Raw genomic sequence first — 121,896 nt, 5'->3', positions numbered from 1 at the left:
AATGAAACTGCCTTATGACCCAGAGATTCCACTTCTTGGTATATATATAAAGAAACCTAAAACAGTAATTCAAAAGAATATATGCACCCCTATGTTCAGTGTTATTGCAGTGTTATTTACTATAGCCAAGATATGGAAGCAACTCAAGTGTCTATCATTAGACAAATAAAAAAGTAGTGGTACATATATACAATGGAATATTAGCCACAAAAAAGAAAGCTTACCATTTGCAACAGCATGGATGGATCTAGAGGGTATTATGCTAAGTGAAATAAGTTAGTCATAGACAAATACCATATTGCACTTATATGTGGAATCTAAAGAACAGTACAAACAAAACAGAAACAGATTTATTGATACAGAGAACAGACTGATGGTTTCCAGAGGGGAGGGGGCTTGGGAGACTGGGTGAAAAAAGTGAAGGGATTAAGAAGTACAAATTGGTAGTTACAAAATAGTCATGGGGATGTAAAATACAGCTTAAGAAATATAGTCACTAATCTATATATATAAAAGCCTAATATGCGAAGTGTCCCCTCAGGAGTTCGATCGCTCACTATGACGTGCACTGACCACCAGGGGGCGGCGTGGACTGGAAGAACGCCCCAGCTGGCAGCTGCTAGGGACCCTACCTGTGCATGAGTTTTGTGCACTGGGCCTCTAGTATTGTAATAACTGTGTATGGTGCCAGATTGGTACTGGAAATATCATGAGGAACACCTTTCTAAAGTATGTAATTATCTAACTACTATGCTGTATACCTGAAACTAATACAAAACAATATTGAATATAAACTGTAACTGAAATAAAAAAGTATTTTCACATTAAAAAAATTATTTTGTAGGGAGATTGGGATGCACCTGGAGGATACATACTGCCAAAGAATTATTACTATAAGACTATAAATAATACATTTAAAAAACACACACACAAAGACAACCAATGGGTCTGGGCTGCCTGTCACTACTTAAGCAGGGACAGGGTTGAATAATATATGAGCATTTATTCCAATAATGCCGGCAGTATGGGAGAGCAGCAGGTCATCCACAAAAATCTGCTCTGCCCCTCCCCATAAACCAGCTGCTTATATTAGGTAGAAGGACAAAGATTATGGGGGAAAGTAAGAAAGAATTACAGGCATGGGAAAGTAGGAAGGTAATAATCTTTACAGGTTACAGGCAATGAGGGCTGGTGCCTCCAGGCACCTCTGGGATCAGATTACTGACAATAGGGACTGGGGGTTTGCAAAGGGTGGGTGCCTCTGGGACTATCTGAGGTTGTACATCTTTCCCTGATAGGCAGCACTCAGAAAAGGAGGATGGACTGCATTCCGATGTTAGCTCCCAAGTCAGCCAGGTTAGAATGTGCTTTCTCTAATCAGAATAGAACAATCACAGTTAACAGAGCATGTTTAATACTTCCTATAATTACAGCCCGTCCCCACTATTCTATTTCTGCCCCTACCAAAATCAATGCAAGATTTTAGGGAGGGAACGCCACAGGAGGTTTCATAAAAATCAGTTTGTGTAGCCCAAATCACCAGCTGCTACATCAGTCACCAAGCCATGTCTATCCTACCTCCACAAGGACGTTATGGCTGACCCGGTCTCTACCACTGTCCCCTGGAGAACTCTAAAAGCAAATGGATCTTGTCCTTTCTCAAAACTCTCCCAGGGCTCCCATTTACGTCAGGGCAAAATGCTCGCCTCGCAAGGCTCTTTTCCAATAGGACGGAGCAGTGCGAGGCTTTCTGCTGACCTAACAGCCCGGAGGCTCCCGTCCCTCCGGCTGTGGATCCCAGGCTATGGCTCACATCCGATGGCAGTCTCGTGTTACCAAAACGGTAGTACAGTAGTCCAAGATAAGAAAACGTGTTTTGGATGGTTGGCTTTTAGTTGTTATTTCAAAACACTTGAACTGTCTTGACCTCAGCGGGGACGCAGTGGCGAGAGCGGAGGGCCCGGTCTGGCGGGCTCTGAGTGCTAGGTCCCGTCCCAGGCTCGGCGAAGGCTTTGCCCACACCCAACATGGCGGCGAGAGCTCCGGGTCGACTCCACACGCAATGCAGCTGCAGGAGGGGTGCGGTCTGCTGGACCCTGCCCATACTTAATATGCGGCGGGAGAGCCGCACTCCCGCCGGGCGTGCCCACAGCCACGGCTGCCGTGAAAGGGGCGCGGTTTCGTGGGCCCCGCCCACCTTCAACCTTGTGGCTAACGGGCGAGGCTGACTTTCTGTAAAGCTGGTCCCGCCCACCGCCGGGCGCTGGCAGCGTAGAAACGTCAGACGAGCGACGTCGCATCGCTTTTGCGTCACGGGTGGCGGGAAGGAGATTCGGATTGCCGCGCCTTGGTGGAGGGCAGCGCTCTGCGGAGGAAAGTGCTCTGCGGACCCTCTCAACTCCCGGCACTTGTGCAGCCCCCTGGAGGTCGACCCTTCGCACTCCGCCACCTTCTAGCTCCCCCGGCGCCTCAGCGCTGCAGACCCGAATCGGATCCATAGCGCCTCGGCCACCAGCTGCGATGCATGTGATCAAGCGAGGTGAGGGGCCGGAGAGGGGACGGTGGGAGAGTGGGGAGCGGGTCAGGGGACGCGGCTGCTGCCGCCCGAGCAGTTGGCCGCGCCCGCCCGTCTCCGCCGCTTCCCGCCCTGCCCGCGCGGCTTCCCGCCTCGTCAGCCAGCCGGGCCTGCCGGCTGACCTCTGCCCCCTCCCCCACTCGGATCTTCTGTGGGCGCCCCCTGCGCTGGGTCATCCAGCCGCGTTTCAAAAGAGTAACCCCTTCACCTTGACCGAGTAGTTCCTGTGTGCGCCTAACGTTTTCCAGGCAGCATTTTCCTCACCGCGAGCCCCTGAGGTAGGATTATCAGCTCCATTTTATAGATGAAGAAACTGCAGCGCAGAGAGAGAGAGGGGGGTCCGGTGACTGATGCCAAGCCGCCCATGTAGTTGATGGTGAGGCCAGGGCTGGAACCCGACTTTTATTTGAAAGCAGTGGGTTGGTCCTAGGCCGTAGGGGTGGGGTTACTAGGGGGGGGGGGGGGGGACTTTGTACCCTTCGAGGGCACCTATTAGCTCCCTGACCTATAGAAAAGGTGTGGAAGGGTGAGGAGACCGTGAATAGGACCAGATCTCAGACAGACATATCCCTGGAATGGGATGTGGTGCCATTTGTTCCAGGTTTAGTCCCAGAGGAGTTTGGGATGGTGACCACCTGTCCTTCCCCCTGATGAGAAACTGAATCAGATTGGGGTGGCCAAGACGTCTTCTGACAAGATGGGAGTCCGGAAGAGGAGTCCGGAAGAGGCTGTGGTATTCTTCCTCAGCAGCTACTTCCCGTTAGCCTTGCTGAGCTCCTCCTGGGTTCCCGCCTTTTGCTTGGCTGTGCGACGTAATGAGAGACAGTCCCTGCTTTGGGAAAGGGTTTGTTCATATTCAGGTTGGGGGAAACAAGAGCAAAATGTACTTTTAACAGAGAACCATACCAGACAGATAGGAACAAGTTTTGAGTCGAATCGACTGATGCTAAATAAAAGTCATTTTACAATGGTAGGCACTCCGTAGATACTAGTTGGCTGACTGGATGTTTGTTTTATCCACTAGGTTCTGAGTTTCAAAGATGGGACTTTATGCCCACACTAGCACTGGACCTGCCATGAAGAAATGCTCAAAGATCGAATGAGAATAAATTTTATTTTATTGATTTTATTTTTTTAGAGAGAAAAGAAGGGGGAGAGGGAGAGAGAGAGAAACATCAATTGGATGCTCTTGCACACCCCTTACTGGAATCGGCCGGTAACCCCGCCATGTACCCTGATTGGGAATCCAACTGGTGCCTCTCGGTGCATGGTGCTCAACCAACCAAGCCACACGGGCCAGTGGGAAGAATAATTATTTTAAAATATAGGATGCCTGCCCCCCTGGCTTGGCTCAGTGGTTGAGCGTGGACCTGTGAACCAAGTGATCAAGGGTTCTATTCCCGGCCAGGGCGCATGCCCTGGTTGAGGCTCGGCCCCCTACTAGAGGTCGTGCAGGAGGCAGCCAGTCGATGATTCTTTCTCATTGATGTTTCTATCTCCCTCTCCCTTTCTCTCTGAAATAAATAAAAATGTATTTTTAAAAAATACATAAATGTGTATGAAGCCCTGGTGATGGGGTGGCTCAGTTGGAGCATTGTCCAATACATCAGAAGGTTGCAGGTTCAATTCCTGCTCAGGCACTTACGGTAGGCAACTGATGGATGCTTCTCCCTTTCCTTCTCCAACCTCTCCCTCTCCCTCCCCCCCGCCTCTCTCATTCTTCCCTTCCCCTTCCCCCCTTCCCCCCCCCCCTTTTCTCTCTAATATCAATAAAAATATATCCTTGGATGAAGATTTTAAAAAAGGAAAATATAGGATTTAATGAATGCAGTTGGTAGGCAGGTAATTGTTTTGGTTGTGGCCAGATGGTTTAACTATATTTAAGAGATTGAGAGGTGGACAGTGGTGGACCTTCATACTGTCTTTAGTAACTTTAGAACGTTCTCTGAATTTTTCCTAGTCTCCCATTTTAGCTGATGAGACCAAAAGACCTCAGACATGTACATCAAGTTTTTAATTTATTTTATTTTATTTTTTTTATATTTTATTGATTTTTTACAGAGAGGAAGAGAGAGGGATAGAGAGTTAGAAACATCGATGAGAGAGAAACATCGATCAGCTGCCTCTTGCACACCCCCTACTGGGGATGGGCCCGCAACCAAGGTACATGCCCTTGACCGGAATCGAACCCAGGACCTTTGAGTCTGCAGGCCGACGCTCTATCCACTGAGCCAAACCGGTTTCGGCTACATCAAGTTTTTTAGACCTATAGAAAAAGGTATGGAAGGATGAGTATGCTCTTATGATAAATCTGTAACAGATGAATGGAAAACTTGTGGATGTAGATTACTGCATGGGTAACACCTTTGTATTGCATTTTTAATTTTTTGGGTTCACTTTGAAATACTGGAGTTTACAAAGTACTCCCCTACACAAGCTCTAAAAGACAGGGCTTATTTTGTTTCTCATTCCTTCAGAGAACATAATTTGATCCAGATGGTTTGATAGACTCAGTGTAGCATTCAGCAAGGCTTATTAATATACAAAATTGTACTTAGATTTATTTATTTTATTTACGTTCACGTTTTAATGTGCTTTTTATTTTTTATTTTTGGTATGTCAGTGTAATAGTGGACTAACTCCTGTAGTTTTGTCAATTTCAATGTAATTATTCAGGAGGGCAACTGGTTGTCAACCTGTAAGTACTTGTTGAATGTGCTAATAAATCGCTAAGCACTTTGAGGGAAATATTAGAGGGGGAGGAAGTTCCATATTCAGAGATATTAGGATTGTCAGGAACATAGGAATAATCCATATGAAAATCCTATATAATAAAAGCATAGTATGCAAATTGTCCCTTTGACTGGAGTTCTTCCCGGAGTTTGACAAGAGGGTAGGATGGCCAGGGGAAGGGAGGGAGGCCCTGGTGCTGGCAGGTGGCCAGGGGGAAGGGAGGGAGTCCCTGGCCAGCTGGTAGCCGCTAGGGACCCTATCAGTGCATTAATTTCGTGCACTGGGCCTCTGGTTGTTGGATATCCAAATGGAATAGTAGATGAGTTTTTTTCATCTGCTTTCAAGCTATTTTTCTTGTGGGAGTATATATTGCCTAGGGAGGTCAGGTTGAGAATTGGAATAAATGCCATGAAGCTGATTTAGTTGTAAAGTGTGCTTTGGAATTTAGTAGTATAGTGTTTTCAAAACTTTGGATTGTAACTCATGGTAAAAATTACATTCTACATAATGACTTAGTAAACACATGCATGTGTATGTACATATACATAAAACTGAAACAAAAGTTTGCAAAATAACACCTTCTAAAGCACCCATTTGCACTCTGATAATTTCTCTTCTATTCCAGGTTCTTTATCCCCCTTCTCTCCCTCCTCTCCTTTACAATCCACTGTATTATTTTATAAATCTGTGTGGATATTGTTCTGGGCACTGAGGTTACAGTGGTAAGTAGGCAGACGTAGTTTCTGCTTTCAAAGATACTGAGTTCATGATTCCCATTTAAAGAAAGTTGTTTTATACCTAACTGTACTTCTCTACCAAAATTACTAGAATGTGAAGCAGACTACATCTGTTGTGTACAACTAACCCAAGATACTTAACCAGTCCTATATGGTCTACATGTTCATTTTTTTTTCTTCAGTTCCTTTACTTCTGTTCCTTCCTGCCTCACAAATTTTCCCTTTTTTCCTTCAGTTCCTTTCCTTCAGTTTCTTCTGTCTCACAAGTAATATCAGAGGCCAAATACTCACTATAATAATTCCTTTTTGCCTTAATTTCTGTCTAGGAAGATTATTCAATATTGGGCATCATCTTTAAACCTTCACAGGTCAAAATGTACAACTGGTTACACACATAGTCAAAGATGTTTAATACCTGGCTATGTCTACCTCAGTAAAGATACCAGATTTGGAAAAATACTTTTTCCTTTATTTACAGTAAATAAATACATATTTAGACAGTTAACAACTTGAAGGGAAATTGCTGGGGCTATTGCCAAAACAGAAAAAATCTTTAAATTCCCTTGTACAGTTATTTTAGACAATAGAATTACTCTTGATCATATCCTAGCTAATCAAGAACATAATTTTATTCAGATGGTTTGGTAGAATCTTTCAGTGTAGCATTCAGCAAGGCTTGTTAACATAAAAATTGTACTTAGATTTGTTTATTTTATTTACGTTCAAGTTTTAATGTGCTTTTTGTTTTTGGTATGTCAGTGTAGTAGTTAGACTAACTCCTGTAGTTTTGTTAATTTCAATGTAATTATTCAGGAGGGCAACTGGTGGGGTTTGCACTGTTAATATCTTTTATTGTACTTAATAAAACACCTCTGGTGAAATAAAGATGGAATTAGATAAAGTCTGGACACAAGCCAAATGATTAAATACAGAGCTCACTGACACTTCATGATTCTTTAATATCTTAATGTGACTGTCCTCGGGTATTGCCTCCTGTTTCAGGTCTAGTCTGCAAATTTGACTTAGCATTTTGTTTGTTATTACAGGAATTTTTGCTGTTACAACACTTTGTTCTGCATAGCTTGATGTTATAAAGACAGTAAGCACTCTGATAATGGTTGCTCAACGTTCTGAGATCATTAAGGCAAATGAAACTTCATAGGAGAAACCTCAAGAACTGTAGAAGATGTTTGTCCTTAAACATGATAGTAAAGTCTTCCTTTCTCTGGCTTTTGAGGCTGGTTTGGAGCATGGGTTTGATTTCCAGTCAGGGCACATATTCAGGTAGTGGGTTTGCGGTGCATAGGGTAAGCAACTGATCTGTAGTTCTCTCTTTCCCCTCTCCCTCTCTAAAATAAATTGTTACACTGTAAATAGTTAAAAAGAAGAAGAAAAAGACCTCTGTTTTAGTGCTCTTGTTGCTCAAATGTGGCCTAAGGCTCCAAAGAAAGAAGAAAACCTCTTTCCCTGTTAGGGTTGCTGAAGGAGGAACATACGAGGCCAAAAGTGGTAAAGAATTTATAAATTTATTGTTACATCTGTGAGTAGAAGGGCTGAGACCAAAATGCATCAGCAGAGCAGAGTAGGGGGAGTGGGATATTTATGTTTCTTGTAAAGGTCAGTCAGATCAACCTGTAGGGCCAGGTGTAGGCAGTCCACTGGAAACTGGGTTGAGGCAGTTTACTGGAAACTGAAGGCCATTAATCATGAAACCTATAATGAAAAGAACAGAAAAATCTCATGGAGCACAAGGATGTGTCTAACATTCCAGGGAGGGACAAGAACCCCAAGTGGGGCGTAATGAAGCGTAAGAATGTGCCTAATATTTCTTCCTACATGGGACATGACATACTGGATATGAATCTTCCTGTCAACAAGGGACCAGTGCTGCTTTCCATTTTCCATGTCGTTTTTGGTTTTTGAGATCATTTTCCATTTTGGACATCATTTCGTTTTTGATGCTTTCTAAGGAAGGATCTTGATCAAAAGGGGAAAATGTGAAAAATAATATAAATGGAGCCTTTATATTTTTAAAATATATTTTTATTGATTTAAGAGAAAGAGGGAGGGAGATAGAAGAAACATCAATGATAGGAGAAAATCATTGATTGGCTGCCTCCTGCATGCCCCCTACTGGGGATTGAGCATGTAACCCGGGCATGTGCCCTTGATCAGATTTGAACCTGGGATCCTTCAGTCTGCAGTCCAACACTATCCACTGAGCCAAACTGGCTAGGGCATAAATGGAGTCTTTTTAAAATGGAGTTGGAGCTGCCATCCAGAGTAACTGCCTTGTGCATCTTATTCTTCAAACCTTTGGAATGTGAAAATTGGGCAAAATAACCTTTGGACTGAGCCTAAAACAACATTGTATCCCAAACAACTGTTACCAAAGATAACAAAACATATGACTACTGGATAGAAAATAAAAAAGATTTATTTTTTTGTTTTTATTTCTTTTGTCACTATCCTCTCCATGCCCTCTTCTACCTCTACCCATCCTCCTCCACCCTAAAAACATTCTTTAAAATTAGCATCAATATTTTAGCTTAGCTGCACCTATAGAAATTCCTTCCATTTGTGGAATTGTTCCCTTTGTCATAAATAGCTTTTGCCTTTGCCTCCTAATGGGAACACTGGGTTTCTGCCTGAACCAGTGCTTCTTGAATAGCTATTCTTTTGGATCTCAAATAAATGCTTATTGTCTCTCACTTTGGCCTTTTATTTTTAGTTAACAGACTGTTATGTGGGTTGCCTAAAGTTAAAGCTATTTAGTAGTTGGATATATCAACTATCCCTGGTAAGGTAAATACAGGTTGGATGAGTTACTATTTGAAGTTGAACTAAGAATAACGGGACTTTTTGTTAGGAAGAACAAAGAGGAAAATTATCTAAATTCAAAACCATAAAAAGGGCTAACTGGTAAGGTGTACATGTATTTGCTTCCATATCACCAAAATAGTAAAACTTAAGAGGTTGCCTCTGGAAGATGATCTTGATATGTAATAATTTCAAAATTGATAATTACCCTAGGAGAGTAAACCAATTTTATCATGTTGGTGTTAGAGTGAAGACAAGTTTATAAGTCACTTAGCGATCAGTAAATACTTGACTACTATGTGCTAGGCCTTCGTCCTTGGTCTGGGCACTGGGGAATACATGCAAGTAAAATAAAACATGCAAAAAATGTTTTTCTTCTGAAAGTTATATTCTAGTGGATTGATGGTGAGAGTCACAATAAACAAATACAGTAGTCCCCCTCTTATTTGTGGTTTCACTTGCCTGCAGTCAACCATGGTCCAAAAATATTAAATGGAAAACTCCAGAAATAAGCAGTTCATATGTTTTAAATTGTGCGCTGTTCTGAGTGGTGGATGAAAGCTTTCACCATCAGGCTTCATCTCACCCGAGACTTGAATCATCTCTTTATCCAGTTTATACACTATATACACTACTTAGCTGTTTCAATGTGACTTTTATTTTACTTAATATTGAGAAAGCATAAGATTTATGCTGGTGAGTCAGATATATCAAAGGGAACGTGTTCTCAACTTAAAGGAAAGAAAAACGTATACCGAGATTGCTCAGAGCTACAGTAAGAATGAATCTTCTATCCACGAAACTGGAAACGTTTTGTTGTCGAACCTCAGATTGCAAAAGTTATAACAGTCCGTGATAAGTGCTTAGCTAAGATGGAAAAGGCATTACATTTGTGGATGGAAGACGAACAAAAAATGCGTTCTGATTGATGTTGGCATGTTGCTCCAGAAATCATCAAGCTTATATGAACATATCAGCAAGGGATCTGTAAAACAAGTGGCACCACACCGTTTATTGAAATTAATGGATGGTTACGCAAATTTAAGGATATGTTTGGACTGAAAAATATAAAAATTATCTGAAAGGCTGCATTTGCTGATAAGCTGCTACTGCCACATTTCCTGCAGTGTTAAAGAAGTTGGTTGAGGAGAAAGGTAAGTATGTAGAGGAAAAAAACATACAGGGAGTACCCCCAAAATGTAAACATACTTTAATTACAAAGGCAGTTTTATTAAAATACATTTCATTTTCAAAATGTAATAAAAACCAGCTGTTAAAGTGTGTATACATTTATGGGGGATACCCTATATATAGTAGGGTTTGGTACTATCTGGTTTTAGGCATTCACTGGGGGTCTTGGAATAGATAAGGGGGGACTACTGTAAAATTAGAGTATGTCATAAGTGCTATGGAGAAAAATAAAGCATAGAAGGAGGAGGAGGATAAGGCTGTATTTGAGGTATTAAAATTTAAAATAGGGTTATCAGGGAAAGCCTCATTGAGAAGCTTACATTTTGAGCAAAGACCTGAAATCAGTAGAAATAGCAAGGAGGCCAGTGTGAGGAAGGTGGGAGAGTAGGAGGTGAAATTGAAAGGAAAAGATATATAGGGCAGGTTTAGGAATCTGCAGTATTGTAATAATTTTTACTTTGATTCTGAAGGAGATGATCAACCACTATTGGGAATTTGGAGGGGGTAATAACATGACTTTGATGTAAAGTTTTTTCTCTTTTTGATGTAAGTTTTAAAGAATAATTCTGTCTGCCATATTGGACAAGGGGAGAAACTGATCAGTCATTTGGGAAGTTATTGTAAGAATCCATCTGATTTATAATGAAAGGGAAGATAATATTTTCAGAATAGAATTCCTACTCTTTGAAGATACAAAAATAATATCTTGATGAATCTCCTAGGGGGCTGAATCTTTTAATAGCATTCTATGTTGGTCAATTTTAAAAGTTCATGTATTGATTACATTTGATTCTTTTATTTGATTCTTTTACATTGTTATCTTAATAAGTGCTAACATGAATTGTATGGTCTGATTCCTCAGATGGCCGCCAAGAACGGGTCATGTTCGACAAAATTACATCTCGAATCCAGAAACTTTGTTATGGACTCAATATGGACTTTGTTGATCCTGTAAGTAAATATGGTTTATATCTTGGGTTCCTTGCTTCATGTGATTCTTTTTACTTGTTTCTTGTCTCTGGCATTTCTTTCACTTCATATATATTTTGGTTTGGTATTCTGCTTATGGTCTTGGGTTTAAATGTGAACACATTGTTCAATTTTTTTGGGTCTAAATTTTGGTTCTGGGCTCTGAATTCTTTTCAGAAAACTAAAAAGTGAACAGCGGAAAACTTGACATTGACATTTTGTTAGAGACATCCTTGAGTCAATTGTTTATTTATTTAAAAAAAAAGCCTGTAATAAAGCTTGTTTTGGAATTGTGATCATTTGGGTAGAAACTGGTTTGAAATTTGCTTTTTTGTTATCTGTGTAGAAAGAATGCATTTAAGTAATATAAAGTAGATTTCGTGGATAACATTTAAATTAAGGAAAACAAACTATTCATAAGCAAGTCATTCTTCTTTTCTTACCTTCTATAACTCCTCTACTCTAGACCCTCTTCATCCCTTACCTAGACTTCTGTCTCTAGTGGTCTCTCAAGTATCCTCCTGTCTTCCTCTAAACTTGCCCCTTCAAATGCATCTTCCCCATGGCTTCCAAAATCATCTTCCTAAAATGGAGTCTTGAAAACACTTTTTTCCAAACCCACTCATGTTGCCTCAGCCTTATTTAGGTATATTATCTCTACTTCTGTAGCACTTGTGCTGGCCCGATAGCATTGACCACATAATATGGAAATTAATTACATGTCTCTCTCCTCCCCTAGAATTGAGCGTGGGCTGTATCTTATTCTTGTGATATCCACAGTGCGTGGCACATATATAATTAGACACTTGATAGTGAACTGACCAAAATGGTCAAAAGAAAATAATTTTATCCGACTTTAAAATGTTTTTATTACAAATTGTATTTTACTTTTAGGAATTCTAGACGATAATTAGAATAGTAGAATGTTAAAGTTGTAATGAACCTGAGAGATCATCCTATTTCATCTTCTTTAACCAAAGAGAAAGGGAAGTGAAGACTTCACTATTTTTAAAAAAAATTGTTGACACTATTACAGGTGTCTCCCATTTTCACCCCCTTTACCCAGCTCCACCCAGCCTTTGGCCATCACCACGCTGTCTGTGTCCATTGGCTATGCATATATGTTCTTTGGCTAATCTTTTTACCTTCTTTCATCCAGCCCCTTCCCCCAACCACCACCCACTCCCCCTGCCCTTTGACCTCTGTCAGTCTGTTCCATATATCCATGCCTCTGGTTCTATTTTGTTTGTCAATTTACTTTGTTCATTAGATTCCACATATAAGTGAGATCATATGGTATTTGTCTGTTGGTTTATTTTGCTTAGCATAATAATCTCCAGGTCCATCCATGGTGAAATGGGAGACACCTCTTGCAAAAGGTAAGAGTTCCTTTTTTATAGCCAAATAGTATTCCCCAGTTTTTTTATCCACTTACTACTGATGGGCACTTGGGCTACTTCCAAATATTGGGTATTGTAAATAACACTGTTATTTATATAGGGGTGCATGTATTCTTTTTGACTGATGTTTCAGGATTCTTAGGATATATTCTCAGAAGTGGGACCACTGGGTCAAAAGGCAGTTCATATTTAATTTTTTGAGGAAGCTCCATACTGTTTTCATTAGTGGTTGCACCAGTTTGCATTTTCACCAGCAGTATACAAGGGTTCCCTTTTTTCTACATCCTCGCCAACACATGTTGTTTGCTGATTTATTGATGGTACTCATTCTGGCAGATGTGAAATGATATCTCTTTGTGGTTTTAATTTGCATCTCTGATGATTAGTGAAGTTGAACATTGGGTTGTTTATCTTCCTGGTGAGTTGTATAATTTTTAATATATTTTGGAAATGAACCCCTTATCAGATGTATCATTGACAAATATGTTCTCCCATATAGTGGGTTCCCTTTTCATTTTGTTGATGGTTTCCTTTGCTGTACAGAAGCTTTTTAGTTTGATGTAGTCCCATTTGTTTATTTTTTCTTTTGTTTCCTTTGTCCTAGGAGATATATCAGCAAAAATATTGCTACAAGACATATCTGAGGTTTTACTGCTGATGTTTTCTTCTCGGATTTTTATGGTTTTGCGACTTACACTTAAGTCTTTTGTCCATTTTGAGTTTGTTCTTGTTTATTGTTTAAATTTGTGATCTAGTTTCATTTTTTTGCATGTGTCTGATTTCACTACTCTTTTACTGAACATAATTTAACTGTGGGATCTGAGAAGAAAGTAATCAGGAGCAACTTGATCCTAGGTGAAATGTAATTAGAATAGGTTGTAAGCTAATAATGACACACACTTTTTTTGAGGCGGTCATGTTTTAGTCAACTGGGCAATGCATTTATTTTCTGTTGGATTAAGCTTTTTTACAGAAACATTTAGTGAACACATATACAGAATTTAGTGTTTGTTTTTCTTAAAAATGTATGGTAATAACTTGGGCATTTTTTATATATGTATGTGTACATATATATGTGTGTGTGTCTATATATATATTGTATGTGTGTCTACATATATATATAATATCATTGATGTTTCTATCAATATCATTGATGTTTCTATCTCTCTCTCCCTTTCCCTTCCTCTCTGAAATCAATAATCAATATATATATTATTGATTTCGGAGAGGAAGGGAAAGGGAGAGAGAGATAGAAACATCAATGATAAGAGAGAATCATCGATCAGCTGCCTTCTGCACGCCCCGCACTGGAGATTGAGCCCACAACCTGGGCATGTGCCCTGACCGGGAACCTAACTGTGACCTCCTGGTTCATAAGTTGATGCTCAACCACTGAGCCACTGCTGGTTGGGCTACATTGTGTATTTTTGAAAGGGGAGCCTCTTACAATATGGTCTTGAAAACTGAAATGGGATGAGAAAGATTTAGATGGTAACCTTGGGCAAGTCCAAGTAACCTGAGCCTCAGGTTTCACATGTAAAATGGTAATAGTAATAGTATCCATTTCACAAGGTGATTTTTTAAAAATATATATTTTATTGATTTTTTACAGAGAGGAAGGGAGAAGGATAGAGAGTTAGAAATGTCAATGAGAGAGAAACATCGATCAGCTGCCTCCTACACAACCCCCACTGGGGATGCGCCCGCAACCAAGGTACATGCCCTTGACCGGAATCGAACCTGTGACCTTTCGGTCCGCAGGCTGACGCTTTATCCACTGAGCCAAACCAGTTTCGGCTCACAAGGTGATTATGAAATGTCAGAGATTATGAAAGTTGAGACACTTTGTAATTTGTGAAGTGCTAAAGAAAGAGTAACCATTAAATTATTGATGACTCAGCCCCAATCCTGATTTATACCTTCATCTCTAATTGGAATGATTAAAGTTTGATTCATTTACTTTCCAGTACTTGTCTGTAGGTAGATTTTGGGGGAAATGGGTAAGAATGTAGCTGGAACCCTGATTACGTAGAGAGAATTTGAATTAAAAATGGGGAAATACTTAATCACTGGGCTGGTGTGGCTCAGTTGGTTGGGCAGCATCCCATGCACCATGTCTGGTTGAGGGCTTGATCCCCAGTAGTGGGTGTGCTGGAGGCAGCTGATCAATATTCTCTTTCACCATTGATGTTTCTATCTCTCTCCCTCTCCCTTCCACTCTGAAATCAATAAAAATACATTTAAAGAGAAGAAAAAATAAAAAAGAATCACTGCTCTGTTTTTAGCTGTTTCCCTGTGAGGCTGTTCATCTTTGTCAACCATGAAATACCTATACTTAGGTATTTTAAAATTTATTATTATTATTTTTTTAATGACACCTATTCATTGTGTATGTAGTATGCATTTTCTGGCAGTTCTGTTGGTTTATGAATTCTCATTATGAAGTTTTCCACTGCTAACCATTCTAAAATATTTATTTTTTTAAAAAGGAAGTTGACTTTTATTTTGATAAACATTTGATTGTTTTCTTCATTGCCATCCTAAGGAAGCTATTGTTTTTTGGGAAAGCTCAAGTAATTCTTGGTTTTGTTTTTATAGGCTCAGATCACCATGAAAGTAATCCAGGGTTTATACAGTGGGGTCACTACTGTGGAACTAGATACTTTGGCTGCTGAAACAGCTGCAACCTTGACTACTAAGCACCCTGACTATGCCATTCTGGCAGCAAGGATTGCTGTCTCTAACTTGCACAAAGAAACAAAGAAAGTATTCAGTGGTGAGTCTAGAGGGAAAGTTAGAAATAATTTAATATTCCTAGAAAATTTATAAGGGTACTAGAATGACAAAAGAATAACATCTTGTTTTTAAAAAGCAAGTTAGTGGCAGAGGGGGCACTAGAACTTCCCATTTCCCCATGCTGCTGACTTGCTGAATGGAAAGGTCAGTGGATCTTTTTGTTTCCTTGTATCACGCTTTTTTTTCCCTTCTTTCTTTTTTGAAGCCCATTGTGAAGTAGTTGATGGTAATGTGCTTGGAAAAATGAGAAACACATATTGACAAGTTCTGGGTTAAACAAAATGGTGCAGTTAATCTTGTGTCCCATTAGCAAATCCTTTATTCCATTGCTGCCATTTTATAGCTCAGGGAATGTGGGCAAGGGAAGGTTAAATAATTCGTTTGGAATATAAAATTGGTATATAAGAAGTCAGATGGTAAGATGATGACAGAAATCTTTGGCTCTTGATTTGAGATCTATTATCCTGGGCCTCAAACAGTGTATTCTACCTCTTTAGTAGATTTATTTTAAACACTAGAGGCCCAGTGCATGATTGAATCATGCACGTGTAGGGTCCCCTCCACGCTTTCGCTTTCGATCACGGGGAGCTGAGTGCCTGTCCCTGGTGCACCAGGCGTTGGAGGCTTCTGAAAGGCCTGGTGCCTGAGTGGACAGGCACCCAGCTCCCACACTTTTGCTTTCGATTGCGGGGGAGCTGAGTGCCTGTCCGCTCAGGCACTCAGCTCCTCCGCTTTTGATGGTCCGCTGGGCGGGACGTCAGCTCGCTGCCCCAGAGGCCCCTTCTGTGCCGCAGCACAGCCATGGCGCAGACGCTGAGCTCGTGCCGCTGCTGACGATGCAGCTCAGAGTCCCACCGGCCCAATCAGCTACCCCGGCCACCCCGAGTCCCGCCCCCCCCCCGCGCCTCCTGGCCAATCATGGGCATAGCGAAGGTATGGTCAATTTGCATATTTGTCTATTATTAGGTAGGATATCAGTTCTCCCAGAATTGTATTGATAAATACAAGTCCATTCCAATAAAAATGCCAACATTGTGAGTATGAGTGTGTGTGTGTGTGTATTACACATAAATACAGAGAGCCAATTAATGCTATGATGTATTAAAGAAGAGCAAATGAGAGAGCTTACTAAATGTGCATTTATAGATGTGAACTGCTTAGTATGATAGAGTCTGAATTTTAAGTTGGAATTTTATTAGTATAAAAATATTTGAGAAGATATTATAATTTCTGCTTTTTAAAAATGTTTTCAACCAATAATTCTCAATGGGATTGTGTATTAATCACCTGGGAATCTTTTTCAAAGAGCCTATGTTGTGGCTCAATGGTTGGAGCATTGGCCTGTGCACCAGAGGGTCCAGGGATCGCTTCCTGGTCAAGGGCATGTGTGGGAGGCAACCAATGGTTGTGTCTCACATCCATGTTTCTCTCTCTTCTTTTCTCCCCCCCCCCCTTTTCTCTCCCCCCTCCCTTCCACTCTAAAAAAAAAAATCAATGGAAAAATATCCTCACTCCTGTTTTTATTTAACAAAAAATAAAATAAAAAAGCCTATGGAAGCGTGTTTTTTTAACCGAGGCATTATACATTGAGTGGCCAGATTATTATGATCTCTGAACGCATAATAATCTGGCCACTCTGTGTGTGTGTGTGTGTGTGTGTGTGTGTGTGTGTGTGTGTGTGTGTATGTGTAATTAGAGGCCCAGTGCATGAATTTGTGCATGGGTGAGGTCCGGCCAGCCTGGCCAGGGGAGGGGACATGGGCGGTTGGCCTGCCTGCTGGTCGAACTCCTGGTCGAGGGGACAATTTGCATATTAGCCTTTTATTATATAGGATATACACTGAGTGGCCAGATTATTATGTGTTCAGAGATCATAATAATTTGGCCACTCAGTGTATAGTCAGCATGAATATGTTTATTGAGCACTTTCTGTGCTAAGCATTGAGGTGGACTGGGATGAAAAAAATGGTTTGAGAACTATTCTTTTAAACTATTACTGAAAGAGTGGATTAGCTCTCCATTAAGTGGTTTTGACATTTTTATTTTCTGTTGTTGTTTTTTTTTTTAGATGTGATGGAAGACCTCTACAACTACATAAATCCACATAATGGCAAACACTCTCCCATGGTGGCCCAGTCAACACTGGATATTGTTTTAGCAAATAAAGATGTATGTGTAATGCTTTCCTGGTGAAAAAAAAAATCTTTTTTTAATATATTTTTATTGATTTCAGAAAGGAAGGGAGAAGGAGAGAGAGATAGAAACATCGATGATGAGAATCATTGATTGGTTGCCTTCTGCATGTTCCCCACTAGGGATCGAGCCCACAACACAGGCATGTTCCCTTGACAAGAATCAAACCCAGGAACCTTTGGTCCACAGGCTGACGCTCTATCCACAGCAAAACTGGCTAGGGCATAGGTTCTTTTTTTTTTTTTTTTTTTTAAAGCAACAGCACGTTTTAAAAATGTAAACACTATAAAACATAGATTAAAAAAGTAACACTAGCTTTCCTCTTTAGAAATAACATTTTATAACTTTAAAATGTATTTTTTCCAGGGCTATTCTGTAATACACGTGTGCATACACATAAATTTTTCCTTTTAGTGGCAGTCTGTGCACACTGTTCTTACTGATACTTTATCTTACAGATAGTCTGTATTAGTATTTATGACTAATCTTATTCTTTTGAACAGCTGCATAGCATTCTATTTTATAGAAATGTTGTGTTATATATATATATTGCTCTAGTGGTGAATATTTGTTTTCCATTTTTGCTGAAGTGGATATCCTTGTATGATAGTGTTTTACTTATAGAGTATATTGGTAAGATAAATCCTTTAAGTGGAATCGCTGAGACAAAGAGTGTGTGCATTCAAAATATTAGGGGACATTGCCAAACTAATTCCTAATAAGGTTGCTCAGGTAAAAATTTGAAAGATCTTGCTCAACAACTTAAAAAGGATCTACTTGAGTATATGTTTTTAAGCCTAATTAGGATACTCAATTTATATAAATTTTAAAAATTAACATTAGATGTATATTTTTGTGGTACCTCTTTTTTATCCTATGTCATTTTTAATTCTGGAGTCAGGGCTGAACTGTTGATTTTGTGAAAATAAGTTTAATTATTTTAATTATGGAATCTTTTTTTTACCTTCATCAGCGCCTGAATTCTGCCATTATCTATGACCGAGATTTCTCTTACAATTACTTTGGCTTTAAGGTAAATAATGGGTTTCAAATACGTGGGAATTCCTCCTTACTTCAGGAAATACAGGTTTTTGTTTATGTTTAGTGATACAATTATAAAGGCAATAAGTTGATGGGAGTTGGGATGGACCTAGGAAATTAGTAGAATAGATGGATAGTGGTTGTTTGAATTAAGGAAATATAGCTTATCCATTTGCAATTTTCAGAGTTTCCAAATATTACTTCTGGATTACCTGAGGAGTTATGCAGATAATTTGCCATAATGATTCCATATTGTTTTACTGTTTATGCAACAACTATTGAATCCCTACTGTGTGCCAAGTGCTTTTCTAGGTACTTTTGGGTTGATAAACTGTGATTGAGAACCTGAATGTTGGTGTTAGACCTTCTGGGTTCGAATCTTGGCTCTACTTTTTTTTTCTCTTTCCTGTTTTAAAATTTAATTTATTATTGCTTAACACAATTATACAGGTTTCATGTGCACAATTCCACAACATATCATCTATACATTGTATTGTGTGTTTACCACCTCAAGTCTCTCTCCATCACCATTTATCCCCCCTATACCCTTCTCCACCTCCCCTCCTCACCCCTCCCCCTGGCAGTCACCACACTGTTGTCCATGTCTATGCGTTTTTCCTCTTTCTTTTTTTTTTTTTTTGTCTCAATTCCTCCACTGCCATCTCCTACCCCCCACCCCAGCCTCTGCTCTACTTCTTATTAGCAAGTTACTTAATCTCTCTATGCTTAGTTTCCTCATCTTTAGAATGGGGATAGTATAATTTTTTTCAGAATATTTTATTAAGCTTAACTAGAGGCCCAGTGCATGAAAATCATGCACAGGAGGCGGGGGTCCCTCAGCCTGGTCTGCACCCTCTCCAATCTAGGACATCCCTCTTGCAATCTGGGATTGCTGGCTCCTAACTGCTTGCCTGCTTGCCTGCCTGCCTGATCATCCCTAACTGCCTCTGCTTGCCAGCCTAGTCACCCCCTAACTGTTCCCCTGCTGGCCTGGCCGCCCCCTAACTGCCCCCCTGCCGGCCTGGCTGTCCCCTGACTGCTCCCCTGCTGGCCTTGCTGCCCCCTAACTGCTCCCCTGCTGGGCTGATTGCCCCTAAATGCCTTGGCCTCGGCCCCCGCCACCGTGGCTATGACCGGAAAATGTCTGGTCTAATTAGCATATTACCCTTTTATTAGTATAGATGGTCTACATACCCAAATCATCTCCAGCCATTCTCCATCTCGCTTTGAACTTTCCAGACACAGTGACTCTCTTTTGAAAAAATTATGATTTTCAGTCATTCAACCTTTATAATTCTGGCATTGCACTGTGGTTTCCATCTGTATAATATAATATTAACAACAAATTCTGTTGAGGATAAGTGAGTGTGTTGCTTAGATCAATGCCTAGCCTATTACAAGTACTTTATACCTGTTAACCATTGTGATGATGGTGAATACTGTAACTTGTGCTATTAGTATTACGCATATTAATATAGAGCTAACTTTCTCCAGAAATTTTCATGTAGTCTGTTCCAAAACAAATAGACAGTTGATAATGTTCCAACTGAAGTTAGTAAGAGTAAATATATTATTTTCATTTAAAATTACATAAAAACTGAGAAGATTTAAATAGAATGGCTCATTGTGAATGCTGTATCTACTGTGTCTTTAAGAGCTGTTCTGGAAGTTTTTTGGTTGCTTTGCTTTTTCTAGACACTAGAGCGGTCCTACTTGCTGAAGATCAATGGAAAAGGTGAGAATGAAGATGTTTGTGTGTGTGTTTTATTTTCTGTGCATTATACTGAATATAGAGCTTTGAGCTATTAGCCTTAATATTTCTGTCTAAATTCTGACTAACATTTTTAACTTTAGGTCTAGTTTCTGAATAATTGTCCTGCTTTTTTTTTTTTTTAATTGTCCTGCTTTTTAAAATCGTTTTCTTTTTGACTCAGGTACATGTCTAACCTAGTTTGTCTAACATGTTCCATCATGTGAAAACTCCTCTTTTGATTTTAGTGGCTGAAAGACCACAACATATGTTGATGAGGGTATCTGTGGGGATTCACAAAGAAGATATCGATGCTGCTATTGAAACATACAACCTTCTTTCTGAGAGGTGGTTTACCCATGCCTCTCCCACTCTCTTCAATGCTGGTACCAACCGCCCACAACTTTCTAGGTATGCATCATCTATAGTCAGTTTAAAAATTCTGAAATGGTCTTGACTAGGGAAATAAATGTTGGCCTGAAAAACTAGGCAGTTGATCACAGGAAAATTAATTTAATGAACACTTAAATCACTTCTGCTCTGATTAAATGAGACTTGCATTCTGGAAACTTCTCTTTAGTGTGGTAAATGAATTTGAGGGGGAAAAGCTGATAATGAATTTTAAGCTTAATTCCAGTGATGGTTGCTCATTCTGTGAATATACCAAAAGCCATTAGTTGTACACATTAAATGGGGAATATTATGGTATGTGAATTTATATCTCAAGTCAGGTTTTGAAAAAAGTAAATACTGCCTGGCCAGTGTTGCTCAGTGGTTGAGTGTCGACCTGTGAACCAGGAGGTCATGGTTTGATTTCAGGTTAGAACACATGCCCGGGTTGCGGGTTCGATCCCTAGTGTAGGATGTGCAGAGGCAGCTGATCAATGATTCTCTCTCATCATTGATTTTTCTATCTATTTCCCTTTCCCTTCCTCTCTGAAATCAATAAAATACACACACACACACACACACACACACACACACACAATTAAAGCATAATATGCTAATTAGACCCAATATCCTTCCAGATGACCTTCCAGACAAAGCTGGGGTTCTGAGGTAAACCCGGGTCCCAGGTGCCGGAGGGAAGCTGGTGCCAGCAGCCAGGGGAAGGAAGGCCTACTCTTGCACGAATTTTGTGCATCGGTCTCTAGTCTATAATAATAAAAGAGTAATATGCTAATTAGACCGAATGTCTTCTGGATGTCCTTCCCGACAAAGCCGGGGCTGGAGGGAAGCCAATCCGGGTTCCAGGTGCCTGCAGGTGGCCCAAGGGAAGCCAGCTCCGGGTCTCAGGTGCCAGAGGGAAGCCGGGGGAAGGAAGGCCTACTCTTGCACGAATTTTCATGCATTGGGCCTCTAGTATATATAAATACTGCCAGCTAATTAAGGGATGTTTATAGTAGTCTGTACTAGAGATTATGGTAGTTTGGATTAGGAGGTGAAAGTAGAGATTGAAAGAAATAGATTCAAAAGATATTTTGGAGGTAAAATTGACAGAATTTGATGATGTTTTGGATATGATGAGCCAAGGATGGTTCCTGAATTTATGTATAGGTAGAGTAAGAAGATGAATGATGATGCTATTTTTTTAAAATATATTTTATTGATTTTTTTACAGAGAGGAAGGGAGAGGGATAGAGAGTTAGAAACATCGATGAGAGAGAAACATCGATCAGCTGCCTCTTGCACACCCCCTACTGGGGATGTGCCCGCAACCAAGGTACATGCCCTTGACCGGAATCGAACCTGGGACCCTTGAGTCCGCAGGCTGACGGTCTATCCACTGAGCCAAACCGGTTTCGGCGATGATGCTATTTTTTGAAAAGGGAACACTGGAACAGAGTCCAATAATATGTAAAAGACAAAGCATACAAATAAACAAAATACCCTTAGCAAGCTGATTTATTCCAGGAATTCAAGGATGTGCTATCAAAAAGTATATTAATATTCTCCATTGCACTAATATTTTATACCATTTAATACTCTTTCATAATAAAAATTAGCAAAATCAATACAGAAAATAACTTCCTTAATTTGGTTAAAAATATCCACTAAAAACAGGTCTGTTAGAAATTTCAGCAAAAGATTTGGCTATATTAGTTCAATACAAATTAATCAATTAAATTATCTATACTTTAGATGTTAGAAGATTTAAGTTTTAAAATAGATTATTTATAATACTGAAAGTTTACTCAGGAACAAAGCTAATAAAAGAGAAGGTTCTTAAGGAGAAAATTTTCAAACATAGTTGGACATTAAAAAATAAGGTGATTTTATATTTAAAAAATGAATTTAATATTGCAAAGATGTCCATTTTTCCCAATTTAATCTGTAGATTCAGTATAATTCCACTCAAAATTTCAATATGACAATTCTAAAATTTATATGGAGGAGCAAAAGACTAAGAAGAATCTAGTAGACTGCTCAAAGGTTGCAGGCCCTAATCTCTGGAACCTGTAAATATCCTACCTAATAAAATGGTAATATGTAAATTACCATCACTCTGCTACGCCCACGATTGGGCCAGCGGGAGGCGCAGGGGCCGGGACTTGGGGTGGCTGGGGTAGCCGATTGGGCCAGCCTCTGCACCATGGCTGTGCTGCGGCACAGAAGGGGCCTCTGGGGCAGCGAGCTCACGTCCCACCGCGGACCATCAAAAGCGGGGGAGCTGGGTGCCTGTCTGCTCCGGCACCAGCCCTTTCGGAAGCCTCCACTGAGCCGGAGGCTTCTGAAAGGCCTGGTGCACCAGCAGACAGGCACCCAGCTCCCCCGCGATCGAAAGCGAAAGCATGTAGGGGACACGTGCATGATTCAATCATGCACTGGGCCTCTAGTTACCTTATAAGGAAAAATGGTATTTGCAGATATAATTAAGAAAGATCTTGACATGGGAAGGTTATTCTAAATTATTCAGGCAGGTCCTAGGTGGTTTGGCCCGGTGGTATTTACTCTGGGGTAGACAAACCACTGGAGCATAACAAAGAGCACAGAAATAGATTCAGGATTATGTAGGAACGTGAATAACTGAGTTGTCTTTGCATTTCATTAGCAAAACAGTGCTAGGGAAATTGGTTATCCTATGGGGGAAAGTATAATTAGAGTTCCCTTTTACATGCTATATACAGAAATAAATTCAAGAAAAACTAATCTAAATGTGAAAGTAAAATCTTTTAGAAGAGCATATAGAGAAAATAGATATCTATTTTCCTCTTCAACTTTTTACTATGAATTTCAAACATTCAGGTAAGTTTAAAGAAACGGACAATGAATATCATCCATACATCTACCTCTGCTTAGATCTAAAGATTACTGATATTTTTTCATATATATATATGTATTTTTTCTTTTAATCTTAAAATGTTTTTTGGCTGAGTCATTTGAAAGTGAATTGTAGACATCATGACTCTTAATGCTTCAACCTATATTTTGTTAGGAGAATATATATGACCTCACAGTAATGAAGGATTTCTTAAAATATAATAAGCAAAACAACATAAAGGAAAATTGACTACATTAAAATTAAAACTTCTGTGACCCCAAAACAGTGAAAAAACAAGTTTCAGACTGTTTGCAATGTATATTAACTATCAAAGGATTATAAGAAAAAGAGAACCAGATAGAAACATGGGCAAAGGATGTAAAAAATAATTCATAGAAGAAACTTGATTGGCCAATAAACATGTGAAATGATAAATATTGCTAATTAGAAAAATGAAAGTTAATATAATGAGGTATATCATACCCATCAGCTTGATAAAAATGCAAAGGCTGATAATGGCAAGTGTTGGTAAGATTGTAGAACACAGGGAACTCATTCATATGTTGGTAAATAGAAAATACTTACTCACTTTGGAGAATCTTATTTTTTATTGATTTCAGCTAGGAAGGGAAAGAGAGAGAAACATCAGTGATGAGAGAGAATCATTGATTGACTGCTTCCTACACACCTCCCACTGGGGATCGAGCCCGCAACCCAGGCATTTGCCCTTGACTGAAATCAAACCCAGGACCCTTCAGTCCACAGGCTGACGCTCTACCTACTAAGCCAAAACAGCTTGGGCTCTAATACAATATTGCGATAAAAGCAACTTGCAAAGGATAAATAGCATCCACAAATTTTAAAAATGTAGAACATATGTAAATGCTAAAAGGTCAAAATGCACAAGAAGGTATCCTAATATATAAAGAGCCAGGTGCCGTCACAACCAAAACAGTTGACCGCTCACCATAAAGTGCATGGAGCACCTCTCTGGGTTCCACCTCCCCTCCTCGCGGCCCCCAAGCCGCTCGCCATGAGGGGGCGGTGGAGGCGGGCAGAACTGTTAAGCGGTGGCAGCAGCGGCCTGCTTCATGGGGCAGCGCAGCGGTGACCTCAGCGGAGCAGTCACCAGGCGGCAGTGAGTTTCGCAGAGCAGTCGCGTGGTGGGGGGAGTTTCGAGGGGTGATGGGATCCTTATGGCGGGGCAGGTGAGTTTCGCAGAGCGTCCAGTGGCAAGCTTCGCGGGGCAGCAGCAAGCTTCGAGGAGCAGTCAAGGGCGGGGGGAGCCTCATGGAGCAGTTGCAGGGCAGGTGGAATTTCGCAAAGAATTCGCAGGGCGGAGGCAGTTTCACGGAGTAGTCAAGGGGCAGGAGGATCCTCGCAGAGCAGTGGTGGGGCCAGGGGAGCCTCACAGAGGAGTCACGGGGCGGGGGGAGTTTCACAGAGCAGTTGAGGAGCCACAAGCATCGTGGAGTGCCCCAGGGCAGGGAGCTTCACCCTCGCAGGGTGACGGAGGCCAGGCTAGGCCTAGGGACCCTAACCGTGCACGATTTCATGCACACTGGGCCTCTAGTGGGATTATAATTAGACTTTATAATTAATTGGTGGTAATAAGTAATTAATTAGGTGGTAATAAGTACAAAGTATATTATTCTCTACCTGAATGTCTAAATATTCAATAGAAGAAGTCAGTGGATAGAATACATTTGATTGGTTGAATATTCAACGTAGTGAAAAGATCGTTGGTAGAGTATGGCTTCTGAGGTAGGGAATAGGTTGAAGATTGAAAGCACAGGTAGAGAGGTTGTCTTAAAAAAGTAAGGGAGCTGAATTTTGGTGACATATCACAGAATTGGTTGACCATTGCATAGATGTTTCTTTTTTTCATAAATGTTTAATTTTTCTTGGCTTAGTATAGGTTGAAAAGACTGTTATGAATGTTTAGGATTTGCATGAGAAAATGTGATAATGGTACATTTGCAATCTGGTGAATATGTAAACTAATATTTTATTTTTATTTATTTGTTTTTTTATACAACAATGGAGATTTATTGAAGAACAAGTACAGACTCCCGTGTGGGGAAGGGGCAAGAGTCCCTAAGTTAATATTTTAGACTTATCTCTAAGACTTCCTTCTAGGCTTAGCATCTAGGGTTGGCAGCAAGGTGATTTTAAAACAATATGATATGTTGATATTTTTTACTATGTCATAGCTAGTAACAGTATATATTTTTTCTTCTAAAAACACAGCAATTTTATAAACTTCAAATCTTTTATTTGCCTAACTTATTGTCTTTGGATTGTATAGTTATTTCTGTGACTGCTTTGCTTCATTTCCTTGATAAGTTGTGACTTCTTTCCCCCATAGCTGTTTCCTTCTGAGTATGAAAGATGATAGTATTGAAGGCATTTATGACACACTAAAGCAGTGTGCCTTGATTTCCAAGTCTGCTGGGGGAATTGGTGTTGCTGTGAGTTGTATTCGAGCTACTGGCAGCTACATTGCTGGGGTAAGCTTCTGTTGTATGATTAAAAATGTGTAGACTAGAGGAATTCAAGTCCATAAGCAACCAAGCTTATGGTTGAGAGGGCATATACTGGACCTTGGGAAACCTAAGTCTGTTAGTTACTGGCTGGTTATGTGACCTGGAGGGAGTCATTTCACTGCTTGTGACTTCATTTTCATCTGTCTTATTAAAGATTTAGATTAAATGATCACTAGGATCCTTTTTATCTCAGATTTTGATTTATTTTATATTTTAGAATTCTGGTTTATCTATATACTAGAGGCCCGGTGCACGAAATTCATGCACAGAGGGGTCCCCTCAGTCCAGCATGCACCCTCTCCAATTGGGACCTCTCGGCCTGGTCTCCCCTTACTGCGCTCCCCTGCTGGCCTGGTTGCCCCCAACTGCCCCCCTCTGCTAGCCTGGTCGCCCCTACTGCCCCCGTGCCGGCCTGGTCGCCCCCAACTGCCTCCCCCACCCCCTGTCGATCTGGTCACCCTCAACTGTCCCCCCTGTTGGCATGGTTGCCCCATGCAGCCTGCTGTTAAATTGTTTGGTCGTCCCTCACTAACCTCCCTTCCAGCCTTGTCGCCCCACACAGCCTGCTGTTCGGTCATCTGTCTGGTTGTTTTGGTCATAACGGTCCCTGGATTTTTATATATCTTTTAGAGACTCAGTGCACAAATTCATGCACAGGAGGGGTGGTCCCCTCAGCCCAGACTGTACCCTCTCCAATCCGGGACCCCTCAGGGAATGTCCGACTGCCAGTTTAAGGCCTGATCCCGGGGGTTGTCCGTCCAATTGTTTCAGTCATGACAGCCCCTTTTTATATATCAGGAGAGTAATAAAAGTGTAATATGCTAATTAGACCGGACAGCCGAACAGCAGAACAACTGTCCGGACGAAGCCATGAAGCCAGGGCTGCAAGGGCCAAACCCCTTGCACAAATTTAATGCATCGGGCCTCTAGTTAGGGTATAATAGCCTAAACAACTGTTATGACCAAATGACCAGAACGGTGGTCAACCAGTCGCTATGACACACACTGACCATCAGGGGACAGATGCTCAATGCAGGAGTTGCCTCCTGGTGGTCAGTGTGCTCTCACAGCCAACCTCCCACAGGGGTCCCCCTGATGCCCGGCCAGCCAACCTCCCGTGGTCCCTCCCCCCAACCAGCCAGCCACCCAATAGGCCTCGATTGCTGGCCAGGCTGAGGGACCCCACCCGTGCACAAATTCATGCACCGGGCCTCTAGTTTGATAATAATAGCAGCTTTCATTTATTGCTTGCTTACTGTGTACTAAATCTGTTATAAAAGTTTTACATGAACTACTCATTTAATTCTTACTACAGCTACAACCTATGACATAGATAACATTGCAGACACATGGTAGGAACTTGATGCCTTACACTAACTTTGTGAGTGTAGGCCCTACAGTCACTATTCACTTTACAAGTGAAGAAGCTGAGGCTTAGAAAGTTAAATTACTTCAAGAGATTAGTCACTTAATATGTGATAGAGCCAGGATTAAGTTTTAAACATTGACATTCTGTGATGTAAATTCAAGCACTGCTACTTTACTTTTTATTGGGAATCAAGATAATGATTTTAAGTAAGACTCGGATTTAAATCCTATTTCCACTACTTACTAGTAGTGCCTAACGCAAGTTTATTTTACATCTTTGTGTTTGTTTCTTCATTTGTAATGTGAAAAAATATCTATCTAATTCTATAGAATAAAGGTACAGAGTCCAGAAGGAAACCACTCCATTATGTGGTGTTTTGGAGGTGCTGTGATACATACAGTACTTTTACCTAATAGTAGGGTGAGCCATTGCTCGTTTATCTTTCTAGACTGTTCAAAGGCTTGCCATGGGTTAGAAGGATTATTTTTGAAATTTGATGAGGTTTATTCTAGTCTTAGGAGTTTATATTTTCTTATCTTCATTCCAGAATCTACTTACTGCTGAGAATCTCTATTTACCTGTTTATTGTCTTGATTTGCCATTGCATATACTTCTTATTTTAAGTTGCCTTGAATTCTTTTGGGAATAAATCTTTAGAAGGTGTGGAATTTATCCTGATATTGGATTCTTTTGACTTGTATTTATTATGTCTCATTGTAAATTAGAGATGCTATGAAATAACTTTGTATATAATTATAATTTATTCAACAACAATTTGTTGATTTTATTGGACATTGTATTTTCAAAGCAGAGGTAAAATCTCAGAGAGCAGGTAAAACTTTATAGACGGGAAAGAGTATTTTGTTCATTCTTTAGCCATTTTGTTATTTTTCTTGCTGAGCCCCCCTTCCTCCTCCAGATGCCTTTATTCTCAGTCTCTCTTTCAGACTAACGGTAATTCCAATGGCCTTGTACCAATGCTGAGAGTATATAACAATACAGCTCGATATGTGGATCAAGGTGGGAACAAGGTATGCTCTGTTACTTGAAAGTACTGGAAATCAGAACTAAAAACTATTAGCTATGTATGCTTATAAGATGATTCATTGTGTGTTTCTAACAACTGCCTTTTTTTTAAGTTTTAATATCAGTTTAATGAGTATGATTTACTTTAAAGTGCACACACTTGAAATCTACATTTTGGTAAAATCTACATTTTGGTGCCTACATATAGGCATTACCCCCAAATTTTTCCTCCTGCGCCTTTATATTAATCACCCCCATCCTTCCTGCCCATACTTACTGGCTGCAGATAGCCAATGATCTAGTCAGCAGCTTTTTTACATGACTGTTTATTTGCAGACAGTTGCTAAAGTTGTGACTTATATTAATACTTAATCTTGAAAAGGGGTTGTCATAAGTCTTCTAAGTTTGTCTTTAAAGAAATAAAACTCTGGCCCAGCTGGCATGGCTCAGTGGTTAGGTGTGTTGACCTATGAACCATGAGGTCACCATTCAATTTCTGATCAGGGCACACGCCCTGGTTATGGGCTCCATCCCCAATGTGGGACATGCAGGAGGCAGCCAATCAATGATTCTTTCTCATCATGGATGTTTCTTATCTCTCTCCTTTCATCTCTGAAATCAATGAAAATACCTTTAAAAAATAAACAAAATTCTGCCTATTTTATAGAGGGAAAAGTAAAGTTGAGAAGATTGGGTTGTTTATTTAATATTATCAGCAGTATAGTTTGCAACTTGAGCCTGCATCTCATGGATACATAGGCATACTAATCATCTCTTAGCTTATGAACTTGTCTCTAGTGTACTTAAAAAAAAAAAAATCTAGACTGGCCTGTATAGCTCAGCGCTTGAACATTGACCCAGGAACCAAGAGGCTGCCAGTTGGATTTCTGGTCAGGGCACATGCCCAGGTTGCGGGCTCGATCCACTGTGGGGTGCATGCAGGAGGCAGCCCATCAATGATGTTTCTTCTCATCGATGTTTCTCTCTATCCCTCTCCGTTCCTCTCTCTCTAAAAAAAAAAATCAATAAAAACATTTTTAAAAATTAAAAATTAAATCTATAGGGAGCTTGATAAGACAGCACCTTTTCGACTTTTAGTAAGAGCACAACCTATTTTTGTCAAAGTTAAAGTGATTTTCTTTGGGCTTTATACATGTTATGTAGTGTAAAGTGAGCTGGAGGACAACTGAAGAGGAAGCTCAATCTCTAGTTCACTGTATCACTTTGGACAAGTTAATTAATCTTTCTTTTCCACATTTTCTTTATGTCAAATGCTTTTTTTTACTCCTGGTATTGTAAGAAAAATGTTAGTAATTTATATTCTTATAAGACTTTTATTTGTATTATCTCATTTAATTCATTAATTGTAGTGAAGATCCAAGGAGATATAAAAGTGCTTTGGAAAATATGAAGTTTCTTTGTTTCATTCTGATTCTGAAAAGATTGATGATTATTTACCTTAGCGACCTGGAGCATTTGCTATTTACCTGGAGCCTTGGCATTTAGACATCTTTGAGTTTCTTGATTTAAAGAAGAACACAGGAAAGGAAGAACAGCGTGCCAGGGACCTTTTCTTTGCCCTTTGGATTCCGGATCTCTTCATGAAACGAGTGGAGACTAATCAGGTGAGAGATAGATACCTTTAATAATAATTACTTGATTCATGTAAGCTTTTTCTTCAATCATCTTAAATCATACTTAGGAATACTCTACCTATGAGTTTTGCTACAGAAGGTATTTTGAACAAGTTAAAAGGTGCCATTCCTGCTTTCCTGGGTTTTTGTTTTCCAAAGTAGATGCTGTCTGTCGTATATGCTTAAAATTGTATACAAACAGGCAGAACTAGATATTTGGACCTGAGCCCAAAGTGATTATTTCTATAGCCGATTTCCAAGACAGTCTATGGAAGACACCCTATGCATTATAGTGTTCCTAATGGATTATGTATGGTTGCTTATTTGAAGTTTCTCATGTGTGATACTGTTCTTCCCTTTGTAGGACTGGTCTTTAATGTGTCCAAATGAGTGTCCTGGTCTGGATGAGGTTTGGGGAGAGGAATTTGAGAAGCTATATGAAAGGTATGGGGAAAATATGAAAGTAACAATGTTTTACATGTTTTTCTCTTATTTGGGGATCCATATTTCAAAACAATATCTTTCATTAGCCAGTTTCTAGGAATATTTGGAAGCATCTAGGAGAGAATATGACTAGTAATTTTATTTTGGTCAGCTTTACTTCCTGAATCTTTATCAAAATTTTGGTTTCTGTTTTCTTTTTTTAAAACTTTGGGACATTTAATATTTGCTTCAGTTTTTTAATTGATGCTTTTAAAAATGAAGGCAATGAATTAGCAGGGTTATTATTTTGCTTTGTCATATAGTACATTTGATAAGTTTATATTGCATATAGGAATCAAAATCAACCAGGACAGTACATGTCATTAACTAATAGCACAAGGGTACTACTTTAGCACAATAGCACAATTTGACTATTTTAGGTTTTGTTCCTTTTATTCTGGAAGGTGGTGTTGATTTAGTGGGTTTGCATTGTCTTTGAAGAGATTTAAAACTGCCTGGTTTTCTTCACTGGCTTTAGTGAGAGTAAAATAAATGTTATATTCCTTATTTTTTTTCCTTAGCTAAGTTTAGTAGAAAATTTGAGTTTTTACAATATTATATTTCAGTGTCTTTGCATTATCTGTAATAAAGGTTTTCTTAGGGAATATTAAAATAATACTAGATTTGTCTTTCAGTTATGAGAAACAGGGTCGTGTTCGCAAAGTTGTAAAAGCTCAACAGCTTTGGTATGCGATTATTGAGTCTCAGACAGAGACAGGTACCCCATACATGCTCTACAAAGATTCCTGTAATCGGAAGAGCAATCAACAGAACCTGGGAACAATCAAATGCAGCAACCTGTGCACAGAAATAGTAGAATATACCAGCAAAGATGAGGTAGGTAGAAAAAATTCTGCCTAAATCTACGACTGAGAGATGAATCTTAGGAAGTGAAGTTAATTATTTGTGAATCCCTCACTTGATTTCACTTGAGATGGGTAAAGGGAAATTTTGTAGCTTATTGGTAAGCAAAGGGGCACTAAAATAGACAGCAATTATACAGGAAAGAAGAGGTGTGATCTGTGCCCTTGAATATCTTTTAGCCTAAGCCATGTGGAAGTCAGTCAACTGTTTCTTACATATTGTTGTAATAATCTTTACTTGATGGAAATAGTAATGTACAATCATGGTAGCTTAGGACAAACACAAAAATGTGTTAGGATGCTCTTTCATTTTAAAGTATGTAAACTTGTAGAGAATCCTTTCAGTGATGGTGAGACAAAATTCTAATCTCAAATCTTTAAGGTGATTCACTGAAGAGACACGGCTAGAAAGGGAATATAGATTTAGTTTAAAAAAAAAAAGTTTATGGTAAAGCTTCCATTTGGGAAGAACGGTCTGTATGACAGATCAGAGCTGTGGTTTGGTTTTATGCAATGAGTGTCCAATTTGTTTTGATGTAGCAAATACAATAAAGTTTGATATCGGTAGAGATGGTTTTGGCCAGGGGAAAGGAGTTAGTAGGTGAAAGCTGGAATGTATCATAGGCTTGTGTAGGTTTCTGAAAGGAAAATAGCATTAAAATGGTAGGATGAGAAGGATAGATTTTGTTTCTGTTATAGAAAAGAGGTTTGTGGTTAGGTTAAAGACATTGTTGTAGTAGCTGAATGACAGCTTGGATATTGGATATAAACTATGAAAATGAAGAGGAAGGAGCAGATCACAAATTGTAGGATCTAAAAAAAAATACATGACAAAAGAAAAATCAGGGAGAAAATGGTGAGTTAAACATACTGATATGGTTGCAGTTTAATTCAAAATTTATTGAGCACCCAGCTATGTGAAAGCACTCTATTAAGTGTGTTGGGAATATAAATGAATATGGCTCAGCCTCTGCCCCCTGGAAACTTATAATTTAGTTGGAGGAAATTGACATATACTAAAATAATTACACAAGATAGATTATATTATAGACTAGCAAGGTCTCCCCTTTTTTTTTAATCCTCACCCAGGGATATTTTTTCCATTGATTTTCAGACAATGGAAGGAAAGGAGGAGGGGTGAGACAGAGGGAGAGGGAGAGAGAGGCAGACATTGATGTGAGAGAGACACATCGATTGGTTGCCTCCTTCACGTGCCCCAACCAGGGCCAGGGATCAAACCTGCAACCGAGATATGTGCCCTTGACTGGGAATCGAACCCACAGCCCTTCAGTCGGCAGGCTGACATTCACCACTGAGCCAAACCAGCCAGGGATACCTCAGGATTTTTGCTGTTAATACTCTTTCTCCCCACATAGGCACATGGCTTGCTTTCTAACTTCTTCCATATGTCATGTTCTCAGTGAGTTCTTTCTGGACAACTCTATTTTAAAATAGCATTCCTTCCATTCTTACCCCTGGACTCTTATCTTATTTTCTTTCTCTAGCATTTAATAGACTTCGAGCTATGTTTTAAAAATGGATGCTTTGGCAACAAATATAGAATTGAGTAGGTATGAAGGGCATGAGGGAGTCTAGGTGAGAGGCATTGAGGGTTTGGATTAGGATAGTCATAATAAAAATGGAAAAGAAAGTATATTCATTCAACATTATTAAGCTTAATGTATGCCTCATGTGTTGCCAATACTAAAAATATAGGAATAAGATATGATCCCTACCTATAAAATGTCATTACCTAGTATAGTGAGTGTAGAGGGAGAATCACCTGAAGAGCTTTTTCAAAATTCATCAACTTGGATCCTCTGTTGTTAAGGATTTGTCAGAATCTCAGTGAGGGTGAGGTGGGCATGTGTAATTTAGAAGAGTTTTCTTGCAGTGATGGAAATGTTCTGTATCTGGTGGCTTTGGGACATTTAAAATGTTACTAGTGCAGCTGAGAAACTGAATTTTAAATTTCATTTACTTTTGATTACATAGCAACATGTGGTTAGTGACTGTTGTATTGGACAGGGCACATCTACTCAGATACACATAAAAAATTATAACACAATGTGATATAAGTGGTAATAGAGCAATGTACTAAGGAACACAGGATTTTCTCTTCATTTTACCTATTCACTGGTGCATGTTATAACTCATATGTGAATAAGTACTGGGATTTAGAAATGAACTGATGAATGATGAAGAGGGAGAAGTCAAAGATAAAAATGAAAAATTTTAATGGTAAAGTGTTAGAGGCTTATATGGTAGTGTTATCACCACAGAGAGGAAATAAAAATTTTGTGATTCTTGACTCTTTTTCTTTGCATTCCAGGTTGCAGTTTGTAACTTGGCTTCCCTGGCCCTGAATATGTATGTCACATCAGAACACACATACGACTTTAAGAAGCTGGCTGAAGTCACCAAAGTCATTGTCCGAAATTTGAATAAAATTATTGATATTAACTTCTACCCTGTCCCAGAGGTATGAATAGATATCTCTGCTTATATTGGTAATTATTGAAATTCAAAGTGAAGGGAATTTATCACAGTCTGCTTGCCAGGTATCATTTAAATAGTTATTATTGGAATGGTGTGAAAAAACATAAAAAGAGAGTGTATGTCATTTGGTACAGAATGTTGCTTTTTTCTGTTCAGTAATGTCTCTTTCTTCTCTAAACCTATTGGCACAAAGGCATACTTATCAAATAAACGTCATCGCCCTATTGGAATCGGGGTACAAGGTCTGGCAGATGCTTTTATTCTGATGAGGTATCCTTTTGAGAGTCCAGAGGCCCAGTTATTGAATAAGCAAATCTTTGAAACCATTTATTATGGAGCCTTGGAAGCCAGCTGTGATCTGGCCAAGGAGCATGGCCCATATGAAACCTACGAGGGCTCTCCAGTCAGCAAAGGAGTAAGTATATGGATAAAATTTTCTTCTTTTTTTTTCATTCGGCAGGCCACCCTCCCTGTGCACTGCTGGCCACGGTCTGTGTGTTTGCCCCACCCTCTATCAGGTGTCCCCTCCATCTGCTATACTCTGCACCCACAGTCCCGTCTGCGTGAGTCTTACCCTCTGAGGTATCTCTGACCATGAGGAAGCAGGCCAGCAAATTGCGAGCCTCTGGAACATCATGGGTGCTACTGTAGCCCACATGGCTTGCAAGTGTGGTGCATGTGTGCATGGCCAGAAAATGCCCGTCAGGTTGGGTAAAATTTTTGCCTCTAGTTCCTATAGTAGGCTAAATGGTAGCCCTCAAAAAGATAAGCTTATAGCATAAGTAGAGGCCCGGTGCACAAAATTTGTGCATGGGTAGGGTCCCTAGGCCTGGCTGGGGATCAGAGCTGCTTGGGGCCTTCTGGCTGCTGGCTGGGGCCTTCCTTCCCTGGCTGCCAGGTAGGGCCTTCGTTCTGCGCTGCCCCCTGGTGGTCAGCACACGTCATAGTGAGCGATCAAACTCCCGGTCTTCCCGTCGAACTTTGCATATTAGCCTTTTATATATATAGATTCCTAGAACATGTGAATGTTCTGTTATTTAGTTTAAAGGGGTCTTGGCAGATATAATTAAGGATTTTGAAATGAGATTATCCTGGATTTTCCAGATAGGCCCTAAGTCCACTGACAGTTGTCTTTATAAGAGACACAGAGAAGAAGAGGAGGCAATATGACCATGGATGCAGAAATTGGTGTGATGCAGTCACAACCCAGGAATGCTGATAGTCACTAGAAACTGGCAAAGGCAAAGAACAAAAATCTCTAGAGCCTCTGGAAGGAGCTCAGTCCTCCCAAAAACCCATGTTGATTTGGGTTTCTGGCCTCCAGAACTATGAGAAAATAAATATTTCTCATTTTATGCCACCAAATTGTGGTAATTTATAAAACCAGTCATCAGTATGGTACTTTTGTCCTTTGGAGTAAAACAGATATTCTGTTTTAGAACTAGTCATTGCTTAAATGACTTAAGAAGAATGCTATCTATATTCATTTTCTAATGCTAACCTTATTGAATTAAAACAATATACATTTAAGATGTGCCCAGATCAAAATGACAGAGTATGTAAGCTCTGTGCTCACCTCCTGCCATGATCACACCAAAATTACAACAACCGTCACTGAGAAAACCCAAAGACTAGCTGAACAGAATTCCTATAGCTAAGGATATAAAGAAGACATGTCGAGACTGATGGGATGGGCTTAGATGTGGACCAGGCAGGTCTTACAACCATCAGCATGCCTTGTAGCTTTTGCTAAACGGCCCTAGCTCAGCACAAGTGACATCCAGTCTCAACTTCCATTGTCACTTCTGTCAGGTGCTACATAGTGGCAGCCAGTTGTGGCCTGTAACATAACTTCAACTAATTGGTCACAAGCCCAGCGCAATTGACAGATGGCCTCAGTTCACATTGTACCCACCAAAGGGTTCCAAGAATGACACAAGTAGCGTTCAGTATCGGTTTGCAGTGTAGCCTCTTCCAAGTGCCTCCTAACCCAGTGAAAGCGACAACCAATTGCAGATCACTTGCAGCTTTTACCAAGAGGTCCCAAGCCCGGCAAAAACTGATCTTGGCCTGCACCAGAGCCCCTCCCAAGAGGCTCCAGGACTAACAAACATGATGGCTGACTTCAGACCACACTAGAGCACCACCCAACCAGCTCCACAAATGAGACACCCAAAGGACAGATTCAGCTGGCACCAGAGACCTGCTAAAGCAGCTTCTACTCTGTGGAGTCAGCCCCAAACAACAGCTTGTCTACTGTAGTCCCAGCCAGCCCTCATAGCCAGTTAGCATGAGGATCAGCCCCACCCACTGACATGCCAACCGCAGTTGAAGCTCAACTATAAGAGGAGGCCACACATGACACCTGGCTCAGGTGACCAGGAAGACTGTATCACTGGGCTCCACAGAACACTTTCAATACCAGGAGACATAGCAGCTCTACCTAATACATAGAAACGAAGGGAGTCAGCCAAAATGATACAAGGACCATGCTCCAAAGTATGGGACAAAACTCCAAAAAAAAAAAGAACTAAAAAAGGAAACAAGGAATCTACCAGATACAGAGTTTAAAACACTAGTTATAAGGGTGCCCAATGAACTTAAGGAAGAATAGATGAACTCAGTGAAAAGAAAATAAAAAGAACCAGTCAGAAATGAAAAATGCAATGGTTGAAATGATGAATTTATTAAAGGGAATCAGATTATATGAAACATGATTGAATCATCAGTCTGGAAGGCTAGGTAGTGGGAAAAAATCCAAACAGAACAGCAAAAAAAAAATAATTTAAAAATAAGGACAATTTAAGGTACCTCTGGGAGAACATCAAATGTTCCGAGATTCATATCATAGGGGTACCAGGAGAAGAGAGAATAAAGGAATTGGAAACCTATTTGAAGAAATAATGACTGAAAACTTCCCTAACCTAAGGAAAGAAATAGACACAAGTCCAGAAAGCTCAGAGAGTCCCAAAGAAGATGAAACCAGAGATCCACACCAAGGCACAGCATAATTAAAATGGCAAAGGTTAAATACAAAGAAAGAATCTTAAAAGTGATGAGAGAGCCCTAGCCGGCTTGGCTTAGTGGATAGAGCGTCGGCCTGCAGACTCAGGGGTCCCAGGTTCGATTCCGGCCAATGGCACATGCCTGGGTTGCGGGCTCAATCCCCAGTGGGGGTCGTGCAGGAGGCAGCCGATCAATGATTCTCTCTCATCATTGATGTTTCTATCTCTCTCTCCTTCTCCCTTCTTCTCTGAAATCAATAAAGAAATATATTAAAAAAAAAAAGTGATAAGAAAAGCAGTTAGTTGCCTACAAGGGAGCTCCCATAAGACTGTCAGTTGATTTCTCAACAGAAACATTGCAAGCCAGAGGAAATATTCAAAGTGATGAAGAGCAAGGACCTATAACCAAGATTACCCAGCAAAGCTATCGTTTAGAATTAAAGAAAAGATAAACTGTTTCCTAAGCAAGAAAAAGCTAAAGAAGCTCATCACTACCAAATTAGAATTACAAGGAATGCTGAAGGGTCTGCTTTAAGAAAAAACAAAAACAGTAGTACACAGGTTCCTCAAAATAAAAACAGAACTATCATATGACCCAGTAATTCCACTTCTAGATATTTACCTGAAGAAATCCAAAACACTAATTCAAAGAGGTATGTGTACCCCTATATTCATTGCAGTATTATTTACAATAGTCAAAATATGGAAACAATCTCAATGCCCACCTATAGATGAGTGGATAAAGAAGATGTGGCATATATACAATGGAATATTACTCAGCCATGAATAAGAATAAAATCTTATATTTGTGACAACATGGATGGACCTAGAGGATATTATGCTAAGTCAAAAAAGTGAGAAAGATACATATAATTTTGCTTATATGTAGAATCCAAAAAACAAAATAAATGAACAAATGAAACACAAGCAAACATATGCAAAGACCATATTAATGGTTGCCAGAAGGGAGGGGAGTTGGAATGGTTGAAAAAGGTATCAAGAAATACAAATTGCCAGTAATAAAAATAATCATGAGTATGTAAAATACAGCTCAGGGAATATAGTCAATAATATGTAATAACTATGTATGATGTCTGAAGGGTACTAGACTTACTCGGGTGATCACTTTATAAGGTATATAAATATCTAAACACTTTTTGTACATCTGGAACTAATGTAATATTGTATGTTAACTATAATTGAAAAGTAAATTTTTTTTAAAAAGAGGGGATTTTTCTGGCCCATGCCACAATATGGGTGAACCTTGAAGACATTATGCGCAGGGAAAGAAGCCAAATAGTATATAATTTCACTTGCATGAGGTACCTAACATAGTCAAATTTGTGAAAAACAGTAAGTAAAATGGTGGTTCCCAGGAGCTGGTGGGTGGGAATGGGAGTTATTTAATGGATATAGAATTTCTGTTTTGTAGGATGAAAAGATTTCTGGAGATGGGTGGTGGTGATAGTGCACAACAATGTGTATGTATTTAATACTGCTGAACTGTGTGCTAAAAAAATGGTTAAGATGTTAAATTTTATGTTATGTGTATTGTACAACAATAAAATTTTTGTTGTTGGTTTGGTTGTTAATCCTCACCCGAGGACATTTATCCATTGATTTTTAGAGAGAGTAGAAGGGAGGGAGGGAAAAAGACACATTGATAGGAGAGAGATACATCGATTAGTTGCTTCTCACACACAGTGCCCTGACTAGGGATCGAACCTGCAGCCCTTTGGTGCATGGGCTGATGCTCTAACCACTTAGCAACACTGGCCAGGGCAACAATAAAAAATTTTTTATGGAGTTAATTTTTAAAAACTGTTCCAAAAAATTAAAGAAGAAGGGAGCCTCCCAAGTTGATTCCTTGAGGGCAGCGTTACCCTAAAACCCAAACTAGATAAAGACACTACAAAAAAAGATAATTATAGGCAAATATTCTTGATGAACATTGACACAAAATATCTTCAACAAAATATTAGCAAACTCTAGCAAACTGTATTCAGCAATACATTTTAAAAGTCATATACCATGATCAAGTGGGTTTTATTCCCAGGATGCAGGGTTGGTTCAATATCTGTAAATCAATTTATGTGATTTCCTACATAAACAAAATGAAGGATAAAAATCATGATTATATCACTATATGCAAAAAAGCATTTGGATGCAGCATCCATTTATGACAGAAAAAACTCAACAAAGTGAGGATAATGGGGACATACCTCAAATTAATAAAGGGCATTTATGACAAATCCTTAAGTAATATACTTAACTCTAGAAAGCTGGAAGCTTTTTGCTTAAGATCAGGAACAAAACAAGAATGTATACTTTCACCACTTTTATTTAACATAGTATTGAAAGTCTTAACTACAATAATGAGACAAGAAAAAGAAATATAAGGGCCCTGATTGGTGTGGCTCAGTTGGTTAACCCTCACCCGAGGACATTTTTTCCATCGTCCCATGCACCAAAAGGTCTTGGGTTTGATTCCTGATCAGGGCACATGCCTGGGTTGTAGGCTTAATCCCCAGTATGGGTTAGGCAGGGAGCAGCCGATCGATGTTTTTCTCCCTCTCCCTTTCTCTAAAATCCATAGAAACTTTTTCTTTTTTTAAGAAAAAGAACTAAAAGGCATACAAATTGAAGTAAAACTTGTTTGCAGATGACATACTACCTACAGAAAACCCTAAGGATTCCACCACAAATCTCCAGGATAAACAGACTGTGACAAGGGCTGTGAAGAGATGACACTGGGCGGTGGATTGCAGCGGCCTGGGTCTGTGCCAAGGCCTCGCTGATCAGCAGAAGCCCGTCGTTCAGTCCCAGGTGGTGGGGATGGAGGGACAGAGCACTTGAGGTGCCTGAGACGATTGTCCAGTGGTGCTGATGGACCTGCTACTGAGTGAGGCCAGAAGGACGTGGATGGCATTTAGGAAGAGGGCACAGGTCCACGGCATGTGACAGGAGGCGGAGGAGCAGCTGGAAAGCATTTCCACCAGGGACGCTCAGGTGCTGTAATGGAAATCAGAGGTTTATGTTCTCATTAAACTCAAGCAACCAGATCATATCTGCATCCAACTTCGTGTCAGCCAGCAATCAAGCTCTAGGCCTGAATGAAACCAAACAATAAAAAGTGCATTTTTTAAAAAGTCCTTTTATTGTTTGTTTTCCCTACAGCAACTTTCCTCTGATTTAAAATCATGTGATTTCAGTGAAATATGATCCTTACGTTTCTGATTCATTTACTGATCAATGAATGATTGTAAAAATTGCTTTGAAATGACATTTACCACAATGTTAAAAAAAAATGATTCCACCAAAATACCATGAGAACTAATAAATTTATAAAGTAGCAGGATATGCAATTAATAATCAGTGATCAGTAGCATTTTTATATACCACTTATGAAATACCAGAAAGAGAAATTGAGAAAACAATCCCATTTACAGTTGCATCAAAAAGAATCAAATGCCTAGAATTAAATTTTACCAAGGAGGTAAAAGACCTGTATTTGGAAAACTAAGGCATTGAAGAAGATTAAAAAAATTTTTTTGGAAGGCTACACTATGCTCACAGATAGGAAGAATAAACACCTTAAAATGTCCATACTATCCAAAGCAATCTACAGATTCAATGCAATCCCTATGAAAATGCCAATGACATTTTTTCATAGAAGTAGAACAAATAATCCCAAAGTTTATGTGGAGCCACAAGATTCTGAATAACCAAAGCCATCTTGAGAAAGAACAAATTTGGAGGTATCATGCTCCTGATAGCAAACTATACTACAAGGCTATCGTAATCAAAACAGCATGGTACTCACAAAAACAGACATAGATCAATGGATCCAAATAGAAAGCCCAGCAATAAACCCATGCCTGTGTGGTCAATGTATCTATGACAAAGGAGGATAGAATATACAAATGTAAAGACAGCCTCTTCAATAAGTGATGTTGGGAAAACTGGAGAGATACATTTAAAAAAGTGCAACTAGACTACCTTTTTTTTTTTACCATATACAAAATGGATTAAATACTTAAATGTAAGACAAACCATAAAACTGGAAGAAAGCAGACAGTAAAGTCTTTGACATCGCTTTTAGCAATATTTTTTTTTGGATATATCTCTCCAGGCAAGAAAAACAAAAAATAAACACATGGGACTACATCAAACTAAAAGATTTTTGCACAACAAAGGAAGCCATCAGTGTAATGAAAAGACAACCTACTGAATGGAAGATATTTGCCAATGATACATCTGATAGGGGGTTAATAACCAAAATACATAGGGGACTCAAAATGTAATACCAAAAAAGCAAACTAACTGAAAAAGGCACAGGACCTGAACAGACATTTCTCCAAGAAGGATATATGAAATACACCTATGAAAAGATGCTCAACATCACCAATCAGGGATATTCAAAATAAAACTTCAGTGAGATTACCTCACACCTGTCAGAGTAGCTATCATCAATGAATCAATAACCAGCAAGTTTGTTGAGAATGTGAAGAAAAGGGAATCCTTGTGCACTATTGCTGAGATTGTAAATTGGTGCAGCCACTGTGGAAAACAGTATGCAGGTTCCTCAAAAAATTAAAAATAGAATTGCCATATGACCCAGTTATTCCACTTAAGGATATTTATATGAAGAACTTGGAAACACTAATTTTGAAGAGATATGCACTCCTATGTTCATTACAGCATTATTTACAACTAGAGGCCTGGTGCATGAAATTCATGCATGGGAGGGGGTCCCCTCAGCCCAGCCTGCACCCTCTCCAATCTGAGACCCCTCGGGGGATGTCCGACTGCCAGTTTAGGCCCAATCCCTGGCAGCCAGACATCCCTCTCACAATCCGGGACCACTGGCCCCTAACTGCTCACCTGCCTGCCAGCCTGATCACCCCTAACCGCCTCTGCCTGCTGGCCTGATCACCCCTAACTGCCCCCCTGCCAACTGGGTCGCCCCCAACTGCCCTCCCCTGCTAACTGGGTCGCTCCCAACTGCCCCCCCCCCCCCCCCCCCCGCCGACCTGGTTGCCCCTACCTGCCTCCACCACAGGCCTGGTCACCCCTTACTGCCCGCCCCACTGGCCTGTCTCCCCCAACTGACCCCCCTGCTGGCCTGGTTGCCCCACACAGCCTGCTGTTCAATCGTTTGGTCGTCCCTCACTAACCCCCCTGCCAGTTTGACTGCCCCACGCAGCCTGCTGTTCAGTCGTTTGGTTGCCCCTCACTAACCCCCATGCTGGCCTGGTCACCCCATGCAGCCTGCTGCTCAGTCATTTGGTCGTCCCTCACTAACCCCCTTGCCGGCCTGGTCACCCCACGCAGCCTGCTCTTCGGTCATCTGTCTGGTTATTTCAGTCATGACGGCCCCTGGCTTTTTATATATTAGGATAGTCAAGATATGGATAGAGGAATGGGTAAAGATGATGTACATATATAAGTGGAATATTACTCAGCTATGAATAAGAATAAAATCTTACCATTTGTGAAACCATGGGATGGACCTAGAGTTATAATCTATATAATAAAAGCTTAAGCGACCGTTGTGGCAGGATGACTAGAACAACCATATTTCAAATTATAGAGTGATTTATCATCAGTCGACTTGTTTATTCCTTAGATCCTTCAGTATGATATGTGGAATGTTACTCCCACAGACCTGTGGGACTGGAAACTTCTCAAGGACAAGATTGCAAAGTAAGTAAAACATGTAAAGTAGCTTTGAAATAAGAGTTCAGGTTTTCATCCTGGCTCTTCAGAAATTAGCTGTTATGTTAACTTCTGAAACTCATTTTTTCTTCTTTATATGGAGCTAAAATGACCCATCTGCAGAACTATCTTTTAAATACTTTATAATATAATACATGTATAGTAACCTGTAGATTGCTTGGCACATGAAAGCATATCAGTACATGGTAGATACTATCAGTAGATCTTGTTTTAGAGGCCTAACTACCTAGATTAGGTTATTCTTTTTCTCATTAAACTTTTGTATTTCTAAGAGTGCTTGCTTTTTAAATATATTTCATTTTTATTTATTGCTTAACTACATTGGGCTCAGAAATGACTTCTGTTGAATTGATTGTCAAAGGAATAAGGGATCTTGGAAGAGCTTTTGTAGGTCTTTCAAACTAATAAACATTAAATAGATTTGAGGGCAGACAGAATGTTTTGCTGAATGAATAATGAAACAAGTTTTCATTTCCTGTCGTGATGAGGGTCATCTCTGGGTCAGTACATTTGCAGAGTTTTAATTTGAAGAAAGAAGCAGTAGCTTTAAAATGCTCTTTAAAAAAATAGCCATTTGCAACAAAAGGGGACATCTGTAATACTTTCAACAATAAACATAATTTTTTTTAAAAGAATAAAAAAATATCCATTTGCTTTAAAAAAATTTTGTTACTCAAATAATACATGTTTACAAATTTAGAAAAACCTACATTTGGAAAGAGAATAAAATGAATATTATCCCAATACTACCTACCTTCTCCAAAAAACCTGTTTGCATTTTTTTGTCTGTCACCCTTCAGATTTGACTTACTTCTGAGCATGTGTACATGTGTACTAGGTGTATTGGTTAATAATGCGGATTTTGTAATCAAAGAAAACACGATAATTTCAAGAGAAACATCAAAAGTGCTTTATTTAAAGTAATGTCCATCGCTAGCTACACATTTCCCCATCTTTCAGGTAATTTGTAGATACCATCCCAATAGAACTTTTCTTGTTTTGAGGCAAAACCATTCAGAGACCCAGTTTTCCACTTCTTCATATGTTTTGAAGTGCTGCTCAGAAAGTGCGTGTGCTATCCATCGGAACCAGTGGTAACCTGAAGGAGCAAGGTCTGGTTACAGACCTTGGGATGGTTAATACTTCCCAGGCAAGATCTTTTAACATGTCTTTAACTGGTTTTGAAGTGTGTGATGGTGCGTCATCATGAAGCAAAATTACTTTGCCATGTCTTCTGGAACATTCTGGTCATTTCACGATCAAAGCGTGGTTCAATTGATTATTTGTCTTTGGTAGCGATCAGTATTAACGGTTTCACCTGGTTTTAGAAGCTCATAATACACCACACCTTCCTGATCCCACCAAACACAGAGCATTTCTTTCTGAAATGATTTGGCATTGCAGTCGATGGTGATGGTTGATCTGGATCAACCCATGATTTTGTGCGTTTGGGATTCTCAAAATAAATCCACTTTTCATTGCCAATCACAATTAGATGCAAAAAAGACTTTCTTTCGTGCAGTTGAAGCAACATTTTACTGATGACTTTTCGGTTTTCCATTTATCTTTCATTCAGTTGATGTGGCACCTATTTTCCTTCCTTTAAAATCTTTCCCATTGCTTGTAAATTATTGGAAATTGTTTGCTGAGCAACATTTAATCTTTCTGCAAGTTGTTGAGTTTGACACGCATCTTCATCCAATAGCATCTTCAATCCAATTTTTGGTCTTCAAACATTTTCGGTTGACCTGGACGTTCTTTGTCTTTCACATCGAAATCATCACTTTTTAAAGTGTTTAAACCAGCGTTTACAAGTATCTTGAGATGGAGAATGTTCACCATAAGCTTCCCGAAGTATTCAGCAGCACTTTTCTTCAAAATAAAGTAACGAATTAGAACTTCCCGCAAATGCTCTTTTTTTGGCACAAAGTTCAACATTTTAAAGTATAAAAATTTCTATGATGTTAACACCCTCAGCAAATTTGAGATATGAAGTTTTGAAGGTTGTTGTCAATACAACAAAATAGCATACATACATATCCAATCGCATGTATATCAACATATGTGTAACTCCATCTCTTGAAAAAAAATCTGCCTTATTAACCGGTACACCTAGTATATTTATATGCAAAATGTAACTTTTACAGAAATGGACATGTATGCTAGATAGCAAGATAACAAGTGCTATGATTCCTGAGTTTCACAGTGCAGTGGCATAAGTCATAGCATAATAAAGATTTCCAGCAATTGAAATTGTGCTAATTCTGTTTAGGAGTCAGGCATTTAGGAGAGGGGTGAGCTGTTCCACCCATACTGTGGAGTTGCATTCCTGTATGGGTTAAAATAAAAAATCCATATGTGAGTCTAATGCATGTATTATGTTACAGTAGGTACATTTATTACAATGACTTAAAGTAGCCATCTTCCTGCAGATTGTAGCTTTAGGACTAGCACCTAATAATCTCCTTTTCTTTAGGTATGGTATAAGAAACAGTTTACTTATTGCCCCAATGCCTACTGCTTCCACTGCTCAGATTCTGGGAAATAATGAGTCCATTGAACCTTATACCAGCAACATCTACACTCGTAGAGTCTTGTCAGGAGAATTTCAGGTGAGATCACAACAAGAAAATCTTTCAAAAGCCTGATGTTGGGAGTAAATGCTAATTCATATTTAGTATGCCTATTTTTCTTAGTATGGGGGCAAAGTTTTGATAAAGTGGATCATCTTCGACCCTAATATTGTTCTAAGTTATTTCAGCCCATAATAGACATTTAATAAATATCTGCCAAAAGAATGAGTGATTGAGGGTTGAAAGCATGAAAGTAACTTGTTGATCTTAGAGTTCACGTGATATTTAGACATTCTGTAATCATAGTGATTTATACTAAAAGATCAGTTTAAATTGGTGATACTTAAAATATACGTAAAAGAGTTAAGAGTGGTTTTCAGCCTTGGTTATAAATGAGAATTTTTGGTGGGTGGGACCAATGTTTTTTATTTTTAAGGTTCTCAGGTAGTTCTGGTGTTCGGCTAGGGTTGAGAACCACTAATTTAAAAGATTTTTATTTGAATTTGCTGATATGGCATAAATTTCTGTAAGGTTTGGGGTGAATACATAGGATTTCTATTTTTTTTCTTAAATACTTATTGTTTCCTTATATAGGAAAAAAAGACTCAATCCACATAAATTTACCCAGCTTAGGCAACATTAATTCTTTTCACTGTTGCAAATACCATATATTATGTTTCATGAATAAAAAGGAAATCAAGATTTTAAAGGAATATAACTGTCAGGTAATGGAATGGGCCCTTTAGTTTTATGAAAAATAGAAGTTACCAAGTTAATGTTAATTAACTCTTTAATGATTTTATTTACTTTAAGCTTTAGACCATGATCCTGTTTAGGCCCTGTCATTGTTATTTATTCCTTTACATCTTTTGTTCTTTTCCATTCAGATTGTAAATCCTCATTTACTGAAAGATCTTACTGAGCGGGGCTTATGGAACGAAGAGATGAAAAATCAGATTATTGCATGCAATGGCTCTATCCAGGTACAGAATGGGGAAAAAAGTGAATTAAGTTGGGCATTGGAACCTTTTCACTTATCCCAGGCAGTGGAGAGAAAAAATGTCTACCAGTTTGGTCTTAGGCTTGTGGTTATATAGACTTAACGTAGCTCTGTTCACCTCTGTATTATTGCGCTAGGATTATATACATCTTCATACAGCTAGTCCTGGCCTTACCGTTTTATTTGTGCAATAATATAAAGCAGTGGTTCCCAACTTCTCTGCACATTAGAATCAATTGGGGAGCTTTTAAAATTCTGAAGCTTAGGTTGCACCCCATACCAATTAAATGAGAATGTCTTGGAATAGGATCCAGGCATCAGTATTTTTTAAGGACAGTGTGCATCAACGTTTGGGGACCACTGACATAAAGTCTGAAATTAGAGTCAAACTTAATTTAAAAGTATGGTGGAGGTAGAAGACTAATAGTTCAAAAGACAACTACAAATACTGTTTAACAATAAAATATTTGCAGCTGAGACTCGAGACATTTATTTGTAGATAGAGGTTTCTGACTAAACATTAGTTTAATTGACTGTAACATTTCACATTTTTTGATATAAAAGTAGCATTAGCCAGTCTGCATGTTTTAATGCAAGTTAACCTTGGACCTAAGAAAACCTTAAATCTGTTCGCTCCAAATGGAGTTTGTGGCGTCCTAATTTATTTTAAGGGCTTTGTTTCTTTGCTTCTCTGATCTTGTCCCTGAGTGGTATGGCTCTGAGTATTTGTGTTTTCTTCAAAGCTCAAGGGTCATTTATTGCTCTTTAGCTGTGACTTTTCTCCCTTTATTAAGTGTCTCTTGCACAATGACTATTTAGACCATAAACCAATTACATACAGTGAATGTTTAGGCTATAAACTAATTGAAAGATGGATCTTAAATCACTACCACTAGACTGATATTTTGCTGGTTAGATGGGATTTTGTTGGACTTTCTAAACCAGAGGCTAGCCGTCTTAGGAAGCTTGATAAGGATCATATTATATTACTAGAGGCCCGGTACACGAAATTCGTGCACGGAGGGGGGTTGTCCCTCAGCCCAGCCTGTACCCTCTCCAATCTGGGACCCCTCAAGGGATGTCCGACTGCCCGTTTAGGCCCGATCCTTGGGATCGGGCCTAAACGGGCAGTCGGACATCCCTCTCACAATCCAGGACTGCTGGCTCCCAACTGCTTGCCTGCCTGCCTTCCTGATTGCCCCTAACCGCTTCTGCCTGCCAGCCTGATCACCCCCTAACCACTCTGCTGCCAGCCTGTTTGCCCCCAACTTCCCTCCTCTGCCAGCCTGGTTACCCCTAACTGCCCTCTCCTGCAGGGTTGATCACCTCCAACTGCCCTCCCTTGCAGGCCGGGTGCCTCCCAACTGCCCTCTCCTGCTGGCCATCTTGTGGTGGCCATCTTGTGTCCACATGGGGGCAGCTATATTGTGTGTTGCAGTGATGATCAATCTGCATAGTACTCTTTTATTAGATAGGATAGAGGCCTGGTACAGGGGTGGGGGCCAGCTGGTTTGCCCTGAAGGGTGTCCCTGATCAGGGTGGGGTTCCCTTGGGGGGTGGGGTTCCCTTGGGGCGTGGGGCGGCCTGAGCGAGGGGCCTGTGGTGGTTTGCAGGCGGGCCACACTCCCTGGCAATGCAAGCGGAGGCCCTGGTATCTGGAATTTATTTTCCTTCTACAATTGAAACTTTGTAGCCTGGAGCAGAGCCAAGCCTGGGGCTCCCTCCGAGGCCCGCAGCCATTTGTATTGGGATTATAATTGAAACTTTGTTGCCTTAAGCGGGTGGGCCCGGCCAGGGTGTGCAGAAAGCTTTGCTTCCCCTGTTGCCGGCGGCAACCCTGGTCTGCTCTCTCAAGCTCCATTCTGCCGCCATTTGTTTGAATTTGTTTACCTTCTATAATTGAAACTTTGTAGCTTGAGTGGAGGCTTAGGCCTGCAATGGCTGGCAGAAAGCTTGGCTTCCTCTGTTACCTAGGAAACCTTGCTCTCTGTGGCTGTAGCCATCTTGGTTTGGGTTAATTTGCATACTCGCTCTGATTGGATGGTGGGCGTGGCTTGTGGGTGTGTCGGGGGTGTGGTCAATTTGCATATTTGTCTATTATTAGATAGGATACTGAATGGTAGGGTCAGATCTGGCAGGAAGTAGAAGACCAGATCCTTGGGTCATTATTCTATTAATCATACTGCTTTCATCAACTGGAGTATAATAAACATTTGATTTCCCTTTAGAGCATACCAGAAATTCCTGATGACCTGAAGCAACTTTATAAAACGGTATGGGAAATCTCTCAGAAAACCGTTCTCAAGATGGCAGCCGAGAGAGGTGCTTTCATTGATCAAAGCCAGTCTCTGAACATCCATATTGCTGAGCCTAACTATGGCAAACTCACTAGTATGCACTTCTACGGCTGGAAGCAGGTTGGTGGAGCACATTGAGGAGGACTTACTGCCAACGTGGGATATTTTGGAATTGAAAGCGTTTTATATTCCAGCTACCTATTAAATATTGCCACCTAGAAAACCTTGAATCTGTTGGCTTCAAATGGAGTCAGTATTTTTGAGAGGGCTTCCTAGAGGAGGTAGAATTTCAAGTTTAGAAAACAATTTGACCTGGTTAATGGAAATGTGTTTTAGACATTGGTCTTGAATGTCTAGTGTTCTCACAGTTTCTCCTAATAGTTGTATTTACTTCCCTTGTAGGGTTTGAAGACTGGGATGTATTATTTAAGGACAAGACCAGCAGCTAACCCGATCCAGTTCACTCTAAACAAAGAGAAACTGAAAGATAAGGAAAAGGCATCAAAAGAGGAAGAAGAGAAGGAGAGGAACACAGCAGCCATGGTGTGCTCTTTGGAGAACAGAGATGAGTGTATGATGTGTGGGTCCTAAGGAAAGACCTAGAAGAGACCAGCACTTCAATAGCCAAACTACTTCTTGAGCATAGATAGGTGTAATAGATTTGCTTGAAGTGGTAAGGCTTTGCTGAACCTTATTGCAGCCAAAGGATCAATTGATTTAAAGTATTGTTTCTCTCTATATAGAGGAATTACTTTTTAAAAATTGATATATTTGGAATCAAAGTAGTTTTAGAATAAGGAGTAATTAAGTAGAGTTTCATTGCCCATTTGGCACTTCTTTTTCTGTTGACTTCAATTTTGGTAAGCAAACAGGTTTGCTGCAAAATTGTGTCATAGCCCAAGACCTTTATCTGGATAAAGGTCATTCTGAAAATAAACATTTTCAACTGATTGTGTGAGACTAATTATGTCATTTATTTTCATACAAAGGTCAAATGTGAAAGAACATGCCTTTTTCTCTTCTTTTTTTATTGTGATAAGATAAACAAGTGTTGCCATTTTACAGCATATAGTTTAGTGGCCTTAAGTACATACACAATTATAACTGTCACCACTATCTATTTCCAGAACGTTTTCATCAATCCCAAACAGAAACTATATAAAAAACAATAACTCCCATTCCCTTCCCCCTCAGTCCTTGGTAATCTGTTTTGCTTTCTGTCTCGAATTATTCTATTCTAGGTACCCCATATAAATAGAATCGTATAATATGTGTCCTTTTCTATCTGATTTATTTCACTTAGTAGCTTTTCAAAGTTTATACATGTTGTAGCATGTATAAGAATTTCTTTTCTGTTAAGGCTGAATAACATTCGATTATATGTTTATACCACGTTTTGCTCATCCATTTATCTGTTAATGGACATTTGGGTTATTTCCTTCTTTTGGCTATTCTTTGAATTCTTGCTTTTAATTTGTTGGGTATATACCTAGAAGCAGAACTGCTGGAATATATGGTAATCTCTGTTTAACTTTTGAGGAACTGCCAAGCTGTTTTCTACAGCAGTTGCACCATTTTACATTTCTGCCAGCAGTGTAAGCATTCCAGTTATTTCATATCTTTGCCAACACTTGTTAGTTTATTGTGTTTTTTATAATAACCATCTTAATGGCTTTTGACAATTTGATTATAATGTGTCTGGGTGTGGGTCTCTGCGTTTATCCTCCTTGTGGTTTGTTGAGCTGCTTGGATTGGTGGAGTCACATCTTTCATTAAAATTTGGGAACTTTTCAGCCATTATTTCTTCAGATAATCTTTTTGCTCCATTCTGTTTTCCTTCCAGGGCTCCCACAATACATCTGTTGGTCCACTTTTTTGTGTCTCACAAGTCCCTTAGTCTCTGTTTACTTTTCTTCATTCTTTTTCTGCTCTTCAGACCATAATTTCAGTTGTCCTATCTTCAAGTTACCTGATTCTTTCTTCCTACTCAAATCGGCTGTTGAACCTTTTTGTGATTTTTTTCCCCATTTCAATTATTGTTTCTTCATGCTCTAGAATTTGGTTCCTTTTAATAATTTTTATCTCTATGCTGATGTTCTGATTTTGTTAATATGTTGTTTTCCTGATTTCCTTTACTTGTGTTCATCTATTCCTTAAGTTCTTCAAGCATATTTAAGACAGTTTTAATGGCTTTGTCTATTAAGTTTAATGACTGAGCTTCCTCAGGGATGGGTTTTGTTTATTTATTGTTAATTTTGATGTTGTAAAATCAAACTACTACTTTATTAAATGCATTATTATTTTACACAATATGAAAGCAGCTGCAGGTTTGTTATCTAAGGTCTGAGATGGTAGAAGAGTCAAAGGCGTCATGAATTCACATGTTAACAACTTTATGGCTGGGCATCAGCCAATTCTGGAGAAAGTTGTTAGGATGCTTGCTCTCAAAGTGCTGCTTAAAGGTCTTAGGGTTTAACGTTTGTGTTCTATAGACAGTTCAGGTATATATTAACCCTTTGCACTCGCTTGCTTTTTTCTCGATTCCTTTATTCTAATGCTAACCGTGTCGAGTCACACTCGACATCCGAGTGCAAAAGGTTAAGGCAGCTTTGGCATCAGCCTTTTGGTCATGTCCTTGTTTCTTCTTTTATCCAGCTTGCTTTTTGTCAGAAATTTTTCATTTAGTATTTCCTTTACAAAAAGATCAGTGCTTCTTGTGTTCTCTTTAAAGAAACTCAGTATTCCATTGTCATGGAGATAGAGACCTTTATGATCTTGTAAAAGCTTTATGGTTTGGACTTTTAACATCGAGATGTGCCTTTCTTTAATACTTACATAGTTACCAAATGTAATGCTTACCATATATCCTATCACGCACGTAGCCTCTCCTGAGGTGTGATAATACAGAGCCCTTACCACCATTTCAGCCAGCTTCTCTGGTTGAGTATATCACATCCCCTTTATCTTTGCCCTTATGCTTGCTGCTCTCTTAGTTTTCTGTGTGGCTTTGTGGTTTTCATAGCCTTCTCTGAGGGGGTTTAGAGGAAGGTGGGATCACATTATAAAATATGCACACTTTAGCTATTTTCTCTTATGTTCTTTTTTTTTTTTTTATGTTTTATTGATTTTTTACAGAGAGGAAGGGAGAGGGTCAGAGAGTTAGAAACATTGATCAGCTGCCTCCTGCACACCCCCAACTGGGGATGTGCCTGCAACCAAGGTACATGCCCTTGACCAGAATCGAACCTGGGACCCTTCAGTCCCCAGGCCGACACTCTATCCACTGAGCCAAACCGTTTAGGGCCTCATCTTCCTTCTTGCTAGTAACAGAACATTTCCCCTATTTTCCAAAGAGAATAGTTTCACCTACTCTTAACATTTTTCAACTTTTGATTTTGAAATAATTTCAGACTTAAAAAACAACAGTATGAAAAATTCCTGTGCACACTTCACCCAGATTCACCAATGTTAGCATCTTATGTAACCACAGTGCAATAATCAAAGTCAGGAAATTAATATCGACACACTACTATTGTAATTTACAGATGTTCCATTTCTGACAAGTAGTCAACTAACTAACGTCCCTTTTCTGACCCAGCATCCAATCCAGGACTGCATGTTTGCATTTGGTTTTCGTGTCTCCCTTTCGTTTGGAACAGTTGTTCAACTTTTCCTGTCTCTCAGTATCTTACCACTTTGGAAGAGTACCAGCAAGTTGTTTTCTATAGCGCCCCTCATTTTGGGTCGGTTTCATGTTTCTTGATTAAATTCAGTGTATGCAGGGTTTTTGTTTTTTGTAAGAATACCACATAAATGACATTGTGCCCTTCTCAGTACATCATTTCAGAAGACGTGATAACACTTTATGCCACTGCTGGGGATGTTTGTCATTTGCTTAAGAGACGTCCAGGTTTCTCAATTGTAAAGTTACTATTTTCCTTTAGTAATTAATAAGTGCTTGCGAGGGAATACTTTGAAACTATATATATCTTGTTTCTCATCATAATTTTGCTCACTAATTTTAGCATACATTGATCATTCTTGCTTGAAATGTTTATTTCTGTGATGTTTGGCAAATGGGGATTTCTACCTCTATTCCTTCTGCATTTATTATATAAGGAATTTTACTGTAAGGAAGAGCTTTCCCTTATCATGTGTCCATCTGTCTATCCATCCATCTAAATCAGTATGGACTTGGATTCTAAAGGTTATCATCTATTATTATCTTTACTTTGTTGCTCAAATTTTCCCTCAGTGGACCACTAGAAACCCCTTCAGATGGGTCTTGCTATCCTTTTGACATGTCTCCATCATTTTTTGAGCACTTGCTTACTTTGTGGCACTATAAGATTATCCAGGATCATTTTGTCTTTTATACCCCAGCCCTAGAACCAGCCATTTCCCTGAGAACCCCTGCTCTGATGCCTTTTATTGAAGAGTGGTATTTATTGGAATGGGCACTATCCCCTCACTGTTAGTACCTTCTACCTTCAAGCACTTGTCCATGTGTTTTCTTTTGTATTAAAAGAATAATGTTTTCTCACTACCTTAATCTAATAGCTTTAAGATACAGTTTCTACCCCTATAGAACTCATCGTTAAGCAGTTAAAAAATACATTTATCCAACATATTAAAACAATGTGATAAAGGAAGAAAACGAACTTATGGTAGACATACTGTGTATAAACCATTGTTTAATCATTTTGTCAGCTGCCTCTTGTCACAAAATTGCTGCAATAGCAAACAGCCACAGAAACTCAGTTTGCGTTATTGCGGGCATTTATTCACACATTCGGGCGGTTAGCTCGGTGTCTCTGCTGATTTCGCTTGGGCTTCCTCACATGTTGAAGGGCTGGCTGGCTATCAGCTTATCTAGTTAGCATCTGTGGGATGGCTGGGGCAGCTCAGCTCTGCTAAATGCATCCTTTGTTCCTCCAGCAGGCTAGCCCAAGCATGTTCTCTTGTTTACAGCAGAGCTGGACAGTAGTTAAAGTGGTAGAAACAAATTTTATTAGGACTGTTGCAATCAGGGAAAAGAGACCTTGATACAGAACTGGGCTCAACTCCAATTACACTGTGGCAAGGGGAATTTTTAGCCAAGGAGCAGGGGAGGGGTGAATGGATGGAAAATTACATCAGCAATAAGGGGATCTGGCTGACCTAACCTAACAGGATTCTTTGCTGAAGACAGGCTGGGTGACCAGATCAATCTCAAAGCCGATGTCACGTATTTTAGATTTTTATTATACAGCACCCCACTCCTGGTACCATTTTCTGTATCACTTCCTTATTGCCCATGCTGTTCCTTTTGTCTACAATGTCTTTTCTCCATATCTCCTTCCCTTCCAGTAAGCACTTTATCTTATCCTTCAAACACAACTCAAATTCACCCTCTGTGAAGTGTTCTGTTAGTGATTGTCCCTCCTCAGTGTTCTTACAGAATTTTGTACATAAAGCTGTCATTGTAAACACATTACACAATGTCTTTACAGCTTGCTAGGTTGGGACCTCCTTCAGGGTAGAGATCTTATTTCCCCTTTCTTTGCAATCATAGGGTTAGCATGATGTGTGTATAATACGTGTTTGATGAACGGATGAGAGAATGAATCGGTTAAAATCACATGCAGAAAGAAGAGGAGAAAATTTAGAAGACAGAGACAGAGCTGGCTTTGCAGTTGGTTACTGTGCAACTCTGGATGAGTAGCTATTTTTCGGAAAATGGATGAAAGACTCAAAGATGAATGCAGATAGCCAAAGTACAGCAGGGAGGACTCACCTGCACATTTATTTACCCACTTACAGTAATTATAGGACCTATAAGTTCTAGAGAATCAGGCAGGAAGTTCCCTGTGTGAGGGCAGGGACTGGGCCTTTCCAGTGGGGACCTGCAGCTGTGCCCTTTGGAACAGAATCCCCAGGTGCTGCCTGATTTCCTTGGTCCTGGCCCCGTAGATGATGGGGTTGATCAGACACGGGAGCAGTAGGTAGAAGGCGCTGAGCAAGTTGTGCACGTCCTGGGAGGCAGTGCGGGCCACACGGTAGACGATGGATGAGGACATGGTCGAGGAGTAGACGGTGAAGATGACCAGCAGGTGGGAGCCACAGGTGTTCAGGGCCTTGGAACGCGCTCTGCCCGATGAAATGCGGAACGCAGCATGGATGATGCGGGAGTAGGAGGCTCCAAGCAGCAGCATGTCCAGGACTCTGTTGAAGATGCCGACAGTGAGCCCCACAGTCTTGTTTAGGGAGATGTCCCCACAGGAGAGCTTCATCAGGGCCATGTGCTCACAGGCAAAGTGGTGGATCACATCTGAGCGGCAGAAGTGTGCCCGGGAGGCCAGCCCCACCACGGGAGCAACAATACCTGTGCTCCTGGCAGCTGCCACCCCCACCAGGCAGGCCAGCAACTGGCCTGTCACTATCTCTGGGTAGCGGAGTGGGTTGCAGATGGCAACATAGTGGTCCAGGGCCATGACCAGGAGGATGTTGCAGTCAAAGACAATGAGGAAGTAGATGCAGAACATCTGGACCAGGCAGCGTGCCAGGGAGATGCGGTTGAAGCGGGTGGAGAAGCTAAACAGCATGGGGGGCACCACGGTGGTGGCGGCACAGATGTTGACAGCCAGGAGCAGGGCGATGAGCAGGTACATGGGCTGGTGCAGGCTCCGCTGGGCCGCCACCGTGTGGATCACCAGGGCATTGGAGGAGACAATCACCAGGTAGAGACTGAGGAAGGGCAGCACCAGGAGCGTGCGGGTCTCCCGCAGCCCCGGGAAGCCCATCAGGAGGAAGCTGGTGTAGGACAAGTTGGAGCTGCCATTGCCCCACGCTGACATCATCCCTGGGGAGCAGGATGGCTCTGGGAAGGTAAGAGGGGCCGGAGGCCTGGCTTCTGTACCTTGGCCCCTACCAGGGCCTGCCCGAACTTTACCAGGCTTTGATCTCCGTGGGTAGCCAATATTCTTAGGGGGAAAATGAGAAGTTCAGTGTCACAATTTAATGAGAAATGTTTTTTTTCAACAAATCTTTGCCTGCATTTCAAATAAATCCCTCAGGGTAGGTTTTGGATGTAGAATTATTGAGTCAAATGACATGAACATTTTTGAGAGTGCCAAGTAGATTTCCAAGAAAGTTGTATCAAGCCCTGACCGGTTTGGCTCAGTGGATAGAGCATCGGCCTGGGGACTGAAGGGTCCCAGGATCGATTCCAGTCAAGGGCATGTACCTTGGTTGTGGGCACATCCCCAGTGGGGAGTGTGCAGGAGGCAACTGAATCGATGTTTCTCTTTCATCGATATTCCTAACTCTCTATCCCTCTCCCTCCCACTCTGTAAAAAATCAATAAAATATATTTTTTTTAAAAAAAGAAAGTTGTATCAGTCTTGTCACTGAATCATTGGTGCTATTATTAAATTGCCATGATTAAAAAATTAATTTTAGTAATTTAATGATTGAAAAACATCTCATTTTAATTTGCATGTTCTTTGTGAATTTTCTATTCATGTACTTTGCCCCTGTACTACTAGGGACTGTTTCTCTCAGCAATTTAAATATTAAAATAATTATCCATTGAAACAGATTTTCCAAATTTTGTTACTATTTTTATTTTGTTTATGGTGTTATTAAGAGTAAGAGTTTTAAATTTATAAAATTAAATCTATTGATATTTTTTATTGTGGGTTCTTTTCTTTAAAAAATTTTTTTATTGATTTCAGAGAGGAAGGGAGAGTGAAAGAAAGAAAAATTAATGATGAGGATCACTGATACCGCTGATAAAGCCTGCAACCCGGGCATGTGCCGTGACTGGGAATTGAACTGTGACCTCCTGGTTCATAGGTCAATGCTGAACCACCTAGCCATAGAGGCCAGGCAAGTTCTTTTCTTGGTTTCAAGCTTAGTAATTCTTCCCTCATTCAAAGATAAAAAAGATAGTATATTATGTTTTGTTCTTCTTTAAAATATGGCCTAATTTTTCATGTTGAGTTTTGAGCCACATGAAATTCAATTTGATATGTGACATGAGGTGATAACCTAACTTGATATTTCACCCCCAAGTTGCTAAATAATTGTTTAAGTTCCATTTTCTCCACTGCTTTGTGTTACTATCTTTTTGTTGTTGTTAATCCTCACCAGAGGACATATATTTTGTCCCCCATTGATTTTTAGAGAGAGTGAAAGGGGAGGTGGAGAGACAAAGAGAAACATTGATGTGAGAGAGACACATCAATTAGTTGCCTCCCACATGCACCACAACTGGAACCAGGATTGAGGTTGCAACCGAGGTACGTGCCCTCTTCAGTCCTCGGGCCGATGCTCTAAGCACTGAGAAACCGGCCAGGGCTGTGAGGTACTTTCACATATAGTTTCCCCCCATTTTTAGTAGCCAGAGAGTCTCTATTAGGCAGATATCACAGCTGAGTCTGACATAAGAAGTCATCTTTTATTCGTTCATTTATTCAACATATTTTTGAATTTATCATGTACCAGGCACTCTGCTAGGCACTGGGCTTCATAGATACTCCGAGTCCATTAGGGAGAACCAGAGTGCCATGGAGACCGGGCATCTCTAACAGCCTCAGGGGTCGCGCAGGCTCCTCAGAGGAGAGGAGGTCTAGTCTGAGAGCAGAAGTGAGTCAGCCAGAGGAAGGGAAGAGGGGGTGCAAGTGGTCTAATGGCCTAAAGTTGAGAATTAATGGGGGTGGGGTGGGATTAGAACTCTAAAGCCGAGGTCCCTCTCACTGTCACCACACCTCAAGGGCTTGATGCAAACCCCATGGGAGAAAACGACAAGAAAAAACAAGATGAGAGAGTAGAAATGGGAGGATGAACTAAACGTTTGCTGATTTTCCACTATTGCTGAGACTCAGTTTCCAAAAGGAGGCATATAGGTTATGTAGAGAATAGGATTTCCTCCTGAGAAGACCCGTGGCTGGGGAGGCAGGGTCATTGGTGTGGACGCGGGGGGGTGGGGGGGGGGAGGGAGGGGCCAGGTGGTCCAGAGAGAGGGGTTGGCAGACGGGTGGGGGGCCAGTCGCCCTCCTTCCTTGTGCCTGCCCTGCTCATCCCCTACTCCAGCCATCGCTCCCTGACAAGAGCCTCTCTCCAGCCCCCTGCACCCTTCTGGTTGAGCCCCCCTCCCCCGCCAACTCAGAGCTCATACTCACAGTCAGGCAGGACAGAGAGAACAAGAGGGGCTCCCTCAGTGCAGCTAAATGCACCCCTACTCCTCCCCCGGGGAGCCCAGGCTTGGATGAGCCAATGGGAAGTGCTTATGTCTGCTGCTCGGTCTCCTGGGACATCCACAGGACAGCCTGGAGCCCAGTCTCCTGATGTCCGGGCCAGGCCTTCCCACTGGTCTGGGCTGCCCGAGGTCTCTGGTCTGGAGTTAAAGGGGAATAACTCAACACAAACGGACATTCAGACCTCACATCCCAAGCTCAGGCGGTAGCCCACCCGGGGTGGCTCTGCCCAAGCAGGGTCGGGAGTGGAGTGCAGGGTGCTGGTCGGTCCAGCGGGCAGACCAGCTGTCAGGAAAGGAATACAGCGTTCCAAGGAAGTGAAGCTTTTATTGAGCATCTACTATGGGGGGATTTTTGAAGGATCAGTAGTACTCATTTAATGTTTATGGGAGAAAGGGGGTACTAGAAGCAGGAGAATGAGGTTATAGGAGGGCCTGTTGAAGTGAGGATCTTATCCCCCCATTTTAGAGGTGGGCCACTCGGGTTAGAGACTTTAGGTGACTGGTCCTAGGTCACTCAGCGGATCTGTGGCAATGCTGGGAAGGGACATCTGACCCAAACCTGGCTCTCTCCACTTCACCCCTGTCTCTGGTCACTACTCGGCCTGGCAGAGGAGCTGGTGGAGATCAGGGAAGGCTTCATGGAGGAAGGGACATTTGAGCCAGGCTTGGGAGGTCCAGAAAGAGCCACAGAGGCAGAGGAGGAGGGGGAGCTGAGGCTGAGGCTTGACACGAGGGGCTGAGGGGGCGATGATGGTGGGCCCGGGGCTGCATGGTTGGTCCCGAAGCCTTGGAGGTGGGAACCAGTAAAGATTGTGTGGTTTGGAACCCAGGACACCCCACCCACCCCAGGACATCTGTTTGGGCCTGTGTCAGCCCTGCCGGGTTGAGGTGGCAGCAGGTGGCCAGTGGACAGGGCTGGAGGGTCTCAGAGGCGTCGGGAACTTTTCACACCCTGCTCACTCCCCAAGCTCCGGTGTGAGGTGTGCCAAGGGGAGGGGCTTCCTTACCCGAGCTGAGCATATCTCATGTGCTCCCTAACCCCCTGGCAACACTGCCCTTCTCGCTGGGCCCCTTGACGTCTCCACTTGTCCACGACCCTCCTGAGGGTGGGGCCTGGGCCTGGAGGCAGAAGCCCAGGCAGGGGTGGTCCCCCGAGGACCACACGGCTCTTGCTGGACACAGCATTCGGTCTGCTCACACTGTGGCCAGTGAAGACCTCTGAGGACTATTTGCTTGCTGTTCTTAAGCCCCCGTATCAGTTTCCTGGGGCTGCCAAACTACCACGAACTGGGGCCTTAAACAACGGAAATGTGTTGTCTCACTGTCTGGAATCCGGGCATCTGCAGGGTCTTGCTCCCTCCGAAGGCTCTGGGAGCACCCACCTTGCACCTTCCAGCTTCCAACTTCTGCTTGTCTTCACATGCGTTCCCTTCGGTCTCATAAACTCAGTTATCATTGGATTTAGGGCCCACCTGGCAATCTGGGATAATCTCCTATGAAGATCCTTAATTAACTACATCTACAAAGACCCTTTTCCCAAATAGGTCACATCCACAGGATCTAGGGGTTAGGACCCAGACATACCTTTTTGGGAGCCACCATTCAACCCGCTACAGCCTCCACATGTGATGTTCACAAGAATGAGAGAGGGACAGTGAGGGCGGCCGTGTGGCCTGGGCAGACTCTGGAGCAGAGGGTGGGGGAGGGGAGGGTGTGTGTGTGACATCATGATGGGGGAGGCAAGGGGCTGCCCTCTGGAGCCCATCTGGTCTACGGCATAAAGTCCTTGGCTCCAGGGTTCACCAGAAGGATGGGGCAGGACTAAGCCAGAAAGGCTTCCTGGGGGAGGTGAGCGTCCAGCCTTGCCTTAGAGAAGAGACCAGCTGAGGGGCAGAGTTAGCAGCACAGGCTGAGGAGTTTGCACTCCAGGGTCCCTTTCACACCCGGAGCTCCCAGCCGTGCCTTCCCTCAGGTCCAGGGCATCCCAAGGCAGGGAGCCCCCTCCCCACCCCCAACACGGGGACACCCTCCTGAAGGGGCAGCAGCGTTCAGTGGCAGGGAGAGATGTGTCAGCACAGAGAGGAGGGAGTCTGAGGGTGTGGGGGATGCCTCTGAGGCCTGCAGGCCGCCACCAGGACTCCCCCACCAGGGAGGAGAGACGTGAGGTGGGCACACGCATCTCAAATGCAACATGGTCACCACTGGCCGCACCTCCAGCCCTCCCTCCTACCACCGTCAGTTCCTCACTCAATGCCCTTTCTCAGGAAGTCCAGCCCACGGCCTGAGCCAGCTTACAGGGCATCACCCTGCTCGTCCCTCTCCCTCACACCCCTCGTCTCATCTGGCACCAAGTCCTGCCAATGCTACTTCCAAGGAGTCTCGGCCCAGCTCCTGAACCTTAGTCCCGGTCTCCTCTAGGCCTCATGCGGGGCACAGCCCCACGTCTCCCTCTGCTGCCGGAGGATCCTCTGGGAAAGCAGCCCTGACCTCGTCTCGCCTAGTAAAACCCCACCAACCCCTCTGCCAGCCACAGAAAGGCCAGCTCTTATCTCCGCCCCCTCCCTGAGGGGCAGCTGCCCTCCAGCAAGGCCAAGCTGCTTGCACTTTGCCATCCACTCCTCCGCCCAGTCTGTCCTCCCTTCCTCAGTGACCCTGGCTGCTGCCTGGGCTTGCTCTGGGGCCTCAGGTGCCACCTGCTGTCGGAAGCCCTCTCTGACCGTTCTTGCCCCAGTGGCGCTGAGTGGCTGCAGTGTGAGGAGTCTCAGAGCCCAGATTTCACTTTGTGTCCCATGTCAGGGGCACTTGGCAGCCCACTGGCCCGGGCACCTGGTAGCCTCCCACCCCCATCCCAGGACTCCCGGGTGGTCCACTTATCCACGGTCACTCCTCCCTTTCCTCCTTCTTGGCCCCATGACCTTCAGGCGGCTCCAGGACTCTCCTTCCTGGTTTCTCTCCGGGTCAAGGTGGTCAGGATCCTCTGCGTCAAAATCTGCCCCCTCAGGAGATCCAAGGCGCCCTCACACTGACTCGTAAAAGCCTGCCTCCCCCCCAGGTCCCGGGCTGTCCCATAAGCAAGTTGTTTGGCTCCGGGGCCGTTTGGTCTCTGAGTGAAGCTTTTGTGGCAGCCTGTCCTTTCTTTTCTTTTTAAATATATTTTATTGATTTTTCATAGAGAGAAAGGGGATAGAGAGTTAGAAACATCGATGAGAGAGAAACATTGATCAGTTGCCTCCTGCACACTCCCTACTAGGGATGTGCCCTCAACCAAGGTACATGCCCTTGACCAGAATCGAACCTGGGACCCTTGAGTCCGCAGGCCGACGCTCTATCCACTGAGCCAAACCGGTCAGGGCGGCCTGTCCTTTCTTATTCATGTCTGGGCTGGGGCCTAGTCCAGGATCTGTGGACTGGCCGCGCTCTGGCAGCAGGGCTGACCTTCCTTTCTCCGCATCCTGAGGCCTCCGGGCCAGGCCAGGTGCAGCCTGCATTGCCCACATCAGCCACAAGGTGGCACCCAAGCACCACGTCGGGCAGAGGCTTCCTGGGGTCAGGCCTGTGCTGGAGCGACTGTGCCTGGGGAAAGGGGCAGCCTGTGCCTGGCTTGGCTACTTAGTTTGAGACATTCCTGGTGTGGCCCCCCACTCCCTCTCGGACTGTGAGCCTGAGTCCGTCAGAGCATGCTGGTATCAGGGCCCAGGGCAAGAGACCTGGCTCTGTGTGGTCCTGGCAAGTTGCTTCCTCTCTTCGAGCCTCAGTGTGCTCTTCTGAAAAATGGGCAGACAACACCAACCCCATTTTCATTCCCTCATTCAGTCAGCACATTTTACTGAGCGCCAGCTGGCTCGGTGTAGTACACAGCTGTGAACAAACAAAGCCTCACAGGGACGTTGTGAGGATCAAATGAGGTAACATCTGTACCTTATTTAGCAGTTTCTAACACAGTCTATAAATATTAGGCTTTCTCTCCAATACTTACAACAATCCTATGTGGTTGGACTGAGTATTACCCCAATTGTATGGACGACGAAACAGGTGAAGGCCACACACTGGCCCAAGGCCAGGCCGCCAGGAAGCAGCAGAGCTGGGACTTGAACTTGGGCTGATTCTAATGCCCATTGCTGCTGTTTCCACACTTAACTCGTGCGTGTCTCCTCTGAGGCCCCTCCAAATCTTCTGCAGAGGATCTTGGACCAACCTGGTTCACTTCCTCAGACCCCGTCCACACCCTCAGCCTCTGCCCTCCCCCGAGTCCCCGATTCCTCCTGCAGGCGTGGTTATCTCTGGCAAGGTGGTTACCGATGACTCAGGGGCCCTAAGAAGGTCCCAGACCCAGCTCCCTCTGCCACACCTTAGGTCAGGCCTTCCAGGGAACAGAGACCAGAGCTAGCTGGCACCGGCCCCATAATGATCGCCATCACTACTGAGCTCAGACCATCTCCAAGGGGCAGAGAATTTCTCTCTCAGAGAGATTGTGGGGCCCCATCTGATTGGAAGGGGGCTGTGGTCTTGAAGCTGTATGTCCATAGCAAGCTCTCTGTTTCGGCACAGACTGGGTTTATTGGGGGCAAAGCAAGCCCAAGAGAGAAGATCCTGGAGCTCACAGTTTACAAGTCTCAGCAGGGAGAGGTGGGAGGCATGCACCCCCACTCCCTCTGCATGCCCCTGGGCGTGTGTCCTTTCTGCATGTGTCTCCCGTCCTCTTACTGATTCCTGGTTGTGAGTTCCCTGCGAAGAGGTGGGGCCTGCGTCTCACGCTGGCTGGGCGTGCACCCCAGCGTGGGTCAGTGAGGCTGCAGTGAGTGACTGAGGTGGGAGGCTGAGGAAGGCTGTGGGGCATTCCCTGGGGCTTGGCCACCACCAGCTGGGTGACCTTGGCAATGACCTATGGCCCCAGAGTCTCAGCTTCCTTGTCTGTGAAATGGTAGGGTTGTTCCTTATGGCTCTGGAATCGCAGACCACACTTGCCTGCATTGTCACACGTGGTTCTCGCCATCACCCTGCGGGGCAGAGATCGCTCGAGTATTTAACCAACTATCAACCTGGGCTTGGAGGGCTGAGGGGCATCTCCGATGGACCCCTGCCCTGTCCTTCCTCCCACTGCTCAGGAGCGCTTCTAACCAACACTGGAACTCCAGGGCCTGCCATGGAGCCTGGCATGGGTTAGGGCGCCAACGTATTTTTTGAGTTGCTGGCTCCAAATCCTGTGCTTTTTGTCCCACAAGCTGTAAGAGTGTATTAACCACAGTCATTTGGTGAACGTTTACTCTGAGCCAGGACTAGGGTAGGCATTTTATTTTTTATTTACTTTTTAAAAAAATATATTTTTATTGATTTCAGAGAGGAAGGGAGAGAGAGATAGAAACATCAATGATGAGAGAGAATCATTGATCAGTTATTTACTGGATATTGAGCCACAACATGGGCATGCGCCCTTGACTGGAATCAAATCCAGGACTCTTCAGTCCACAGGCCAACACTCTATCTACTGAGCCAAACCAGCTAGGGCTAGGGTAGGCATTTTATTTTATTTTATTTTATTTTATTTTATTTTATTTATTTTATTTTATTTTATTTTATTTATTTTATTTAATTTTATTTAATTTTATTTTATTTTATTTTATTTTATTTTATTTTATTTTATTTTATTTTATTTTATTTTATTTTATTTTATTTTATTTTATTTTATTTTATATACACTGTGTTTAACCCCACAACCTCAGGAAATGGATATGATAACATCCCCAAGTAACAGATGAAGAAACAGACTCAGCGAAGTTAAATATTGTGCATAACTCAGCACAGCTAGTTAAGTGGCAGGGTTGGAGCCCAAATCAGTCTCATGTCAAAGCTAATATTCTCTGCAGGGAAAGGCTATAGGAGGTGGATGAGCTTCAGGCCTCTGAGCCTCAGTTTCCTCATCAGTGAAGTGGGGGTAAGGACTGTACCTCTTAGGGCTTCTCTGAAGAATAAATGGGCTGATGCAGAGAAGACCCTGAGTCTGAAGTAATAATCATTTGTTTATCTTTGATCGCCATCATCATCTTTGCATCACCCTCCCTCCCTCCTGTGGCTTCTGTGAGGAGGAAATGGGCTAATGAAGGCGGGGAGGTGGGGGCCGTGTGAACTTCCCTGGATCCATGGTCAGGTTGATGGGACTTTTCCCCTTCAGGGATGTTGTGCTCGGCCCAGGAATGCCCAGGCCCTGATCCCTGGGTGTGGAGGGGCTGCTGTCCCAGCAGGTGTCCCGGGATGGGGTGGGGAGCGGGGGGTAGAGCTAGGCCTCCCTCTGCAGGTTGAGGGCACTTGCAGGCTCTGGGGAGCTGAGAGGTGCCTCAGACCTCAGCTATGGCTGAGGGTTACGTCAGCCCCATCGGGGACAGCAGCGTATGGCTGGTGCACCTGGGCTCGGGCAACCCGGAGAAACCCGGGGCGCCGATGGGGAAACATCGGTGCCCCCAGGGCTGGGAAAACGTGGGCCTCTGCGGAGAAAGTTGTGGCCGCTCAAACTTTTCTCACTCTGAGCTCATCCCTGAGGTCGGCTGAGTGATTTGCCACCAATTAGGCCATGATGAGCTGGACCTCAGTGGCTCTGAGGCTCCCGGGAAGGGGTGGGGGGCATGAGGGCTCAGCAGGCACCTGGGGCCCAATTACAGAGCCTGGGCCTGGCACTGGGTCCAGCTGCGGCCCCAGCCCGTGGAGATCCGCCTGCCCCTGGTGCCCACTTTGCTTGCCCGGCCAAACTTTTAATGAGTAGAAATGGCGACTTCTTGACTGTGGCCCAGGCCTGCCATCTGGGTCCTGCTAGCTCCCTCCTTAAAGGGCCAGAGCACTTTCTAGCGTATGACTTGCTGTAGTTTCAATTGACCAGCCAACTACAGACAGGTCATGTGGGGTCTAGACACTGACCCACCGTGTGGCCCTGGGCAAGCCCCAGGCCACTCGGGCCTTATTTCTCAGGGCTGATGGTCACGGGGCTGGGGCAGGCCCCGCTGAGGCGATGCACACTGCCAAGTGCCGGCTGCTTGTGAGTGGTCATGATTGCCCTTGGTGATTGTCCCACACTAGCCTAGCTGGGGCCTTGCCCCTGACCCCTACTCCTCGCTGAATCAGAGCCAGCTCTGACTCGGGGGCTCACAGAGGCAGCAATGGGGCCCCTCCCTGCTCTGCTGGCCCCTGGCTGGCCCCACCTGTTTCTAGGTTTTTCTTGGCCCAAACTCCCTTTCCCTCCCTGCTCCCCACCTCCTAGGTCTGCAGGCAGGCACCACCAAGACGGTCAGAGCCCTGCTATTATCAAGTCCAATCCTTACTTCACAGATGGGGAAACCGAGGCCTGGGAGGAGCAGACCCTGAACCCGGATTCCCTCCTTTTCTGGAACTTCGTAACAACAAACTTTGGTGCACACGTAGGGCTCTTCGGAACCTTTGGCCTCAGTAACCCTGCGAGGGTGGGAGGCAGCCATCGGTTCACCTCCTGCACTAGGGCTAAGCTTGCAGGCTCCGATGCCTGCCGGACTGGGCTCAGATCCTGTATCTGTTGTTTACCAAGCACGTCTCGGAGCCTCAGTTTCCAATGGCACTTACCTCATCACCGTAGGACCTGCCTTACATATTTTTAAAAAAATATATTTTATTGACTTTTTACAGAGAGGAAGGGAGAGGGATAGAGAGCTAGAAACATCGATGAGAGAGAAACATCGACCAGCTGCCTCTTGCACACCCCCTACCAGGCCGGGGGTGTGCCCGCAACCCATGTACATGCCCTTGACCGGAATCGAACCTGGGACCTTTCAGTCCGCAGACCGACGCTCTATCCACTGAGCCAAACCGGTTTCGGCCTGCCTTACATATTTGTTGCATTAAATGAGTTAGAATCCATGTGAAATGTTTGGAACTGGGCATAGTACACAGTGGGCTCTGCATATTATTAGCTGTATTTCTGGTTCTAATTCTGTCATCTCTTCAGCAAACATGAATTGGGCTCCACTATGTGAGCTTGGTGTGCTAGGCCCTGGGGATAGAGCAGCGACCAAGACCCACCTTTGGAGCTCCATTTCTGTGGGGGAGACAGACACACGTAGTCATGATTTCAAGACTGGGGGTGTGGCAGGCTGAAGTGGGGCTAAACCAAGGAGACAGCCGGGGGGGTGGGGGGGCCTGGCCTGCCTGGGGGTGGAGGGAGGCAGAGTCAGAGAGGGCTTCCAGAGGAGATGGGGGGAGGGGGGGGGAGGTGTTGGGCCCTGTGCTCAGAGCTTGATATCCCTTGTTCTAGTCCATCCTCACACAGCCTGTGAGGTAATTACACTCTCTGTTCTCCGAAGAGGAAACTGATGGTTAAGTTACTTGTCTAAGGTCACCCAGTCAGTAAACAGTGGGGTTGGGGTCCAAATCCAGGGTTGCCTAACCCCAGATCTTGTCCCCTTCCGTCTCCCCTGAGGGTGCTTGTGGCAGTACTTACACCTGCAGGGGGGATGGTCAGGATAGGGGGAGGTGGCCCCAGACGGAGAAGAGCTGCTCTCGGGGAATTCGGGCCTTGTTGCCAAGGGCCCAGATCCAGGGATCGCCCTCCACCCCAGGCGGAGGGGCAGAAGGTACACTGGGCACCGGCATAGGCCCTGCCCCCGGCTGTCCGTGTTCCAATCCACTTACCATCAGTGTGATCTAGATGTGATCAGTCTTTCTGTACCTTAGTCTCCTCTTCTGTAAAATGGGGATAATGGTTCTAGCAAGTACGTAGAGGCCTTTAAAGTGCTTTTGTCTAAGAATTTTACATTTATTACTCGTTTAATCATCATGAGCCGGCCAGGCGGGCAGTGTGGATCCAGCTGGCCCTTTGCCTGGCTCTGAGGTCATTTTTTTTCAGGTGGGGATAACACCTGAATAGTTGCTGTAAGATACAAATTAGTTAGTACACACATAGCACTTAGAATAGTGCGTGGCACAGGAGAGGTGCTCAGGAAATGTTAGTATTATTATTCAGCACTACAGTGGCCAGAAGGCCAGGGAGAGGATCCATAAAAAAATAATGAACACGATGATGACAACAATCCTATCTAATAAAGAGGGAACATGCTGACCATCACTCCATCACAAAGATGGCTGCACCCACAGCTGAGGCCAAGTTCCCATAAAGAGCCTTAACGAGCAATCAGCAGGTACCTGAGCTATGCCCTACACCCCCCATCCCCTGTGAGCTTGACAGGGGACCTCAGGCCATGCCCCCCCCCACCCTGGCGTCAGGCTGGGGGACCTGAGGCCGTGCCCCCGCCCCAGTGCCAGGCCAGGGGGCCTGAGGCCATGCCCCCCACCAGGTAGGGCTTGACAGGGGACTTCAGGCCGAGCCCCCCACCCTGGCACCAGGCCGGGGGACCTCAGACTGCACCCCCTGCCCGGCGGGGCTTGACGAGGGACCTCAGACCATGCCCCCCGCCCCAGCACCAGGCCAGGGGACTTGAGGCTGCGCCCTCCTGCCTGGCTGGGCTTCACAGGGGACCTCAGGCCGTGCCCCCCACCCAGTGGGGCTTGACAGGGAACCTCAAGGTGCACCCCCAGTGCTGGGTCGGGGGAACTCAGGCCATGCCCCCCGCCCAGCAGGGCTTGACGGGGGGAACTGAGGCTGTGCCCTCTGCCGGGCAGGGCTTGACAAGGGTGGACTGGCCTGGTCTGGATCTAGCCCAATGGGGTGTGTGGGGGGGTCCGGCTAGGTCTGGATCTCACGTGATTTTGAGGCGCATGTGGGTGGGCAGGGACTTGACTCTGGGTCCCCTGGTGCGCCCCAGACTCTGACAGGAGGAAGATTTTCATATACATTGTACTAATTTTCTTTCATCTCTGACACTTCTATTACAGAGAAGGGCAAATAGCAATATTAAATTATTTCCTCTAATTACAAAGATGGATGCACCATCACGTTGGGCCAGGAATCCCCTGTTCTGAGGAGCATCTGTGTGGGTTATGAAAACTCTGGAGTAAAGAGCTTTGGCAAGTCAACTGATCCTGGGCCTCAGTTTCCCCATCAGTAAAATGGGAATAACGGTGCCCATATGACAAGTCCTATCAGTGTTGCATGAGGACTGAATGAGATTGACTGGGGTAATAACGCGCTCAGCATAATTCCTGGCAAATGGTAAATGAGCAACACACGTTTGATGACTATCCATACGACCACCCTATTATCAGCCCCTCCAGAGAAGCTGAGCTCAGAGGGGTGAGTAGGCAGCTTCCAAGCGCCCCCGCTTTTATGAGTATCCGCAGCGCACCCACACAGCCAGCGGAGAGGGGGCAGGGGTCCTCTGGTCACTGAGGCCCGCAGGCCCACTAGCACTGGGGGGGCAAGGGAGCCCCCTCCGACCCAGCGTAGTTCTCGAGGGCAGCTTCGCGGCGGGGCAGGGTGGGGAGGGGGCTCCCTGTGTAAAGCCAGGGCGCCGGGCGCCGGGCGGCGGGAGAAGGGCGGCCGCGGGGCCAGGCCAGTCCTGCAGCGGCGGCGGCGGCGGCGGCGGCGCGCACCCGGTTGCCATGGCCGGGCCTCCAGCCTCAGCGCCCTCGCGGGGCTCGTTAGCTTGGCCGGGCCTGCCGCCGTCCACACGGCCCCGGGGAGCCCGGCGACTTCGCCAACAGCGGCTCCGCCAGGCGCTGACGAGGCCCCGGGGAGGCGGGCGGCCTCGAGGGCCGCCGGGTAGACCGCGCGCTCGCGAGCGCAGGGCCTCCGGACGCGGCGCCGGGACGGAGAGCTCCCGAGGCAGGAGCGCTGCCGGCCCGCGGCCACGCGGGGGCGCCCGAGTCCACGGAATGAGCCGGCGGGGAGCGCAGCGTGGATCCAGCTGGCCCTTTGCCTTCAGGGGACAAGTGGGACCTGGGGCAGAGGGCTGCCCTGCGAGGTCAGGCACCCGTCCTGCTTCTTGCTCACTCAGCTGCCTTCAGAGCAACATCGAAGGACTGTAGTCATGGTCCCCGCTGGTAGAAGGCCTCCTGCGAAGACTTTTGGATGCTGATGGACATTTTCCCACTTGTTTGGCCACAGTCTGTTTTTCTCAATGAGTATTTTCTGTTCTAGCCTTAAACCCAGTTCATCTTTCTCCTCCCTGAACTTGCACTTGTTAGCCACATCAGTGAGCCTCGCCCTGCCTCAGGCTGTGCATCAGCTCTCCCAGCAGCTCCACTTTCTGGGAAAATGGGCACCAGGTCTCCCAGGAGGGTGAGCCCAGGGGTTACTAGGCCAGGGCTGTGCTGTGCTGCTCTGCTTGGCGGCAGGTGTCCAAGGTGGACCTATAGGTCAGTGATGGCGAACCTATGACACGCGTCAGCACTGAAAGGTCCCAGGTTCAATTCTGAGGCGGCCGCATGCCGAGGATGAAACATTTGCTGCTCCTGAGGATGAAACATTTGCGAAATAATGTTTTTTCCTCAAAGTGACACACTACCCGAGTTATGCTCAGTTTTTTGGCAAAGTTTGACACACCAAGCTCAAAAGGTTGCCCATCACTGACCTAGGTCTTTCCTTTTGGTTGTATGATTATCCCAGAGTCCAGAAAGCTATAATGCTACCCTCTGCAAAGGGCTAACCTGTCCTACCCAAGTCCTCGCCTCCTTAACGCATCGCAGGGACGACTCTACATGATGACGACTTGCTAACAGTGTAACACACGCGCTGTTACTCCACCCGTTACCCCCCCCCCCCCCCCCCCCCCGCCGGCGCTCCTAGTCCTGGTCATGCTTGACTGGAGCTGGGCGGGGAAGATTTGGCTTTTATGTAGGAAAAGTCAAGAAGTCAGTTTAAGAGATCAACCAAAGGACTTGTATGCATGCATATAAGCCTAACCAGGAAACACAGACAACAGGGGGGTGAGGGCATGAGTTGGGGGGAGGGGGGAGGTTTGGGAAGGTAATGGGAGGATGAAGACAAACATGTAATACCTTATCCAATAAAGAAATACAAATAAAAAAGAAGTCAGTTTAAAAAATAAAATAAAATAATTCTTTATTGTTAAAAGTATTACATATGTCCCCCTTCCCCCTCATGTACCCCCTCCAGACTGCCCCGCCCCAGGCCTTCAGCACCCTATTGTCTGTGTCCATGGGTTATGCATAAATGTATACAAGGTCTTTGGTTGATTACGTAAGAATCAGGTTTTGGCTAAAAATGAAATTTGGCCAAGAAGGTACTTCTTCTGGTTCTTCAAAATCCTGTAACTTATAGAGTGTTTTCCATTTCCCTTTCAAATGACCCTGTTGGGCCTGCAGGTCTGCCCAAGACGAGCCTCCCTTCAGCCTGTATCACTTCCCAAGGGGGCACGTTGGCCGAATGCTTGTTGGGAAGCGGCACTTGGCCGGAGCTGAGAAGACAGGGAGGAGGGTTCTTCCTGGGCCGGCAGGCTGTGCTCCCACCCGTGCCACAGGGGAAACCCAGGAGTCAGAGCCTGGCTCTCCGCTCAGTCTCCAGCTCCCCAGGGCCTTGGATTTGAGTCAGTTCTTCACCCTCATCACCATTTTGGGTGGAATAATAACTTTTTAAATAGTTTATTTAGAAAGTATCATAGTGCAAAGAAACTGTATCCCTTTGATTTTCTTTTAATATAAGACTCGTGATGCAAAGCTTAAGCCACTCATGAGGATTGTGCCTCTCCAGAAAGTTGGGATTTCCTGTAAGGCAGGGGCCGCCTGAGACCCTGCTCTGTTGTCATTGGCCGCAGACAGCCGAAGTGGTCTGTGTTTTGGACGAAAGAGGCCACATGTTAACCTGACAAGCTCAGGGAAGGCCTGCATCGTTGAAGTCCTGCAGGCGGGTTTCAGGATGACCTGTAGGAGGGCCGACGCACGATGAAGATGCTACACAAGAAACGTGAATTTTTAAGGCATGGGAGGCGGGTGGAGCCTCTTGCAAGGAGAGGAACACCGGAGTCTGGGTCCTGCCTGCTTTTATTCAGTTTGGTTACACATTTGCCCTTTAGCATTGCATGCAGGCAAGGCAGATAGAATCAAAGGTCAGTAAAGCTCAGTAAAGCCCTCCCCAGTTTGGTTCAGTGGATGGAGCGTCGGCCTGCGGACGCAAAGGTCCCAGGTTCGATACTGGTCAGGGGCATGTACCTTGGTTGCGGGCACATACCCAGTAGGGGGTGTGCAAGAGGCAGCTGATCCATGTTTCTAACTCTCTATCCTTCTCCCTTCCTCTCTGTAAAAAAATCAATAAAATATATTTAAAAAAAAAAGCTCAGTAAAGTTTAGTAAACAATGTAAAGATTGTCAGGTCAGGAAATCGCCTCGAGCCATCGCAATCACAGCAGGAGCAATCTATGCTGGGATCAAGGTCCATTGGCCTTCTAATGTCTCTTTTGCATTTTCATGCTAATGTGGCTCTGGGTGGTCTCCGGCATAAAAGATCTACCAAAGCCCTAAAGTAATCACCAAGAATGGTCTGAAATTAAAACTTTAACTAAAAGCAGTTATGGTGGGGCCCTAGCCGGTTTGGCTCAGTGGACAGAGCGTTGGCCTGCTGACTGAAGGGTCCCAGGTTCAATTCCAGTCAAAGGCACATGCCCGGGGTTGCAGGTTGTCCCCAGTTGGGGGAGTGCAGGAGGCAGCCAATCAATGATTCTCTCTCATCATTGATGTTTCTATCTCTATCCCTCTCCCTTCCTCTTGAAGTATGGTAGCAATCATCTCAGGTAGAAACTGCTGTTTGGGTTCTGTACTTATTTGTTTGCTAAAACAATAGAAAGTTATTTTGATTTTCTGAACTTATGTATGCTATCCCAATACTCCATTGATGATGGTTTGAATATCCCATTGATTGTGATCTCACTGGTCATCAAAGCACATTCTTCTGGGAACTAAGACGATAACTGAGTTTCGGTTGACTCAGTGGTCCCGGAATAAGAGCACACATTATCCTAAATTGCCTTAGTAGCTACAGATAGTGCATTCCTGTTGACTCAGTGATCCCAGAATCTGGACAGCACAATTATTCTAAATTGTCCAGGTGGTCCGTCCCAGATCATGTGTTTCTGTTGATTCAGTGATTCGTAGATACTTTAGCTAACTAACTTGCTCAGTTTCACTTCTGTAAAATCGCGAAACAGGTTCCTCATTCCAGACCCAAAGATGTAATCGATACTTTTGTTATATTCTGCCAAAATAAGCCAGAGGTGGCAAGCTGTTCGGGGCTGCGAGATTTGGAGCTTTAGCCCCTCGTATGCCACCGGCCTTTAATAAATGACTCCATAATTCCACTTTTTTGAGGCGTCCTTTGTAAGATGGGGGTTACACCACAACACTCTCTGAAATCAATAAAGATATATATTAAAAAAATAATAATAAAATAAAAGCAGTTATGGTGGGTAGTCACCTCCTAGGCCGGTATCTTCCCGGACAAGGTCAACCTTTACCTTAACCGAGCCTATTGTCTTTTTGGAAGTTACATAACATATCGTTGAAATGTCAAGGTAACTTGTAACTTCCCTTTTTTCCAGACCTCTCAGGGCACAACCAAATGCCTCGGGTGCCAGGACAGAGACCACAAATCCCTTCATTGTTGTTGTTATCATGTTACTTGTTGACTGTTAACTATCCAGTACTCACCTAAGTAAAAGAGGTGTGTCTATCATTTTATTTTTATCCAATCCCAGAGGTTTCCCTGTTTTGCTTCTCCTGCCTGTTAACGTAAAAAAAAAAAAAAAAAAAAAAACCATATTGAAACCTGTAAAGAATTTTTGTGAGTTTATTTGAGCCAAACTGTTGACGTATGCCGGGAAGCAGAACCTCAACGAATTGAGTTAATGCTCCGGAGAATAGCGGGTTACATCTGTATTTATACATTGCCATCAAAGGAAGGACATAGGTGGGTTACATGAAATTCACTGGTGATGGATTAAGGAGGTGGGATAAGCAAAGCTGGGAAAACCCCTGGGATTGGATAAAAAGTGAAATGATGGACACATATTTAGGTCGGTTTGGGAACAATTAACATGATAATGAAGGAATCTGTGGTATCTGTCCTGCCGCCCAGCATATTTGGTTGTGCCCCAGGGGCTCCAGAAAAAGGGAAGTTACAAGTTATCCAGACATTTCAAGGGTATGCTGTCATAGATGCAAAAAGACAGATAGGCTCAGTTAAGGTAAAGGTTGACCTTGTCACTGAAGATACTGGCCTAGGATGTAACTGCCCACCATAACTACGTTTAGTTAGAGTTTAATTTCAGACCATCCTTTGTGGTTACTTTAGGTCTCTGAGTTTGCAAGACCGCCATGCAGGCCTCCCCCGAGCTTGTCAGGTCAGCATGTGGCCCCTTTCGTCCACATGCCTCCCTAATCTATCACCAAGGGATTTCCTGTAACCCACTTGTGTCTCCTCCTTGGATTGTAATGTATAAAACAAGGTGGAAGCTGCCATTCTCTGGAGCATTATCCCAATCCATTGAGATTCTGCTTACTGGCAATTGCTGACTGTTTAGCTCAAATAAATTAACAAAAATCCTTTACAGGTTCAAATGTTTTTACTTTAACAGTTTCTAAGATTCGTACCACCAGTTACTTTGTGCCAAATGACTAGCTCCCCTGAGCATGAGAGGTGGGGTGAAGAGTGTTGGACCCAGAGGGGCTCTTATGAGAAGTAACTTGATGGCAAAGAACATACAGATGTTGGTGATAGATCCTCTTCCCCCAACTGATGGACGGAGTATGAAATAATCTGCACCTGCGGCCTGGACATTCCTGAGCACCTAACCAGGCACCTCATATGGACTGTACATTGAACCACCAATCAGCACCTGCCAAATACCCTAAGGTCCCTCCCCCCATTCCTAAGTCCCTAAGGGCCTAATCATGTGCCTTACATGAAACCACCGATCAGCGCGTGCCCAGTACCCTAAGCCCCGTCCCTTCCCATTCCTCCCCTCAAAAGGCGTGTTCACCCCCGCACATGTGCTACTCCCCCTTGCGGGGCAGCCCGGCAGGGTCCTTCTCCTCTAATAAAGCCTGTAGTCCTGGCTTTAGGCCCTCTGTCTCATTTTTCAGTTGGCAGCAGCGGGAATGGCGCCAGGTGTTAGACCAGTGAGGTCAGGCCGGACCTGGGTTCAGCAACCTTGGTACTTGAGTTCTAGCTAGGAAAGAAGTCAGAGCCAAGACCCAGACTATAAGAGAACATTTATTTAGAAAATCACAGAGGTAGCCGAAACCGGTTTGGCTCAGTGGATAGAGCGTCGGCCTGCGGACTGAAGGGTCCCAGGTTCGATTCCGGTCAAGGGCATGTACATTGGTTTCGGGCACATCCCTGGTAGGGGGTGTGCAGGAGGCAGCTGATCAATGTTTCTCTCTCATCGATGTTTCTAGCTCTCTATCCTTCTCCCTTCCTCTCTGTAAAAAATCAATAAAATATATTTTTTAAAAAAAAGAAAATCACAGAAGTAGAAACACTCATTCCTAGAAGAAATGGGCTCAGGAAACATGTTATAGAGGCACAGAAAGGGCCCTTGGAGCTTAGAAGTGAGGAAGGTCAAGGTGACCAGTCAGGGGACATGGGGGGGTGGGGTGGGGAGGGAAAGGTGAGGGCATGCTCCTGGGATGGAGAGCTCACTGGGTCCTGGATCCTAAGAGTTGTAAGGGTGGAGATTTTAGGGGAGCTCCCAGGGGAAGATCTCAATAGAATTTTCAGCAGCTCTCCAGGTGTGTCCTCTCAGGATCAGGGTCTTCACTGATTGATTGGTTGCCACCAGGGCAGGGGGTAGTCAATGAAGCTCGTCCTGAGGCAGCCATGGTGTTGTCTGCCAGGTTTTGCTGCTTTTCTGAGCCTGGAGCTGAAATACAACTGAGGCCTAGATGTTATCCTATGGAGAAAAGGTCAGGAGGTCCACACCGCATGACCCGGAGATGCTAGGGGAGGAATGCTGGGGGTGAGGTCCCCCTACAATTGCCTGTTGCTAGACACCCAGGGCTTTCCACCCTGGTAACCTTCTGTGCCCGGCCCATCATCCTTGCTCTGCTCATCTCTGTTCAACTGCCCACCACACAGGTACCTACCTTAAGGGAACCTAGTCCTAAGGTTTGCTTATTTCCAAGGATGATGGGGAAAATGTTTAATAAGCAGCATGGCATGAATTGTAAGGACACTAGCATTGATGGTAGCGTGGCCTACTTCATTGGGCAGAATCCTATTTTTTAAATCTTTACCCGAGGATATTTTTTCCCCATTGCTTTTCTGAGAGAGTAGAAGGGAGGGAGGGTGGGAGAGGGGGAGAGAGAGAAACATCAGAGTGAGAGAGACACAGTGACTCCCACATGTGCCCCAACCAGGGTGGGAATCGTACTGCAACCCAGGTATATGCCCTTGACCGGGAATTGAACCTGAGACCTCTCAGTATGCTAGCTGATGATCTAACCATTTAGCCACACAGGCCAGGGCAGCAGTTTGATTCCCGGTCAGGGCACATGCCTGGGTTCTGGGCTCTGTCCCCAGTAGGAAGCGTACAAAAGGTGGCTGATCAATAATTCTCTCTCATCATCGATATTTCTATCTCTCTCTCCTGAGACCACCCCTTAGATTTCCACCTGCAAGAGGGAGATAAATACGCTCAGAACAAAGGACCCAGTGCATGCTCTCCCTCCAAGGGACGCACCCGTGCCATTCCCTCCTCCTCTCCTTCCCCCACAGGCAGGTGCACCCCAACTTCTATGGGACCCAATGACACTTGCAACCAGGGGAGCAATGGGCAGCGGCAGCTGTCTCCAAGGCCCCCTTTTCTCTGACTTCTCAGTGAGCCTGGGCTCTCCTGTTGCTTCTTCTATGCTCTTCCTTGTTTCACTCTCCTAAGCATAGTTTTGCTGCGGTCAATAAATTCTTACTTGCTTTTCTACATTTTGAAATCTTTCTCTCAAGAAGACAAGAACGGAGGTCTCCTCGGTAACAGAAGGACAAAGATTACATGGGGAAGTAGGCAAAAGGAATAACAGGTACAATGGCTACAGGCAATAGGGGTGTGTGTGTGTGTGTGTGTGTGTGTGTGTGTGCTCACGCAAAGGGTGTGCACCTTCGGGACTCCATTGTTTCAGCAACAAGGTTGTTCATCTTTCCATGATGATAGGCAGTTCCCCTCAAAGGAGAACGGACGGACTGCATTCTGAGGTTAACTCCCACGTCCCCAGGCATAGCACTCCCAGCCAGGTTAGAATGTGCTTTCTCTAATCAGAACAGAACAATCATGGTCAACAGAGCATGCTTAATATTTCTTATAATTATAGCTCGTCCCCACTATTCTATTTCTGCCCCTAAAATACCCACAAAAATTCTCTACTGGTTTGAACAATTCTTACATTGACAGGCAGCACCAGTTACTAAAATATTGAACACTACATGCCATTTGGAAATGGCTGGGCCCCCAAACCCCCTGGGTGGGCACAATCAGGGGTTGGGCACCTGGCTCACTGTCCCGCACACTGTCAGCTCATCAGTGTCCTCCCCGCCTCTCCTGCTCTCTATGTTCACTGGACCGGGAGGGAAGACAATGTCCCAGGAACTGGACTGGCCTCTCAGATGCTGCTGAGGCTCCTGAGGCCGTGACTGCAGGGGGGGGAGGGCAGTCACTCTCAGGGCCAGTTTGTGGGAACTTCTGCCTCCACTGCCACCTTCTGTCTCAGTTGTTAACTATTTGAGAGTCACTCCTGGAAGGGGGAGGGCACAGCTGGGTGAGGAATCCTGCTCCGGGCTGTAGGTCTGTCACTGTGAGAAACAGTAGGGAATGTTCGTGAGCTTACTTAGCCAGACTGACAGCACTTCCCGGAAGCAAAACCTCAATGGAGTGAGAAACTCCACAGAATGGCAGTTTTAAACCTTATTGTATACATTACAATCCAAAGAGAATCCATGCCAGGCTGGCGTGGCTCAGTGGTTGATCATCGACCTATGAACCAGAAGGTCACGGTTCAATTCCCGGTTAGGGCACACGCCCGGGTTGCAGGCTCGACTCCCAGTGTGGGGCATGCCAATCAATGATTCTGTCTTATCATTGATGTTCCTATCTCTCTCTCTTTCCCTTCCTCTCTGAAATCAACATATCTTACCTTATAATAGACAAATATGCAAATTGACCGCACCTTCGCTACGCCCGCCAACCACGCCCACCAGGAAACCGTTGCAGGGACGTTGGGGTGTGGCGGAGCCCAAGGCCGGGAAAGCCTCGGGCGGAGGCTTTCCCGGCCTTGGGCACCAGCGGGGAGCCTGCACCGATCGCAGGAAACCACTGGGGGTCGGCTCCTGTGATCCTTAGCAGGGATGTTGGGTGCGGCCGAGCCCAAGGCCACCGCCCGGGGCCAAGCCCCGACCCTGAAAGAAGGCAGAAGGCGGTGGCCACAGCCAAGGCCTGGGTCCCCGGTGCCCGCAGAAAACTGGTGCAGGCAGCCAGGTGAATGAAGGTCTATTGCACGAATCTTCGTGCAAATGGGCTACTAGTATATATATATATATATATATATATATATATATATATATATATATACACATATACATATAAATATGGAAGAATTTGTAAGTGGGTTACATGAAATTCATTGGTGATAGATTAGGAAGTGGGAGAAAGCAAAGGAGTGTGGGGGGAACCTGTGGGATTGGATATAAAGTAAAATGGTAGACATGTTTCTTTACACAGGTGGGTGCAGGGTAGGTAAGAGTCAATAAGTAACATGAAAACAGTAACGAGTGGATTTGTTGTCTCCACTGAGCCAATGCCTGTCTTGGAGGCGTCTGGAAAACAGAAATTAACCTGACATTCCAAAGGTAGGTTTTCGTAGATGCAAGAAGACAATAGCCAGGCTCAGTTAAGGTAAAGATTAACCTTTGTCAGGGAAGGTACTAGGCCTAGGACGTGACTGCCGCCATGTTCTCTGCTTTTAGTTAGAAAGTTTTAATTTCCGACCATCCTTTGTGGGTACATCAGGCCTCTGAGTTTGTAAGGCCGCCAAGCAGGCCTCCCCTGAGCTTGTCAGGTGTGGTATGTGGCCCCTCTGCATCCACAGCCTCTCCACTGGGGCTTATGATCCTCTGCTGTGGTGAACAGAGTTGTGGGTGCCAAACCCAGCCCACAGGGGTTCCTAGAGGCGCTGGTACCTCCTCCCCAGGCAGGGCCAACAGCTTACCACCTCAGACCACATTACCCACTCCCTCCTGCCATCCAGTCCTGGGCCCAGATGCACTCCTGGGAGATGAGTCCTGCTGGGAGCCAGTGCCTGCCAATGCTGGCAGTGATTTCTGCCTGTACCCTCTGTGGGGGGTTGGCAGGCTGAGTCCCTGTTTCCCTGGGCCACTTCCTGCCACCGCTAATCTCCTCCCTGTGGCCTGTTCCTGGCAGTGAGTCCTGCCTGGCACCACAGGCTGCACTGGGGGTGTCTTTGCCAGGCAATCCTGCCTCTGTCGCTGGCACTGGCCCATTTCCCTAGATTCCCTCTGGGTGGCACTGTCCCTATCAGGATTCTCCTGGGATCCTCCAGTGTGCCTCTCCTGCTGGTCTAGCACCTGAGCACCTTCCTGGATTTCCTCCCCTTAAACCCTGCTGGGCCTTTGCAGGGTGCTTTACTGTTTGCAAAGCACTTTCCTTTTTCATTTCATCAGATGCTCAGAAGGCTCTCAAAGAAGAAGTGATACCCCGGAGACTGAGGGCCCTGGGGTGGGCAGATTTCCCGAATGGGCTGCTCTGCCTCTGCCTTTGTGCCCTGGGGCAGGAATTGTGGGGAGGACGCATCTTCAGGTTCTAAATAGGCAGGTGAGCGGCCAGCTGGCAGGGGCCCAGTCCTCTTGCTCTGGAAAGGGCATCAGAGGGTCAGCAGGGTCTGGAGCCTGCTGTGGCTCCCTGCTTGCCCCATCTGAAATGCTTATGGGCAGTTAGACTGACATGAGCAGAGCAAGGACAGTGTGCCAGGTACAGGTCACCAGGTGGGATGCCCAGGAAGGGGCAACACTGGGAAAACAAGAATCTTGTCATTCCCGGGGTAACCTGCCCTCCCGGAGCATATCACTGGTCGTGCAGTTTGGACCCCCTGGCTTTTCACATCGCTAGTCGTACTGTTTAGACGCCCCTGACCCTTTCTTCCCTAAAGATAACATCTAGGCCTCGGTTGTGGTTCAGCTCCAGGCACAGAAAAGCAGCAAAACCAGACAAGCAATACCATAGGTGCCTCAGGACCAGCTACACCCCTGTCCTGGTGCAGACCAATCAATCCATGGAGACCTTGACCTTCGAAAGGACACACCTGGAAAGCTGCTGAATGTTCTACTGAGATCTTCCCCTGGGACCTCCCCTAAAATCTCCACCCTTAAACCCTTAGGAGGGAGGACCCAGGGCGCTCTCCCTCCAGGGAGCCCACCAGCACCTTTCCCTCCCCTCCCTGCTACCCACCCCCCTCACCTTTACCTTCCTCACTTCTAAACTACAAGGGCTCTTTCTTTGCCTCTGTAACTTGTTCCCTAAGCCCATTTCTCCTATGAATTACTTGTTTTACCTCTGAGACTATCTAAATAAATGTTCTCTTATAGTTTGACTTTTGGCTCTGAACTCTTTCCTAGCCAGAACTCAAGTACCAAGGTTTCTGAACCCAGGTCTGCTCCGACCCCACTTATCTAACACCTGGTGATGTTCTTGCTGACCCCAACAGAAGCAAACTGAGGTTTGCAAGAACTGAACTATCCATTGTTTCGTGGTGGCTTACAGCAGTCTGCTGCCCAGGCCACGTTAACCAGGTTCTATGACAACTCTGAGCTTGCCTCTGCTCCTTCAGTGGGTCTGCCTGGCCTCGGGCTGAGGAGGGCTTTCCAGTGTGGGAGTTCTCCCCTGAAAGTGTGTGTGTGTGGGGGTGTCAGGTCCAGCCTGACGATTGAACCGGGCTGAGGTAGGGAAGTGGGATTTGAGAAAAGAAAGACAGGACAGCGGGATTCGGGAGGTCCACAGCTCTCGAGAAGCTCTGGCAACTTTTATTAGTAATACAGTGCTTTTTATACATAAGACACTAAGCAGGGAATCACTCACAAGGAAAACATTCTTTGTTTCTCTAAAATCACTACTGGAGGGATAAGTTGAAGGACAGGTCTCTTGTTACAATAATTCTCACTAGTTGGATACATATTTCTTGGTAAGCCATGAAAGTAGCTCTTATCCTACTGATAGCAGTCATATAAACAAACCCTGGGAAAGCTCTGTAGGCAGGGGCTGCTCTCGTTATACTGATTAGTTGCCATCCAAACAGGCCTGGGAAATCTGTGCGGGTAGGGTGCCAGCCTTGGCTAGCCCCTACAGGTGCAAGGACCGTGTCAGCTTACAGCCCGTTCCCCACAGGGGGGTGCCCTGGTGCTGTCCTGGGCCTCCCCACAATGGCGACTTGTGGACTCTGGGAGGCATATTTCTGGGCAGTGGCCTGCCTTCCTCCCATCACCCCTGCTCCTACTCAGGGTCTGGAAGAATTTTTCCTGGGCACACTGATGTTCTTCTCTATCTGGGAGAGGGTCACAGCATTCTGTGGTCTAGGGTTAGCTGCCAAGAGGCCAAGCGGTGTGGCTCGGCAGGCACTGGTGTCCAGGCTGGGAGGACGATGCCCACGTCCAGAGGACCCTTAGGAGGGTGATGGGAACAGGGTGGTGGTGACAGCTCAGGGAGGAAGATGGGTTGTCAGGTGCGGTTCTTTGCCTGACAACACTTCCTTTCCATGCAGGAGGTGCTCTTCTTGGGCAGAATCCATCCCTTCCCCCACAAAGAGGTCACCTGAGGACCCACCTTTCTGACCTCTGGTGCCTTCTCTCTTCCTGTTGAGGAAGCCTGAATCTGCTTTTGCTTGGCCGATTCCTGTCAGAGTTGTAGCTGCTTTGTAGCTGCTGCATTCCCACAGCCACTGGTTGTCCCTAAGCACCAGCTCTTCCTGGAGTGCCCATGCATGTGTGTGTGTGTGTGTGTGTGTGTGTGTAGCTTTGGGGTAGGCCTGCACCCCATGGCTATAGGATCCATGAGGTAGTTGGGTTCACTCTGGTCTTGCCAGTGTTTCTGTTTGTATGGAAAGCCAGAAACCTTCTAGGAGAGGTGAGACCTTTAAGTTGGAGTTGTTGGGCAGGTCATTGTGGTGACAGGGAGGTGTGGGACCTGAATTGGGGCATCGGGACACCATGCTGTGGTCTTGGCACCATGGAGTCTTGGCTGCTCTGGATCGAAGGCCTCACCGGGAAGGTGGGAGCCAACGTTGGTAGAGCTGGTGATTTCTCTGCTGCCAAATATGTGCCCTCTTGTAGCTGTAAAGAGGGGTGTAATTAAAACTCTGCCTTCCCAGAACCTGATGTCTGTGCATGGCCTTTACCCTATGCTTTAAATATATACACCTATGTATGTGCCGGGAGCCAATTCCAGGATGTTACAATTACAAGAGTTTTATCAAAAAGTTGATGAGGGAAGCCTGAAAATCCACAATTGCAGCAACCACCGAACAGCTGGGAGCCCCAGAACACCTGTCCCCAATTGGAGCAAATACACAGATTCAAAGGAGCTCTTCACTCCACCATGGAAAGGTCAGATTTCACCAGTGATAAGGTGAGGTCTCTGGTCCCGGCGGCAGGGAGAGAGAAACGTGTGCACTGCGGGCGCTGGAGGACTAGGGAAGTCTGTGCCTAGAAAAGTCCATGGCCCTTGGGGCTGGCGTGATCCGTGAATATGGAAGGGAGTCCTCAGAGCTGCTAACAGAAGGGATCTCTAAAAAGCAACCCATTTTGATCGGACGCGGAGGGACAGCCTAAGAATTTCAAAGGTGTGCAGGCTGCTTAGACTTGCGTGCGGACCCATTGTTCGCACACTTGGGCTTTTTCCTCTTCATTTCCTTGATTCTGATTACTAAGCAAGGATCACACCCAGTTGGGGACACCCTGGGAGTCTGCAGGGGGAAGTTGTTTTTATGGAACCTGGGGTTTAGAGCAGGGAGTGACCATCAGAGAGCCAGCTCTGAGGCAGCCCACATCCACAGACCGGTATTGAGTGCCACAGGGAAAGAAGGCTAGAGAGGCCATAGAGACCCAGAAGGCAATCCAGAAACACTTCCACCCAGGGGCTGAATCACAAATTGACTCTTGTGTAATAAAAAATAAAGGAATACGAGAAATTGAGACACCACCTGCTTAAAAATCAGGATTGGCTTACAACACTGAGGAGCAATGGAACGCAGGGAATTGCAATACTGTCTGGACTGGGAAACAGGCGTGCCAAACAGAACAATACAGGAAGTGAATGACCTTCACTACTGCACATTTTATTTATTTATTTGAATTTTTTGCATCTTTTACTTAAGAAACTAATTTTTTCTTTTTTCCTCAATTGATTTTACCTTTTTAATTATTACATTTTTATTTTATTGTTTTTCCATTTTTTTATTAAGGTACTAGAGGCCCGGTGCACAAAATTCGTGCACGGAGGGGGGTTGTCCCTCAGCCCAGCCTGTACCCTCTCCAATATGGGACCCCTTGAGGGATGTCCCACTGCCCATTTAGGCCCGATCCCGGTGGGCAGTCGTATCTCTAAACGGGCAGTCGGACATCCCTCTCACAATCCAGGACTGCTGGCTCCGAACTGCTTGCCTGCCTGCCTTCCTGATTGCCCCTAACCGCTTCTGCCTGCCAGCCTGATCACCCCCTAACCACTCTGCTGCCAGCCTGTTTGCCCCCAACTTCCCTCCTCTGCCGGCCTGGTCACTCCTAACTGCCCTCTCCTGCAGAGTTGATCACCCCCAACTGCCCTCCCTTGCAGGCTTGGTCCCTCCCAACTGCCCTCTCCTGCTGGCCATCTTGTGGTGGCCATCTTGTGTCCACATGGGGGCAGGATCTTTGACCACATGGGGGCAGCTATATTGTGTGTTGCAGTGATGATCAATCTGCATATTACTCTTTTATTAGATAGGACGGAGGCCTGGTACAGGGGTGGGGGCCAGCTGGTTTGCCCTGAAGGGTGTCCCGGATCAGGTGTGGGTTCCCTTGGGGTGTGGGGCGGCCTGAGCAAGGGGCCTGTGGTGGTTTGCAGGCCAGCCACGCCCCCTGGCAACCCAAGCAGAGGCCCTGGTATCTGGAATTTATTTTCCTTCTACAATTGAAACTTTGTAGCCTGGAGCGGAGCCAAGCCTGGGGCTCCCTCTGAGGCCCGCAGCCATTTGTATTGGGGTTATAATTGAAACTTTGTTGCCTTAAGCGGGTGGGCCCGGCCAGGGTGTGCAGAAAGCTTTGCTTCCTCTGTTGCCGGTGGCAACCCTGGCCTGCTCTCTCAAGCTCCATTCTGCCGCCATTTGTTTGAATTTGTTTACCTTCTATAATTGAAACTTTGTAGCTTGAGTGGAGGCTTAGGCCTGGCAAGGGCAGGCTGAAAGCTTGGCTTCCTCTGTTACCTAGGAAACCTTGCTCTCTGTGGCTGTAGCCATCTTGGTTTGGGTTAATTTGCATACTCGCTCTGATTGGACGGTGGGCGTGGCTTGTGGGTGTGTCGTAGGTATGGTCAATTTGCATATTTGTCTAATATTAGATAGGATTATATGTGTACATATCTTACCATTGCCTCCCCACACCCCATTCCCATACGTGCCCTCACCCCCAGAGTTTTGCGTCCATTGGTTATGCTTATATGCATGCATACAAGTCCTTCGGTTGATCTCTTATCTCCCTGACTTCTCACTAACCTTCCCGCTGTAATTTGACATTCTTTTTTTTTAAATATTTTATTGATTTCAGAGAGGAAGGGAGAGGGAGAGAGAGATAGAAACATCAATGATGAGAGAGAATCATTGACTGGCTGCCTCTTGCATGCCCCCTGCTGGGGATCAAGCCTGCAACCCAGGCATATGCCCTTGGCCAGAATTGAACCCGGGACCTTTCAGTCCACAGAATGACGCTCTATACATTGAGCCAAACCAGCTAGGGCTGTTATTTGACATTCTGTTTGATGCTTTACTGTCTCTGTATCTATCTTTTTGTTCAACAGTTTATAATTTTCTTTATTATCCATAAATGAGTGAGATCATGTGGTATTTTTCTTTCATTGACTGGCTTATTTCACTTAGCATAATGTTCTCCAATTCCATCCGGGTTGCTGCAAATGGTAAGAATTCCTTCTTTTTATGGCAGCATAGTATTCCATTGTGTAGATGTACCATAGGTTTCTGACCCAGTCATCTGCTGACAGGCACCTAGGCTGTTTTCAAATCTTAGCTACTGTAAATTGTGCTGCTATGAACATAGGGGTGCATATATCCTTATTGGTGTTTCCAGTTTCTTAGGATATATTCCTAGGAATGGGATTACTAAGTCAAATGGGAGTTCCATTTTCAGTTTTTTGAGGAAACTCCATACTGTTCTTCACAGTGGCTGCACCAGTCTACATTCCTACCAGCAGTGCATGAGGGTTCCTTTTTCTCCGCATCCTCACCAACACTTGTTGTTTGTTGATTTGTTGATGATAGCCATTCCTACAGGTGTGAGATGATACTGCATTGTCGTTTTGATTTAGATCTCTCGGATAATTAGTGACTTTGAGCATGTTTTCATGTGTCTCTTGGCCTTCCTTCTGTCTTCTTTTGAAAAGATTCTATTTAGGTTCATTGCCCATTTTTTTATTGGATCATTTATGTTCCTTTTATTAAGTTGTATAAGCTGCCTGTAGATGTTGGAGATTAAACCTTTATCAGTGATACCATTTGCAAATATGTTCTCCCATACAGTGGGCTTTCTTGTTGTTTTGTTGATGGTTTCTTTTGCTGTAAAAAAGCTTTCTATTTTGATGTATTCCCATTTGTTCATTTTCTCTTTAGCTTCCATTGCCCTAGGGGCAGTATCAGTGAAGAAGTTCTTTCTGCATATGTCTGAGATTTTGCTGCCTGTGGATTCCGCTAGTATTTTTATGGTTTCCCGTCTTATGTTTAAGTCCTGTATCCATTTTGAGTTTATTTTTGTGTATGGTGTAAGTTGGTGATCTACTTTCATTTTTTTTCATGTATCTGTCCAATTTTCCCAACACCATTTATTGAAGAGACTGTCTTGACTCCATTGTATGTTCATGCCTCCTTTGCCAAATATTAATTGAGCATAGTGGTTTGGGTTGATATCTGGATTCTCTATTCTATTCCATTGATCTATATGTCTGTCCTTATGCCAGTACCATGCTGTTTTGAGAACAGTGGCTTTGTAATACAGCTTGAAATCTGGTATTGAGATCCCTCCTACTTTATTCTTCTTTTTTAGGATTGCTGTGGCTATTCGGGGTCTTTTTTTATTCCAGATGAATTTTTGGAGAGTTCTTTCTAGGTCTGTGAAATATGCTGTTGGTATTTTAATAGGGAGTGCATTGAATCTATAGATTGCTTTGGGTAGTATGGATATTTTAATGATGTTGATTTTATCAATCCATGAACATGATATGTTCTTCCATCTGTTTACGTCTTCCTCTATCTCTTTTTTTTCAGTGTCCTGTAGTTTTCCGTGTATAGGTCTTTTACCTCCTTAGTTAAGTTTATTCCTAGGTATCTTAATTATTTTGGTGCAATGGAAAATGGGATTGCTTTTTTAGTGTCTCTTTCTGTAAGTTCATTATTGAGGTACTAGAGGCCCGGTGCATGAAATTCGTGCATGGAGGGGGGTTGTCCCTCAGCCCAGCCTGTACCCTCTCCAATATGGGACCCCTTGAGGGATGTCCCACTGCCCGTTTAGGTCTGATCCTGGTGGACAGTCGGATCCCTAAACGGGCAGTGGAACATCCCTCTCACAATCCAGGACTGCTGGCTCCCAATTGCTTGCCTTCCTACCTTCCTGATTGCCCCTAACCGCTTCTGCCTGCCAGCCTGATCACCCCCTAACCACTCTGCTGCCAGCCTGTTTGCCCCCAACTTCCCTCCTCTGCCGGCCTGGTCACCCCTAACTGCCCTCTCCTGCAGGGTTGATCACCTCCAACTGCCCTCCCTTGCAGGCTTGGTCCCTCTCAACTGCCCTCCCTTGCAGGCCGGGTGCCTCCCAACTGCCCTCTCCTGCTGGCCATCTTGTGGTGGCCATCTTGTGTCCACATGGGGGCAGGATCTTTGACCACATGGGGGCAGCTATATTGTGTGTTGCAGTTATGATCAATCTGCATATTACTCTTTTATTAGATAGGATAGAGGCCTGGTACAGGGGTGGGGGCCAGCTGGTTTGCCCTGAAGGGTGTCCCGGATCAGGTGTGGGTTCCCTTGGGGTGTGGGGCGGCCTGAGCGAGGGGCCTGTGGTGGTTTGCAGGCTGGCCATGCCCGCTGGAAACCCAAGCAGAGGCCCTGGTATCTGGAATTTATTTTCCTTCTACAATTGAAACTTTGTTGCCTGGAGCAGAGCCAAGCCTGGGGCTCCCTCCAAGGCCGGCAGCCATTTGTGTTGGGGTTATAATTGAAACTTTGTTGCCTTAAGCGGATGGGCCCGGCCAGGGTGTGCAGAAAGCTTTGCTTCCCCTGTTGCCGGCGGCAACCCTGGTCTGCTCTCTCAAGCTCCATTCTGCTGCCATTTGTTTGAATTTGTTTACCTTCTATAATTGAAACTTTGTAGCTTGAGTGGAGGCTTAGGCCTGGCAAGGGCAGGCTGAAAGCTTGGCTTCCTCTGTTACCTAGGAAACCTTGCTCTCTGTGGCTGTAGCCATCTTGGTTTGGGTTAATTTGCATACTCGCTCTGATTGGATGGTGGGCGTGGCTTGTGGGTGTGTCGTAGGTATGGTCAATTTGCATATTTGAATATTATTAGATAGGATGATCCTTCTATTCCCACCTTGTTGAGAGTTTTTATCAAGAAAGGGTGTTGGATTTTGTCAAATGCTTTTTCTGCATCAATTGATATGACTATGTGATTTTTATCTCTCAGTTTGTTTATGTGATGTATCACGTTTATTGATTTGCGGATATTGTACCATCCTTGCATTCCTGGGATAAATCCTACTTGGTCATGATGTATGATCTTTCTGATGTATTGCTGGAGCCGATTTGCTAGGATTTTGGCATCTATGTTCATGAGGGATATTGGTCTGTAATTCTCTTTCATTGTGTTGTCTTTATCTGGTTTTGGTATTAGGGTGATGCTGGCTTCATAGAAGGAGCTTGGAAGTGTTCCTTCCTCTTGAATTTTTTGGAATAGTCTGAGGATAGGTTTTAGTTATTGCTTGAATGTGTGGTAAAACTCTCCTGTGAAGCCGTCTGGCCCCAGGCTTTTGTTTGCCGGAAGCTATTGGATGACTGCTTCAATTTCTTCCATAGTTACTGGCCTATTGAGCTGTTTAAATTCTTCCTGATTGAATTTTGGAAGGTTATATTTTTCTAGGAATATATCCATTTCCTCCAGGTTGTCCAGTTTGTTGGAGTAAAGTTGTTCGTAGTATTTTATAACAATCCTTTGCATTTCAGCGGGGTCTGTTGTTATTTCACCTCTTTCATTTCTGATTTTGTTTATTTGGGTCCTCTCTATTTGCTTCTTGGTGAGCCTGACTAGAGGTTCATCAATCTTGTTTATCCTTTCAAAGAACCAGCTTTTGGTTTTGTTGATCTTTTGTATTATTTCTTTGGTCTCTATGTCGTTTATCTCTGCTCTGTACTTTATTATTTCCTTCCTTCTGCTTACAATGGGCTTTTTTTATTGCTCTCTTTCTAACTCTTTGAGTTGTAGGGTGAGGTAATTTATTACCATTGTTTCTTGTTTTTTGCAGTAGGCTTGTAGAGCTATGAACTTCCCTCTCAGGACTGCTTTCGCTGTGTCCCATAGATTTTGGATTGTTGTGTTTTCATTGTCATTTGTTGCCATGATGTTTTTTATTTCTTCCTTGATGTCTTTGTAACCCAGTCATGGTTTAATAGCATGCTGTTTAGTCTCCATGTGTTTGATTTCTTTGGGTTGTTTTTATTGTAGTTGATTTCCAGTTTTATGCCACTGTGATCTGAGAAGATGCTTGGTATGATGTCTATCTTCTTGAATTTGAAGAGACTTTGCCTATGTCCCAACATATGGTCTATCTTTGAAAATGACCCATGTGCACTTGAAAAGAATGTATATTCTGTGGCTTTGGGGTGAAATGTTCTGAAGATGTCAATTAATTCCATCTGGTCTAGTGAGTCATTTAGGATTGATGTTTCTTTGCTGATTTTTTTTTTTGTTTAGATGATTTGTCCAATGGTGATAGTGGGGTATTAAAGTCCTCTAGCCAGGCTCACCAAGAAGCAAAGAGAGAGGACCCAAATAAACAAAACCCAGCACCCTTTCTTGATAAAAACTCTCAACAAGGTGGGAATAGAAGGATCATACCTCAACATAATAAAAGCTATATATGATAAACCCACAGCAAACTCATACTCAATGGGCAAAAACTAAAACCATTTCCCCTAAGAACAGGAACAAGACAGGGATGACCACTCTCACCACTCCTGTTTGACATAGTACTGAAAGTATTAGCTATTGAAATTAGACAAGAAGAAGAAATCAGAGGCATCCAAATTGGAAAAGAAGTAAAGCTGTCCTTATTTGCAGATGACATGATATTGTACATAAAAAACCCAAAAGACTCCATCAAAAAACTAATAGACTTAATAAATGAATTCAGCAATGTAGCAGGATACAAAATTAACACCAAGAAATCTATGGCATTTCTATACATCAATAGTGAACTTACAGAAAGAGAGACTAAAAAAGCAATCTCATTTACCATCATACCAAAATTGTGTTCATTGCAGCACAATTTACAATAGCAAAGAGTTGGAAACAGCCTAGGTGTCCGTCAGCAGATGACTGGATCAGAAAACTATGGTACATCTACACAAATACTATGCTGCCATAAAAAAGAAGGAATTCTCATCATTTGCAGCAACCTGGGAGGAATTGGAGAACATTATGTTAAGTGAAATAAGTCAGTCAATGAAAGAAAAATACCACATGATCTCACTCATTTATGGATAATAAAGAACATTATAAACTGATGAACCAAAAGATAGATACAAAGACAGTAAAGCATCAAACAGACTGTCAAATTACAGGAGGAAGGTTAGGGAGAGGTGGGGGAGATAAGAGATCAACTGAAGGACTTGTATGCATGCATATAATCATAACCAATGGACGCAAATCTCTGGGGGGTGAGGGCATGTATGGGAGTGGGGTGGGGGGGATAATGGTAAGATACGTACACATATAATACCTTAATAAAAATTAAAAAAATAATATTTGACAAAGGAGGCATGAACATACAATGGAGTTAAGACAGTCTCTTCAATAAATGGTGTTGGGAAAATTGGACAGATACATGCAAAAAAATGAAGCTAGATCACCAACTTACGCCATACACAAAAATAAACTCAAAATGGATACAGGACTTAAACATAAGACGGGAAACCATAAAAATACTAGCGGAATCCACAGGCTGGCAGCAAAATCTCAGACATATGCAGAAAGAACTTCTTCACTGATACTGCCCTTTGGGCAATGGAAGCTAAAGAGAAAATAAACAAATGGGAATACATCAAAATAAAAAGCTTTTTACAGCAAAAGAAACTTATCAACAAAACAACAAGAAAGCCCACTGTATATAAGCATAACCAATGGACGCAAAACACTGGTGGGGGGGGGGTGTGAAGGCATGTATGGGAGTGGGGTGGGGAGGGTAATGGTAAGATATGTACACATATCATAACTTATTTAAAAAATGAAAAAATTAAATTTAAAAAAAGTCTCCTTCATATATTAAAGCTCTTTGAACATGTAAAAACAAGTTGATAAAACTTGGGGGCTCAACAAGGGCTGAGTCACATATGTAATCACATGTGTTGGAATGGCTAATAGGCACTTCCCTAAAACCTGAATAGGATTATTATTTATTGCCAGACAGCTCAGGGCATCTTAATCTACATGTTATTGCCTCCTGTTGGCCAAATACCTGAACAGCTGACAATACTTCTGTAAACCCTACACTTTGAAACCCTACCCGTTGAAGCGGATATCTCCACCTTGTCTTAGGACCATTTGTGTTAATAAAAAGCACGGGTTCCTGAGACAAGAAGGAAGAAGAACTAAGAACTTGGAGTCTTTAGCTCCTTTAGTTGAACCTCTCTGACCCCCAACGCCTTTCAAAATTATCTTTCATCTTTGCACTCGTACTTAATCTATGCACAGCCTTTCTCCAGATTGCTGAACCCTTTGTAATGCTGGGACAAGAACCCCGTCATATATATATACAGTATGGATATATATAGTGTATACATAGATAAAATTGTACATTTAAATATATTTACACATTTATATTATGTATATGTATGTATATATATATATATATATATATATATATATATATATACACACATCTATGTATCTAGCATAAATATACACACACAAACACAAGCACACAAATCTATCATCCTCCTATTCCTTTTCCTATGTATCTCCTGTGAGTGCAGTGGTTCTCAACCTTCCTAATTCCATGACCCTTTAATACAGTTCCTCATGTTGTGGTGACCCCCAACCAAAAAATTATTTTCGTTGCTACTTCATAACTATAATTTTGCTACGGTTATGAATCGTTATGTAAATATCTGTGTTTTCTGATAGTCTGAGACGACCCCTGTAAAAGGGTCGTTCGACCCCAAAAGGGGTCGCAACTCACAGGTTGAAAACCGCTGTGTAAGTGTAAAAACATTCAGGCCTGTAAAGAATTTTTGTGAGTTTATTTGAGCCAAACTATTCTCAATTGCCAGGAAGCAGTATCTCAATGGATTGGGATAGTGCTCTGGAGGTTGGCGGGATACTTAGATGGGTACAGGATAGCTGACAGTGAACAACTAACATGATAAAAATAACAATGAAGGAACTTGTGTATCTGTCCAGGGGCTCAGGCACATTAGGTTGCGCCCCAAGGAGTTCGGAATAAAGGAAGTTACAAGTTACCCAGACATTTCAAGGATTTGTTATTATAGATGCCAAAAGACAGATAGGCTGAGTTAAGGTAAAGGCTGACCTTCTCAGTGAAGATATCGGCCTAGAATGTAACTACCCACCATAACTGCTTTTACTTAAAGTTTAATTTCAGACCATCCTCTGTGGTTACTTTAGGTCTCTGAGTTTGCAAGAGGGCCATGCAGGCCTTCCCTGAGCTTGTCAGGTCAGCATGGGGCCCTTTTCATCCAGACTCCCTATCTAAACATCTTAAAAACAAGAAGTCATAGGATACCTCCAGGTCTAATCAAACACCTAAGGTTCATTTCAACTTCTTCCCTTTTTTCCTTTCCCTTAAAAAAATAATTAAAAATATTTTTTTTCATTGATTTTGGAGAGGGAGGTAGAGGAGAAAGAGATAGACACATCAATGACGAGAGAGAATCATTGATTGTCCACCTCCTGCATGCTCCCCACCTTGGGATGGAGCCCACAACATGGGCATGTGCCCTTGACCAGAATCAAACTCAGGACCCTTCAGTCTGAAGGTCCACACTCTCCCTTTCCATATGTCATTTCCTTCTCCGAAAATGAAAAACCAGCCTTCAATTATCTACAATATATTTACTTATTTGCTTAATCCTAGAGTACATGGAATATAGTTGCATAATTGCTACGTCTGCTGTGGAAAACAAATTTACTACATAGACTTCAAAATTCCTTAGAACCTGGGAGTATAGAGGCAAAATATGGTTCCAAATGTACTCCCTTTTTCACTGTGTCTGACATTCATTTCAGGTTCATTTTCTCCCAATTGTATTCTATGTTAGAGTTCTGCCCTTTTATTCTTTTTTTTTTTTTCCTCTTTTTAAAAAAATATATATTTTATTGATTTTTTACAGAGTGGAAGGGAGAGGGATAGAGAGTTAGAAATATCGATGAGAGAGAAACATCTTTCCCCTGCCTCCTGCACATTCCCTCCCACTGGGGATGTGCCTGCAACCAAGGTAAGTGCCCTTGACCGGAATCGAACCTGGGGCCCTTCACTCCGAAGGCTGATGCTCTATCCACTTAGCCAAACCGGTTAGGGCTTATACTTGATTTTATTCATTAAAAAGTTTGGGAATATGAAATGTTAACATGGTTCTAAAAGTCAGAACTGCACAAAACCATAAATTCTACCAAGTCTCACTGTTCCCATTTTTCTACCCTGCTTCCACCATCTTATTATTTTCACCCATTTCCACCCACTCCCTGGATGTAACCAATCTCATTGGTTTTGGGGTTACCTTTCCCAAGTTTCTTTTTGTATAATCATATAGATGATATATATTTTTTCTTATTTCTCTTTTCACAAAAGGTGACATACTTTCTCATATTTTGCTCTTTCATTTAACAATATATTTTGGAAGCCATTCCATATCAGTTTATAGATATTGTTCTCCTTTTTATAGTTGTAAGTATTCCCGTGGATGGATCTACTGTTGTTCAGTCAGCCATTCTGCCATGTCAATTATTTAGGTTGTTTCTAGGATTTTGCAAGTACAGTGCTAAAATGAACTACTTTGGGCATACATATTATTGTACAACTGGAGATGTTTGACCAGGATAAACTGGAAATGCATGTGTTATTTTGTTTGATATTGCCTGCTTTCCCAAAATTAGCATACCAATTTGCATTCCGACCAGTGATGTTTAAGAGTCCCTATTTTCCCCCAGGCTTGCCAACAGAATGTGTTGGTGTACTTTTTAATTTTTGCTAATCTGATAGGTGAGAAATAGCTCAGTGTTATTTTTATGTGCATTTTTCTTATTAAACAGTTGAATAGTTTTTCATATGCTTAAGGAACATTTTTTATTTTTATCATTTTATTTTTTTAATTATTTTTTTAAAATTTCGTTGATTAAGGTGTCACATATTTGTCCTCATCCCCCCATTCCCATCCCACACCCCTCCCCACGAATGCCCCCACCCCCCTGTTGTCCTTAACCATTGGTTAGGCTCGTATGCATGCACACAAGTCCTTTGGTTGATCTCTCCCCCCTACCCCCACCTTCCCCTACCCTCCCTCTGAGGCCCAACAGTCCGATCGATGCCTCCTTGTTTCTGGGTCTGTGTTTGTTCATCAGTCTATGTTGTTCATAATTTCCGCTAGATGAGTGAGATCATGTGTTACTAGAAATATACTTATAAGAACCGAATGTGAGACAAGCAATAATAGTTATGCTTACAGGCAAATGAATCAGTCTGTAGTGAGTTTCTTTTTGGACCAACAGTTCTTTTGAGACCCAATTTCAATGTCCACCAGTTCCTTATGTGTACATGTCGGCACTGACTTTTCAGCTCTGGATGGTGTACAAATGGTGGTAATGCAGGTCTGACTCCCTCTGGTTTGGTCTCGCCCGGACCCAGGGGCACGGCTTCACCCGGACTGAGGGGCGTGTGGCCTCACCCGGACCCAGAGGCGCGTGGCCACACCCGAACCCAGGACCCAGCCTCACCCGGACCCAGGGGCGCGTGGCCTCTCCCGGACCCAGGGGCGCAACCTCACCCAGACCCGGGACCCAGCCTCACCCGGACCCAGGGGCGCGTGGCCTCTCCCGGACCCAGGGGCGCAACCTCACCCGGACCCGGGACCCAGCCTCACCCGGATGCAGGGTCGCACGGCCTCACCCGGACCCGGGATGCAGCTTCACCTGGATCCAGGGGCACACGGCCACACCTGGACCCGGGATCCAGCTACACCCAGACCCAGGGGCGCGTGGCCTCTCCTGGACCCAGGGGTTCACAGCCTCACCCGGGCCTGGGACCCAGCCTCATCCGAACCCAGGTGCATGTGGCCTCTCCCGGACCCGGGACCCAGCCTCACCCAGACCCGGGACCCAGCCTTACCCAGACCCAGGGGTGCGTGGCCTCGCCTGGACCCAGGGGCACGCAGCCTCACCCGGACCCGGGACCCAACAGGGCTTCGTCTTCTTGATCCCAATTCCTGTCAGTCAATTCCCTCTCAGCAATTCCTTCGGCCATTTTCTCAAAGCTCCGGGGCGGCTGCCGCAGAATTTGTTGGGTGGTGGGCTCGGCGAAGCTCCCGTGCGCCCAGTGCGCGGCGGCGGGCTGGTCCGAGGTCGTTGTGGTGGCACTTGGGTCTGCAGCGGCGACCAGACCAGTCGCCGGGCGAGTGCTCCTGGATCCAGGACTCAGTGGGGCCTCGTCTTCCCTATCCCAACTCTCATCTGTCAATTTCTTCTCAGCAATTCCTCTGGCCATTTTCTCAAAGCTCCGGGGCAGCTGCCGCGGAACTCACCGGGCAGCAGGCTCGGCGAAGCTCCGGTGCGCCCGGTGCGCGGTGGCGGACTGGTCCGGGGTTGCTGCGTCGGCGCTCGGGTCTGCAGCGGCGGCCAGTCGCCGGGCGTGCGCACCTGGCCGCTTCTGGGGCGTTGAGATTCTCGAAGGACTTGGAGGTCAGCAAGCGCGGGGTCTCCCACCCCATGTCTCCCAGGGGCTCGTCTGTTCGTGCTCGGCAGCGAGTGGAGCCGTCCCCTCAGCCGGAGACCGCCGGGGGAACTGCGCCGAGCACGTTCCAGGCCGCCATTGTGTCGCCAGAGCCGTAGTTCTTAAAGTGTGATCTTTGCCTCACCGGCATCAGCATCTTCCCGCGTGCCCCTCTCTTTTATTCTAGTTGTAGAGCATCTGCTCAGCCAGATCTCCGGTGGTTCTGGATGGTGTCTGCTCTGTTTTCCCGTTGTATTTTCAAAATTGTTGTGGTAGGCAACAATCAGGCGTCCGCCCTATGCCTCCATCTTGGTCCTCCTTTGTGTAGTTCTATTTTTATCTTTTTTAGTGTGAATCATCTGTTCATGTCTTTGACTCATGCATCACATTTCTGCAAGTTTCCCCCTCAATTTTTAAAATTCTTGTATGTTAGCAATGTTATATATTCATGAATGTTACATGTCATAAATAGTTTCTCTCAGGTTGTCATTTATTTTAGACTTTTCTTGTTTTCTTACAATAAAATATGAAATAATGAAATTTGGTTTCAAGTCAACTCCTGTGATACACTGTTGCCTTCCCCCTCACACACCAATATGAAAAGCATTTATTCCATATATTGCACTGCTGCAATACTCTAAACCTCGCCATCCTCCTTCCTTTACCTACCGACGGAGAACCCATGGTTGCTTTTCTACTCATGCTCCTAGTGGATCTTTTAAATATATTTTATTGATTTTTCACAGAGAGGGATAGAGAGTTAGAAACATCGATGATAGAGAAACATCGATCAGCTGCGTCTTGCACAACCCCTACTGGGGATGTGCCCGCAACCAAGGTACATGCCCTTGACCGGAATCGAACCTGGGACCTTTCAGGCCGCAGGCCGACACTCTATCCACTGAGCCAAACCGGTTTCGGCCCTAGTGGATCTTTTAGATACTCTTTTGTTTGTTTGTGGTTGGTTCATACCTGAAAAGAAAAAGTAAAAATTGCCAAGCAAGTGATGCTATCACAGACTTGAATTTACCTGTAAGCTTCTCACAGAAAATCAAGTTTGGATTTTTTTCAGTAAGTACATAGTCAGTCCTATACCCCCAGGTTTTACATTCATGGATTCAACCAACCGAGGATCAAAAACAGTGTTTTCTCTGTGGTTGGGGATCTGAAGATATGGAGGGCTGACTGTAGGCACTGTTTTATGCCATCCTATATAATAAAACCACAATATGCAAATTGACCGCAAAGCGGAAGAAGCGGTTGCAATGATGTGCACTGACCATCGGGGACAGATGCTTAACACAGGAGCTGCGCTCTGGTGGTCAGTGGGCTCCCACAGAGGGAGCGCAGCTCAGCCTGAAGCTGGACTCACGACTGAGTGAGTGAATGCAGCCTTGGTGGTGGGAGCCTCTCCTGCCTCCGCTGCAAGTGGGCGGTAAGGAGCGAGGGGTCCTGGACTGCAAGCGCCTCAGAATATGAGAGCCCCAGACTGTGAGAGGGTGCAGGCCAGGTTGAGGAACACCCCCCATCCCGCAACAACCAGTGTACGAATATCATGCACCAGACCTCTAGTTTTTAATAAGGGACTTGAACATCCATGGATTTTGGTATCCATTGGGTGGTCCTGGAACCAATCCCCTGTATATACCAAGGTATGATTGTAGTTAAGCTTTTGGGGAGTCAACAGTTACACTCAAAATTTCCACTATGGCAGAATGGGAAATTGGTGCTGTAACCGCTAGTAGCTCAAGATTCAACTGTGTTGCTAATGCAAGCAAGCAGTCCATTACATGAATTTACCAAAACTAACTTATCCATTTTTGAAAATATTTTTGTATTGATGTGCTCTTCCCAATTCTTTTGTATTCTGAACAATGATGTAATCATTATCTTTTAATGTATGTTTTACAATTTGTCTGGTTATTTCCTGAGAATAGCTGGATTTGGATAGATGGGTAAAATGCAAACATGTGTTTAAGGTTATAAAAAAATTAAAAAGCTGAACTTTCAGCCAGTGAGGTTTTATTAGTTCATGACCCCAAGAATAACCCATGTGTGACCTGGCTAACACCCATGCCAACACTGGGAATTAGCATGCCTTTCCATCTTTGCTGGATCAGGAGGTGAGCCAAGTGAAAATGGTGTCACATTTCTGTCTTGTTAGAAATTCTAACAAGAGTCAAGGTGAACTTTCCTTTTGTGTGTCCAGCTGGACTAGTGATGCTGTTTTCTGGAGACATGGTCTCTGTGCTGAAGTGGAGCCGGTCTATGAGAAGATGGGGCCTCACCATTGCCGTCCTCTCCTACTGCCCCATACGCCACAGGTCAGGGAGAGGGAGGGCTCTCATGGTTATGCCATGTGGGGTCAGTGCAATGAAAAATGGTCACAGGAGAAAAGAGGAACTTGCTCTCATCAGACACAGTGAAGAATGGGAAGTCATTCTAGAGGCAGAAAACTGTCAACTACAAGAAGAGGCTGAGAAGATATCCTATGTGAAATGGACAAGGACACAATTCACACAGCATAGACAACCCTAGTACAGAGACACAGACAGAGCAGGTCAGTGGCTGACAATGAGGCAGCAGAACTGAGGAAGTCTTTAACCCAGTAGCTCCAACCAGCACAGTCTGTGGTTGTGTCACTTATTAGCTCTGTGATTTGGGACAGTTTAGCTTACTCTGCTAAGCCTTAGCTTCTTGTTCTATAAAAAGGGATAACAGAACTAATACATCATGGCAATATTGCGGGAAAAGAGAACTGTGTAAGCCACTGTCTTACTATATTTAAAAGTCTGAACAAACTTTATATCTTAGAAACTCTATCTCATGGTGAAAGGACCTCCTATTCTTTGAAAGGTCATCTAGTTAGTGCAAATTTCAACTCTTGTCACATTGCAGTGCTGCCTCTAAACTGACTGTGAAGATCAGTCTCAAGCTGGTTCATTTTTCCCTTCCCCTTAGTGCCTCATCTTGATAACCTCTGCAGCCCATTGTGATGTCCCCAAGAATGTCCTATTTCCAAGTAGTCCTCTAGCCCCCTGCATATACTGCCAACTCCTCCCTGACAAACGAGCCAATAATACACAGTTGGGAAAGGATAATTTCTCTTCAATAAACAGTGCGGGGAAAACTAGGTACTCACATCCAAAGGAATGAAATAAGACACTTATCTTGAGTCAATTATTGATTTTATTTTATTTCCAATATGAAAAACACTTACCCTACAAAGCAAAAATGACGCAAACTGAGAGAAATTCTACCCTGCATTTCTGTTGTTTCACTGTCCATTTGTTAAAGAAAATTGCCAAAACTCATACATTTGGCAGAACATATGCTCAGACATTTAACCAAATATAGAGATAGCAAATGCACATCTGAAAAAAGGCTCACCATAAACCCTTAGAAAAAATGCAATCAAATAATGATATAGCATGATAAAGGTACAAAAAAGTTTAAATAAAGGATGACTGACAATACCAAATCTTTTCTAGGATGTGGAGGAATTAAATCTGTCATGTACTGCTGGAAGAAAGAAAAAATGTGCAATATGCTTACGTCACATCTTTCTAATTTCTTTAAGTTAAACATTCACCTCTCCGCTGACTTAGACATTGCATTTTGAGTTATTGATGAAGATAAATGAAACCTATCTCCATTTTAAGAATTATGCACAATCCCTATTAGGCCAGTGATTCTGTAGCAATTATGCTTTCCCCTAAACCATAGTGTCCTACACCCAAGTGACCATCACCTATGGAATTGCAGACATTAGGACACATGCCCTTTGCAAGTGATTCCTTTCAAAAGTATGGGCACACCCTGCGAACACTATGATTACAAAGAAAGTGACTGTTGCTGGCAAAATATTTCCCTCATTCACTGCAATCCTGAGGCCTTTCTCGTGTGAACTCTCTGATGACGATGCAAGTGTTTGTTCATGGTAAACGATTTCCCACATTGGCTGCATTCATAAGGCCTTTCTCCAGTGTGAAGTCTCTGATGATAAAGGAGGCCTCCGCTAGTGGTAAAAGATTTCCCACAATGAGTGCATTCATGTTTTTCTCCAGAGTGAAGTCTCTGATGGCGACAAAGGCCACCACTAGTGGTAAAAGATTTCCCACACTGACTGCACTTATAAGGCCTTTCTCCAGTGTGAATTCTTTGATGCTCACGGAGGCCTCCACTAGTGGTAAAAGATTTCTCACACTGACTGCACTCATAAGGCCTTTCTCCAGTGTGAAGTCTCTGATGATAAAGGAGGACTCCGCTAGTGATAAAAGATTTCCCACAATGAGTGCACTCATAAGGCCTTTCTCCAGTGTGAAGTCTCTTATGATACAGGAGTCCTTTGCGAGTGGTAAAAGATTTCCCACAATGACTGCATTCATGTTTTTCTCCAGAGTGAAGTCTCTGATGGCGACAAAGGCCACCATTAGTGGTAAAAGATTTCCCACACTGACTGCATTCATGTTTTTCTCCAGTGTGAAGTCTCTGATGGTGACGAAGGCCTTCCCTAGTGGCAAAAGATTTCCCACACTGACGGCATTCATGTTTTTCTTCAGTGTGGCATTTCTGATGATAACTCAACTTAGAGGTTGTGACAAAAGATTTGCCACATTCACTGCACTTATAAGGCCTTTCTCCAGTGTGAAGTCTCTGATGATAACGGAGGCCTCCACTACTGGTAAAAGATTTCCCACACTGACTGCACTCATAAGACCTTTCTCCAGTGTGACTTTTCTGATGATAACTCAACTTAGAAGTCGAGACAAAAGATTTCCCACATTCACTGCACTCATAAGGCCTTTCTCCAGTGTGAAGTCCCTGATGATAAAGGCGGCCTCCGCTAGTGGTAAAAGATTTCCCACAATGACTGCACTCATAAGGCCTTTCTCCAGTGTGAAGTCTCTGATGGTGACGAAAGCCTTCCCTAGTGGCAAAAGATTTCCCACACTGACTGCACTCATGTTTTTCTTCAGTGTGACATTTCTGGTGATAACTCAACTTAGAAGTCGTAACAAAAGATTTCCCACATTCACTGCATTCATAAGGCCTTTCTCCAGTGTGAAGTCTCTGATGATAAAGGAGGCCTCTGCTAGTGGTAAAAGATTTCCCACACTGACTGCACTCATAAGACCTTTCTCCAGTGTGACTTTTCTGATGATAACTCAAATGACAGCTCCTGGTAAAAGATTTCCCACAATGACTGCACTTATAATGCCTTTCTCCAGTGTGAAGTCTCTGATGACAATAAAGGCCAGAGATTCTGGCAAAATATTTCCCACATTCAACACACTGAAATGGCTTTTCTCCACTGTGAACTCTCTGGTGTTGGGCGAGGGTAGAACTTTGACTAAAGGATTTCCCACACTCATCACCTTTATATGGCTTTTCTCCAGTGTGAACTCTCTGATGTTGCACAAGGTGTCCCCTTTGGCTAAAGAATTTCCCACATTCGCCACACTCATGACGCACTTCTATAGAATGAACTTGCTGGTGTTGAATGAGTGAGGAGTGTTTTTTATAGCACATCCCACATTCACTGCACTCGTATGGCCTTTCTACAGTGTGTAATTTCTGATGATGATGGAGATCAGAGATTTTTGTAAAAGATTTGTCACATTTACGGCACAGCAGACACTGTATTCCATTACGGACACTATGATCCTGAGCAAGCATCTGGTTGCAGCCAATGGCTTTCTTGCTGAAATAAAACTGCTTTGCACATGCCCCACACCTCAACAGTTTCAGGCTGTGTTGTGTTCCCTGCTGCTCAACCAACTGGAAAATGTCTCTCAGGACTGCCCCACAACTCTCACAGGGATGACTCTTTTGGGAGGACAAAGCTACATTGCGGTTCTTTGCCTGTGACAATCTCACAGAAACATGCTGTTCAGTAGGTGCCTCCACATCCTCTGCTCCACAGCAGCAACCTAGAGAGGATATGAGTTCAAAGTTCTCCAGCATCACTTCCAGGAACAGGTGTCTCTGAGCCTCATCAAGGAGGCACCATTCCTTCTTAGAGAAGCGCACAGCAATATCCTCAAAGGTCACACCAACCTCAGCTGAGGGCCTCTGTGGGTTGAACAGGGTAAGGGTGGCAGGAGAGGAGGCAGCCAGGGACACAGTGGTCCCTGTCCCAGGCCCAGCACTGGTCACCTGGGAGGCTGGTTGGTGGGAACCAGGACTCCTGCACCTTCTCATTCTGGCATCTCCACCAAGACGCAGTGCTCAGGATGCTCTGGTCCACGTAGGTGATCCTGATAGATGAGTAAATGGCCATCACAAGGAGAACACTGGAAGTCAACTATTGACTTTATTTATACCTAGGCATATGCCCTTGACAGGAATCAAACCTGGGAACCTTCAGTCCACAGGCCAACGCTCTTCCACTGAGCCAAACTAGCTAGGGCCAACTGGTGATTTTAAAAACGGCAAACAAATGCACTGCAAAACTTTCTATAAGAACCTCATATAATCTGTATGAGCAAGCATAGCTTAAAATGAGTCAGTTTACCCAAGTCCTAAAGTGCACTTGTTGCCTGGGTTTGAAGTAATTTGGATGAGATAAACAAACTCATGTGTGTGGTCACAGATATATAAGAGAATTGGTACTGATTTCAGATGAAAAAGTGTCTGGAGATGATGGACATTCTCACAGAAGTAATTACAGAGAGACAGAAAATAACTTTGAGAGAAACATATTTTTTTCTAGGATAAAAATTTTTTAAATGAATAAAAAAGAAGTAGTAACAAAAAAGACATTCATAAGATTAACAAAACACTAACAGAAGCCAAGATGGGGGCATAGGTAAACACATGAACTGCTGTCTCACACAACAACTTCAAAACTACAACTAAAAGACAAAACAGACATAATCCAGAACCACAGAAAGGTTGACTGAGTGGAAATTCTACAACCATAAGGGAAGAGAAAAGCACACTGAGAGTGAGAGGAGCTGCAGAAGTACAGAGGCGCACGTGAAGAGGGCTGGCAACTGAGTACACGGCTGTCTTCATCAGGTGGGAGAGAGAGAAAAGCTCCCTAATGCTCTGAACTCCACTTTTGGGTGAGACTCTGGGGACCCAGACTCATATGGGGAGAAAGTGGACTGTCTGGCAGCGGGCGGAATATAAGGGCAGCATTCTCTCAGAGGTGCGTGCAGTTATTACTCCAGTACACTGAGACTCGGGGGCCTCTTAGGACAGGGCTGATGGGAAGCCATTGCTGTTTCCTCTGCCCTGAGACTCTGCCCCATCCAAGCTGTGCACAGAGGCTTTTACATATGAATAGCTTGGTCCTTTGGAATCTGAACTTACTTAACAAACTGCAGCTGAGTCAGTGAGACCCAGAACATCCAAAAGAAGGCCCAAGGCCCCACAGCAGCTTGCATTGCTTCACAGCTGGGCCTCATCAGCGCACCTCCAAAACCCAAGCAAAGAAGAGGAATCTGCAGATCTCTCTATAGCTGCTGCTGGGTGGCCTCAGGCAGAGGCTAAATTCGCACCTCCTTGAAGATCAAAGAGCCAGTGTACCCAGGGGTCAGAGTGGGACCATCCAGATTACAACTCCTCATATCCATAAGGGACACACTCGTGTGTCTCCAGAACAGAAGTTCTCCCATCGTAGACACAGCTGATCCTCACTGCTAATTGCCCTGGAGGACAATTCCTCCCAGTGATACCAACAGGAATCAAGGCTTAACTATAACAAGACTGTGCACACAGCCCACAAAGGGGTGCACCAAGAGTGTCCACCTCAGGTAACTGGGGAGGCTGAGCCACTGGGCCCTATAGGACACCTAGCACACAAAACCACTCTATCAACCCAGGGAAGCAGGCAAAATGCAAAGACAAAGAAATAGGTCACAAATGAAAGAAATGGAAGAAAGCAAACACCTGGATATAGAGTTCAAAATCATGGTTATAAGGTTTTTCAAGAATTTTCTAGAAAAGCCTGATAAATTTAGTGAGACCCTCAAGGCTATGAAAAAGGATCAATTAGAAATTAACACTGACTGATATTAAGAATAATATACAGAGATCCAACAGAAGACTAGAGGATCGCAAGAATCAAGTCAAAGATTTGAAATACAAAGAAGCAAAAAACACTAAACTGGAAAAGCAAAAAGAAAAAAGAATCCAAAAATATGAAGATAGTGTAAGTAGCCTTTGGGACAACGTCAAGCATACCAACATCTGAATTATGGGGGTGCTAGAAGAAGGGAGAGAGCAAGATACTGAAAACCTATTTGAAGAAATAATAACAGAAAACTTGCCCCACCTAGTGAAAGAAATAGACTTATGACACCAGGAAGCGCAGAGAACCCCCAAAGAAAAGGAATCCAAAGAGGACCACACCAAGACACATCATAATTAAAATGCCAAGAGCAAAAGAGAAAGAGAGAATCTTAAAAGCAGCAAGAGAAAAACAGTTAGTTACCTACAAGGGAGCACCCATACGATTGTCAGCTGATTTCTCAACAGAAACTATGTAGGTCAGAAGGGAGTGGCAAGAAATATTCAAAGTGATGAATAGCAAGAACCTACAACCAAGATTACTCTACCCAGCAAAGCTATCATTCAGAATTGAAGGTCAGACAAAAGTTTCACAGACAAGAAAAAGCTAAAGGAGTTCATCACCACTAAACCAGTATTATATGAAATGCTGAAACGTGTTTTGTAACAAGAGGAAGAAAAAAAAGGTAAAGATAAAAATTATGAACAACAAATACATATCTATGAACAAGTGGATCTAAAAATCAAGGAATAAATAATCTGATGAACAGAATAAACTGGTGAATATAATATAATCAGGGGCATAGAAACTGAGCGGACTAACAATTCTTGGGGGGTGGGAGGGGTGTAGGGTGCGGGAAGAGATTGGACAAAAATTGTACACCTATGCCTGAGGACAGTGGTGGGGAGGTAAGGGCAGAGGGTGGGGTGGGAACCGGGTGGAGGGGAGCTATGTGGGGAATAAAGAGGAACAATTGGAATAATCTGAATAATAACAATTTATTAAAACAAACAAAAACCCACTAACTATAAGAGAAAACCATCTCAGTAAAAATGAAAATTAAATACATCATGTTTAGCTAATAGTAAAAAATCTGAAATTGATGACGAGGTCAACAGTGGCCAGAACTGACAGATCTCCGGAAGTTCCATGGAGCCACACGTCACCACTTCCTCTAGCTCTTAGTGCCACATCTGTCATCTGTGACAGCACTGGCACATGCTAAGAATACTTCCCCGAGGCTAAGCACAAGATGGAGAGAAACAGTTACCATAGCACTGGAGATAATTTTGTGACGACACAAAGTCCTGTCCTACCTAGAGAAGATAAGGCTCTGAGAGAATTCTTGCTCTACATGTTCCCCATTTGCAGAGCAGAGAGGCCTATATGAAGCAGTCACTTAATTGAAGGGGTTGTTTCCTCAGGTACCTTCCCACGTTTATTGTCAACAGCCTCCTTCTAAATGTAGACTTACTGTCTGCTCAAAATGATAGTGCTTAATATGGAAAGTGAAACTCTGGAAATTTAAGTTTGACAAAAACACTAACGGATTGGTACACTGGTACACCCCCTGGCACATCCTCAACAGGAAGGGCAAGAACTTCACATGTGTACGAGTTCAGACGACAAACTCCACCGTTAAGAGGGGGACCGACTCAACCCAGTTTTCCTTGGGCTGCTCTGTCATCCTAGTCTGCCTCCTGGGAAAACCTCTCAGTCCTGGGAAATCTCGGACAACTGCCATTAGAGCTGCACAGGTCTCAGTGAGGCCCAGGGAAAGTAACTGGATAAACTGCAGAAAAAAAAGTAGGTTCAGGCAGTAAATCCGTTCTCCTGGCTCCAGGGGATGGTAATTTCCAGTAAACTAAGTAGTGACATCACAGAAGTCTGAGAATGATGAGGAGAGCCCAGCTGGAGAGAACCGAGCTTTAGGCAGGGAAACTGAGACCTCATCAAGCCCAGGATGTGATTTCTCACGGGGGAGGTCATCCTGACAGGTGGGAGGGAGCAGAAGCCACTGTTACATATTCCTCTACTCAGGCTTGGACATATTTCTGAGGCTAAAATCTGAACTATGGACTAGAACTCACCTGAGGAGTGTCTCATGGATCTTCTTGGGAAAGAAGAGCAGCTGGAGCTCAGGTAGCTTGGAGGAAGCACAGAGAAAAATATTAACCTGAATACTTCTTCCAAATTAGATTTATTGTATGCAAAAATAATCGTGCTTAATATAAAGGTAAAACTTTAGAAATTTAATTTTGAAAAGATATTAAAGGATCGGTACACAGGTACACTCATTGGCACATCCAGTGTTTCACAAATTTCTCATTTTGGGTCTCAAAGAACTAGGGAAATGTTTTTATTGCATGAAAAATGTTGATTTCTTTGTCCTCTTACTCATTGCAGAAATGTCAACTGTATACTCACTGTGACACCTTTTTAAAATTTTATACTAGGGGCCTGGTGCAAGAAATTCATGCACATTCAAAAGGGAATTAATAAGAGCAGATATTTTAATATTACTATTTCCCTTTCACTATAATGAAAGAAAATTAGTAAAATGTATATGAAAATCTTCCTCCTGTCAGAGTCTGGAGTGTGCCAGGGGACCCAGAGCCAAGTCCCCACCCACCTGTGTGCTCTTTGCAATGACGCAAGACTCAGAGCCATCGGGTCCCACCCCCGCAGGTGGGGAGCACAGCCTCAGGTCCCCTGGCCAGTGGGGAGCATAGCCTTAGGTCCCCGGTCCGGTGTGGGGGGCACAGCTTTAGGGCTGCAGTGAAGCCCTGCCGGATGGGGGGGTGCATCCTCAGGTCCCCTGGCCCGGGCCAGGGATGTGTCTTGAGGGCCCCAGTCAAGTCCCGCTGGGTGGGGGGACGTGACGTGAGGTTCCCCAGCCTGGTGCCAGGGCCGGAGGACCCAGCCTCAGGTTCCTGCTGATTGCTCATTAAGTCTCATTACTGGAACTCAGCCTCTGCTTGGGTGCAGCCATCTTGTGTTACAAAAACCCCTGCCTCTGCTGTGGGTACCTCCATCTTTGTGTTAGTTAATTTGCATATTCCCTCTTTATTAAATAGGATATTTGTGTTGATTTCAGAGAGGAAGAAAAACGGAGGGAGAAAGAGATTCTCATGCTGAGAGAATCATTGATCAGCTGCCTTTTGCACGCCCCACACTGGGGATTGAGCCTGCAACCCCGGCATGTGCCCTGACTCAGAATCAACCTGTGACCTCCTGGTTCATAGGTCAATGCTCAACCTCTGAGCCACACTGAATGGGCTGCACAACTGTTTAGCCTTGAAAGTGTTCCTTTCAACCTAGGGGCTGGGAATCTTGCCCTGGGCATGTACAGCTTAGGAACTGACAAACACCTCAAGTGGACACTGCACATTGAATTTTGGGCTTGTTTCTCTAAGGTTCCCACTTCCATTTCAAATCTCAGACTCCATGGTATCTCTGAACTCCAACTTCCTTCTTCCCAGCCAACTGAAATGCCACAAGCCCTGGCCACCTCTTTCAGCTTGGTCTCTGTTCCCTGCTCTATGAGTTAGTAAATGTTCTGGGGGGAAAGCACAGGTAAATGTGGGGCTTGCCTAGGTGCTCCCACATTCTCTGCAGCAATTTCCTTCAAGTTCTGTCTGACTTGATTTTTCTCTAATACCTTCAGTTGCTCTGAGTCTTTTATTCAGCTTTTCTATGCTATAAGCTGCACCGTCACCCTCCGATGTGGAGGTTGGATGCACTCCATGCTCATCCACAAATGTGCTAAAGCTCCAAGGTACTGACTAGTTTAGGTTTCATTCACTCCAGGTTTCTGACTGTTCTCTCACCCCTTCCTTACATGTTGGGGAGCACAAGAGACTTGGTTGGAAAGTTTGTAAGGAGGACATTCTGATAACAGGGAAGTGAGTGGAAGGCTGCCTGCCCTGTTTACGGAATTCCAACTTAGGGGAGTGTCGAAGGTGGCACATCTAATTATTTCTTGACCTTTCCAAACAAGTCTGTGCTTATGCAGACCCCCGGGTGTTTACTGGAATCCTTATGCTTAATCCCTGGATGCCCTTGCCTAGAGGACAGTGTAAACACGTGTTCCCCCAAGGATCTAAACTAATCTAACATATAAAAGCCAAGAGATAGTTTGGTTTAATTACTTACCTTTTGAAATTCCAAGGGACTAATGCATTATTTTGGAAACAGGTAAGGGGGGACACTAAGCATACCTCTCCTCTGTAACCTGTGTTCCCAATGCCAAACCTAAACCTTTTCGGGCTTCAGTAAAAGTGGGACAGGATGTACCTACAAACCGCTCTTGGCCAAATCCAATGCCCTCATTTGGTTCTTAGGGTCCTCACGGCGTCTCGGTGGCTCTAACCCAGGGGAACACTCCGCTCTTGGGGAGACTTTCCTCCCTTGGTCTTCAGAACACTTTCCCTCCTGTCCTTCCCTTCACTCTCCATCTCTTTGCCTCCCTGCCCCTCGTTGCCCAGTGCCCGTCCGCTGGGCCGCCTCCCTCTGCCCCGCCAGACTCACCTGCCACACTTCACCTGTGCGTTTCCCTTTGTGTCCCGCAGGGAGCGGCCGCCGGCGCTCCGCAGGCTCTCCGGGCCCGGCTCCGCGGGGGACGGGTGGGGGACGGGCCCAGCCCTGAACTTCTGAGGAGTCCGCGGCCGCCTCTCAGACACTGAAAAGCGGACGGGGAGGGCCAGGGCGCACCAACACCGCCGGGCGGGCGCGCACCTCCATTCCCTGGGAGCGGACACGTGGTAACCGGAAGCTCCGTCCTGGGGACCCGCCCTCGTGGGCGGGGCTACCTGGTCCCGCCCCGTCACAGGCAGAGCCAGCCCCCCAGTCCGGGCTGACTTAGGCGCTCAGCCGGACCGGGGTGCTGGTGAGAGGGGACGGAAGCCCCGTGGTGGGATCAGGTCCTCCGGGCGGTGCTACCCCGTCCTGCCCGGTTAGAGGCCCAGCCCCGAGCCCTGGTGCGCTCAGTGAGCGCTGGTGGTCTGGGTGCTGTTGTTAGAAATGCTCTTAAAAGGGGCCACGGGAACTGGAAACCGCTCGGCAAGGCAAAGTTACTTCTTTTTTTTTTAAATATATTTTATTGATTTTTTACAGAGAGGAAGGGAGAGGGATAGAGAGGTAGAAACATCGATGAGAGAGAATCATGGACCAGCTGCCTCTTGCACACCCCGTACCAGGGATGTGCCGGCAGCCAATGTACATGCCCTTGACCGGAATCAAACCTGGGACCTTTCAGTCCGCAGGCCGACACTCTATCTACTGAGCCAAACCGGTTTCGGCGCAAAGTTACTTCTCCTAAAGCGTGCAAGGCCGCCGGAAAAGCGAGCGGGCAAAGCACAGCGAAGGGGAGGGTCGTTCTCTCTGTAGCTCCTTGGCTACACTTTGCTCCGATTGGTTTAGGGCGTGGTTTCACCATCTGGCGGGAATGGCTAATTCCAATGGCGCCTGAGGGGTGGGGTTGGTACTTCAGGTCCCACTGAACACCGGGAAATGGGGCTTAACTAAGTACAAGGAAGGGAAACCCCAACAACAAGGCTATATAAGAAGGAAATAAAGTTAGTATTTAAACTATTATTATTTTGATAGAAAAGACCCTTTGATTCGTACACTGTCACTGCATCTGGTGGCTCAACTCCTCCTACCCCTGCGGGTCCTCAGTGTGGGTCCCACTCATGGCGTCCCAGGAACAAGGAAAGGAACCACTCCCTGGCCACCCTTTAATGAAACAGCGTGTGTATCTTTGAGGGGGACTAGCTTGGTTAGGGGTTAGGTATAGAAATAGTTCCATCTGTTCCATGCACTACAAGGGAGTTGTAAAATAAGTGCAGGAGGGAGATTTTTTTTCTCATTAAAATTTTTTAAAATTGAATTTATTAGACTGACATTGATTCACAAAACCATACAGGTTTCAAATGTACAACTCAATAAAGCATCATCTTGTTAGCGTAAAAAACTTTCAAACCTTTAAATAATTTTTGTGAGTTTACTTGAGCCAAACTCTCCACAATTGCTAGGAAGCAGAATCTCTAAGTATTGGGATAATGCTCCAGAAAATGGCAGGAGACACAAGTGGGTTAGCTGAAATCCATTAGTGATGGATCAGGGAGGCAGGAGAAAGCAAAGTGGGGAGGGGAAACCTCTGGGATTGGATAAAAAGTAAGATGATAGACACAGACTCCTTTTACTTAGGTGGAGGCAGGATAATTAACAGTGAACAATTTACCTGATTACAATAACAGGGAAGGAATTTGTGATATCTGTCCTGGGGCCTAGGGCATTTGGTTGTGCCCTGAAGGGTCCAGAAAAAAGGGAAGTTACAAGTTACCCCACATTTCAATGTTGGGTTATATAGATGTAAAAAAACAATAGACTCAATTAAGGTAAAGATTGACCTTGACAGGGAAGATAGCAGCCTAGGATGTGATTTCCCAACATAAATGCTTTTAGTTGAGGTTTTAATTTCAGACTGTCCTTTGTGGTTACTTTAGGTCTTTGAGTTTGCAAGACTGCCATGCAGGCTTTCCCAGAGCTTGTCAGATTAGCATGTGGCCACTTCCTCACTCCCCCCCTTCTGCACACTGCATTGTGTGCCTATTTCCAGAAACAAAGTCCCTTTGATTCCCATTTATACCACCCTTTACCACCTCCACCTCCTCTTATCCTTCTTTCCCTCTAGCTATATTTTTTGGATAATCCTGTCACCTTCTTTCATCCAGGTCCTCCTCCCCTCCCCCTGACAGCTGTCAGTCTGTTGCATGTATCCATGCCTCTATTTTTCTTTTATTCATTAGATTCTACTTATGCCCTAGTTGGTTTTGCTCAGTGGATAGAGTATTGGCATGTGGACTAAAGGATCCTGGGTTCAGTTCTGGTCAAGGACATGTTGGGGTGCATGTGGGAGGCAGCCAATGGATGTGTCTCTCTCATATTGATGTTTCTTCTCATCTCTCCCCTCCCACTCTAAAAATCAGTGGAATATATTGTTGTAGTGTACCGCCATCTTACAAAGGATGCCTCTAGAAGTCGAATTATGGAGTCATTTATTAAAGGCCGGTGGCATACAAGGGGCTAAAGCTGCCAATCTCCCAGCCCCGAACAGCTTGCCACATGTTGCTTATATTGGCAGAATATCACAAAGGTATTAATAACATCTTTGGTTTGGAATGAGGAACCTGTTTTGTGCAAAGATTTTACAGAAACGAAATTGAGAAAATCAGTTACCTAAATTATGAATCAACAGAAACATTATCTGGGACCACCTGGGCAATTTAGAATAATTGTGTTGTCCAAATTCTGGGATCACTGAGTCAACCAAAACTCAGTTATCTGTAGCTACTCAGACAATTTAGGATAATTGAACTGTCTTGGTTCCCAGAAGAATGTGCTTTGATGACCAGTGAGATCACAATCAATGGGATATTCAAACCATCATCAATGGGGTATTGGGATATCATACATAAGTTCAGAAAATCAAAATAACTTTCTATTGTTTTAGCAAACAAATAAGTACCCAAACAGCAGTTTCTACCTGAGATGATTGCTACCATACTTCAATATCCTTGGTTGAGAATTATCAAAAAAACAAAAGCTTGCACATGTGAGTGAGATCACATGGTATTTGTCTTTCCTTGACTGACTTATTTCACTTAGCATAATAATATCCAGGTCTATCCATGCTGTCCCAAAAGGTAAGATTTCCTCTTTTTTATTGCCAAGTAATATTACACTGTGTAAATGTAACACTCATCTACGGATGGGCACTTGGACTGTTTCCATAGCTTGGCTATTATAAATAATGCTGCAATAAAAATTCAGGTGAATATATTCTTTTGAACTGGTGTTTTGGGCTTCTTAGGATATATTCCCAGATGTGGGATCACTGGTTCAAAAGGCAGTTCTATTTTTAACATTTTAGGAAACTCCATAAAAGTTTTCTTTTTCTTTTTTTAAATAAATTTTTATTGTACAGATTATTACAGGTGTTCCTCTTTTTTCCCCCCTCATAGCTCCCCTCCACCTGATTCCCCACCCCACCCCATGCCCTTTCCCCCACCGCCACTGTCTTCATCCATAGATGTAAGATTTTTGTTCAATCTCATCCCGCCCCTCTCAGACCCCTTTCCCCCTGAGAATTGTCAGTCCACTCCCTTTCTAGGTCCCTGATTCTATTATATTCATCAGTCCATTCTGTTCATCAGATTTTTTCTTCACTTGATTTTTAGATTCACTTGTTGGTAGGTATTTATTTGATGTCATTTTTTTGTTCATAATTTTTATCTTTATCTTTTTCTTCTTCTTCCTCTTCTTAAAGAATAACCTTCAGCATTTCATGTAATCCTGGTTTGGTGGTGATGAACTCCTTTAGCTTTTTCTTGTCTGTGAAGCTCTTTATCTGACCTTCAATTCTGAATGATAGCTTTGCTGGGTAGAGTAATCTTGGTTGTAGGTTCTTACTGTTCATCATTTTGAATATTTCTTGCCACTCCCTTCTGGCCTGCATAGTTTCTGTTGAGAAATCAGCTGACAGTCATATGGGTACTCCCTTGTAGGTAACCAACTGTTTTTCTCTTGCTGCTTTCAAGATTCTCTCTTTATCTTTTGCCCTTGGCATTTTAATTATGATGTATCTTGGTATGGTCCCCTTTGGATTCCTTTTGTTTGGGGTTCTGTGCGCTTCCTGAACTTGTAAGTCTATTTCTTTCACCAGGTTGGGAAAGTTTTCTGTCATTATTTCTTCTAATAGGTTTTCAATATTTTGCTCTCTCTCTTCTTCTGGCACCCCAAAAATTCGGATGTTTGTACGCTTAAAGTTGTCCCAGAGGCTCCTTACACTATCTTCATATTTTTGGATTCTTTTTCCTTTTTGTTTTTCTGGTTTGGTGTTTTTTGTTTCCTCATATTTCAGATCTTTGGTTTGATTCTTGGGGTACGTTGATATACAGTTGAGTTTCTGTATATTCTTTATTTCAGATAATGTATGCTTAATTATGGACTGGTCCTTTTCCATTTTTTTGGCTTTCTCATTAAGGTCCTTGAAGGTCTCACTAAGTTCTTTGGAGGTCTTATCAACTTTCTCAGCGTTTTTTAGAAGTTTCTTGAGTAACTTTATAAATGTGGTTTTGAATTCTATGTCATCCAGCAGTTTGCTTTCCTCCATTTCTTTCATTCCTGACATGTTTCTTTGTCTCTGCATTTTGGCTGCTTCCCTGTGTTAATGGAGTGCCTTTGTGTGGTAGGTGACATATAGGGGCCAGTAGCTCAGCTTCCCCAATCACCTGAGGTGGACGCTCTTAGCTATGATGCACACTGACCACCAGGGGGAAGATGCTCAATGCAGAAGCTGCCAAGATGTGCACTGGTTGGCATCATGGATCTGGCACCTACAAACCAACACTCGGCTTTCCCCAAGTGGGACACAGGTCCTGCCACCACCCTGGAGCAACACCCCACCAAATTGCAGCCGATGCTATGGAGACCCCATGGTGCAAAATGCAGAACATAGCCCAGCACAGTCTGGAAAGTGTCGCTGTGGGTGCCGGAAAAGATGTCACATATTAATGCCTGGCTTCATTTCCCTAGTGACTAGCCTCCTTGGAGTTTTTTCAGCCCAGGAACACACTTGCTTTATAGCCAGGTGCAGACATTTTACAGTTTAACCAAATGTCTCTGAAGCATTTCCATGTGCCTCATTTGGTCCTCACAGAAGTCCTGGAATAGGTAGATAGTAGACTCCATGGAATCCTATTTTCTTTTCATTAGCTGGGAAATGGAGATTTAGAACGTTTAGAAACTTGATCCAACTGAAAAGAAGTAAGAAATGGTGGAACTTGAAAATGACTTCAGGTTTTTTCACTGCACAGAATATAGTCAAACACTGCTACGGTTAAATATTTCACTCTTTGTTCTCCCTGTGTTATCTACAATAATAGTCTACTTTGGGTTGATATTTACTGCTGTGTTGCTGACAGTTACCTGAAAGAGAAGTTGGGGTGCTTCATTAGGCTGGAAAAAGTTTAGCTAAATCAGAAAGCAGGTCTAATTAAGCAAATTTATCTATCTATATAAAGTGCCTGCTGGTGCCAATCGCACACGTGTGCTTTTATCTTTCATGTTCGATCATAAATTTGTTTGACACTTGTATTTTAGAGAAAGGGCAAATAGCGATATTAAAATATTTCTTCCAATTAATTTCCTTCCAACGTGCACAAATCGGTGCACTGGGTCTCTAGTATTTAAATAATTTATTATAAAATGTAATGGAAAAAGGTGGGACCGGGCAAATGAAATAGAAATATGGCTGAGGTAATCAAGACTCACATGTCTCCTACTCATTGTTAAGTTTGTACAATTCTCTATCCTTAGACATCCGAGTTGAACATTATTAATGACTCTGGAATTTGAAACTATGTGAGTTTTTATGTAATTCTTTTCACGAAAAATAAACGTTTAAAAACCATGAGTCCATATTAATTGTAAACACTTATATTCCCACTAGAGGCCCAGTGTATGAAATTTGTGCACGGGGAGTGTGTGTACCTCAGGACAGCCTGCACCCTCTTCAATCTGGGGCCCCTTGAGGGATTGGGCCTAAATGGGCTGTTGGACACCCCTCTCATGTTCCAGGATTACTGGCTGCCAACCGCTCAACTGCCTGCCTGATTGCCCCTAACCCCTTCTGCCTGCCAGCCTGATCACCACATAACCATTCTCCTGCCCGCCTCATCGACACCTAACTGCTCCCCTACTGGCATGATTGCCCCTAACTGCCCTCCCCTGCAGGCCTGGTTGTTCTCAACTACCCTCCCCTGTTGGCCTGGTCACCCACTACTGTACTGTACAACCCTAACTGCCCTCCCCTGCGGGCCTAATTGCCTCCAACTGCCCTCCCTTTCAGGCCTGGTCCCTCCCAACTGCACTCCCCTGCAGACCTGATTGCCAACAACTGCCCTCCCCTGCCAGCTATCTTGTGATGGACATCTTGTGTTCACATGAGACCAGCCATCTTTGACCACATGGGGACGGCCATCTTGTGTGTTGGAGTGATGGTCAATTTGCATATTACCTCTTTATTATATAGGATTGTAATAAAATAGGCCTGTAGCAAGGCTAGCTTAGGTGCTACATGATTTTTTTTATAGGATCCTCTGGAGAGAAGCAAGAGAGAAATGGACTGGAAGAAGTAAAGGCATTGGGAAATGGTATTAGCAAACATGTCCATTTTTGACAATGATGAAGCTGGTAGAGAAAACTCTGTCTCTGGAGCTCTGGTGTAAGTGCTTCCCTCAAGGGCTTTTATGACAGAGGATAAATAAACCAACTCCTAGAATGCAACAAGCTGAATTTCATCTCCAATTTAATGTCTGTTTCTGAACTTTGATCTAAGGCTGGTGAGTGAATTAGACATCTGTGATTGGGATGCTTCTATGATCAAGGTAAGTGCTGGGCTGATATTATGTCCCAGACAGGCCAGAGATACAGGACTCTGAAAGATATTGATATATGTGTGTGCTGATTAGAAAAGACCTGACACACAAATCTGGTTGGTTACAGGATCAGTGAAGGTTGAGGTGTGGGGTAGGAGTTTCCTGATGTTATTGAAAATATGTAAGTAAAGCAATACCATCCAAAAAACAACAGGTCCCCGAATAATTTGACTGGGTCTGAAAAAATCCCACAGAAGTCTGAAGACATATCTTGGAAAATATGAGTAGAGCCTTGACGATGACAGAGATCTGTGCCAGGCTTCCCAAAGCAGGGTGTGGGAAGGGCTTTGAGGAGGCAGCCAGACCATCTCGGGCAGGTGTGAGAAGAACCTATGGAGGAGGAGTCATTTGAGAAGGGATTTCTAGGATAAACATGTGTTAGAGCAAAATCTTTCCAACAGGAGACAAAATAGGCAACCTCTTAGTTCTCTGGCTTTGGTCATGGGCTGAAATTAATAAAAATTCTGTGTTACAACCTTTCTTCAATAACTTGGCACCATCAGCGTCTATAATCTTTCCTCATCTGAAGCTCTGCTCTTTGTTGAATTGTGTGTTCCTTGGCCTCTTCCTCTCATAGAACAGCCATATGCTCTATAGAGATAGTTCCCTTCTCCAGGCCGTGACTGGGCTGTCTTGACCAGTAACTCTAATGGCAGAACAATTTCTGTCATCGCAAATATGATGGTAATAGGAGCTGCTTTTCTTCTTCAGAAAGAAGAAAACAGCGGCACCGAAAGGGGGGACCTGGATGGGAAGAAATAATCATAATGTGCATATAACAGCTACTGTGATAGAAATTTAGAGATAACCCTTCATCAGAGGGAATTAACATTGGTCTCCAGTTCTCCAAAACCACCTTTACAAATTTGTTTCACCCTCAAACTGTAAGTCCCTAGGATCCTGGGTGTTTTTCATTTTTTTGATAGTCCCAGTTTGTAATATGGTACTTGAAAAATGGTAACACTTAAAATACACTTGCTAAATGACTGAGTTAATGAGTAAAAGTACACTTGCAAACTTGTGATGTAATTTCCACTTCAGAAGAGTCTTTCAAATATCATGGTGTTGCGTGCCCAGCAACCATGCATTTCTTTTTCCCATTTCAGTTATTTCTAAACTTAGTTCCCTAAGGTCTGAGCAAAAGGAGTGCCTCAGGTGAGGTACATATTCCCTGAGAATGTTGCCTCTTATAGGTCTTTTGATTCTCTTCTCAAATGAATGAGAAAACTGTATGTGATAATTTCAGAAATTATTACTATTATTATTTTTTTGTTAATCTTCACCTGAGGATATTTTCCATTGATTTTTTAGGGAGAGTGAAAGAGACAGAGAAACAGATGTGAGAGAAACACATCTATTGGTTGCCTACTGTATGCGCCCTGACCAAGGCTCAGGCTGGGGAGGTGCCTGCAAACAAGGTATGTTCCCTTGACCAGAATCGAACCCTGGACACTTTGGTCTGCAGGTTGACGCTTTATCCACTGAACAAAACTGGCTAGGGCTGGTCAATTACTGTTTTGATGAATCTCTACCAGTAATTTTTCCAAAGTAGAATAAGTGTTCTAAACTCTTGGTTTCAAGACATCTGATAATGCTCCCTGTGCAGGTAATCAAGACTGCAATTGGGAGAGTTACCCACTGTGATCAAGGCCCTTCACAATCAGGAAAAATCTGCCTGTGCGAATCCTCCCTGCCCTGCCCAGCACTTCCTATGCATCAGCTACCTGGGCTAAAAATGTTTCAAGAATGCAAACATTTTCTCATGGTAATTCCCTATTTTCATTCTTCACCTTATGTTCACTGCTTAATCTCAAGGTCAAGAATCATTTTGTGACTGTCTTCCCAGACACACACAATGGTTTCTTCTCTACATTGATAACCACCTGTTTTGTAGGAAAGAACATACACTTATATTTGTACTTTAATTGCTTGGAAATATGTGTATCTTTTAATGAGAACGTCACACATTGAGGGCAGAGCACATATTTTTTTTTCACCATTGTTTGTGTCTTATTATTTATTTGTATGTTCAAAGAAGATGGAAGTGAAGAATATGTTGAAATTCATGGTGTCTTCACAAAGGATATTCCAGGAAAATCTGCATTTTCCTCTGTCTCTGTGAATGAGAAGTGATGTCTGTGGTGGTCTTCCCAGGTATGACTACCTCAAACCACACTAGTGTTAGCCACACAGTCTTCTACTTGTTGGGCATCCCTGTCCTTGAAGACCAGCACATGTGGATTTCCATCCCCTTCTTCATTTGCTATGACATGGCCCTGCTTGGCAACAGTCTGCTCATCTTCATTATCCTCACCAAGCCCAGCCTCCATGATGTACCTCTTCCTCAGCATGCTGGCTGGAACAGATGTTGTCCTCTCCACGTGCACAGGACCTCAGGCCTTGGCCATCTTCTGGTTCCATGTTGGGGAGATCTCCCTGGATCACTGTATTGCTCAGGTATTCTTTCTCACTTCCACTTTCATGTCTGAGTCAGGGATCTTGCTAGTGATGGCATTTGACCGCTACATTGCCATTTGCTACTCACTGAGATACACAGCTATTCCTACATGTTCACTGATAGCGAAAATTAGTCTGACTATCTTTCTGAGAAGTTTTGGTACAGTATTTTCCATAATATTTCTTCTGAAAAGACTGACTTTTTGCAAAAGTAACATTCTTCCACACACTGTTTGTGAGCACATTGGGTTGGCCAAATATTCCTGTGATGACGTACGAGCAAACAGCTGGTATGGACTTTTTCTTCTAATGTCAACAATTGCTTTAGATGTTTTTCTAATTATTGTTTCATATACGCTTATTTTCCATGCTGTCTTTCACATCTCTTCCCAAGATGCTCGCCACAAAGTCCTCAAAACATGTGGCTCCCACATCTGTGTCATCATCCTATTTTATGTGCCTGGGATCTTCTCAGTTCTCACTCAGCACTTTGGATGCCACATTTCACCCCATATCCATATCCTGCTAGCCAATGTCTGAATCCCATCATTTATGGAATTAAGATCAAACAGATCCGGGTAACTCATATCTTATTTTCAAAACAGATATCACTTTGGGAATGGAAACCAGACTAGTTTTCTCAACATTTCTAGTCATTCATTGAGGTAAGATTTAGAAGCTTCTAGTAGGTGGGGGATAGCTAAGACTACATGTCTATGTAGTCTATAGACTACCTCACTGAGTATATGTTTCTGGAGTAAGTCCACAGGGGAGCTTGGGGCATGCTTTTCAAAGTTTCTGATCAATACTAAGAGATCAATTTCTTTGTGGCTCAGTGAGCTTTCTCATTCATAGTCTAATAAGTAAACCACTCCTAGTCTATAGCCCTAGCTAGGTATTTGGAAAGAGATGAATTATTGATAATTACTAGACTATTCTTTGTTGGTTTGTTTTATGCCTTATTGTAGTCAAATAATTCCCATTCGTCTTATCTACATTGGGATGTTGCTCTAAATATTAATTCCTTTGCCCTCTCTATCATAAAGTTTTATTCTTTATAGGATCACCTCCATCTGTAGACATTCCACTATTTGTTCTGAAATTTAAAGGAAGTAAGAGAGGGAAGCAGGCACAAACCTTTGTCACCCACATTCTCCTATATCCTTTCCTCTTATTTTCTTTTTCTTATTCTTTTTTTTTCTTCCTCTTCCTCTTCATCCTTCTCCTCCTCTACTTCCTATTCCATCACAATTCCTCTTTCCAGTGTTCTTCTTTCTCGCCACTGGTCATTAGGGAGTGGGAGAAAGCAAAGGAGGTGGGGAAACCTCTGGGGTTGGATAAAAAGTAAAATGATAGACACATGTTTCTTTACACAGGTGGGTGCAGGGTAGGTAAGAGTCAAGTAACATGAAAACAATAACAACGAGTGGATTTGTTGTCTCCACAGAGCCAATGCCTGTCTTGGAGGCGTGTGGAAAACAGAAATTACCCTGACATTCCAAAGGTAGGTTTTCGTAGATGCAAGAAGACAATAGCCAGGCTCAGTTAAGGTAAAGATTAACCTTTGTCAGGGAAGGTACTAGGCCTAGGACGTGTCTGCCGCCATGATCTCTGCTTTTAGTTAGAAAGTTTTAATTTCAGACCCTCCTTTGTGGGTACTTCAGGCCTCTGAGTTTGTAAGGCCGCCAAGCAGGCCTCCCCTGAGCTTGTCAGGTGTGGTATGTGGCCCGCTGCATCCATAGCCTCTCCACTGGGGCTTATGATCCTCAACTGTGGTGAACAGAGTTGTGGGTGCCAAACCCAGGACACAGGGGTTCCTAGAGGCACTGGTACCTCCTCCCCAGGCAGGGCCAACAGCTTGCCTACTCCCTCCTGTCATCCAGTCCTGGGCCCAGATGCACTCCTGGGAGATGAGTCCTGCTGAGAGCCAGTGCCTGCCAATGCTGGCAGCTATATCTGCCTGTACCTTCTGTGGGGGGTTGGCAGGCTGAGTCCCTGTTTCCCTGGGCCACTTCCTGCCACCGCTAATCTCCTCCCTGTGGCCTGTTCCTGGCAGTGAGTCCTGCCTGGCACCACAGGCTGCACTGGGGGTGTCTTTGCCAGGCAATCCTGCCTCTGTCGCTGGCACTGGCCCATTTCCCTAGATTCCCTCTGGGTGGCACTGTCCCTATCAGGATTCTCCTGGGATCCTCCAGTGTGCCTCTCCTGCTGGTCTAGCACCTGAGCACCTTCCTGGATTTCCTCCCCTTAAACCCTGCTGGGCGTTTGCAGGGCGCTTTACTGTTTGGAAAGCACTTTTCTAGTTCATTTCATCAGATTCTCAGAAGGCTCTCAAAGAAGAAGTGATACCCCGGAGACTGAGGGCCCTGGGGTGGGCAGATTTCCCGAATGGGCTGCTCTGTCTCTGCCTTTGTGCCCTGGGGCAGGAATTGGGGGGAGGATGCATCTTCAGGTTCTAAATAGGCAGGTGAGCGGCCAGCTGGCAGGGGTCCAGTCCTCTTGCTCTGGAAAGGGCATCAGAGGGTCAGCAGGGTCTGGAGCCTGCTGTGGCTCCCTCCTTGCCCCATCTGAAATGCTTACTGGCAGTTAGACTGACATGAGCAGAGCAAGAACAGTGTGCCAGGTACAGGTCACCAGGTGGGATGCCCAGGAAGGGGCAACACTGGGAAAACAAGAATCTTGTCATCCCCGGGGTAACCTGCCCTCCCGGAGCATATCACTGGTCGTGCAGTTTGGACCCCCTGGCTTTTCACATCGTTAATCGTACTGTTTAGACGCCCCTGACGTTTTCTTCCCTAAAGATAACATCTAGGCCTGGGTTGTCGTTCAGCTCCAGGCCCAGAAAAGCAGCAAAACCAGACAAGCGACACCATAGCTGCCTCAGGACCAGCTACACCCCTGTCCTGGTGCAGACCAATCAATCCATGGAGACCTTGACCTTCCAAAGGACACACCTGGAAAGCTGCTGAATGTTCTACTGAGATCTTCCCCTGGGACCTCCCCTAAAATCTCCACCCTTAAACCCTTAGGAGGGAGGACCCAGGGCGCTCTCCCTCCAGGGAGCTCACCAGCACCTTTCCCTCCCCTCCCTGCTGCCCACCCCCCTCACCTTTATCTTCCTCACTTCTAAACTACAAGGGCTCTTTCTTTGCCTCTATAACTTGTTCCCTAAGCCCATTTCTCCTATGAATTACTTATTTTACCTCTGTGACTTTCTAAATAAATGTTCTCTTATAGTTTAACTTTTGGCTCTGAACTCTTTCCTAGCCAGAACTCAAGTACCAAGGTTTCTGAACCCACGTCAGCTCCGTCCCCACTTATCTAATGCCTGGTGCTGTTCTTGCTGACCCCAACAGAGGAAAACTGAGGTTTGCAAGAACTGAACTAGCCATTGTTTCGTGGTGGCTTACAGCAGTCTGCTGCCCAGGCCACGTTAACCAGGTTCTATGACAACTCTGAGCTTGCCTCTGCTCCTTCAATGGGTCTGCCCGGCCTTAGGCTTTGCAGTGTGAGAGTTCTCCACTGAAGAGGGGTGGGGGTGTGGGGGGCCTTGTGCTGCCCTGGGCTTCCTCACAATGGCGACTTGTGGACTCTGGGAGGCGTATTTCTGGGAAATGGCCTGCCTTCCTCCCATCACCCTGCTTCTACTCAGGGCCTGGAAGAATTTTTCCTGGGCACACTGATGTTCTTCTCTATCTGGGAGAGGGTCACAGCGTTCTGTGGTCTAGGGTTAGCTGCCAAGAGGCCAAGCAGTGTGGCTCGGCAGGCACTGGTGTCCAGGCTGGGAGGACGATGCCCACGTCCAGAGGACCCTTAGGAGGGTGATGGGAGCAGGGCGGTGGGTCAGAGCTCAGGGAGGAAGATGGGTTGTCAGGTGCGGTTCTTTACCTGTAACCACTTCCTTTCCATGCAGGTGGTGTTCTTCTTGGGCAGAATCCAGCCCTTCCCCACAAAGAGGTCACCTGAGTACCCACCTTTCTGACCTCTGGTGGCTTCTCCCTGCTGAGGAAGCCTGAATCAGCTTTTGCTTGGCCGATTCCCATCAGAGTTGTCCTCACTTTGTAGCTGCTGCATTTCCACAGCCACTGGTTGTCCCTCAGCATCAGCTCTTCCTGGCGTGTCTATGCGTGCATGTGTATGTATATATAGCTTGGGGGTAGGCCAGCACCTCATGGCTGTAGAATCCATGAGGTAGTTGGGTTTACTCTGGTCTTGCCAGTGTTTCTGTTTGTATTGAAAGCCAGAAACCTTCTAGGAGAGGTGAGATCTTTAAGTTGGAGTTGTTGGGCAGGTCATTGTGGTGACAGGGAGGTTTGGGACCTGAATTGGAGCATGGGGCACCATGCTGTGGTCTTGGCACCATGGAGTCTTGGCTGCTCTGCATCTAAGGCCTCACTAGGAAGGTGAGAGCCAACCGTGGTAGAGCTGGTGATTTCTCTGCTGCCAAATATGTGCCCTCTTTTAGATGGAAAGAGGGCTGTAATTAAAACTCTGCCTTCCTAGGACCTGATGTCTGTGCACAGCCTTCACCATATGCTTTAAATAAATACATGTATGTATGTGCCGGGAGCCAATTCCAGCATGTCATAATTACAAGAGTTTTATCAAAAGGTTGAAGAAACTTGGGGGCTCAACAAGGGCTGAGTCACACATGTAATCACATATGTTGGAATGGCTCATAGGCACTTCCCCCAAACCTGAATAGGATTATTAACTGCAAGACAGCTCAGGGCATCTTAATCTACATGTTATTGCCTCCTGTTGGCCAAACACCTGAACAGCTGTAGGCTATTCCCCAATCTGACAATGCTTCTGTAAACACTACCCTTTGAAACCATACCCTTTGAAGTTATGTCTCCACTTTGCCTTAGAACAATTTGTGTTAATAAAAAGTACAGGGTCATGAGACAAGAAGGAAGAACTAAGAACTTGGAGTCTTTAGCTCCTTTAGCTGAAGCTCCTCTGACCCCCAATCTCTTTCAAAATTATCTCTTGTCTTTGCACTCTTACTTAATCTATGCACAGCCTTTTTCCAGATTGCTGCACCATTTGTAATGCTGGGACAAGAATCCCGGCATGTATGAATACAGTATGGATATATACAGTGTATACAGACATATGAGTGTATATTTAAATATATTTACACATTTATATAATGTACATAAATGTGTATTTACATACACACATATGTATCTAGCATAAATATCACACACATCTATCATCCTCCTATTCCTTTTCCTATGTATCTCCTGTTAATGTAAAAATATTCAAGCCTGTAAAGAATTTTTGTGAGTTTATTTGAGCCAAACTATTTGCAATTGCTGGGAAGCAGTATCTCAATGAATTGGGATAGTGCTCCGGAAAATGGGTATAGGATAGTTATATTAACATGATAAAAACAACAAAGAAGGATTTTGTGTATTTGTCCAGGGGATCAGGCATATTAGGTTGTGCCCCAAAGGGATTGGAAAAAGGGAAGTTACAAGTTACCCAGACATTTCAAGGAATTGATATTATAGATGCAAAAAGACAGATAAGCTCAGTTAAGGTAAAGGTTGACTTTGTCAGTGAAGATACTGGCCAAGGATATAACTACCCATCATAACTACTTTTAGTTAAAGTTTCATTTCAGACCTTCCTTTGTGGTTATTTTAGGTCTCTGAGTTTGTAAGACCGCCATACAGGCCTTCCCTGAGCTTGTTAGGTCAGCATGGGGCCCATTTCATCCACACTCTCTATCTATCAATCTTAAAAACTAAGAGGTCATATGATACCTCCAGGTCCAATGAAACA

The 121,896-nt window shown here is 44.0% G+C and overlaps 3 protein-coding genes and 1 pseudogene across 5 annotated transcripts; 2 read left to right on the top strand and 2 right to left on the bottom strand.

The window, feature by feature from the left end:
- Window positions 1–1,875: 1,875 nt before the first annotated feature.
- Window positions 1,876–49,897, top strand: RRM1 (ribonucleotide reductase catalytic subunit M1). 2 transcript variants are annotated; one of them, XM_079787243.1, is made up of 19 exons: window positions 1,876–2,539; window positions 10,919–11,007; window positions 15,024–15,201; window positions 17,290–17,390; window positions 18,388–18,447; window positions 20,151–20,190; window positions 20,454–20,616; window positions 25,836–25,977; window positions 28,330–28,413; window positions 29,872–30,033; window positions 30,407–30,486; window positions 31,161–31,362; window positions 33,721–33,870; window positions 34,081–34,302; window positions 42,522–42,598; window positions 45,108–45,243; window positions 46,092–46,187; window positions 48,433–48,621; window positions 48,904–49,896. In XM_079787243.1, the coding sequence occupies exons 1-19, from the start codon at window positions 2,521–2,523 to the stop codon at window positions 49,090–49,092; spliced, it is 2,379 nt and encodes a 792-aa protein (XP_079643369.1). In that variant the 5' UTR covers window positions 1,876–2,520; the 3' UTR covers window positions 49,093–49,896. The 2 variants fall into 2 exon arrangements, with proteins under 2 accessions (XP_079643369.1, XP_079643370.1); XM_079787244.1 differs by lacking the exon at window positions 1,876–2,539 and adding an exon at window positions 3,045–10,019 and having other exon boundaries at window positions 48,904–49,897.
- A 4,274-nt stretch (window positions 49,898–54,171) lies between these two features.
- LOC307109244 (olfactory receptor 52K1-like) lies at window positions 54,172–55,607 on the bottom strand. The gene has a single exon (XM_079787963.1). It carries the CDS (start codon window positions 55,338–55,340, stop codon window positions 54,333–54,335), a length of 1,008 nt encoding a protein of 335 aa, XP_079644089.1. The 5' UTR covers window positions 55,341–55,607; the 3' UTR covers window positions 54,172–54,332.
- A 41,798-nt stretch (window positions 55,608–97,405) lies between these two features.
- LOC307110386 (uncharacterized protein) lies at window positions 97,406–106,884 on the bottom strand. Its single transcript, XM_079789503.1, has 3 exons — window positions 106,673–106,884; window positions 104,233–104,288; window positions 97,406–100,382 (listed from the first exon to the last, which is right to left on the bottom strand). Exon 3 carries the CDS (start codon window positions 100,324–100,326, stop codon window positions 97,999–98,001), a length of 2,328 nt encoding a protein of 775 aa, XP_079645629.1. The 5' UTR covers window positions 100,327–100,382; window positions 104,233–104,288; window positions 106,673–106,884; the 3' UTR covers window positions 97,406–97,998.
- An 8,918-nt stretch (window positions 106,885–115,802) lies between these two features.
- On the top strand, window positions 115,803–116,738 carry LOC307110134 (olfactory receptor 52B4-like; annotated as a pseudogene). Its single transcript has one exon. The product of its transcript is annotated as an olfactory receptor 52B4-like (transcript).
- The last annotated feature ends 5,158 nt before the right edge of the window (window positions 116,739–121,896 follow it).

This window comes from Cnephaeus nilssonii (assembly GCF_951640355.1).
Source record: "Cnephaeus nilssonii genome assembly, chromosome: 13".
In the NCBI taxonomy this organism is placed as follows: Eukaryota; Metazoa; Chordata; class Mammalia; order Chiroptera; family Vespertilionidae; genus Cnephaeus; species Cnephaeus nilssonii.
Note: the sequence above shows the minus strand (reverse complement) of the source record. Positions and strands in the feature narration are given on the sequence as shown.

Bases quoted from the DNA above. Each gene is read 5' to 3' on its own strand.
- LOC307110386 (XM_079789503.1), bottom strand. From the start codon at position 100,326: ATGAGAAGGTGCAGGAGTCCTGGTTCCCACCAACCAGCCTCCCAGGTG.
- RRM1 (XM_079787243.1), top strand. The intron at 25,978-28,329 runs GTAAGCTTCTGT...TCTCTCTTTCAG, and splicing joins CTGGCAGCTACATTGCTGGG to ACTAACGGTAATTCCAATGG. The intron at 48,622-48,903 runs GTTGGTGGAGCA...CTTCCCTTGTAG, and splicing joins ACTTCTACGGCTGGAAGCAG to GGTTTGAAGACTGGGATGTA.
- LOC307109244 (XM_079787963.1), bottom strand. From the start codon at position 55,340: ATGATGTCAGCGTGGGGCAATGGCAGCTCCAACTTGTCCTACACCAGC.